Source organism: Suricata suricatta, chromosome 1, assembly GCF_006229205.1.
Source record: "Suricata suricatta isolate VVHF042 chromosome 1, meerkat_22Aug2017_6uvM2_HiC, whole genome shotgun sequence".
Taxonomy (NCBI): Eukaryota; Metazoa; Chordata; class Mammalia; order Carnivora; family Herpestidae; genus Suricata; species Suricata suricatta.
In genome coordinates this window covers 34,625,085-34,769,263 of record NC_043700.1, presented here as the reverse complement: position 1 = coordinate 34,769,263, position 144,179 = coordinate 34,625,085, and the positions used below count along the sequence as shown (strand labels likewise).

The following is a 144,179-nucleotide window of genomic DNA, read 5'->3' as shown; positions in this document are numbered from 1 at the left end:
AGGAATTGGTGCTAATAAAGTGCTTATACTATCTCATAATTCCAGAAATGGTGGTCTTCTGAAGAGTGATTATTAAGAAAATTTTCACTCTTAATAGATTAGCATCTTCATTCCAGATGAAACTCAGATTTTAAATGCTTACTAGAACTTCACAGTAGCAACAAGAACATCTAGCACCCAGATCTTTGTTTCTAATATAATAAAAAACTTAGGGCTCCTTGAAAATGTGGCCAATTCTTAGATTGAAACAGGAAATATACAAGGTGAGTTTGGACCATCTTGTCTTTCCAGAAAATAAGAAACTGCTCAAAAAATTCAAGACCCAAACTGATGAGGGTGTGAAGAGACATAGAACCCAAATAAAAGAGCTCCCAACAGTCAAATCTAGAATAATTTGAGCAACAAAATAAATGATTATTGGATTATAATCCAAACTATAAAATAAATATCCATCAATCTATACTTAACATAAATAAATCATTGCTCAAATAAATGGGGAAAACAGATTTCCCATGTGGAAGAATTCAAATAATTAATATTAATATTCCATTTTTAGGGAAGTGTACCTTAACTCCTCCCTTCTTACTTGAGGGCTGTGTAGAGTGACTTCTCTCCTAGGAATACAGTATAGAAGGTGGAGAGTAACTTTACAGTGGAGAAACTGACCAGCACTACCTCAAACCAGATGATCAAGATTAACATCAATAGTCATAAGTAATGTGATAGAATTACCCATGATATAATGTGAAGAGAAGGGCATTTTACCTCTATGATCTTTTTTCCAAAAATAATTGCCCCAGTCTAATCATGAGAAAAATAGACAAATTTCAATTGAGGTACATTTTACTAAATACTTGACCAGTTCTTCTCAAAACTGTCAAAGTCATCAAAAACAAAGACGGTTATAACCAAATGGAGTCTAAGGAATATATGACAACTCAATATAATGTAATATCCTGAATGGAGTCCTGATACGCTGAAAGGACATTAGAGAAAAACTGAGGAGATCTGAATTAAGCATTTAATTCATAATAATGTACTAATATTGGTTCATTAGTTATGACAAATATAATATACTAATAAAAATTTTAATAATAATAGCAAAAGAAAACTGGGTGGGAGTATAGGGTATCCCTCAGTATTATTTTCACAACGATTAAATTTATTTAATTTATAAGTATTAGATAAATAACACTTAAAAATGTTGACAAAATTCAATGCAGTAGCTTCACTCTGTGTACAACTGACTGCCATGTACTTCAATGACTGGGTTTACAGGTACAAAGTTAAACCTATACATGTGGCTACACATAACAGACAGTATTAAAATTCTGCTAACATTGGTGATTAATAGTCTGAATGCTGCCATAGCAAGGCAAGTATTTAGAAGAAGAAGCTTAGTCATCTGCCCACTCTCTCCTTCATTAAATTTAATTTATGAACTATGGATTTCAGTGTAGTGGAATCTTAAAAACAACAGCAAATTGTTCCACAGAAATGGGATGCCATGGGGGCTGAGGCCCACGAATCTCAGAAACAAAGGGGAGATACAATTACTGAAAACTAATAATGGGATCACATTGTTGAGGTGTCCCTGCTTTGTGAAGCATTAAAAATGTAATTTAAAGAAAAGTTAAGGCAGAAACATATCCCAGGCTTATTTATGTATTTGCAAAATTTTTTCAATTGTAATATTTAAGATAAACTAAAAAAATACAAACACAAATGGGAAAAGTCTATGAAACTCTTCCAGAAGAAGTAACTTTGAAGACCTTGTCTGTATCGCTTGGGCAACATGTCTGTCTTAGGGGACAGACAGTATAAACCAAGACCTAACAACTGACCACAGAGAGGTTAAAGCCATGATTGAAGATGGAGAAGTTATTTCCATCATGGAATTCTATGGCTTTCTCCTGGCTCCAGGTCAATTTTCTTTAAAACCAGTGTCCTAAAAATGAATTCAACTGAAAGATAAATTTATTTACTTATTGAAATTAATAAATTATTAAAATACTTTTCAAAGTTTTTCTTTCACCTCAAACTCATGTCCATACTGCTGTCTACCTCTTCCCACAGCTCTACCTTGTATTTGCTTCTACTCCAGACTGTTGTTTGTATGAAGATAGGTTGGCTTTCTTTTAAATGCTCCACAGAGAGCTCTGGCATATAGTGTCAGAATCTATATAAAGGTAGCATTTTTTAAGTTTATTTATTTGAGAGAAAGAGACAGAGCACAGGAGAGGCAGAAAGAGAGAGGGAGAGGAGAGAATCCTAAACAGTCTCCACACTGCCAGAGCAGGACCCAACGTGGGTCAATAATGAACTGATCCGAAATCAAGACTTGGATGCTTAACCACCTGCACCACCGAAGCACCGAAGCATTTAACCTCTTGGGCTAAAATAGGTTCAAGATGGAAGACAGTGGCAGGATTTAAATCCACAAAACTAAAGAATAAACTAAAAAGCATAAAAGGAAAGGCTACCATTTACATATAAAATGGAAAAAATAAGAACCAGAAGTGTAGATGCAAGTGCTGGGTAGGAGCTGAATAAAAGCAAAACTTTGAAAAATCCTCAATAATTTGACAGTTAGGATTCTTAAAAAAAAAAATCGATCTACTGGCAAAATGACTTTTTGCAAATTGCCCTACTTCTTTTTTGACAATTCCTTTATCATGAAACAAAATTGGAATGCATTGAGCTTTACCAAGAAGACAAGAAATTACTTGAGACAAGCTTTTAAATAGCCATGCACATGATCCTCTTTCTGATTTTCCTTGCCAGTTTATGTGGGCCTTAAGTAAGAGCCCAGAGCTGTCTGAGTTTCAACATTTCTATTTTAGGGAGTAGAGACAGGAGAGGAGGGAGAGAAGAACTTCTTCCTTTTTTAACTTCTGGATAAAATCACTTTCTGCATAAGTAGTTGTTGCTGTCATGCTTTAAACAAACCCACTGTGACCCCAGAAACTTCTTTGAAAGCATAATGTGATTTTGTTATATAACCATTTGATCAAAAGAGTGAAGAATATGCCAGCAACCTGGGGCAGCACCAGCTCTATATTCTGCAGGTTAAATTCTCACATCCCCCAAATAATATAAAGTCTTTCCTAATATTATTGTGTTCTACCCAGCAATCAGTTGAAAGGAAGAAGGGACTGGATAGATGGGTGGAGAAAGGAGAAGAAGACAGGAAAAGACATTGACATTAAACTCTTCTGATATGGCCAACATGTGGAAAGAAGACAAGATAAATGTTTTTCACCCTTTTCACACTAGGATCTCCCAGAAACAACCTCCTCACTGTTGTCTGAAAACACTGCACTTAACCTGACTTTCTCGCCATGATTACCTTTCCTTTCTGACTCTCTGAATCCCACCTATATGTCTCAGTCCAGTTCAGTAGCCTCTCTCCTATGCCTTTCCCAGACACTCTGACCAACCTCATCTCATCTACCCCTTCCAGTGGATTTAGGAAAGAAACTCATCTGAATTTTCTTTTAGTTTTTATAACTTACTCAGAAATTAATGAGCAACAAATGAACAGGATAGTATTATTTCCTGTGTGTATTGTATAATAAAAGTATGAGCAAGCCCACAAAATTCACTGTCTTGCAATTCTTTTTTCTTCCAATGTTTACAGCCCACTTGGAGAACATATAGATTAATAAACAAATTGAACAGTGAATGGATGCACTGACCTAACAGTTGCAGACAGAAGTGGAAGCAGCATGAGGAAGGGACAAGCAATAGAACAAAGAACCAGGTCAGAACAATTTCATTGGCTCAGCTCTCCTTTCCCCCAGAGCTCTCAGCTTTCTTTAGAGATCGGAACTCTCTTGTTTTGAAATGGTCATGGCAAAGAAAGGAGTGGGCCTCAAAAGAGAAATGAATGAATTCATAAACATGGATCTCTACCTTAACAACCCTTTATGAACAGTAAAAGGTCATAGGAGGCAAACCTAAAATAAGTTTCCCTTCCCAGAGCCCAAGAGAAAAATAATCATTGAACATCTTTTTTTAATCAAGTCTACATTTCCAGTAATGGGGAAGCTTAAACAATTCCATTTCCTGTTTATGTAAAACCTTTTGCCACTGAATTTGGGGGGAAATATTCATCTTGTTGGCCTTCCCAAAAAGGTATCACCCACTCACCAGTGCCTTGCTCTTTTAGAGTGTAATTTATTAATGTCAGTACCAGTTACTCAAAGACCATATTGAGACAAACTTCATGTTTCCTTTGTGTCCTGCAATCCCATAAGGGAAGAGATTCCACTTACCTAATATTTTATTTTGTTCCATGCCCAGAAGTTTTGGAAAGCATACTTTAAAGTCCAACATGGAGTCTCTCTGAGTGATTTGGGCTGGTACAGTTTTCTACAGCGAGCTTGCTTGAGTTGGTGCCTTTTAGAGATCTCTTTTGTTGTAAAGTGAACGTGGGTTAATAACTATTTACATGGCATTTGTTTATTGCCTGTCTTAAGGTGGCAGATGCCAAAACTACATATTTGTTGAAACTGTAGTCTTATTCTGCCAACGCATTTTGGAGATAGCATCAGCTAAAGCTGGTCATTGCTACTGCTGACTCCATCATTCAAAGAAAGGGGACAGCGTGTAATTCTGCCTCTAGCAATCTGCTTGTGGTAGAGTTTTTACTGCCATCATACTTTTGCTTACTGTGCCCAGATGTTCCATGATACTTTACCAAAAAATGCATATTGTAAAGAATTTGTGTTAACTGTTTTGAAATAATTTTATGCTTACACCATGTTTGTTTTATCATTCTCTATCTCCCTCTTTCTCTGTCAATGTGTGTGTATGTAAACATTTTTCTCTGAATGATTTGCCAACAAATTGTAAAGATAATGCCCTTTATCTCAATGTGTATTTCCACAAAACAAGGGTATTCTCTTATAAATCCAGAGTACCATTGAAAAGAAATTCTGACACATTACATGGCATTGGAAAAACCATAAAGATACACATTTGAGAAAATTACTAAATTAATCCATAGTTTTCAACATTAACAGAAATCAAATTTATATGGATTTGAGATCTACATGTCTACATGTAAAAAAGTACACAAATATAAGAAGAAATATGAGAATATATCTACTTACATAGGGCAAGATTGTTCTTAACTGAACACATAAAGCAATTGATATAATGGAAAATATTGAGTTCAAGAAAGGTTCCAATTTTGTAAGGTGAAACACAAAAAAATAAAACCATACTTCATAGACTATAAGAAATATTGGCTATAATGCTATACATCAATTATTTTATTACAAATCAATAAAAAAGATAAATAATGTGCAACCAATGGAAAAATTGGCAATAACTATTAAGAAAAAAATTTAAGAGGAAACAATGGCCATAAATGGCCATTAAACATACAAAAAGTAAAAAATGTTCAGCTTCTCTAGTGAGAAAAAAATGCAAATGAAAATAAAAATAAAACACACTGGCAACAATTTAAAAGTTTGATAATAGAAGATATTGTCAGGTACATAAGAACTCATTGTCATAGATGGGAATGTAAATTGGTATCACCATTTTTTGTTTAAAATTTAATAGTATCTATTAAAAGAAAAATGTGCATATCTTATGTCTCAGCAATTTCACTATCAGTATGTACTCTGGAGACTTATTTGCAATATTCATGATAATGTATACAATTATATTAATTGCAGATTGATTTCTTGTAAGAAAATATTGAAATAATTATGTGTCCCTCAGTATGGGAATGACTATGAAATCTTTCTGAACTAGTTAACATGTATCTCTATGGTATATCATTTAGTGGAAAATACAAATTTTAAAGTGAGATATATTATATCCTTTATGCCATGAAAGAAACCTAACAAATACAAATTCTATGGTAGAAACAGATGTATGCAAATATAAGAAAAAATAATGAGAATATATCTCACCTAGTACGAAAATCTCTGAATGGGTTAAGTGTCTCAGAGTAAAGATTCACTTACGAATGTAGCACCCAGTGAGCCATTCAATTGGATGGAAAGGGCTCAGGTAAAAAGGAAACTAAACTATGTGATTTTCCCATCAAATACCAATGTAGGTGCAATTGAGGGAGGAAGCCAAGCATGAGAGATGGAACTAAGAAAGCAAAGGGAAAACTGAAAAGGAGAACATTAAGAAGAGTATAGACTTTTGAATTTTTGAAATATGACCTTCCCTGTTTACTAAAGATCTGCATTCAAGAAACACAGAAGGATGAAGCTAAGTGATCCTCATGCCTCCATACTAGTGCATCAGTCCTACAGGCTCTCTTTTATTTATGCGTACAACCCAAGATTCTCCTACAACTCTACCAACTCTCCAGAAATTGTTTTGGAATCCTCAGGGTTCTTAAAAAGTAAAAACAACACATAATATGTATTTCCATATTTTCCTTATCTGGTTGTTTACTTGTGCCTTCTCCAACCAGATCGTGAACTCCACAATGGAGACGGGATCTCTTCTTTCCTCACCGGTCTACTGCTAAAGCCCACAGCACAGGCAAGTAGCTTCCTAAACAAGTTTGGTGACCACTTAAGAACTTCAAGAAAGAGAAAGATTGTTCCCCAACTTATCAGTTATATTCCATTTCTGAGGGATGGAAAAATTTCCTTTATATCCAATTTTCATATGCTTTCTTTCCAAGATCACTTTAAAATGCCACTTCTCTCAAGAAATCGATGATAATCTAGGGCCATCTTGGGGGCCTAGTTGGTTAAGCCACAGACTCTTGATTTCGGCTCAGGTCATGATCTCACAGTTCGCCTTGGGCTCTGCACTGACAGTGTGGAGCTTGGTTGGGATTCTCTCTCTCCCTCTTTCTCTGCCCCTCCCCTCCCTGCTCATCTGCTCATTCATTCTCTCTCTCTCTCTCAAAATAAATAATTAAAACTTTAAAAAATCAATGATAAATCTATGTCATGGAAAAGAAGCTTCTTCCACTTACGTTTCAGCCACCTCTCTCTGCCCCTTGGTAGTGGAATATTTTCAGGGGACCAGCTAGGGCCTGGTAAGTGTGATTCATGAACCAACAAGAATAGATATTATATATTTGAACCCAATCTAAGTATACATTTTGAAAAAGAGGAGTCGTAATAAATAAAACCAAATATGCAATTTGAAAGCAAGGGCAGACATAATGAATAAGGTAAATGATATACATGGAGAGAGACTTAAACATTTAAAAAAGATAGTCCCAGGGTGCCTGGGTGGCTCAGTGGGTTAAGCATTTGACTTCAGCTGAGGTTGTGACCTCATGGTTCATGAGTTCGGCTTCTGTACTGACAGCTCAGAGCCTGGAGCCTCTTTCAGATTCTGTGTCTCCCTCCCTCTCTGTCTTTCCTCTGTTCACGCTCTGTCTCTCTCTGCCTCAAAAATAAACAAACATAAAAAAAAAAAACAAGTTTAAAAAGATTGTCCCAATACAATATTCATTCAGAAAGACCTGCATAAATATATTTTATAGATAAAGGCATCATGAGTTTTTTCAAGGGGTAAAACATTGTGTATTTTTGGAGGCACTTATCTATGCATTGCAATTAATTCCATGTGCCAATAGCCACAGTTAGACAAAACCAGACCCTCCATATTTAATAGAGTTTGTATCAAACATTCTAAAAGTTAAAAAATTAACCAAAGTCTAAAATGATCTTTTTCTTGAATTTTCTTGTCAAAATACTCATGTACTGGATTAAAGTATACTGTGTTTGTTCAAGTTGAAATAACCCTCATACATCACAATGGTTCCTGGGTAAGAGATGGAACTTTAAAAGAAACTTGCTAGTCCCTAAGGAAGGTATATTTCTCAATGTTCTTTTCATAGTAATCAAGGAGGATAATGGGGGGAAGAAAGAAAGAAAGAAAGAAAAAAAGAAAGAAAGAAAGAAAGAAAGAAAGAAAGAAAGAAAGAAAGAAAGAAAGAAAGAAAGAAAGAACAGACTTCCAGAAGGCCTTAGAAAACAGTGCACAAGGAAGCATAAGATACCGAGGACCAAATCAAGGAACATTCCACACTTCCAAGAGAGGGTGCCCTTAAATATCCCCATGACGCTGATGAATTGCTACAAATCTTTTTCCATTCTTCTCCTCTCAGAAAAGGGCTTAGTGGGATCTCTTATTCCTCCTCTACTCCTGCATATTGACTGTGTGTGTGGAGATGGGTCAGTTAAACTTGCTTTCTAGCTCATAAAACTGTGTATTAAGAGGTCCTATATTTGGACCAGAGGTAGACACTATATTGCACATTTTTCTTGGTGTTGAGACTATTCAGCCTCATCCAGAGGTCATGGCCCTTGAGCTTGATGCCATAATGAGAGTTTTGGCCTATTTCCTGATTGGGAGGGATGTGGGCATTTTGCCTGTGGAAAAGGGGCTGGACAGAATGTTTAGTGATCAAAAGAGGAAACTATGATTTGTCATTAAGGCTGGTCACAAATAGTCAATTTCTCTCTCCTCGGGCATATAGGAGGAATGAATTTCATACTTAATTCCCACGCTTGCAGTTAAATGTGACCAAGTGTCCTGTGTAAAATGTAAAACAGGAATCTGTGCCTTGCCACATGCAAGCTTTTGGGGTTAGTATACTTATCACCGTACGTTTTTCCTCTTTGCCATGGCACTACCTACGCTCCAGACTGTGGCTGCTCCATTATGTGTCCTGGAGTGAAGAACAATGGCCCTCAGGGCCCCTATGAGGAGAACGAAATAAATCTTGTTTTACTAAGCTACTGAGATTTTAATATTATTAGCTAATGCATCATCTCCTAACTTGTGCTAACTAGTTCAGTGATTATATGTTTTTTAAATAAAAATACAATAAAATATTACCTTATAGTGTTAAAAAGAAATCACAGGCCTAAAATGACATCACTCCAGCCAGGCCAACTTACCAAACCAGAGCTTTAACCTATCCCAGAAATGCAGGTCTTAACCTTAGTCAGGAATTTTCTGATAAACACCAATGAGGTGATCTGTCATGTGGGCCCTCTCCATTCCTCGAAGGAAGATGGGGGTGGTAATCCACTAATACGACCACTTGCCCTTCCACCTAATGGAAAGTGACCCTTCTTTTCTTCTGCTAATAATTTCTTTCCCCACCCTCTTCCCTATAAAAACCTTCCCTCTCATACAATTCCTCAGGGCTGCCCTCTCCTTGCCCGAAGGGATGCTGCCTGATTCATAAATCACTTGATAAAACCAATTAGATCTTCAAATTTACTTGGTTAAATTCTTTTTTCTTTTTTAGCAACAGTTACACTTTTTATAACAGTAAGAAATCAGAGAGATGCCTAAGATAAATGAATTAAAAGAAGAAAATGCAGATGATTGGTCTTTGTGAGAGACTCACAAAGAGCTGGCAATATGGCATTTAGCCCAAGCTGCTTTGTGAAAATTTCATGGTCATCCAAAAATAACTAATTGAGCCCCTAGTACAGCGGTCATGTGCAAAGGGGACTTCCTATAACCTACTGAGCTGGGAAGACGGGACAGCAAAACCCCAGTCAGGTCTCAAAATAACAAGGGTTGACTTCTTGGACTTTTTCTGACTTAATAGCCCTTTGTGGTTAAATGGATATTCTCTCTTTTCTCACTATCAGTGAGCAAAAACTTCTGGGAGACAGGCAAGGGCAAGACTTGTTTACCTTTACATTCCTTTGCTATGCGTGTCAATAAATAATTATTAATGGAAAAATAAATATGAAAGAACGGATAAATGAGTGAAATCCCTATCAGGGGTTTGGGCGAAGACACACCCTTTGGGGTATGTTCAACTCATTTTTCAGTAACCAAGTAAAGGGTATAATGAAATACCTCCTTTTACACATGCATACTTATATATACACATTTAGTTCCTTCCAAAGGCTATTGATTCCATCATTAAATATACTGTATCTGCCTCCATTCTCTAACTTCGTGGCTTAATTTGGAACCTTATTATCTCTTCCTAAGGCTATGACCATAGCTTGTTAATTGGACCACAAATTTTCTCCATCTTTACCCTGCAATTCAACTCCACATGGCCCTCTGAATGTAAAACAGATTATGCTACATTCCTACTGAAAGAAAATTTTAGGCTTCAATTAGAACAGAATCAAATTCAAATCCTTAGCAAGTGAAAGGAACCCTCATCTTGGTCCATTTATATTCTCCAGTGAAATTTTAACTCCTTTTTGGCTAAGCACGAAATTTCCTGTACTACTTCTCTTTTTGCCTTTACCTCAGTATGTAGTGAATGTGGCTGAACTCTTTCATTGGGCGTGCTATTCCTTTAGCAAAGACCTGTCTGTCCGCCTGAGACCTCTTACACAGAACAGAACAGAGCATCAGCTAACTGCTCCTCTCTATTAAGTGGCTGCTGTGTTCCAGGCACTGGGCTGTCCTATTAGTTCTCACCACCTTCTGAGACAAGTATCCTTAGGACAATTAGATGGTGAAAAAACCTGAAGCTTGGAGATAAAAGAATAAACTCACGTTCACACAGCTAATAGATTTGGGAGCTTGAATAGACCCTGGGCTGACTCCAAAAGCCCATTAACTGCTGTCTGATACTCCCTCGCACCAAACTCCAGTGTTAACTCTTACCTCCATGCTGTCATTTCTGGCACCCTGAGGCAAATTACCCATACGTTTTGTCCAAAATTCTCTCACAGAACTTAACATATTATAATTATTTGTCACACATCTCTCTCTTTAAATAGACTATGAGCTCTTAAAAGTTAAGTAATGTATCTTATTGAACTTTGAATTTTCTTTTCAAACTTCATTCTGAGCTGAATGGCTAGGCAAGAGAACCCAATAAATGTTTGGGAAAAGAAAAGTGGGGGGAAGTGTGAGAACAAAAGTTTGTTCATAGTGCCGAGACAGAGACACAGAGACACAGGGGCTGAGAAAGGGAGAGAGAAGGGTGGGTGAGGAGGAAGGAATATGCACAATTTAAAAAAGAAAAATGTTACCAACACTGTAACACTCTGTGGAAATATTTTCTGGAGATCCTCCATATTCCCAGAGAAAGGGAGAAGACATAACAGATTAAAAATGACAATACGACAGGAAGTCATAGAGTTGATGAAAACAGTTGGGCAGTTTTTCATTTGGTTTATTTTTATAAACACTTCTCTGCAAATATCACAGCCTGTGTTCATAGCTGTCACTGCAAGCATATAGTGATCATCAAAAGGTAAATAGGTTCAAAATAGGGATAGGTGGAAGATCTTGTCAAAAAAAAGAATATAAAATTAAAATTAAGAATTAAAAGTGCCAAAGACTCGAAAAGGGAACTGGTAATAACAAAGTGACACTGAGCAAAGATGATCTGGATCAAAACATTAGTCAAGAGGGCAATTCAAAGAACTTAAGGATGACATTAGACGCTTTTCAGATACTCCAGGAACATTGACCAAAGAATATTTTCTTTTTTTTTTTTTTCAAAGAATATTTTCATTACTGGAGAAGACTTTCAAACATCTTGGAGGTAGGCTGAATAGAATATTAATTGAGATTAAGGAGCAGTATACCAGTGCAAATAAATCCCTAGGCAAACCTGACTTTGAAAGCTAGGGCAGAAGTGCTCTTACACAATTTCTGGAAAAACAAACGCAACGTCAACAGCAAAGCCTGAACCATCCGGTGCATCCACACAACCTGGTTCTAGGAAATTAGCCAAAGGTGATAGAAGCTGTTCAAATTGGGAAGCATCTAAAATGCAAGTGTTTTCAACCCAGTTCCACTTCAAATACTCATAAATATGGAAGTCAGAGATGAGAAGCAGGAGAATACTTCTTTGTTTTGTGCCATCCGGCTTCAGGGATTGTAGAAGGCTCTGAGGAAAGCAAGTAGAAACATGGGCAGGGTGAGAAAACCGATGGGAACAATTTCAGAAGCAGTAGGTTGTGCTTGAAATGGAAATTCAGCTTTGTGGAATTCTAAACAGGGGGAAAGGGCGTCCGAGGTTAGCCAAAGCTGGCTGAGGAGAGACACCAGCTGAGTGTGTGAGTAGACAGTGAAGTGCTTACAGAGTAAACAGACATCCCAGACTTTCCAAGGAAGCTTTTTTAAAGCACAACGTGCACTAACTCTCATCTGTTTTGCTCTTGAAAGGAGTGAAATCAGGGCAAAAAGCCTTCTTTTCCTAATGTGATACACAGGGTATCAATTTAATACCAAAGGAACACCTGTGAGGCACTTTCTGAATTAATAGGTTTAATCTGGTTTATTATGGTTTAAACCAGATTGCAAATGGCTCAGTCAACACGCATTTACTGAGGAAGTGCAATGCACAAGGCGGTAGATGCCCCAGGTAATAACCAGAGTGAGGTGCGTGTTGAGAACGGACTGTTGTGGGTAATTTTACCACCTTAGTGGGCACATTAGTGTTTATTTAGAAGAAGAAAAATGAAAAAGTAAATGTTATAAAGGGCTTTATCTAGTTTACAACCTCATACAGCTTCATTAGAAAATACACAAACTTATTTCTTAAGAGTAGCCTATACACTCTGACTTCCCTTCCTTATACCCAACTCATCCTTTCAAAAATTGGACTCTGCATCTAGCTATTAAATTGCAGGTATTTAGGGGCGCCTGGGTGGCTCAGTTGGTTAAGCATCTGACTTTGGCTCAGGTCATGATCTCCTGCTCCACAGTTTGAGCCCTGCATTGGGCTCTCTACTGACAGCTCAGAGCCTGGAGCCTGCTTCAGATTCTGTGTCTCCCCTCTCTTTCAACCCCTGCCCCGCTCATGCTCTGTCTCTCAAAAAAATAAATAAATGTTAAAAAATTTAAAGGCAGGGGTTTAGGAAATGCTAAATATATAGAAAAATAAACAGCTTTAACAAGCATCCCTTTTTTCCATATTTGCCATAGATTATTGTTTAAAAAGAGAAAATATCACAAAACACTTAAAAATTCCTTCCTGCGTCCACTCCTTTCCTCCTCCCACTTAATATAGAACCATTATTTTCAAGTTGCTCAGTGAAATTGCATGTTCTTGTTTATAAATTTAGTAAATATGTGTATGGAATTTTTTTCCTAGCCTAGTATCCTATGTCCTAAAGTTGCTTCTTAAAGTTTCAAGATTTGTTTGCACCTTTAAGACCTTGATCCATTTTCATCCCAATTGCAATAGTCTGTGGTAGTTAAGGGCTCAGGAGCCTGACCGCCAGTGGTGCGCAGAGAAAGCACAGCTCTGCTTTTACTGCTAGTTCGCTGTGTGACTGCAAGCAGATTCTGCCTCTTTCTGAGACTCCATTCAGTCACCTGTAAAATGCCTCACTGACATGTAGAAAGGATTAAATGAGCTAACACGGATACAGCATGTATTTAGACCGGTGCCTGGCATGTGATGAGCACTCAACAAATGTTAGTTATTATCATTATTGTTGTTGGTGCTGCTGTTACTGTTATCGTGTGAAGTAGAATTTGACTTGTCATGAAGGGGGTAATTACTCCAACAATATTTTTCATACAGTCAATTACTTTTTCACCCCTGATTTCTAAGCCATCTCATAAACAAGCTTTTATACATGCGCGTGTCTGTTCTGGGCTCTTTCGCTCTGCAGGTGTTCTTATTGCCTGTCACTGCACCTAGTCCACACTCTGCTAATTAGTCACTGATAATAAACCTGTGTCTGGGGAGCTAGACCATCCCCCTCTTCTTCCTCTTTTGTGTGGTTTTGGCATTTGTGCTCCTTTATTCTTGCATGTTACGCTTAGTATCCATTCGTTAATTTCTTTAAAAATAACAAAGAACTGGGGCCCCTGCATGGTGCAGTTGGTTGAGTGTGCAACTTCAGTTCAGGTCATGAGCCTGCGCTTCAAGAGTTCTAGCCCCACATCAGACTCACTGCTGCCAGTGCAGAGCCCGCTTCACATCCTCTTTCCCGCTCTCACTCTGCCCCTCTCCCACTTATGCTCTTTCTCTTTCAAAATAAATACATATATACGTACATACACACATAATAAGAAAACAAAGAACTAAAACAATGTGGAGGTGGGATTAGAGTTACAGGTATTTAGTCTATGGCATACCAACCTGAACCTGCCCAATCTCGTCTGATCTCCAAAGTAAGCAGGGTCTGGCACGGCTAGTACTTGGACGGCAGAATTCCAGATATTTAGTATTTCCATACATGAACATGGCTTCTATCACCAATTCTTTCTATCTTTTTTAGAATATCAATACATTTTTGTAATTTTTCCATGAGGTTTATTCTCAAATTTTCTGAAATATTCCTATGTACTCTTGCTGCCATCATGGATAAGCTTTGTTAATATGTTTTTTATAAGTTTTACTGTCAATATAAAACCATTGTTATAGTCAGTGGTGTTGATGCACTTCTATCAATTCTAATAACTTGTGCATTTTCTTTCTAATCTGTGTAGGTAACCATGCCATCTTTGTATAATGTCCATTTTGTTTCTTTCAAATTGAACATTTTTGGCATTTTCCTATCTAATTTGTCTGCCTAAGACAGAGGGTATAATTCTGAAGGAAATTGCTGATAGCAGACATCCTTATGTTGTCTTTACCTTAGTGAGAATGCTTTAAGGCTTTAGCATTAAATACAATATTCAATTTCAGATGTTGATTGACAAGGCTTATAAAGTTAATGCCACTTTTTATGCCTAGTTTGTTAAGAGATACTTTTAAATCATGGACATTGAATTTTAAACATACAGGTTTTTGCACTTGTTAATAACAAATTTTATATCCTTTAATCATTAATTTGTTAAAGTAGTGAATTATAGTTGTAGATCTTCTAATGTTAAATTACCTATGAATTATTGGGATACATACTACTTGCTCATTAAAAAAAAGTGGCTGGATTCAAGAATCTACTAATATTTTATTTAGAATTATTGCATCTGAATTCTTCCATAAGATTGGTTTATAATATTTCCTTTTGATACTTTCTTGGTCCAGTTTTAGAACTGATATATTAATTTCATAAACTAACTTGGAGAGCTTCTTCTCTTTGGCTATCTCCTAGATTATATTGTATATTAAGAATGTTTTAATTTAATTTCTAGGTAGGATTTGTGTGTGAGTGTGTGTGTGTGTGTGTGTGTGTGTGTGTGTGTGTGTATGGAAGGAATGAGTAAGGAGAGGAAGGAATAGGTATATTTTTGACCATTAATTGAATAACTTTAATGACATAATTTCTGTCAGTATTGTCTATCTGTCTCTATGTTTTTGCCTTTGTCTCTGTATATCAGGGATTTGCCTGAATTGTTAATTTTTTCATAAAACCAGCTTTGATTTTTGTTAATTTTCTTTTTTCTTTTGTCTTTCTCCTTTTAACTGACGAGCATGCTCTATATTTGTTGGTATTGTGGATATGTTTGGAATTTTGTATCATTTTGCTTTGTGTGTTTTCATGCTATTTCTTGATTCTTTTTCACTCCTTTTCTTAATCACCCTTCTTTGGATGTTTTAGAATTTTTCTGCTTTTCTCCTTTCTATCAAATTAAAAGATATTCAACATATTTTGTCTGATAGAATGATGTAATGTTAAAATGCATACCCAAATTAACAGGTTTCTTTCATGAGTAGTAAGGAAAGATCAAATGGCTATATCTTCCACATTATTGTTGTGTGGCATTTTAATGACATCTTGTGTTACCCTTCCTTCCCAATTAGACATTATTTTAATTATAATTATTAACTTTTACAATAATTATTTTGAGTTACTCACATTGTTCTGATATATTTCCTAGCCATTCAATTTTGTATCCTATTACTTCCTTAGTTTCAATTCCTGTCTTTAAGCCATGGATTCCCATTTTTTAATTATTCTTTTGGCAGGATATATGAATAATAAAGTTAGTATCTGTGCGAAAATATTTCTATTTTACATTTGCCCTTGAAGGAGAAGGTTAACTGGGCCCAGAAGTCTAAATTCACATTATATTCCCCAGCAACTTTAAAATATTATTCAATTATCTCTATGAAATAATTATCTCTATTATTCAATTATGCTGTTTCTCCTTTCCTCTGTGGTTGCACTATGATGCATCTCATAGGATGTTTAGTTTTATTTATCCAGCTCAGAAATTCATGATTCTTTATAATGAAGATTCATAGTTTTGTGTCAAGTCTAAAAATTCTCAGCCATTTATCAGTTTGTACATCTTTTTGCCTAACTTCCACTTATTCTTTTCTATTCTTTTCTTCTGGAACTCTTAGACACATACCAGTCATCCTTACTCTATTTGCCAAGACGCTCACTCTACATTTTCCACGTTATTGTTTCCTGTAGTTTATGCCACCTACTAATTCTTTAAGCAGCTGTGTTAAAAATTCTTTATTCAGTTGTGTTGAACATGCTGTTTAACTAAATCTTTGAGTATTTAATTTTAGTGACTCTATTTTCATTTTTTAAAATCTTTGTTTTCTTTCAAAAACATTTCTAAAATGGTACCTTTTATTTTAATTTTATTACTTTTAATACTTTAACAATTTTAAACACATTTTATGATCTTTCCGTTACTTCTAATTATTTTTTTAATGCTTAATTACTTTGAGAGAGAGACAATGGGAAAGGGCAGAGACACAGGGAGAGAGAATCCCAAGCAGACACAAGTTGTCAGCACAGGGCCTCGACATGTTTGGACTCACAAACCAGGAGATCATGACCTGGGCCAAAACCAAGAGTTGGATGTTTAACTGGCTGAGCCACCTAGGTGCTCCATTTCTAATTCTTGAGACTTATTCCTCGTGTTTATTAACCAGATTCTCCCTCTGGAGAGATTACTTTCTTGTGTGGTTTGTAATTTTTGCATGTGCCTTTTTATTTAGGTGAGATATATTTGTGTGTATGTGTGCATATGCATGTGTGTGAACACTGGGCAAAAAAATCCTAGAAAACTTTCTTCTTTTTCTTCTTTCTTTCTTTCTTTCTTTCTTTCTTTCTTTCTTTCTTTCTTCTTTCTTTCTTTCTTTCCTTTCTTTTTCTTTTTTTTTTATGCCAGGTTTTATTTTTCTGCATTTGGCTAATATTCCAATGAATATTTTTTTTACCAACTTATATTTCCTTGAGTTAGTGGATAGATTTAATTTTCCTTTTACTCAGTTCTGGACTGTATGCAGAAGTCTTGATTACATATTGTTTTTTCAAATGTGCCTGATGTCATGAACCCCACCTCTCCTCAACCCACCATTGCCTTAGCCCTGGAAATTCAATGCCCGACTGGACACCATTGCATCATTCATGAGTTTTTCTCTCTTCTTTGTTTCTGGAATGTAGGAATTTTACCATTCTTTTTTTTTAGGTCAGATATATATTAAAATATTTTTGTTTAGATATTACCAAACACGTCTATGTATTTGTTGCAAAAAGGTAGGCAAATACCTCAGTGTGTCATGTTGTAACAACCAGAAGTCCAATTACTCTTCAAAAAACAATTATTGTGAAATAAATCTATGTACTGAAATATGCCATATTTGTGTGTGTGTGTGTCAGTGTGTGTGTATGTCTGTGTCTGTGTGTGTGAACATTATTTCCAGCACCTGAAGTTACCCTGTCTCTCTCTCCATAATGATACTTTTCTCCTTCCTTCACAGTAACTACAAGCTGACTTTTGTGACATGCATTTTCTTGCTTTTGATTATAGTTTTAATACATTAATCATGAAACAAGAGAGTTTACTTTTGCTTGATTTTGAACTTTATAGGACTGGAATGATTCTCCATTCTTAGATTGTGCTTCTTTTGATCAAGAATACATTTTTAACATCCATGTCAGGAGTTGACAAACTTCTTCTGTAAGGGACCAAATAGTAAATATTTTATTCTTTTCAGACTAGATACATTCTCTGACACATATTCTTTTTTGCTTGTCTGTTTGTTTTTTTACAAGTCATAGAAATGTAAAAAGAAAACATGCTTAGCTTGTGGGTCATGCAAAAGTAGGTCATACTGGGTTTGTTTGGTCCATGGGCTGTAGTTTGCTGATTTTGGATATATGTTATTACAGGAAACTGTGGTTATTTGTTTATATCACTCTATAGCAGGCTACATTTATTCACCCTAGTGTTGATGTGCTTTTGAGTTTTATCAAAAAATTTTTATGTTTTCTTTTTAATTTATTTTTGAGAGACAGAGAGAGACAGTGCAAGCAGGGGAGGGTCAGAGAGAGATACAGAATATGAAGCAGGCTCCAGGCCCTAGCTGTCAGCACAGAGCTCAATGTGGGGCCCGAACCCACGAACCCTGAGATCATGACCTGAGCCGAAGCTGGATGCTTAACTGACTGAGCCACCCAGGTGCCCCCAAGTTTTTTGTTATTATTGTTATTACTCTTCTAGGAACATACTTGTACCTATTTCCTGGTGTGTGTGTGTGTGTGTATGTGTGTGTGTGTGTGTGTGTGTGTATGTGTGTTTGTATTACATGAGCTTATATTAAGAGTGAAAATGCTTAGTTTGCATATACATGACTTTTGAAAACATTGCCAAACATTTTCTAGTGGTTAAATGAATTTATATTCCCACTAAATAGTATTATATTTTTTACTATTTTATATCCTTGCCAACATTAGTATAATGAAATGTTAGATTTTAGTCAATCTTGTGGATACACAATAATATCCAATTATGGTTCTAATTAATGTTTTCTTGGTTATTAGTGAGGCTGACTACATTTGCAAATATTTATTGAATATCTTGATTTTTATTTTGTAAAGTACCTGTTCGCATTTTTGAGAGGGGGCATTTTTCAAATTGGGATATCTGGGTTTTTTTCAGTTTTTTTGGGTAGGGATTCTTTATGTATTTTGGATAGTAGTTTTTGACCAGTTATATAGGTTGAAAACATTTTGTTATACTCTGTGTCTTGCATCTTCTCTCTATAAATACCATCTTTTGGTTAATAGAAGTACTTAACTTCCAAGTATCTCAATTTGTCAATAATTTTGTTCAAGTCCCCCTTAATAAATACTTTCCCATTACTGAATGATAAATATATCCTTTGGTATGTATGAAATGTTTGTATTTTGCCTTTCATACTTGGATTGTTAACTCACATGGAGCTTATATTTTGTGTATGGTATGTGGTAAAGTTCAAATTTATTTTGTCCACATGGAAACCTATTTATTCTAAAACCCCATATCAAAAAAGTGATAATTCTGTCATATATTAAATGGTCACATATTTGGGCCCAGTACAAATGTCCTCTATTGTGTTTCATTGCACTATTCAGCACAAATAGAAAGCTTTTTAATTACTATAATTTTATAATAAGACTTGAAATCTGATAGAGCAAATTCTTCTGAAGAGTTTCTTTTTGAAGAGTGCCTTTGCTGTCCTTAACAATTTCATTTCCATGTTACTTTTACCATCATATTCTAAAATAAAACCACAACTGCTGAGTTATTGATTGTGATTGCATTGAATCCTTTAATCTTGTGCCTTCCAAGCCATCAATAGGATCTATTCCTTCTTCTATTTATATTTTTCTTCTTTAATGTCTCTCTCAAAAATGTTTAATGCCTCATAATTTCTTCACAGAAGTCTGTCACACATTTTAAAGATTTTCTTAAGTATTTCATATTATTTGATATTCTAGAAATCATGAAATGCTTTTTGTAAATTTTATAACTTCTAACTACAAAATGATCACTTTTTGCTATAAAATAAAAGTCAAATTCATTGTTTTACATTTATTCAGTACTTGACTAGTATTCAGAAACATTCCTATCAATTTAATAATTTATCTACAGTTTCTTAGAATATATATATGTGATCATATTATCTGTATAAATGCTCTTTATTTTCTTTCATGGCAATCCTCGTGCTTAATTCTTTATCCTGTCTTGTTCTCCCAGTGCAGTGTTGGCTGGGGGCAGTGAGAGCACACGTGCTTGCCTTGCTCAGCTTGCAAAGGGAAAGCTCTTACTGTTTCACTAGGATTGTGCTACATGTTTTATGTAGATTTCTCTGAGGCTAAGTTTCACGTCTACTCTTACTATGGGAGTTATATCATGAATGAATATTGGATTTTACCAAAAGTTTTGATAAATGTTTTAAAGTCTTAGGAATTTTCTCTTTTAACCTGCTTATATTGTTAATGATGTAAAAAGCATGAAGATAAAAATTTAGAAATCATTGGTAGATAAATTATTCTGGAAGCCAGAGGATTCATAAGCTGATGCATGGAAGAGTGTAGAGACACAGGAGAAAAAGTCAAGGACTGAACCTTCGGTAAATTCAAATTTTGTAAAGTATAAGCAGCTGGAAAATAATATTGAGAAGGAATATTTGGTGAAGTAGGAGAAATACCAGAGTGTTGAACAGTCTAATAAAATATCTCTTGGTTGACAACATAGAGGTACTGAAGTGACTTTTGCATTCAACATCTTTACAGAGTGGTGAAGAGTTGCAGAGTAGACATGGAGAAACTAAATTGAAAAGAATCCAAATTGGAATCAGATTAAAAAAAAAATTTTTCCAGATCACTGTTCTCAATAAAAGCAGTTTCAAATCTAGACTAAAATATTTTCAAAATCTCTTTAAAAGCCCTAAAAAGCTCACCAGACAGCGTAAGCTTCCTGTAAGATTTCGGCAGGAAATCTGGAACCCACAAAATTAAACTGAATATGAGGTAACCAAACCAATTTTCTCTGAGACTATTTTGAGTATAGCGACAAGGACAAAAAGTGCTGTCTGAGATTTATCCATTGGCCCAGTGCTGTCCTCAGACCTAGATAAGTAGGCTTCATACCCTGAACCCTGTGCTTCAGATCCCGTCTCATGCCGCAGATCCAATAACAACAACGTTACCATTATGAACTCTGCTTTGAGCACCTCTGTCATTTGGGATCCAACACCCAGGGCTGGCCCAGCCCTGCTCATAATTGGTGACATCTGCTCTTTGAATAAGAAGACTCAAGAAAGTATCTTTTATATCTCTTGTCTTACAAACTTGAAAGAAAAGACAATTTTCTTTCAATTCTATAAAGATTTGAGTGTTGTACCACTGCTGAAGTCAGAGAACATAGCTTTGAATTGTCTGATGGGTTGGAGGAGAAGCACTTACCTATATTGTTTCACCTATCAGGCCCTACCTCTTAGACAACATGAATGCCGTAGACTTGTATATTCTCGACAAATGTGCAGGGCCCAGTTTTGGTTTCTTTTTGGTTCTAATTTAGTTCAGGAGATATTTACAAACAAACATGGGATATGGTACTCTCACAAGTTGCACATAGTTTCTGAGAAACATTTCATCATATTAAACAATTTACAATGCTCTTAAATTTGTGTATATGCCAGACTAGATGTAAAATGCATGAAAAGTGATAGCCATTATTTAGCCTTGCAATGAAAGGGATACTAAATGGTAAAAGTTACTTTTGCAAAACTATTTAATGAGGCTTACTTACATTTGAAAGAAAACAGATTAAAGTTTCACCTTTTCTCAAGTTATTTGCATTTCTTTATAATTTCGATGTGTAGACCTATAGTCTGCAGGCCTCCCTCTGTACTTTTGGCCTAGACCTTATAAATGTGCGAAACAGGATTTCACATGGGCTAGATCACTAGGGCCTAGTGACCCTATGACTAGGGTCATAGTAAGACAAGTTAATTTTATTCTTTAGATAACAGCATTTTAAAGCAGAAGAGTGATGTTAGTTAACTTTGAGTTTAAAGCAATAGTTTCCATGTTATATGGAAAATTTACTGTGGGGTATAAGAATAAATGCAAGGCTAGACTAGGAGAGTCTTATGGTCATCTAAGCAGTGTGGAATGATGGTTAAGACCATAGTCTCTGGAGACAAACTTCTCATGTTTGAGATCTGCTCCTGGACACAAGTTATCTCTAGGACGTCGTGAAAATCACAATGCCTGTCTTTTCACTTCCTTGTCAGGAAAGTGGAGGTAAAAATAAGACAGTTTACTAATTTTTTTTTTGGTAAAGATTAACTAAGTTATGCAAAGCACTTGCAACTGTGCCTAGAAATGAGTAAATACTGTATGCGTATTACCTATGATTATTACCAAATGTGAAATAGAAAAAAGAGTGATATTGATGGCAGTTTTAATGTTTTTGGTTCAAACAACAAGATGAATGGTGGCAGCATTTACTGAGCTAAGAAACACTGGGAGATGAGTTCATTTTGGTTAAGAGAATGGAATCAAGAATCCAACTTTAGACTTACTGGATTTGCCATTTCTGTTCGATGCTGAAGTGGAGATTGGATGTTGAGCAAGCAGCTAGATAAATGACTCTTGTGAGAAAAACAATTTATATAAATTGGGGAACCAACAGTGCACTGGTTGAGAATACCTAAGAAATGAGTGTAGACTTTAAAGACAAGAGGTTCCAGGAAAGGATCTTAGGACACTACAAAGTTGAAGATTTGGGAAGAGGAGAGGACCCAGCCAAAAAGAGTCAGAAAAAGCAGTCAGTGTAGTTGTAGGGAAACCAGAGCAGTATGGTGACATGGATTCTATATGTAAAAAGGGTCTTACTAATGAGTGGCCATTTGTGTAACAATGTCCTGAGAGGTCAGATAAGTGTGAGAATAAGAATTGACCATTAGATTTGATATCATGGAGGTCATGTTGGTTTCAGAGGTAAATGTATTGAGTGGATTTGAGACAGAAAGGAAAAGAGAAACGTTAGACCGAGTATAAATACACTTCTGACATGGCATCTGCCAGGCTTTCCCCTGGAAATATACTCTTTTCCTATTTGAAGTAAATAAGTTATGGGTATTTTCTTTGATATTATGTAAATATTGAATTTTAAATAAAACATTCAATGTATTCATTTACTTATATCAGAATAAGACTCATCATTTCCTATTTTATTCAGTTAGTCATAATCTGTTTTATACTTATTTATTTTGATGCCCAAATTCTTTCTTATTTGGCCAATGGGACCTTGTTCAAGCTGGCATCCAGGGCCTTTAGAGATGCACGGCCTCTTTATCCTGCTTGACTTCAATATGTCATGCCAGTCTTCCCCTTGCATGAATGCCTTCCTTACCTCTTCTTGGGATATGACACCCCCCTCCTGCTGCAGATCCCCCTTTACCCTGCCTGGATTTTGTCACTGCTCTGAGCTACCACTGCTCTGAGTCACCATCATTAAGTGACTCCACTTAATGATTTGTGCATAGAATTATTCCAGAAAGGAAGAAGATGGAATGGAAATACAGATGAAAGAAAGGTTAAGGGTAGAGGATAAGAAAGAGAATTAAGGAGAAAGGGAAAGGAAGGGTTGATGAAGGAAGGAGAAGAAAAAGAAGGGAAGGAAGGAAAGGAAACAGGAAGGGATGAGGCAAAAAGACAAAGGAAGCACAAGAAGAAGAGGAGCATAAATAATTTCTTAGTCTTTCCATATTCACTCATGTCTCTTTCCCAGTAGCTGCTCTTACCCATAGAGCAGCTGAGTGACATTTGAAAACTCTGCATAAAATCATGTCAGTATGTCCTTTATTCAAACTGTAATATGTTTTAAAAGACTGAATTTTTGTCTTCTGCTGACTTCTCCATCCCCATCTCTTCTACTGTCCCTCTAATGCACTGTGAAGCTGCTGTGCTCAAGTTGCTCAGACCTTCTTTTACATTCTTACGCTATTGGACTTTTTTCCTTCCTTGAGAATCCCAGTGTGTGTCTCCCTGTGTTTGGTATGCTTTGCTTCCTGTCCTTTGCCCAGAAAACTCCCATATAGAACTCTGATCTCAGCTTTACTAGAACTTCCTCAGAGATGCCATCTCCAACCTGCCAACCTATAAAACAGCTTCCCTGGTGTTTTCTCTCACAGAACCCTGTGCCCACCCCTCACCACACTTAACACATGGGTAATTATGTGTATTTATTTTTTAAACATCACTCTCATTCAGCAGGGATAAAGTCTACTTTGTATATCATTATGTACCATACCTAATGTATATAAGGTACTTTATAGATACATGTGGCCAAATGAATGTCAGGATAAATGAATAAATAAAGATAGCTGACTTCAAAACCAGGTTGAGCCACTATTCTACTGATTGTCTACCACTTCTTTCCTAGAAATCATGCTTTCTGTCACAGCATGATTCCTTTTAAACCTGCCACTTTGATCTTTAATGCTGGTCTGGGTGCCTACACCAGAAAGAATTCTTCCTGTGCTGTCCTGCCATATCTTATCTCAGAGACAGCTCCCAGAGGAGCCTTTTGGATTATATCCTAATTCTGAGACTCTACTGCCGACACAGTGTGCATCATGTTTCAAAATGGAAAAGATTTCCTTAGAGCAAGAGCACAATGAACTAAACTTTAGATCAACAAGCCCTGGTAGGCCATACTACTACTACTCCTACTCCTCCTCCTCCTCCTCCTCCTCCTCCTACTACTACTGGTGATAATATTCTCATGTATTTAGGGCTTCCTACATGTCATTTTCCATATAGTTTCATTCATTTATTTCAGCCGTAAGTTAACTACTAGGATGGATGATACTGTTTTCTAAGTCCATTTCCGAAAATTAAGTAACATCATATGATCCTATTTACCTCCAGAAGAGAAAACTGAGCAGCAGAAGAGTAGGTTCCAAGGTGAGATTTGAACCCTGAGTAATCTGACTCACAATATCCTAACTCTTGACTTTAAGGCACTCCTCAGTATTTTCCTCAGCTGCCCGCATATTCCCACACAATAAGCTTCCAAAGAAGGCACAAACAGAAGGAGAAATAAGAAGCCCTTCATCCTATGATTTGCCACATGTGTTGCTAAAAGAAGCCCCATCCAGAATTATGGCACCTGGGGCAGGTCAGGGTGGGAACGATGATTTCTAAATGTTAAAACTCTTTATTCTTCACCACCTTTCTTTTTCTCAGAGTCTGAAATGATATTACCTTACTGTAGCTGCACCTTTTGAAGCAAGACATTACCATTCTGTGCTCAAAAAAGGAAACCTTGAAAGAAGGGGTCTTTGTCTATTTGAGATTACTGAGGAAGATCCCGAAGACATTCATTTTCCCTTTCCAAGTGTCTCCACTGATGTCTGGGAATAAAAAGCACAAGGCTTCTCCAGACAAGTGTCACCGAGTTACTTGACCCTTCCTGAAGTGAAAGGCTCTCAATGATGAACAGTCACTGGGCTGAGTCACCTGCTGATTAGCACTTTCTAAAGGAAGTGCCTGTAGACAGTGCCTTTAGATGCAGGATATGTTGGTGTTTGTTTTGGAGACTGTTTACCCCAGAAACTGAAGAAAATACACCTTGGACCAAGAACTCTATAATGACCTGTTTCAGTTCCTGGTAGACTCAATGCTAGACTTGGGGACTGTGGTTTTGATTTTTTTTAAATGTTGAAACCTGAGTGATGAAATGACCAAGTGTTTCTGTCTTGCAGTTATTTCTCACAAGTGGTACAATGCCCCCCACAACTTGCTCCTTACTTTAGAGACTCAGATTTACTAACCTTATAAAAAACTTCATCATCCACGCATTTGGGCTGTATTATGATGATGTCTGGTTTCATCAAACATTGACAGAAATTAGAAAAGCATTTTGTAAGGCCTGAAAGTATTTTTTTAACTACCATGGTATTGGCTGTGCTAGATGTCCATCTTCAATTAACATAATATATTTTATAGTCTGATATCTAAGTACAATGTTAAGTACAAGTTTTTGTATCATTCCTCATTGTGACTTGATTGAGTCAGCTTGCAAAATTGCAAAGGAAAATTTTGATTGGAATATAAGATTGAGCTTGTGAGGAGAGCTAGAAAATAGTCTCCTGGGTCATGGGGATAGGGAGTGTGTCTTGGCTTAAAGAAGCCTGAACAGAAACAAAGCAGCAGACCTAAGGAAACCCTTTCCCAGGCTCTGCTGGCTTGTGGTAGGACAATGGGAATATTTCACTTTTGTATCATTTCCTCTCCACCCTAGTTTTGTGTCCAAAGCTAAAGAGTTGACTTTGGTAGTCCATGTGAGGAGGCACCCTGTGGTCCTGACCACGCAATCCTGGGGCTGCAGCATGGAGGGGTGGGAGATTCCATGCAAACAGTGTTTTCTCTGCCTCTGGTCAGATGCCCCCAACTGGTTCAGGCCCGACATCCCAGGAATTCCACTCACCCTTGCTGACTCACACACTTGTAAAATCAAAATAGCTTAGTAAATACTTAGAAAACTAATAATCACTATTTTCTAAACATCACTTTGTATGTGCTGAGCTCCTAAACTATGTCGGTTATATAACACATGATAATATCATGATAGTGTACAGCCATCGGTAAGATTAGTTACATTCTCCTCATTTGAGAGAAGAGTGCCTGGCTGGCTCAGTTGGTATAGCATGTGACTCCTGATCACTGGGTCATGAGTTTGAGCCCCATGTTGGATGTGGACATTACTTTAAAGAAAAGAGAGAGAAAAAGTGAACTGACCTTAAAAAGATAAAATGACTTGCTTCACTTTACACAGCTAATAAGTGCAAGTATTAGAATTAGAACCCAGTTTTAGTGTTTGGGTCTACATCCCATCATTCTATACTGCCCACCAGGATAACAGGACTGACAGGGGCTTTGAGGAATATCCCCAAAAGGAAGAGAAGTGTATCTATTGCAGTATACTCTGTATTCTCTAATAGAAAAGAAATGCATATGCGACACTGGCCAGAAATAACAAAGGGCAATATATAAAATGTTTCAGAATTGAAAGCAGGGACTTGAAGAGTTATTTGTACACTTATCTTCACAGTGGCGTTATTCTCAGGAGCCAAAAGGGGAGAGCAACCCAAGGCTCCATGAACGGATGAAAGGGTAAGCAAAATGTGGTATAGACTTGCAGTGGAATAGTATTCGGCTTTAAAAAGGAAAGGCATTTTGACTCATGTTACATGGATGAACACTGACATTGTGCCTAGTGAAATAAGTCACTTACAAAAGAGAAAACACTATATAATTCCACTTACATGAGCTATTTAGAGTAGTACAGTTTGTAGAAACAGAAAGTAGAATGGTGGTTGGCAGGTCTGAGGGAGGGAAGATAGGGTGTGATTGTTTAATGGGTACAGAGCTTCAGTTGTAATTACAAGTTGTGGGGAAGGATGATGGTTGTGGCAGTATAATAATGTGAATGTACTTAATGTCATTGATCTGTACACTTAAAAATGATTACCATGGTAAATTTGATGTTGTGTGTATTTTATCATAGTTTAATGGAAATATGTGAGATCATGCAGCAAAAGATCTTGGTTGGTGAGTGGTCTGTGGGAGCCATGGGGGAGAGAAACACAATACCATAAGAGATACTTTGAAGGAGTGGATTAGGTCTGTGCTTTTCCCCATTTTGTGATGGTGTTGATGCAAAGCCACAGGACCAGAACAGCCAAATTAAGTCATCCTTTCCTTTTGCAGTGACCAGGGTAACTTTTCTGTGGTGCAAACATGGTCACCTCTCTCCTCTTTTCTAAAAACTGCTATTGACCCCTATTGCCTTCCACAGAGTCTAAGACCCCTAATCTAGCTCCCAGGGGCTTTGTGATCTGAACCCTGGGGAACTCTAAGTCCCTGCTCCCTCTTGCCTTTTTCACTCCTTACCCCCTGAGCTCTGGCCCAATGGCGATGTTTTCAGACCCTTAGAGGTACTAGATTCTTTTAGAGCTCTGGGCCTTTATATATTTCAAGTTCTCTCTCTCTCCCCAACCCTCTCCATGAACCCTTCTGGAAACAGGCTTCTTTCCTGGTTCCTCTCACTAACACACATCCTCCTGAAGGGATGTAGACATTATCTTCTCTAGGAAGCTTTCCCTGGGGACTCTTCCCTGCCCAAGCATGAATAATGTAGTCCTATTTGCATTTCTATAATACCTTGTACTTCCTCAACACTTACTATACTTCATTAAAACTTCCCTGCTTTGGGTCTACATTCCCCCAAAGACTGCAGGCTCAGTGAGAACAAAGACATTATTTGTCTTACTTACTGCCCTATCTTTAATGCTTAGTGTAGTGTCTGACATGTAATAGTCAGTTATTCAATAATATTGGTTGAGTAAATAAATTCAGTGTATAATAATGTTTAGTTTCATGCAAACTTCTAGGCAGGCACTTTCTCATTTTGTCTTCTTAAAATGTTTGCCATCAAGATTGAGTAGATCCTATAGCTATCAATTTCACAGACGTGGAAATTGATGCCTAAAACTATATTCAGGCAACAATGTAGGACCACACAGATAGAAAGTGGTGGAGTGATCTCTTGTTAGCCTTTGTTTACATCACAATGCCTCACATCTTTACTTCTTACTTCACATAAAGAAGATTCCTCCTCTTTCAGTATCTCTTCATTTGTTTCCCTCTGGGTGCAAATTTTGAATGTCTCTGCTGACTGTAGCAAACATCACTGATGCGCTCTCTCCAAATCCACAGGCTACCTCTGAGTACACTGTGGTGGTGGTAGACAGTTTCCTGATTGTGGGGAATTTCCACCTCCTGAAGCTACATTTACTTCCCTTCTGCCTGAGGGTTTTCTTCAATACCACCTGCACTTGCTCTCTACATTCCAGTGCAGCCTAGAAATGTGTGCCGGGGGATAATGCCTTTGAGAGCAATCCCTAGTGAATGTGGATGGGAGCTGGCTGTTACAAAGCCTCCTCCGTAGTCTCTGGTAAAACAGTTCTGAGGGTGCTTTCTCCTCAAGGAGTTTTACAGGGTCTCCTTTGGGAGTGAGCCCCAAGTGCCTACAGAGCTTTGCCTACACAATAACATGCACTTTAATGGTAATTTTCTCCCTCCCTGAATTGTTGTCATCACTTTCTCATTTGTGCTTCTAGAGGTCACTACACAAGTAAATTAGTGACACCCAAGTCTTTGTCTCAGGGACTTCTCTCGGAGAAAACCAGTCCAGGTATTGACAAATACACAACAAGTAAGAAGGATTGGTGGGGGGCAGGGGAAACACAGCTTTATCTCCACTGCTAATTAAGTGTCCTTGAAAGACACTCCTTTGCCATGTTCCTCACCTGCCTCCTCACCAGATGATCTTTCAGGGGCTCTTTCATCTCCAAGAGGGCACTCATTCTACTCTAGCGTGTGACTGTTTATCAAATGCCAGATCTGGACGTGGCTGTTCTTCCCAGTGTGGTGATCCTATAGTTGCGCAGACATCCTGAGGGCACTGACCTATGGCACACTGGCAACTGGCGCAGAGCAAGCAGTTTTCAACCTCTGTGCCAGTTCTCTCTGTCCTCTGTTTATCAGAACTGGCTGGAATTACTGACCAAAATCCCTAAGGGGAGGACAGAAGTTGCAAATGGCCATGGCTGTCTACACTCCATTAGCCAAGCAGACAAAGCCAGCAGCACAAGAGAGTATTAACTTCCAGACGTACACATTTAGCTCTAGACAGTCCATGAAGAAAGGTAGTTAGTGTACAGAAGAAAATGTACCAACATACTGAAGTGTAAATGAGCAGAGCACCAAATGCCCTTGGTCAACTGTTGCACAACGGGTTTCCAAAACCAGTTTTCCCAGAGTTGCTGAAATGTTTGTTTGTTGAAAAGACATTTCTCTAAATTCCAAAGGTCAATTTAGCTGACTCATGTCAGCACCACCTCCACCACAAAATGTGCACTTCTGACTTGTGCCCTCCATTCACCTCTCTCTCCCTGGGGACAGTGGTCGCCACCTGCATAGCACCACCTAGGCACCAACTTACTATTTTCCTTACTGCAACCACTTTAACCTGATGACTGCTCCACCACACACTCTACCCTAGCAGAAAGAAATCACAAGTGCAAGGAGACAAATGTGTTCCATAGGTGGTGGCTGACACCTGATCAAACTTTGGGCACCTAAGTAAACTTTTGTCTTATGTATCTTCATATGCCATTCCTAAGTAGAGTGTCTGGCACTTAGCAGATGCTCATTAAATGTTTGTTGAATCCTTGGAAACATGCATGAATGGATTCATGAATATATGCATAATTATTTTAGCTTGAAGGAGTGAGGCTTATGCTATGAATGTATTTTCTGAATAATTAGCTCCATGCATAGTGGGTGCTCAATAAATGTAAATTTATGGATCAATAATGTACCTGAAAGGGCTTTGCAGACAATAAATCACTGTGGAGGCCTGTGGATATGCCCTGACCTGGCTGTTGGTGGATTGTATGTAGTACCCACTCAATGATTATAATCACTATAAGTGATTCTTGTGACAGTTTGTACTACTGAGATTAATAAGACATCATTTTACCTGAGCTTTCTCTTTTGTCATATGCCCTTTTCCCATATCCCAATTTGAGGAATCCAGGCAGGGTTAGAAAGTGGGGGAAGACCAGGGCTATAATAAGGTTCCAAACAAATCCCTTAATTGAATAAGAGTTTGTAGTGTTAAGTGTAGGCAATTAGTCTCCAAGGGGAAGTACTAGCTATGTTGTCTATGGTACACTGTGGGCATGTAATACATTTTTATAAAGCCATAATAAAATAATAGGTACAATCATCCATTGTTATCTTTATTCATTTAAACTTGATTCAAAATGCTCTACCAAATATAGTTTCCTTATTTCACTTTATAATAATATTGTAGAACTGAGATAACTTGTTTTTCTACTCTCACATAGCATAAAATATTTCCAGAAAGTTGGATAAATAGTATACCTGCATCAACATTTCTTATATTTAATACTAATGATAGTCATAAAAGTGGAAGCAGTTGCTGTTTTTGAGCATTTAATATGTGTTAGACTCTGCACTAAATGCTTCATATGCATCATCCAATTTATCTTTGAATTTTTTATATTTGATTTGGATACTTTTGAAGTATTGTTTTCAGTTTATGTGTGAGGAAATGGATATTTCAAGAAACAAGTAATTTGATCAATATCATATAGCTGGTAAATCATAGCCTATTTGATTCAAAATCCTTTGCTCTTAATTATTTTACTAGCATGAATGCAGGAACACTTCCCAGAAGGTGAAATTAGGGCCATCATTTAAAAAATGGGACTTAGAATAGAAACAACTGCCATCAGATGCTGTGTTAAGCATATTATAAGTTTTCTTATTTAATATTTAGACTGGGCGTCTAATAAATTAAGTTTTATAGCTACTTTATATAGATGAGAACATGTACAGATGAGCTTCTAAAAGTCATGTGATATGCTATAGACAACCTGCAACTGGGTAGTAGAGCTGTAATCTAAACTAGTCCTGTCCGACCTTGAAATTTTACCAGCGTCCCCATAACCCTATTGTGTCTAATAAGGTGAAGACTGGCAAAGTATCTATAATGAACATTTGTCATTTTTTGTCTGTATAACATTCATTTCCCCTTCCTATTGACTCCTTGATTTTGTAATATTTTTGTTGTTGGGGAAGGGAGCACATATCACTTCTCATGGATGCAGAGTTATTGAGATAGAGGATCCATGTTCATACCTTCCACTAAAGAAGATACAAGGACCACTTTTTACCTACTATCATTTCACATGAGTAAGATGTAAAAAGATGACCTAAATTTGACAGTTGAAATACTTTGTTACTGTTGTTGCTGTTGCTGCAGGGACTTGAATCTTGATGATCTGATGTAGGTAATAAAGAGACAACTGAAATGTATTAATCTCATTTGTCTTTTATCAAATTTTCCTGCTATGAGAGTATTTTTGTGATTCCCACATCACTATAACCTCATTCAGGCTTAACCCTGACACATGATGAAGAAAGAAAATCCTTCCACGAGCCAAAGTCTACACAGCATATTTCATCAATGTTGTTTAGAAGAGATGGTATGAGAAAAGATCCTCACTTAATCATGGGCAATGGATAAGTCTGGTCAGATGATGAGGAATTTGGAAGGACACTTATTAGAAAATTATTGAGATAAAGTTTTGAGAAGTATGTGGATGGATCTTGAAGAATGTATCTTATATTATTTAGAATTAGTTTCAGCTTATTACAACAGAAAACCCTACAAATAGTAACCAAACAAGGTTGAAGGTCATTTTTTTGGGTTCCATTTGTTTATTTGTCCTCAGACAAAGGAGGTTGTAGGTGGACATATAGGGCTGTTATACCTGCTCCAAGGTCATCACAGTTACTTTATGGTCTAAGGTGCATGCTGGAACTCCAGCCATAATGCTCTAGGCATTGGAAAGGAAGAAGAAAAAAAATCAAAAGAGAAACAACTGCCAGCTGAATTAGTTTCTTTTTGGCAATCTCCCTGAAAATTCCCTGCAATATTTCCACTTATATCTCATTGACCAGAATTTAGTTACATGGGTACACTTAGATTATATAAAAGATTTGCTAGGAAGTATAACTTTTTGTTTGTTTTTTTGTTTGTTCGTTTTAGTGAGATAGTTTGATACTCTAAATAAAATCAACTTTCTTTTTTATATAAGTTATTACCAACAGTCTGTCACTGCAAAAAAGGATTTTAATAATCAGGTGGACAGATATGCATTTTTACTAAGTTCCTTTTTCTAGTCACCCCAGAATTAGCTCACTGCACTCACCGACAAAGTAGCCATGTTGGCAGGCATGGAAAACGTGTATTGGCTCAGCCACAGGACATCCCCTCACCAGGGTTAACATGCAACCAACCACTACTGAATATCCAGTCGGCCTCCATTTTAGCACAATTTGCCAATAAGAGAATCCAGTGTGATTACAGTAGTTTGCTCATATTAAGCCACCTCCATCATGAAGGAGGCAAAATTTTTATTTTACTGACACACACATTTTTTTTCTACATTTGGCTTTTCTTTCCATGTCTGTCATGCCTTTGCCAGCACTATAATCCATGAGCTTGTAGAAGTCTTCATATACCATTAAGGTATCTCACACTTACATGATATCAAAGATATTTCCTCATTATCAAAGCAATAAGGCAGTAATTCTATGCTAATGGTATTCATTGATCCTATTCTCTGTCTCATCACTCTGAAGAAGGAATTGTACCATAGCTAAGAGACAAACCTTGCTAAGTTGAGGCAGTGACCTAAAATATGATGGGGTTTCACCCACAGCTAGAATATGTGGTTCTTAAAACTAAAAGATGGAAATGGATTTGGTGCTTCATGGGACTAAATATCTACTTGCCATCTACAACATCATTGCTTCCTGTTTCAGGACTTGAAAATCTGAAACTTTTAATGTTAATTCCCTTGGGAACTTGGGATTCCCCACGTTCCTAGGTGAAGAAGTCAAAAAGGATGTTATATGGGGAAATTGGATTACTCAAACACAAACATGAGTCAGAGAAAAACATGGGTGAAATCCAAGTTATTCCTTTGGGAATTTCCTTATACAACAATGCCTAGTAGTAAATGGTTAATAGAAGTCTTTAATATAAGGACTGCCAAGGTCACAGTTCATTGGCAAGGCAAAGGTATTGGTCACCATAGTAAGCAATTCTCTGATGAACCAGTTGTTGGCAGGTGGCAAGGGGGAAAAATATACGTATGGGAGAAAAAGAGAGGGAAATTTTAGTTATTGTCTTGTGATCAGTTATAGAAATGAGACCTACAATCCCTATCTTCACAGATTATGTGCATATCATTGTAGAACTAATTGAGGAATAATTGTCATCAAACAGTTTTTTGATTTGAGGATAGTTATATAACTTAGGAGACTTAACTTACATAGTTTTCATTGTATGTGAAATAGTTGTAATTATATTAGTTGGGTAAGGTCTCCCAGAAAGTTCAACCAAGGGAAAAGTTCTTTGGATATGCAGATCACATTTGATGGATATTATGTGTAAGTGAGAACTTCCCAGTATTTATTCCCTTTTCCCTAAAGCATTCTATTTTCCTTCTGGATAAGTTTTTATAGCATAGAAAATCCAGAAGCCTAATTCAGCAGTGAAAGCTGTAAAGGCCAATGCAACGCTCTTGTTCACTTTTGTTATCATGGGGTAAGCACATATTCTAAGCTTTGCCAAAGCATATACTTTCCTCTGTACTTTGAATTTTAATAGTTAGAGATTATTTATACCAATACTGGAAACTTGACCAGCTTGATGGAGATCAGTATTGGAGTTCTTGTTCCTTAGAGTTCCCTGCTGAGATGCTTACTTCATGTTTTTTCTTTGAAGTCTATAATCTGACTTTTAATCATAGAAAAATGAAAAGACATAAGTTCACTGTTCCCCTACCCCAATTAAATAGAGAAAAAGTCCCCTGACACTGTATGTAAAAGAGCATAAGGCACTGAAAAGCAACAGATAAGAAAGCAAGCAGACTAGGGACCTCAGGACCCATGTAATGTCATGGTAGTAAACTGAGCAGGTTTTCTTTTTGCTTCATATATCCCTAACTGGATATGAGAGAAGCCAGCACCCCAGACATGTCAGTGGATACAGACAATACCCTCCCAAAGTGTGCTGACTTTAGCCAAAAAATCAGGAAAGGGACAACCTGAAGGACAGAAAATTTTTAGAAATTAGCCACTTTACTTTAGCCAAATGCCACAGAAAAACTATTGCCTACCACCATATTTGCCAACTTAAGCCAATGTTGTAATGAGGCTTCCTAACCTTCACTAGTGTATTATCAGAAAAGGCAGAGTGCAGGCCCAGGACTTTCATCCCCACCAGACAGTAATTAGCCTTCCTACCCTATATGACGTCAGCTGGATAACCACCCCCACCCAACAGAATTAAGGCGCCCCCTATTTCTTCGGTTGTAGCCGTATCAGAGGGGGCTAATGAACATCAGCACCCAGTGACCTCAGTGGGGAACATGGCCTCAGGGAGGAGGAGTAAGAAGATACCCTTTACCCTTCTCAACCAAGGGTTGAGAAGCAGACGTGTCGTGCAGATTTTGAGCTTTCCGTAATAAAGAAGAACACCCCCATTCCACGGTGTTGATGAAGCACAGTGGGGGGCTCGAACTTCGACACCGTCTGGCAGTGATGAGAAGGTGCTTCCCCTCTGACGAGATGGTATCAGCGAAGGCTTCCTACACTAGCAAGTGTAAGTGGATCTAAATATAATGCATAAAGTATCCAAGTGTATTCATAAATCACTTGTCATACAAGAACAGGAGAACCTCAATTTGAACGAAGAAAGATACTCAAAAGACACAAACAAGGAGATTACAGATACGTTAGAATTATCTGACAGAGATTGTAAAGCAAGCATCATAACAGAATGCTTCAACAAGCAATTACAAACACAGCTGAAACAAATAAAAAAATATAAAGTGTCACAAAGAAATAGAATACATAAAGAATAAGCAACTGAAAATTTTAGAAGTGAAAAAAAGAATAACAACATTTAAGAAACTCAACAATGAAATGGAGAGGGAAGAAGAAAGAATAATAAAACATATTGTTTCTTTATTCTTATAACTTATTAAGGAGTTAGAACATTAGAAAATATGCAATCTAAAGAAACAGAAAAAAACAGACTGAAATAAATACATAAATACATAAATAAATAAATAAAGTCTTGGAACAATAAAAAAAATCCAATATTTGTGCTCTAAGAGGAAGAGAGGAAAGAGGTTGACACGGAAAATTATGTTATGAAAACATTTTCCAAATTTGTCAAAAGATACAAACACAGATTCAATGACTTGAGCCAACACCAAGAATAGATTCTTCAAAAGTCAAACTTCTGAAAAATACAAGCAAAGAAAATTCATGAAAGCAGTAAGAAATGACACTAACTTTAGGAGAAAAACAACTTGACAGACAGCAGATCTATCTTTGGAGTCCAGAAATGCCACGGGAAAGTGGCACACCATTTTTGAGTGCTGAGAAAAGGAAATGTCAAGCCAGAATTCTATTCCCAGTGAAAACGTTTTTCAGGAATAAATGATAAATGAAGACATTCTGAAATGAAAGAAAACTAATAAAATTTATCAGAGGCCAAACTACACTAAAAGGAATTTCCTTAAGAAGAAGGGAAAGATAGAAAAAAGAAAAATCTTGGAACATTAGCAAGAAAGGAAAAAACAGTAAACAGAGTAAAAATATATGTAAATATAATAGAGTATATTGTGCTTTAATTTTGAGTTTTCTAAGTTACATTTGATATTTTTAACAAAATTTATAAGTGTTTGATACAGATCTCAAAGTATGAAGAAAAACTTAAAATAATTACATTGTACATGGAAGATGGTTAAGGTGTGTAAAGTGAGGTGACATTTCTACACTTCACTTGAACTGATGTAATGTTCATATTGGTAGACTTTACAGAGCTCCTTGCATATATAATGTGATAGTGTGTATATGTTATATAATAAATCAAACACTATAACTTCTATGCAAAGAGATATAGTAAAAAATACTGAAAATAAATAAAACTAAATTGTAAAAATGTTCAAGTAACTCACAGAAAGATAAAACAAACAACAACAATAATGACAGGCATAAGCCCTACAATATCAAAAATTCCATTAAATGTAAATGCTCTAAATATACTAAAAATCAGAAAATAACTCGGTGAATTAATTTAAAAAACAGAAACGAGGGGTGGCTCAGCGGGTTAAGCATTCGACTCTGGACTCTGGATTTCAGTTCAGGTCATTATCCCATGGTCCATGAGATTGAGACAACAGGAGCCTGTTTGGGATTCTTTCTCTCCCTCTCTCTCTCCACCCCTCCCCTGCTCATGTGCACACTCTCTGTCTCTGTCACTCTTTCAAAATAAATAAATAAGCATTAAAAAAACTATCACCTAGCCATGTGCTTTCCACAAGAAATACACTTCAAAAGTGACAGTATAAACAGGCTGAAAGTGAAAGAATGAAAAAATATATAGCATGGAAACATTAATCAATAAAAGTAGAAGTAGCTATATGAAATCAGATAAGGTGGATTTCAAAGCCATAAAAGCTATCAAGGACAGAGAGGGAATTACATGATAAAAGGATCAATCCACCTAGAAGATATAACAATTCTAATTGTACACCAAACAAAAGAGCTGCAAAATGTATGAAGAAAACATTGATAGAACTGATAGAAAATATAAATATTAATTCACAATTAGAGTTGCAGTCTTCTTTTTTTTAAATTTTTTAATGTTTTATTTATTTTTGATACAGAGAGAACCAGAGCATGAGAGGGGAAAGGGCAGAGAGAGAAGGACACAGAACCAGAAGCAGGCTCTAGGCTCTGAGCTAGCTGTCAGCACAGAGCCTGATGCGGGACTCGAACCCACGAATGTGAGATCTGACCTGAGCCGAAGTCAGAGGCTTAACCAACTGAGCCACCCAGGCACCCCAGAGTTGTGGTCTTCAATACTCCTCTCTCAACAATTGATAGAACAACTAGACCAAAGAAATCAGCAGGTATATAGAAAAAATTCAACAACATAACTGACATGATCTAATTGACATTTATAGAACCCTTCATCCAGCAGTGGCAGAGACATATTCTTTCAAGCACTCACAGAACACATCTCAAAGTAGACTATACCTTAGGAAACAAGTCTCAATAAACTAAAATAACTGGAACCATATAGACTGTGTTTACTGACTACAATAGAATCAAAATTGAAATCAATAATAGAAAGAGGAAAATCTCCAAATAGTTGGAAACACATTTCTAAAGAATCTATGAGTCAACAAGGAAGTTTTAAAGGAAAAAGTATATACATAGCTTGAACCTACTGAAAATGAAAATCCAGCATATCAAAATGTGTGGGACAGAGTTAAAGTGCTGATTACAGGGAAATTTATATAACTTAAATGTTTATATTAGAAAAGAAGAAAAGTCTGAAATAAATAATCTAAGCTCCCATTTCATGATATAGAGAAGATCAATACTTACCCAAAACAAACAGAAGGAAGGAAATAATGAAGACCAGAATTCAATGAAATTGAAAACAGGGAACAATAGAGAAAGTTAATGAAATAAATGTTGGTTCTTTGAAAAGATCAATAATATTAAAAAAAAAAACAACAACCTCTCACAAGACTGGTAAATGGAAAAAGAGGAAAGACATAATTCACCAACAAGAGAAACAAAGACTACCACTACAGACCTTGCAAATATCAAGATACTAAGGGAATACTATAAAAACTTTACATACATAACTTGACAACTTAGATAAAGTGACCAATTTCTTGAAAAGCATGAACTCTCATGATTCATTCAATATGAAAGAGATAATTGAATATCTCTATAAATATTAAGCACATTAAGTTGCTACCAAAACCAAAATAAAACTTCTCAATAGAAACCTCTTGGACCAGATGGTAAAGAATTCTACCAAATATTTGAAGAAGATTTAACCTAAATTCAACACAATCTGTTCCAGAAAATGGAACAGGATAGAACACTACTGAATTATTTTATAAACCCTATATTAACTTGAAACTATAACCAGACAAAGCTTGTACTGAAAAAAGAAACAAACAGCCCCCCAAACTATAGACCAATATTTTTCATGAATATAGATGTAAATATTTTTAACAAAATTTTTGCAAATAGAATCCAACATTTTATAGAAAAATTATGCACCTTGATTAAGTTGGTTTTATTCCAGGGATGCAAGGCTGTTTCAATATTTGAAAATCAAATGATGTAATCAACTATATTAATAGGTAAGAAAAAAATCTCATGACTATATAATTTGATATAATAAAAAAAGATTCGATAAAATTCAACATTTATTCATGATTAAAATTCTCAGGAAACTAGGGATAAAGAACTTCCTCAATTTGATAAAGAACGTCTACAAAAGTACTTACAACAAACATACTTAATGGTGGAAGACTGAATACTTTTCTCCTAAGAATGAGAACAAAGTAAAGATGTTCACTACATTCAACATCATCTAGAAGTTCTAGCCAGTACAGTAAGATAAGAAAGGAAAGTAAACAGCACAAATTGAAAAGGAAGGACAAAAACTGTCCCTATTTGCAGATGACATATTTGTCTTTGTAGAAATCCCGAGGAATCTACAAAGGAACTTTAGAACAAATAAGTGAATTTAGCAATCTAGGGATAACAAGATCGACATACATTTGACTACAGTAGCATTAACCTTATTGAAACTAAATAGAAAAATACAGTATTTTTGACAATCGCCTGATAATATGAAATATTTAGGCATAAGTCTAAAAAAGTATGTACAAGACTTTTATACTGAAAACTACAAAACACTGATGAAAGAATTCAAGGAAATCGAAGTAAATGGAAAGACATACTGTTTTCATTGATTTGAAGACTCAACTTAGTAAAGATATCAGTTGTCTCAAATTGATATATAGGTTTAATGCATCTCCTATCAATATTCCCACAAGACTATTTTGTAGATATTGACAAGATTATTCTAAAATTTATATGGAAGTGGAAAAGTACTAGAATTGCTTAAAAATTCTTTTGAGAAGAAAGTATAAAGCATGAGGAATAATTACTTCATTGTCAGAGTTATATAGCTAGAGCAATCTAGCATGTGCAGTATGTGAGGAGGGATAGGCACAATGTCATTGGAAAATAATAGAAAACCCAGAAGTAACCCCGTATCAGTATAGCCAACTAATTTTTTTAAGTATAATAGGTGGAGGATGGAGAGTTGTTTTAATAAATGATGCTGGAATAATTATATATCCATGGGGCAAAAGCGAAGATGAAAGAAAGAAAGAAAGAAAGAAAGAAAGAAAGAAAGAAAGAAAGAAAGAAAGAAAGAAAGAAAGAAAGAAAGGAAGGAAGGAAGGAAGGAAGGAAGGAAGGAAGGAAGGAAGGAAGGAAGGAAGAAGGAAGAAAAAAAGACAGACTTTCGACCTAAACTTCATACCTCACACAAAAATTAACTCAAAATGGATCATAAATTTAAATGTAAAATGCAGAAACAAATCTGTTTGGAGAAATCATAAGAGAAAACCTCTGCAACCTAAGTCTTGGACTGAGTTTTGGAATGTACGACGAATCTGTAAAAGAAAAAAGTCAATAAAGTGGACTTCATCAAAATTAAAATCTTTTGCTCTATGAAAAACCATGGTAATGGTACAAAAAGACAAAATACAGACAGGGAGAAAAGATTCTCGAACCACATGTCTGGCAAAGGACTCATAACTTGAATACATAAAGAACTCTTAAGACTCAACAATAAAAAAATCCAATTAGAAAATAGGCATCAACACAGAGACATTTTACCCAAGAAGCTACAAGGCAGGCAAATAAGCACACTAAAAGATGTTCAACATTGCTAGCCATTAAGGAAACACAAATTAAGACCAATATGATATATCATTACAACTTTTCAGAACGGCTAAAATTAAAAATTGTGACAATATCAAATTCTGGCAAGGATGCAGAGAAGCTGGATCTCTCAGACATTGCTAGTGGACATGTAAAATACAGTCACTTTGGAAAATAGTTTGGCAACTTCTTGAAAAAATAAACATGCATTTACCTTATGATTTAGTAATCACACTCCTGGACATTTTTTTCAGAGAATTGAAAACTGATGTCCACACAAAAATCTGTACAATGACTGTTCCTAGCAGCATTATTTGTAATAGTCAAGACCTGGGAACAGGTTAGATTCCTACAATAGGTGGATGATTAAAAAACCTGTGTTCCTACAGTACCACGGAAGACTACTCAGCAATCAAAAGAAATAAACTATTGATACATCAACAACTTTGATCAATGCCAAGGGCATGATACTGAGAAAGAAAAAGCCAATCTCATACTGTGTGATTACATTTATATGGCAATTTTGAAAGAACAAAATTATAGAGGTGGAGGACAGATAAGTAGTTGCTGAAGGTTACGGATGTTGGGGAGGAAGGCATGATTTTATGTAACCATTAAAAGGAATAAAAGGGATCCCTTTGTGATGACTGAACAGTTCTGTACCATAATTATAGTGGTGGCTATATGAATCTACACAGTTGTCAAAGTAGCATAGAAATACAAACATGTACACACACATACACCAACATGCCAAGGTCGATTTTCTGTTTCAATGTATAGTACTATTATATAAGATGTAATCATTGAGAGAAACTGAAGATTTACAGAATGGTTCCATACTATCTTTGCAATTTTTTGTAAATCTGTGATTATATTAAATAAAATTTTGAAAAAATGGTTATATAGCCTTTCTTCAATTCTACAAATTCCCAATATCTTTTAATAAACCCCTCTTTTGCTTAATATAATAGTTCTTGCTCTCATCCAAATTATCCTAACTAAATACGTGGCATTTATATAAATAATTCATCTCATCCTTGGGAGAGTAAGAAAAAGACTTGTAGAAGGTATGTATTGGAAAAAGGGATCAGGAATTAGAACTATCCCTTTCTTCTCTTATGTCAAAATCAGGTTATATTAAATTCGACTTGTGCTCTCCTTTCTGCTAAACACAATCATGCATTTCATACATACATCTTCACCCTTAAGTCCCTCCCCCCAACCACACTGCCTTGGCTTAATCTGTTGAGATGATCAAAGCCATCCTTATATTTGGTAAACGAGACATTATTTTTTTTTTAACATTTATTTATTTATTTTTGAGAGACAGAGAGAGAACGATCATGAGCAAGGGAGAGGCAGAGAGAGAGGGACACACAGAATTGGAAGCAGGCTCCAGGCTCTGAGCTGCCAGCACAGAGATGGATGCAGGGCTCAAACACATGATAATGACCTGAGCCGAAGTCGGACACTCAACTGACTGAGCCACCCAGGCACCCCGACATTATGTTTTTATAGCATTTGTTGAACTGGTTTGTTGCAAGGGGCAGAGACTCACCTAGCTAAATAAGCATATCTGAGCATCTGAGGAACTCAGATAGAGAATATTAATTTCTCTCACGTATAATGGTTTGGGAAATGGGCTTTCCATGGATATTCAAAATCTTTTTTTTTTTTTTTCCGGTCAAGGATCCATGGCCTTTGTTGAAATTTTAGAGTGTTTCTCTTTCAGTATGAGTCAAATATTCAAAATTATTCTCTTTGTCGATTCTACCATCACCTGCTTGACCCTGAATTTCCAGAGGACAAGGTAACACAGTAGAAAACATGGCCCACTAGGTAGTGGGGGCGATAGATGGAGTGGATTTCCTTAGACAGGAATGTGGGCAGAGCAGGAAGAAAGCAACATCATGTGTGTGGCTTGCTTACAGAATGCTGGGAAAGCTCAAAGCCCCCCGACCTGTTGAACTGCTTGAAATCATATCTGTATTCCTGTTTACTTAAAACATCTCTGCTTTCAAAATGCAGAAGTACAACTGGCAGTACTAGTGTGAATATACGCCTTCATTTAAGGTAGTTTCTTTGCAAGTGCTACCCAATATTCTGAATGCACATTAAATCTTAGCTTTGTAGGCTGGTAGAATTTCTGTGTACTTTTAGGCCAAGAGGGAAAAACAAAGAAAACCACGGGTGGAATGAAAAAGGTGGGTGGAGGGTGGTGTGCCCATTTAAATGAGCTGGTGTAGCTGCCAGATTGGGAGCAAGACTGAAACTTACCTACAAAGCAAAAGCAGAGGCAGAGCCCTGGCCAGCATGAGTAACCCACCTAGCACCAGGAAGAATATGAAACCTCATCCAGGAATCTGTGAGTGTAAAATTCTGTTAATAACTCTTGAGGTCACATCTGACAGAATTAAACAAGGAAGCCAGGTGCAGATTCTAGGACGGGTACATGGTGAGGACAAGTGGTTGTAGACAGTAGTTCATTGTGTCTAGCTTTTTTTTTTTTTAATATAATGTATTGACTTAAGAAACTGGAAAGTCCATGGGCAGTGCCGGCTTCAGTTACAGTGGCTTGGGACAAGTCCTCTAAGCTCTCTTCTGTCTCTCTCCCTTTCTCCCTCCACCTTTCTAACTGCCCTCCCCTCGTCTGCTCCACCTCCCTGTTTCTATTGGTTTTATTCTCAGACAGGCTTTTACCTACATTTTCATAACTTCTCTCAGCAACCCAGATGTCCAAAGTCAGAGAAGAGTCTGACTGACTCTATGTGAGTCACAGGTCAACCCTCTGGCCTGGGTCATTGAGTACCCTATTCACACGTGATCCAGTCACCCCACATCTGTGGGCAGGAGAGCTGGAACTGGCTCCTCTGGTATGAAATGAAATGCAAGACAACCATTCTCACCTTGATCTCTACTTGAGTTGTAGTGGGGGGGTGCTCTTGCGGTAAGAAAGAGCCAGGCATGTGGGGAGTTAGGAGTCAGGTACCAACACATTAAAACATTTAAGAGGATTACATAAAAAGAAACAGAGAAGGAAGAGGGCTCTGCAAATAAAAAACATTTTCTTCAGCATTTTTTTGGAAAAGGTATGTGTGGAAGTAAGCCACACATGGAACAATTTTGACATAGAGATACCACATTAGGATAGTCACACAGAAGATCGAAAGAGGAAAAATAATTTCCCTCTGACTACCCTGGGCTGTCTCTGGATATAATCATTACCCCTAGGGTTTGCTCCTATGGACTAAGAAATCTCCTGTCTCAGAAAGAAATGAAAGGCAGTTTGTGATTGGCCAGCCTGTGTATCTTACTGAAAGCCTGGACTCTGGAATAGCCTACAGCCTCCCTTAAAACCATGGGTGACACAGCAGAGGGTAGGCCAGGAATAGAACCCAGAGAGCTTAATACTCAGTGCTCATGGAGTGACGGAGCAGCAAATGTTAATGCATCATTGTATGCCCACAACTCATGGTGGTCTCTAGATACCAGACAATGAACAGAGCCATCCTGGTGTTTGGCAAGGGCCCACATCACACCACTAGTGTGAACCTCACCTTGTATCTAGCTTCTTAGGTAGACTAACAGCTCTTTGAGAACATGTCTTGAGACCCTTCTCTGTGTAGATTATATATATATATATATATATATATCAAGTACTAGGCATGTATAATGTAAAATGTGCTCCAAAAATTATCATGTATTTGATGGTTGAGAAAAGAATGCTCTGAGGATCAAGCATCTGAAATATGTCCTTTGGAGGGGCGCCGGGGTGGCTCAGTTGGTTAAGTGTCTGACTGGCTCAGGTCACGATCTCATGGTTCATGGGTTCAAGCCCCATGTCGGGCTCTGTGCTGACAGCTAGCTCAGACCCTGGAGCCTGTCTTTAGATTCTGTGTCTCCATCTCTCTCTGTCCTTCCCCTGCTCATGCTGTCTCTCTCACTCTCTCAAAAATAAATAAAACATTTAAAACTTTTTGAAATATGTCCTTTCAAGCATCTGGGTGGCTCAGTCAATAAAGCATCTGACCTTGGTTTCAGCTCAGATCATCAAGCTCTGTGCTGACAGTGCAGAGCCTACTTGGAATTCTATCTCTCTCTCTCTCTCTCAAAAATAAATAAATAAACTTTAAAAAATTGAAATAGATTCTTGGCTTGAAAGCATGCAGTATACTCCCTAATATTTCATCCCTTTCTAAAGTCACTAATCTTCTTGCTAAGTCTGTATGCTGACCATGATTCAGCACTTGAGCTGTAAGTGGCACCCACAGGAGGCAGCTCTTTGACAGTGTTGCTGAGGATTTCCGTTTAGGATACACATTTTTATGCCTGGATTAGTAAATCAAGCCTTATTTTGCTCTTTAGACTGAACAGTCCTTGGTGATATCATTAGAGTTTTGGAGATGGGGAGTAATGGAGCACCAAACCAAATGTGTTCCCCTGTGCCCCCCCCCCCACCGGGGAGGCCCTATGGAGATGTGGGGGGGGCGGGCATTTCAAAGTCTCGCCTACAGAGCTCCTCCGTTACTGCTGCAGTAACCGGTGACCCCTGTCTTTGGATTAATCCCAGAACCAGGAGGCCAGATTGCAAATGCACTTTGGATTGCTCCCTCTTTCACCATTGAGGAGTCCTGGCGGTCACCACAAGGATGGGGAGGGAGGGGCAGATGCTATATCAATGGGTCTTTCTATTGAGAATGAAAAGGGACATCTGCTTTCATTTTCTGCTCTTTGTCTCTGTGCGGGGACTTAATGCCACTGCTGTTGCCACTGCCCCTAGCTTTCAAATGAACGATGTCTCTAGTAAATGGAACTGTTTTGAAGTATGAATTTAAGATTAGAGTTAAATGGCCTGACTCACTGGTGATTGAAGGGTAATTCACTGTGGGGGGGATCTCTGCCCAGAGCCATTAAGTGCAGTCTCACCAATTAAGGCCATCACGTTGGGATCCTGTATCTCTGAGATGTTGCTGCCAGAGTGACAGAGGCAACTGTTGGGACAGGAGACCAAGTGACCAAATGCTGAGGCAAAAGAACCAAGTCCTCTGCTGAGCCATTTGGGAGAGACTGAGGCAGGGGTCTGACAACATTCTCTTTCCACAGCCCACCCCCACCAAGGAAATAGGCATCCCAGTGTTTGAAATTGGTTTTCCTTTGACAACCCTGTCATCAAGGAACAATACAGATGCCATTGCTTTTGGAGACAAAGAAATCTGGGTCGGGTTCTAGTTCCACCACTTGCCATGCTCCTGGGCTCTGGGAGGTCCCCTAACCCCTTGGAGTTGCGTTTTCCTTACTAGCACAGGTGGGATAACGATAGTCCCCACCTGACCGAGCTGTGGTAAAGATCAAATGGAATAATATCTGTGAAAGCACCTCACAAATTATATACATATCATAATTATTACTGTTGTTACTACTATTGTAGTAATAGTAACAATAGTAATGACTGAATGCTTCTAAGCTATTCCCGATGCTGATGCTATGTCTGTCAACCTCTAAAGTTTTACTCAATGGAAATTTAAATAAGATGTTACCAGCATAAAAGTGTGGTGAAGGAAGTACTCATGAAGTCATTTGTCCCAGGCTATAGATTTACAGAGATAAGTGGACTCCTGTTTCCTGGCAAGGCAGTTTTTTTCCCCTTTTATCAGAATTTCTTTTTTTTAATTTTTTAAAATGTTTTTTATTTATTTTTGAGAGACAGAAAGAGACAGCATGAGCAGGGGAGGGGTCAGAGAGAGAGGGAGACACAGAATCTGAAGCAGGCTCCAGGCTCCAAGCCAGCCATCAGCACGAGCCTGACGTGGGGCTCGAACCCACAAACTGGTGAGATCATGACCTGAGCCGAAGCTGGACGCTTAACCACCTGAGCCACCCAGGTGCCCCTATCAGAATTTCTAACTGTGTTTGCATTGCAGACTCTACCACAAATGGGTTCCGTCCCTATACTCTCTGAACTTATTCATTCCTTCACTCATTGAGAAAATATTTACTAAATACTCCTATACTGGCATAAGAGACACAGAGGTGGTTTCATGGAACTCATAATTGAGTGGAGGAAGCAGTAATAGAAGGTAACTACAACTACCCTGAACCGTCTAAGGCTTAGAATAATTCCTGATCAATATCACAGATAGAACTAATTCCCTGTGCACGTCGCCCAGGGCCGATTCTTGCACACTCCGAAGAGCATCCCTGAATGTTAGAAGAGACCCAGAGACCATGCATCCCAGAAAATTCACTAGACAATCCAAGGCCCTGAGGCTCAGTGAGGTAAGGCCACGTACCGAAGATAGGCAACAGAGAGGAGTAATCCAATCATTTGGCTATGCAGGGTGTATTTATTTGCAGAAGTATCCTGATTTGTATTAAACGTTTTCCAGCTCTGCCTCTTCGCACTAACTTTTGAAGGTATCTTATTCATTAATGTTAGCATCACTAAGTCCCAGAACCAGATTTCCCTCTGATAAAATCACGGTGAGTCCCAGTTGATTTGGGATTGTGCCATTACGAGGAAGCCATCCTTCTCCTTTCCTGTGTCTTTTGGCCCAAGATGTCTTAATTTTTTTTTACCATGTCCTTCATTTAACAATAGGATTGCTTTTTTCCTAAAACTTGAATTTGTTTTCAATTTTGTTAAAACTTAATGGTGTGAGAGATGATCAGAAGGAAATATATCCCTTTATAATATAAGCAAACAGTTTCTACATGGTTTTGTTTTTTGTTGTTGTTGTTGTTGTTTTTGAGAGATGCATACGCAGGCCACCAACACAGCTTAGGTATTTTGCGCTTCATGTTCAGATGATTATAAGGAACGTAAGGTTTCCTCCTTCAGAAAGCAACACTCACTTTCATTACGTGGAGGTAACAGTTCATGGTGCCCTTGGTAACAAGGAAAAGAGGAAAATAGCATAAACCAGTGGTTCTCAATCTTCAGTTTATGATGTCATCACCAGTAAATTCTCAGGCTAAACCCAAAACCCACTGAGTCAGAAACTCTAGGAGTGGTCATAGAGATCTGTGTTTTATCCCATTCTGGGCAATGCTGACATAGGGCTAACATTTTGGTTGTAGACTGCTATATGCTTATGGAATGCAACGCATTTGAAGAATTTACTCTTGACCTTCAGAATTAATGAATTTACTCCTGACCTTGAGAACAAGTAGAATTTCTTCCAACCTGAAAGCAGCCATTTACACAGGCAGGACATTTTCGTACCAGTGTAGCTGTTAAGTTGAAAACAATATTGCAATTCTCAGTGCCGGCTGCCTGGCCTCAGGTGAGGTGCGGGCCGTCTGTGTGCAGGGACATCATCCTCTCTTCCTGTCCACACTGCCTCTGCTCTCCTTACATCCCCCTTCTCCTTCCCTTGAAAATTTATGAGCAATGTTTAATAACTGTACTTAGGGCTTTCATCCTATGGTAATTCACATTCCTTGGGCAAGGTTAATGCCTTCATGCCTTATCAATCTCTTCTACAACAGCGTGAATTTTAGGTTCTTTTCTGAGGAAAAGTTTTGAAAAACATGAAAGGCCCTGAGAAAATCTGACTGTGTAAGGAAGATATAATACAAATGGGGATTTTTTTGCTTACCTCAACATGCATTCATCCCCTTCTTCCTTTTTTAACAATGCTGTTTTTTTGCTAGGTGTGTAGTTGCTTTGTGTGAAGACTAGTTTGGCAGTCTATCATAGCTAGGAAGGCTATGAAAACTAAGAGCTAGTCAATAGAAAAAAAATATATATATAAGTATGTATGTATATGCGTCTGTGTGTGTGTCTATAGGGGCTTTCTTGAAAGTTTCCTCACAAACACAGATGACTGTCCTTCTTTCCCCTTTTCTTCTCACGCCCTACAGGGCATATAGAGTGGCTGGCACTCCAGCAGCCATCTTAAGCCAAGAGGTAGAAGACCTCAGGGTACAGAGAGAGCAACTTGAGTCATTAATGATCCAATGGAGCCTCCTTTCTCTCTCTGGATGTTTTAAAGCTTGAGAGAACAAAACACTTCTCTCCTTGGGACATTTTTGATTATATAAAATACAACATTGTTCTGATAGGAGAGATGTCACCCAGATGGGGGTTGACAACGCAGGAAGGGGAAGTTCAAGTGTGGGAGCCAAAGTCCCCATGCTTCGCAGCATATCCAGTTGTGTCGGGGGCTAGGCTATCACGTCCTTGCCCCTGACAATCAGCCCTGCTCGCCAGTATGCTCACGAGTCCTTAGCTCTGTCAATCCTCGTTCTAGGTTTTCGTTTTCATTTTCTTCTTCAAAATCTACAGTATCTCCACTTCTCTCAAATCATGTTGTAAGGTCTCATAACAACACTGACATGATTTTAGTTTGATTGGAAACTAAAAGTTTTATTTTATTTAGAATTTAGAAGGAATGTTGGAGACGTTTTATATAATGAACATGAAACAATCAAACAGTGTCAGAAAATATTTCCCTAAAAATGATGAAAAAGCAACACTCTAGAAATTTCTGTTTTTCCCAAGGCCTTCCTCTTGCATTATTAGATCATAAATTTCCCCTTTCAGGTGAAGCATGAGAAGACAGAGATCAGTGGAATTCTTCTGAGACTCTTTGTCCTGAGTTTTTGAGAGCAAGCTTTCCTTCCACACTGTTCAACAGCGTGGCTAAGTCCTTGGCAATTAATAATAGCAATAATAATAGCACCAAATAGATAAATAATGTTGCTCTACATAGACACTGGTCTACTACCACTACATGTAATAACTTCTTTAATTATCATACCCTATAGTGTTCTTATTACACTAAAATTGACACACAAAGATGTTACAAATTTTTTGAGTAGACAAACTGGTATTTGTACCCAGATAAGTGACATAGAAAGGATGTTATGAGTAGATTGGTGTGGGTTTTGTATTCTGTATTGAGCTCACTAATCTCAAATTTTTATTTACCATGTGGCTATAGGGGATTGCGTGGTATATAGTCTAGATTTGTTGTTTCCATTAGTTTCATATTAGAATTTTAAATTCTCTGTTCAGCGTCTTTATTAGTCATTGAAAATTAATAGACATGGGGGATGATAAACAAGGACACTATAAATATGCTTTTTTTAATGCTTCTTTTGTATTTGCAAAGCAGGTTGAACTTGGCAACTATGAGCAGATCAGCTAGAGACGTGCCTCAGTCCATCCGCATTTCCCTCTCCAGAGTTTGCGTGGAATCTGATGCTTGCCACAATAGGACATTTTTAAATGGACTGCCTGCTTGCAGGTGCAGATTGCATCACAGAGCTATTATGAGAGGAGGTGTTCCCACACAAATCACACATGGCCACGTGCCACAGAGCTGGGGTGGGTGTGAGGGGGACAGTGAGGAGAGAACTTATTTAATGAGTGGTGACATTTGTTTTTTCTTATAGATAAAACCCCAACTAACCTCTTTCTAAGCCCAAGGCAGTTGCTTGGCTTTTCCTGTTTCCTGTATTTATGTGCTCTTTCTTGTCAATGTTCGGTCCTATTACTAATCTTCTCTTCACAATTTGGCAGCATTTAAGCTTCCCTGACAGTAAAAATTCTCAGATAACACTGGTCAGTGAGGTAGGATGAAAAATTCCTCTCTAACCTTTACAAAAGCATGCTTTAATGTTTCTTTTTTTCTAATAAAGAAAAATATAAAAAGGGGAATGCAAAGTTTCCACAGTTGTAGCACCCAGAATATCCCTTTTAAAATGTACAAAGGAATAGAACACGATTAGCTTTTGGACACCGGTATCTATCTGGAATGAGTTAGTGTGGTTCTGTCTGGAGGCATGGTTCTGGGTGATAACCTCTCCGGATTCCTCCTAGTCCTACTGTGGAGAAAGAGACATTCTGAAAAAGGAAAAACCTGCCTAGGAGATCAGCTGGGAATCTGTTCTTTGCTTGAAGCTTTGGGGCTGAGCATTGCAGGTCATGATTGCCCTCTGGTGGTCGTAGGTAAGACTTACAAGCAAAGTTTAAATGACAAGCTTGAGACTTGGCCCGGCAATCCTCACCCCTAATTTGTTGTCGGGGCCTGGGGTAAAAGGACAAATGGGCATCCACATCCTTTTCTTTTCTTCACATACATACATTAGGTTATAAATCTGGCTAGCAAATAAATAAAAGGTGTTCTATTATACCACCTAGAAAAAAGGTACTTTCAAAATAACCCGAAAGCCCACGTTCATTTCCATTAATTCTCTCACTCCTTAGATTTCCATATCAAAGAGGGAGACATGGGGATAGTCCGTCTCAGGTCTAGCCTCACTCTTTCCAGCCCTGCTCTGCTGCAACTTCCTGGGATCGCTCCATCTTGCTTGTAGACACCCCAGCCTCCTGACTGAGCTCCACCCACATGCCTGCAAAGAGCCCTGTCCTCACTGGGGGCATAGGGACTGGAACCAATGGCACGCTCAGGAGCAAACCCAGGAGAGGGGACTGTGCAGATTCAAGGCCTCCGGAGGCCATGTGTTCAAGGTATTTGGGCGTTGCAGGCACCCAGAGGATAATCTGGGAGATGGTGGTAATGGAAGTGGTATGGACCCTTACTGGGCAGGTCTGGTGACCAAACTGCGTTGCCTGAATCTGACTTGCTTTTAGCATTGGAAATCCCATGTCCTTCCTGCAAACCCCTCCACTGGGATGGTAAAACCTCCACTTTCCAACCTTGTGTCAAAAAATTAAAGGAAGAGTAAAAAATCCATATGACAGTAACACTGTTTTACTATCAAATGAGTATGGCGCAGATCATCCCTCTCCCATGCTCTTTGTCATGGGTTTTCCCTTGATCACTGATGTTGGCAACTGTAGTCCATGGTTCACAGTGATGGCCCGTTGTGGCTCACTCTGAGTGACGTGACCTAAGTGACGTCTGAAGCGGGTCCTATTCTTGAGCAGATCAGGCTTGTTCCCATGGATGACCTGTTGTGTGTGGGTTTTTAAAATTTTTTTTAAATGTTGTACTTATTTGAGAGAGAGAGAGAGAGAAAAGGAGAGGGACAGAAAGAGAGGGAGACACAGAATCCAAAGACAGCCTCCAGGCTCTGAGCTGTCAGCACAAAGCCTGATATGGGGCTTGAGCCCACCAACCGTGAGATCATGACCTGAGCCGAAGTAAGACACTTAACCTACTGAGCCACCCAGGCGCCCCTGACCTGTTGTGTTTTGTGCTGATATAGTAAAAGTGTGATTTTTCGTACTGTGAATATTGTGATCATGTTTCCTGAACTCTTCTGAAAAGCATAGATAATAAAAATGAAAACATTACATATTATTTGTTTAAATAGTCTTACTAATTACTACTTACTGCCACTGTGAAGTAGCCAATTGTTTTGTTTAAATAATAGCATTTATGCAACAGAGGAGTAAGTAATGCAGAATATGGTAATATAATTTCAAATGGATGTTTATTTTTCATATTTTAATGACAAATGAATAATATTATTACTATTGTTGTTGGGTTTTTGTCTACTATGGGTACCTCTGAGTATGGATCCTTCTATGAGAACCTCTGATGGGGTTTTTTTGAAGTTGATGGTCCTAAAGGCAGGTTCTGCTGGCCCCAGGACTCCTGGCCTTGTGTAGAAGGATATGGCCTGTGAGGGGTCAGAGTCCAGTCTAAGACCCCACTACAAATGACTCCCAATGTGCAATGCAGGTCAAATTCTTACTGATACCTTAAAAAAACCCATTTGTGGATAATTAACGGCAAATACCATAATTGAGTTTGGTTTAAAATCTATGCAGCTGCCGTAGAACCATGTGGGCCGATAGATTTGTGAGTTTACAAAGGAAATTACTTTGCAAAAAAAAAATCATTTATTTTTGATGATGCTTACATTCAAAAACTCAGTTTTTTAATGTTGCTGAGAAACAGATGCTAAACTGCAAAAATTAACTAGCAATTGCATTTCAGAAAGCAATGATATCCGACTTCTTTATTAAGTTTACTGTTAAGTGAACAAAGAAAGAGAAGCGCGCTTCTTCCATTAGCAAAGCAAATAAGGCATCTGTGCATAAGAAACTGCAAGACAGAATTTCGTGGGTGAAATTCACCGTTGTAGGAGGAATAATCGGCTTGCAGGTACCACAAGTTTTATATCCTAGATCTTAAATTGGATAGGATCTCACAGGTTTCAAGTATTTCTCTATGGCACTTTATTTTTATTTTAACCCTACTTGGGTTGTACTAAGACAACAAAACACAAATTTCAGACTGACAAGGAGGGAAGAAAGCCTCAGTCTCTGAGACTGTCTTTGCTTGACACTCTGTACATTGAGGGCTTGGGGGGTCCTGTCCACCTGCATGCAGCCTAAGCCTCAGCCTAAGAATGAGGAAAGTGTAGGGCCTGTGTGCCCCACAGCAGGAATACTGAATGTTACTCATGCCATCTCACTGGTGTTCCTTTAGGATTTTTGTTGGCTTGCTTTTAAAATCATCCCTGAGTCTTTTCTAAAGTCTCCTAAAAATTACTAAATTAATCCTAACTGTACTTGGGCCTAGGATGAAAAAGAGTCAGCCTCCCCTCGTCCCCAGCAGACGTCTGTGGAGGGGGTGGTTTAGGTGAAGGTGACTCTCATGTACAAGGTTTCAGACTCTGAGTCTTTCCCCCTTTCCCAGGTGAAGATTAGCCCTATAAGCTCAACCTTGAAATAGTGGGTTGTTATTTTTATTAAAAGAGACAATGGTTTCATTCTACACGGAGTACCCAGCATAAAGAGCCTTTAGTTCCCAACATAGCCAGATTTTTCTGCATTCTGTCCTTTCCTCTAGGGGTTTCCATCCAGTGTACTGCCTGCAGCCCTTCCCCGCATCTCCTGGGGAGAAACTGGACATCATTTCTCTACCTCCTGCGCATCATTACACAAGAGGGTTCTTCTCTAATAGAGATGTGGGAAGGGTGTATGTCAGATACCATAACTTTATCCTAATTCAAGCTCTTATAAAGGAGGCTTATGATGGCTAATTTTATGTCACCTTGGCTAGGCCACGATACCCAGGTATTTGGTCAAACATTATTTTGTATGTTTTTGTGAGGGCGTTTTGTTTGGAAGAGGTGACCATTTAAATTAATGGACTTTGAGGGAAGCAGATTGCTCCCATAATGTGAGTGGGTCTCACCCAATCAGTTAGGGGCCTGAATAGAACAAAGACTGACCTTCACTGAGCAGGAAGGAATTCTGCCAGCAGTCAGCCTTTAGATGGTGCTTCCCGGGTCTCCAGCCTGCTGGTCTACCCTGCAGATTTTCCAGCCTCTATAATCACATAAGCCAATTTCTTAAAAATCTCTCTTCCCCTCTCTCTCACTGTATATACAGTAAAAGTAGGGTTTAAGGGCCTGGACGATGTTGGACGTGGCCAGATGTTTTTCCAAGTGATACGATAGGACTTTGAGGGCTTAGTAATCCAAAAGGTTTCTTTGACAGGATTAGACCAGCTGCAAGCTCCATTTGACCAGTACCCATATGGGGAGTTAGCAGATGTTAACTTGGGCAGAGCCTGCTCCTGATGATCAGGTCCCTCTCCTTGATGCCATGTTACTAGATTGGCCCTCTGAAATGTAGATACTGTCCCAGATATACGTGTGTGTGCACAGTGTGGGGACAAGCCTAAATTAACGGAGTTTACCCTAAATTGGCAAGATTAAAGTTTTCTAGCTTTCTACTGCTAGATGAAAATGAGATCTTCGGATAGAAAATAAATCCATTGGGTCATGTGGATGGCTCAGTTGGCTAAGCATCCGACTTCAGCTCAGGTCATGATCTCACAGTCTGTGAGTTCGAACCCCTCACCGGGCTCTGTGCTGACAGCTCAGAGCCTGGAGCCTGCTTCAGATTCTGTGTCTCCCTTTCTCTCTCTGCCCTTTCCCTTCTCATGCTCTGTCTCTCTCTGTCTCAGAAAGAAATAAAAACACACACAGAAAAAGAAAAGAAATCCATAAAAAGTTACATTTATTTATAAACTAAAAATGTGGATTTACTGTTTATTCCCATTTTGATCGTTTACTTCCAGTGGGTCAATTAATTCATTTTACAAATCTAAACTTTCAGTGTAAGAATAAAGAATCATTCTTCCAAAAATAAAGAAGGAAACTAAAATAGAATTTGCAAATTGATGAACCATGCAGAAGAGCCTCATCCGTTCCCACGTTACCAACCATTCGTTGTTACAGTGGAGACTTCCAAGTCTTCCGTGAGCCTCCTCTTTCCTCCACATCACCACTGGGGCATTTCCAACCTCCTGCCACAGACTCAGCACACTCAGGGAGAAGAAAGCGGGATTGGGGCCACAAAAAATCGCTACGCTAATCCCTAAACTAGTGCTCAGTAGGAAAGGAACAAGCTGTTAACTGAATGAATGCATGCATGAATATTTAATTTGCTTGTAAAGAAATCAATAAGGGGACCTGTCCACAGGCAATTTTATTTGGTTTTCGAAATTTAGGTTGATTTTCTATTACTTTAAAAACAGAATAGGGGTACACTGGCACCTCAGTGGGGTTCTGAAAGAGGAAGTGTCCAAAGCTTTTTGCTATTAACCAGTAATTGGATAGGGAAAGGGAAGTTTCTGGCTGGTCATGGAAATTCTCCTCTGTGAAGACTAACAGCCCTCAACAAAGGAGAAGACGGTGTTCTGTAGGCAGGAACATAAATAGGGCTGAGGTCCCGTCATATTATTCCAGACATTCTCATTTTCCAAGCCCACATGCCTTCCAATGGGAGAGGTTTTTCCTTGTTGGGAAGAGGGGGGGGTCTCTTAATCACTTTGGTGGAGAATTGCCTCCAAGGTCTTATTCCTGACACTCTTCAGAAAGCTCAGAACTACAGTCCCTCCCGTGCCCCTCTCTTCGAAGGCCAGAGGTGGCCCAGGGAGATATTTCGGCCTCCTGCCCTTTGCTTTGGTGGCCGCTGTGATGAGGTATTTGGTCACCACGGTGATGTGGTAGCTGCGTAGCTCCGCCAGCGCCTCCACACACTGGTTGTAGGCTGCCAGAAGTGGGCCATTTCCAGAGGACAGGATGTGGTCTCTCAGTGAGGGAGCTGAGTGGATTTCTTCTATAAAGGCCTTATGGGAAGGAGGCATGTACTCCCTCATCCTGTGCAGAAAATCAGCTGAAAGAAACAAACCAGAACAATGTCATAGCTCCACACGGAGAGAAACGAGAGCCTTTATGGTTTCCTGGACATCAGTGCGGTGAAAACTTGGTGCCATCCTAACTTTCCAATCTACTTTGCTGGCTCTTTTGCTTGTAGACTTCAAATACTACATTCCTGACTATTGATAGGAGATGGGGAAGGAAAAAAGAAACAATCACATCCCAGATAACTAAGTAGGAACCAGATCTATCAGTCAATGTACAAATATGTATTATATACCCAAGGTAGGCAAAGTATCTTGATGAGACTGTCATCACGAGAGATATTTACAAATGTAAGGCAAAACCCTTAAAATGATTTGCTAAATACTCTGCTGAATTTTGCTTTGTTTGGAAAGCACTAAGGAAGGGGAAAGTAATAGAGTTTTTTTAGCCTCTTGAAGTCAAGTTTTTAAAAAATCAAATCAATAGATATGTATAGGAAATACAGATAGGTTGATCATCTATAGGAAATCCGTTGTGTGTTTAAGATCATCATAGTTCTTTTTAAGTGACTTTTGTGGATGAGACTGGACCTTATTTAACTGGACATCAAATTCTAGTCATTTTTCCCCCTAAATCTGACTTGGAAACTTCATACTTGAAGTGCCTTTTTGTAGCTGTTAAACATTGGCTTCTAAACTGGTAGGCTTGTCTTCTGGTCTAAATAGACCTGAAGTTGCGGCATTTTTACAGGGACGGGCTTTCATGGACGAGCTCAGACCCACCATCACTTATATCCAGACTTAGTAACTTAATGCCACAGCCTTCCAACTTCAGATCTTTCCCCTATTTTAGACAAAAAAACGCTACTGCCTATGGATCCAAACAAAACTACAGGGAACAGCTGGATATATGGCAATATTTTAAGATTTGGAAATGAAAGCCTGATATCTTGCTGAGATTGAATATTAATTGACTTGATGCAATAACACCTGGCAGAGACACGGCCTCCTGGTTGACTTAGAGAAGTACAGACTTCATGACATTTTAATTTACATTCGGTCTTACCAATTGGTAAAAACATCTCTGTTCTTCCTCCCTGTTAAAGAACAAAATGAACAAGAAAATATCTGACTTACCACTTTCTTTGCTGTGATGAATGCCTAAGAACTCATCAAAAGCATGAAGCACTGTGCTCTGAGCTGCACTCCCTCCAGAGTATTCCAGGGGCTCTGGGGAGACTCCTTCATAGATCAGCCCCACAGGCATTGATGGGTTATCCTTCCATCTAAGCAAGAGTAAAAGTTAAAGAGAAGAAGTAGGTGCTAGAGCATCTTTCCTGATATGGAAACAGTGAGTAAAAAAGCAAACACAATTTCAAAGGTAATTTTAGAGCAAAAGACTGGATATTTTTGTAGAATATGTACTTGAACATACTTCAACTTTATAACAGGCCATAGAATACATCTCTTCCATTCCCCAGTTGGAGGATTATTCCAGAGGAGTAAAGGAATCCTTGGCATTTATCCTATGATGTGTTTATTAGAAAAATTCAGTCATAAAGATGACACTAGTGCTGATCAATAGGAACAGTTTAGGGATGGTGGAACAAAATTCACTCTTGCTCATCTTGACCTTGAACACCTCATACCTTTAACTCCATAAGTAGAGCTTTGTAAGTGTACACACACACACACACACACACACACACACACACACACACACACCTTTGCTTTTCCCTGTAACAGTTATAACAGTTGTCATGTTGAACTACCAGTTTTAAATCATACATGACTTTTTGGGAACACCTTTGTCAAATGCCTTCTCGACAGCAGGCATTGATAATAAGGGAGCAACAGAGAGAACACAATATCACCTTGCACGTTACCAGAGGGACAGGCAGATGGACTGGCATTGAGCTCTGGGTCTTGCTCAGATGAAGTGGGTTTTCTCCTTTCCTCTCTTATTTCCTTTCTTCTCCCCTTCTGTCTCCTTGATTCCATTTTTTGTCTTTTTGTGTCTGAGTACCCCTAGTTCTACTCCCAACTATTTTACTCATTTTCCTGTCACATTTTTTATAGAGTCTTAAACAACTACAGAGTGTATGTGTGTGGACTCCAAAATAAGATAAAAACAATAGCACCAAGAACACCTTCTACTTGTACTTCTAATGTGTTAGTCTATAAACTCCCTTCACATTCATTTTCTTTTTTTTTATGTTTATCTATTTATTTTTGAGAGAAAGAGAGAGAGCACAAGCAGGGGAGGGGACTAGAGAGAGAGGGAGACATAGAATCTGAAGCTCCAGGCTCTGAGCTGTCAGCAGAGAGTCAGATGCAGGGCTTGGACTCACAAATTGTGAGATCAAGACCTGAGCTGAAGCCGGATGCTCAACTGACTGAGCCGCCCAGACGCCCCTCACCTTCACTTTCTAACTTGACCTCTTTTAAGTAGAATAAGGCAGATGTTTAAAAACCCATTTCATAGATAAACAGACAAAGTCTCCAAGTAGTTATTTCTCCAGGGCCATGCTGTTCGAAAATGAGAATATCAGAACTTAAATCCCGAACTTGTACTTTTCTATGTTGATTTTCTCAAGACCCCCACATATGGATTTCCACTTTTACTAAGGAATACAATTGTTTTGTCTCTTATTGCCAGGAATGAGCCACTGTCCCTGCTGTGAACACTTTAAGTAATAGGCTTACAGTGATGTCTCACTTTCTTCCTATAATTCTAAAAGTCATTTTGCTCAAGAAAAGGGAAATGTATCACACACATACAAAAGCTGTAGCCAGACTGCTCAGCTGGCTCTTCATGACCTTTGTCAAATATTTCCTTGTGGTAGGAAATGCTGTAAGGAGCTGGGTTGTTTTCATTGGAGGCTGGTTTGATCAGCTCTTCTACAGTTTCCACTGGAGGAATGTCAAAGTGGCCTTTGCATTTGGGGTGACATCACTCTGGAAACAGATGAGGCACAGAAAGCAGAGCAGCAGCGAGAGAGTGAAGGAAGGATTCTGATTGTAAGAGGAAAACATGAGAGGCTCTATTTCAGGAAGATAGAGAATTTAATCTCAATTTTGGTACTTATTAACTGTGAGTCTTGGTTAATTAACCTCTTTGAGCTTCTGGTTTCTCATCCAAGTGATATTAGGATCTACCTTACTGGGTTAGTGTGGAAGCTAATTAAAATAATCCTGCTCAGTGCCTGGAACATATTAAGCATCTGCTAATTATTAGCCATTTTATATTATTCAGAGTGAGTTGGAACCCTGCTCCCTCCATTCATTATTTTATACATTTGTACACACCTTCCTGAGACACATTCCTAATTTGCACCTACTTCCTAAATCTGCTGCATAATTAAATGGGTTCCAGAGAAGTTTCATGACTTGTCAGAGTTCAATAAAATTTCTAGACAGCTCTTTAGAAATATTTGGAAATAGGGAAGAAATATTGAAAATGTAAGTATGTGGAACAGAGGCAGTGGCCACACTGGTCCAGGGTTGTCTCTGCCGTCCTGTGGATGATCTCAGACGGCCACTTTGGTCTCTTTCAACGGTCCGTCCTCATCACGACCCCTTCTAGGTGTTGGACTTTCTTGGGGCTCAGTCCATGGGATTCTTGCTACTCTCACTTCCCAAGTGCTCTTATCTACTTCTCTGATTTAAAAACCAACTACATCAGGAGTCTTTAGAAATGTACACGTCTACCTAGACCTCTCCCCTACGGTCCAGACTCATATATTAAACAGTCAACTTATAGAAATCTCCACAGGAATGGACATGTCCCAAACTGTGCTCCCGATGTCCCCTCACTTTTGCCAGATTTGTTCCTCCTACAGCCTTCCCCATCAGAGAAAAGGGCAGCTCTGCTCTTTCAGTGGATCGGGCCAAAACCCTAGAGTCGTCTTTGAGTGATCCCATTCTCTTCTTCCCGCCGGCCATCCAGTAGCAGATCCCATCAACTTTACCTTCAGTCGTGTCCAGAGCTGGACATTGCTCCCCGCCGCCACAGCCACCACCCTAGTCCAAGCCACCATCCCCCTGATTGAGGAAATGGCTTCCTAAACGCTTTCCTGGTTTCCATTCTTGCCCTCATATCATTTATTTTCCACTTAGAAAATGGAGCAATGATTTGAGATTTAAGAAAGATCGTGCCATTTGTCTCCAGGGATGCCTCTGCTGCCCTTGCCTCTCAGAAAGGAGCCGACAAGCCCGGACATGATCTGGTTTTCTGCTGTCACTTGTATCTTTCCCATTCTCCCCCACGCACCCTCCATTCCAGGGCCTCCTTGTAACAATTCTTCCATGACAAGCATGCTCCAAAGTCAGTTTCACTGCAGTTTTTATTCCTTTTGCTTGGAACAAGTATCCAGGTGGCTTAGCCCTCACTTCCTTCAGATACCTGCACAAATGAGGTGTGGCGTTCCCAGAGCATAATAAATAAATGAGGAACCTCCACCATGACCTTCAATACTCCATGATGCCCTGTATCTTACTTTACATATCCCTATATCAATTATTGCTGTCACATATATTGTATAATACTTTATTTAATTATATTTGTTTATGTGTGATCTGACTCCTATCATTAAAATGTAAGCTCCACAAGAATGAAGTTGCTGTTTTGTTTTATTGCAACATTCCCTGTACCAGGAACTGTGTCTGGCATCTGATAAGCACTCACTAAATAGTTGATTAAGGAATGAAGGAAAAAAACTATCATTCTGTAATTCTCTATTATGTATCTAGAATATATAAACCCAAATGTTTTTCGGGAAAGGACCTGCCAGCTGTAAAGAGCCATCAGATGCTCAAAGGGCAGGAGACATCAATCTCTATTTGGCGCCCCAACATGAAGGGGATGACTTAAAGCCATATTGAAGGTAACAGAGAAAATACCAGCATGTAAGTCAAAAATGATGAAACAAGGGAATCTACTTTCAAAATCCATATTCTCCACCTGTGATACAATTAGTCTGAGGGAGGGAAATATGGTTTCTCTGAGAAGTCCCAGGCACTCTCAGGCCGAAACTACTGTTTGCAAAGGAACGGAATTACTTCCCTTTCAAATCTCTGTAGGCAAGAATATTTTTAGCCTTTCTCGTAGCATATTTTTAGGAAACTCAAGAAGTATAAACAGAAGAAAACAGAAAGAAATGAGATGGCATTTTTCCACAGGGGCTGATAACATCCCTGTGAAATTTACTGTGAGTGGAAAATGCAAAGAATATGTTTAAGCTACAAATGATGAAACTCTCCTAAATAAAAATGGTTTTAAAAAGTAAATGAAAACAATAAATCGAACATAGGACAATCAAGAACATAGGAGGAGATTTCAATTTTTCAAGACACTGAGATTGGAAACTCTCAAAAATCCAGATGATTTTGGCCATCAACACTTGTCAATACATTTAAGATTTGGTGCTGGTCACTTAATTGTACTACATGGGAAATATTTTTGAGGCTCAGATAGAGGAGAGGCACTTATGAAGATCACAGATAAAATGCATCACTGACCCAGAACTTATTTTAATGAAAACAGAATTACTCTCTAGTGACCATTTAATCATGATAGGCAGAAACTGAAAAAGATTGCCCCAAGATTTCCATTCTCATTCCTAGAACTGTTCATATGATAAACTACCAATACCTGTCAATACCTGGTACACAGCAAGGCAAAAGAGACTTTGCAGATATAATTGAGGTTACTAATCATTTGACCTTAACATAGGGAGTTATTCGACATTGTCTAGGCGAGTTGAATCAAGTAACAAAGACTTAAAAGCAGAGGTTTTCTCTGGCTACTGGCAGAAGGAGAAATCAGAGATTTAAGTACTAGAAGGATTGGAAGCGTCATTGCTGGATTGGAGGCTACCGGGTGCTAAGGATTGCAGAGCCTCTCTAAGACCTAGACGAGAGCAGATCTTACCTGACAACCAGCAAGGAAACTGAGACATGAGTTCCAAAACCACAAAGACTTGGATTCTCCTAAAAACCTGAATGAGTTTGGAAGCAAATGATTCCCCAGATTCTCCTGGTAACAGCTCAGTTCAGCAGATAGCTTGACCTCAGCATTTTGAGGCCCAAGCAGAGAACCAAGCTGAGTTTGCCTGGCCTTCTGGTTAACAGAAATGTTAAGATATTAAATGTGTGTTGTTTTAAACTGCTGTTTTGATTTGTTAAAACAGCAGATTTTCTGTTATCTTTTTGTTATATTTGTGATCTGTTATGTGACATTGGAAGACTAATATAAATTTAGAGAGCTAAGTGAAACACAAAGAGATTTTCCAGAATTAGGTATTTCCTAAACCCCAATCTATTTTAAAGGTTTAAAAAACGACCTTTTTTTCTCTAGTTCCACCCAAACATATCTTCATGTTTTGTTTAACATTTGTTGGTAGAATCACTTTGTGCAATCATATCTTTGTCTTGACCCTGATCACGTGTAAAATGCGCAGAGAGAAGAGCCGTGAGCACAGGCGCCTCTCCGGGGGGCCCTGGCGTTGAGTGGGCCACGCAGCAAAAGTCTGAATTCTGAGCAGCAGTCCTAATTCCCCCCCATGCTCTTCCCCATTTATCTTGTTTCCTCATAAGCCGGGAACCCATTATCCTCACGTTATTCTCCAGAAACCTTCCTGCTTCCCCCCCGCTACTCCCCAGAGTGAGGAATGCCCACCGAGGCTGCCATCCCCTCGAACTGTCCAGACCCGCTAATTCTAGAGAAAACACTGGGTTCATGCTGTCACTCCCTTCTGGTACTCATGTCCGTTCCAGGTGCAACTTCAGATCCTTTCTGTCTACAGCACTTGGGCACCTGCTGGGTATCAAGATGCAACACTGGTGAGCTCTGTATCACATTTTCCCCTCATCCACTCACTACCTCTACTTTTCACTATTAAAAGAATAAACAGACAAACTTCATTTCTCTCAGTTAATGTGAATAAGAAAGCAATTTGATTAAAACATGACAAGATATAATTAATTATGTAAAGGAAGAACTGTATCTAGGGGTAGAATTCTGTATCTGGAAAAATTACAGTCCCTGTGACAAAAGATGAGACCCACAAATATGAATAAATGACTTGGAGCAGCTCTTCTAAGAACCTTAGAAGAAAGATTTTAAGCCACTTTCTATGCTCCCTTCTGCCTTAGTAACAGGGGAGAGAATGGATGTAAATGATAGAGCGTGTGGTTACATACTGCACTTCCTTTTCTTCTGCCATCAAGATGGGATTCTAAGTGAATACAAATGAATCTAATATGGTAGGGTAAGGATAATTTCTCTGAACTTAAATATTCAAACTTCAGTATCATTTGTCATGCAGATGATACCCCACCTCTTTTATCCAAGAGTGGGTCCAAATGATCACTCTGCTAGCAAGGTTTCTTAGTGTGTTCCTTAATATAGGGAAGCTTCTGTCTCCCCTCATAAATTTGGAATATGCTGCAGAGGCCTTGTGCAGGAAAGCAGTTGAACTGTACTTACCCAGAGAGAAAGATCCGGATGACTGCATAAAATATGTCTGGATCAACATAATCTGGAGAAGCAATCAAAATGTGAACTTTACTACAGGCAAAAAAAGCAATTGGTTACATGTGCACGGGTCCTGCTGCTCTCCTGGGGCCGCCCCCGCTATCTGATCTGCACGGAAACCTGGAACGAAGGCAAGAGGGGGGTGGAATGTTCTCTCCTGTAGCCCCCTCACTGGCACTGGCCGAACTTTAAACTATTCCAAATGCTGCCCTTTTCTATTTGTGGCGTTTCCCTTTTCTGGACTTAATAACTACAAAAGGAGAGATCAAGGCCATCTTTGAAAAATTAATATTTTAAACCGACATGATATTTGAGAGACTGTAGGAAGTAGAAAGGAGAAAAGCAGAGAAAAAGAATGACCTCTCTCACAAGGCTTTCACAAGAGAGGAAAACAAGTCATCAGTGCTCAAGCGAGGTTCTGTATAGGCAACAAAGAAAGGAGGAGTGGAGAATCTCTTGCCCGGGGATTACCACACCAGGTCAGATACAGTCTCATTTAGCTCCATGTTTAGCTACATTCATTAATCTGTGTAGCTATTTTTGGCTCTAAGCCAATGCTTGGGGATAACTGATTCCCTGGTTTATTAACTTGTGTATTAAGAAGAGTGTCTTCACATTTGCACTAAATTTCTTTTCATTAACTTTTGAACATTGTTCCCTCTTTTTCACATAATGGGGCCCCTCTGTGAGGTGGCATGTTTCTTTTACCTGGATCCTGTCTATCTTTCTTTGCTTCTCTTTGAGAAAAAACAAAACAATGCAACAAAAAAATCATGTGTTTTTTATGAGACCCAAATAATGCCATCTCTATGCCATCATTTCTCTTTTCTACCATCATACCTAGTCTCTGTTCCTCTATCTCTATGTTCTCTGAAGCTCCATGGGCTCAGGTAATTGACATCTTCCTTTGGTCCGCGGATTTCCCAATGCTCCTGCGTGGTGTCACATCCTCTTACTCTCCTGTGACAATGTCCCGTGTGCTGGCCTTTTACTTGGGCCCTGTTTCCATGTCTTTCCCATCTGGTGCCCTAGTCCCACAAAAATGCTAAGTACTATGTACAAATTTCCTCTGAAGCAGTAATGAGTAACAATAATTTAATATTTTATCTTCAAAAGTAAAATGCCTAGTCAATAAATATAAAATAATTTTAATGTAAAATTTTGTCAATAGATATAAAAAATCCATTTATGATTGTAACAAACAAAATATTAGCTAATAGGAATAAGAAGAACATCTTTGAACTGATAAAAGGAAGATACAGAAAGCCTACTGTATATTTTATATTTGATATTGAAAGATTAAAAATAAGTCTTTTAAAATGTGGAACAAAACAAAGATCAGCACTTCCATTCAATGCAGTGTTAGAAATCCTAACCAGAAGAATAAGAAAAAATATATTTAAAGAAATAAAAGTTATAAGAATTATATGTGAAGGAACAAAATAATTCTCAAATAATATGATTTTCACATAAAGATAATCTGCAGATAATTACTTGAATTAATGAGTGTTTATCAAAGTAGTAGTTTCAAGGTTAATAGTCGAATGTCAATTTCATTCTATAAACCAGTAACAAATAGTTAAGAGTTAGTTAAATCAAAAGATACCATATTCACTAGAAACAAAAATATAAAGTAACTATGAAAAAACAGAAGATATCTAAGTCTCTTATTTCAAATGAAATTAAAGAAAATTTAAGAAATTCAAGAAAAAATTTGTCTCTGCTGAGGGACAAGAAAACTCAGTAGCAGAATCAGAGAGAAGTGTAACTAAAAAAGAGCTATCTGTCTGGATAAAGTTTAGTTCACATCCAACAATACAAAGACATGATTTCCAGTAGCCTGTCCAGCCACCCTTAGTGTTTCTGTGGTATTCTCTGACTGTCCATCTGCTTTGACTGTCAAACAGAATGACTGGATATAATATCAAAATCATGTGAAATTTTCCAAATTAATATACAGATTTAATGCAACGTGAGCAATTTTTTTAATGTTTACGTATTTTTGAGAGAGAGAGAGAGAGAGAGAGAATGAGTGGGAGAGGCGCAGAGAGAGTGAGGGGGACAGAGGATCTGCAACAGGCTCTGAGCTCAGTGAGCCGATGTGGGGCTTGAACTCATGAACCGTGAGATCATGACCTGAGCCTAAATAGAATGCTCAATCTACTGAGCCACCCAGATGCCCCAGCAAAAATTTTAACAGAGGTTTTTTTCAGTGCAATTTGGAAAGCTGATTCTAGGAGTTTACATGAAAGGCAAAGGGTTAGAAATACTACAGGCACCTTTGGGAAAGTAGGGCAAGATGAGGGGTTTTCTTCACCTGAAAACGAGAAAGACTATGAAGCTATAGTTCTTAAGATGAATGATATCCTGTTGGGAAAGATAAACAATGAAATGAATAGGACATCTGGAAACAGAGTCAGTCATTTAATAAAACCTGTTATAAGACAGTGCTAATATTGCAGATTAGTGATTATTCAAAGAAAGGAAACTGAATTTATTTCCTATGTCATATTACACATATATAATAATTACATGTGAAGTAAGGACTAAAATGTGAAAGACAAAACAACAATTTCAGAAGAAAATGCAGGAAAATATACTTATGACCTATGATTATAAAATAATATCTTATGTAAGACCCCAAAAAACACAGACTTTCGCAAAAGCAATGTCAGACACTTTGACTATACAAAAAAGAACTTCTGCTTTCAAAAGGCATAAGACAAACCACAATAGTTGCAACACATATAACTAACGAAGATCAGGCTTCTAGGGTTTACAAAAAACTTAACAAAAACCAGTAAGTGAAAGATAAATGACCCCTAGAAATATAAGAAAACACATGCATTCATGAAAGAGGGACATGAGTGGTGAGTGCCCAGGAGTACACACGCATGTGCGCGCGCGCGCACACACACACACACACACACACACACACACACACACACACGACAGTTAAATCAGGGAACACAGGAGTGAGATCATCATCATGGTAAAATGAAAGTTTCCCACTGAATTCCCCACAAAGAACACTGGCTTAGACAATCACACACAGACAAGAGGGCCTTTGTGAAAGTCCAGGAATTCAGAGGGGAAGATCCAGAACTGGATGCATTGATGCGGGTAAGAACATTTCACTTTGCTCACATTACCCCTTCCACAGGCAGCACAGCTCAGTGCTAAGAGAAATGTTCTAGGGCTGTGATTTTTCCAGTAAGGGAAAATGAGAGCATATTATTGAGTGCCTGGCTGCTGCCAAGGAGGCCCGCTTCTTTCTCACCCCATCCAGAACACCGAGGTGCACGGCACAATAGGGAACGGGGAGCCTGGGGTACTCCCAGGAGAATGCCACAAAGGACTCTTGGTGGGAGGATTAATGGGATGCAGATTATACTGATCACCTCACAGGTTCGTCAAGAACCTGAGGATGCGTCACCCACAAATCACCCCAACTAGCCCCAGGCGCCCCGATTGCCCAGTGTCTCACAGCCACACCTTCACCCACTCTGGCCTCCTTGCATGCACGCCTGAAGGCAGAACGAGAGAGCGTCTGCTGTTGGTTAGTGAGCTTGTGCAGCAAGGTGGCTGATTCAGTGGGACTGGGGAAAGCACACAGCCTGAGCCTCAAACACTGCCCCAGGGAAAGCCAATGGCAGGTGGTCAGCGCTGGCTTGGCTTTGCAGACCTAGAGAAGGCATACGCAATTAAAACTTTTGCCAGGAGAGGGAGCAAGAAGCGTGGAGCAGGCGTACGCACTGGAGGTCTGAGAAAGCCTCAGAAGCCTTGCCAGGACTGATGGAAAGTACTTTTCTCCAGAACCAGTGAGTAAATACTGGAGGAGGTGAATACTTCACATTCTTCCTGCCGCCATGCAAAGCTTCAGGGAGCGTTAAATATCAAGGAAACACGACGTTATCAAAGGAAAATATACTTTCTCAGTAACTGGCCTTAAATAAATGGAGATCTGTGATTTGCCTGATAAAAACAATTCAAAATATGTTTGAACTAATTAATTACTTAATTATTTAGAGAGTATGAGCAGGGAAGAGGGATAGATGGAAAGGAAAAATAGAATATCAAGCAGGCTCCATGCTCAGCATTGAGTCCCACATAGGATTCAATCCCACGACCCTGGAATCACGACCTGAAATCAAGAGTCAGACACTCAACCACCTGGACCACCTAGGTGCCCCCAAAATATCTGTTTTAAGGAAGCTAATTAAACTACAAGAAAACATAAAAAGACAATTCAATGAAATTAAGAGAACAACACATGAACAAAATGAGAAGTTTAGCAGAGAAATAAAAATCATAAAAAAGAACAAATTACTAGGAAATATATTTTGGTAACTGACTCTAAAAGGTGTTCCGAAAGTACCAAGTAGAGAACTTCCTCCTCTATTAACATGGATCTGGTAAGGTAAGAGAACCACATACGCACTCTCGCTTTTAGGTCTAACGTGCCCACCTTTTGGCTAAGAAGAGTGGTTCCTAAAAGCCAAGACACAGAGGATCTAAGAACACACATGAGTTACACCTCCTCCATTGGAGGAGCCAATGGCACTAAGCACTGTAGCTTCTGCCCAGATGGCCAAGGGGGTGCGTTTAGTTTCTGGCTAGACATTGTCCAGTGTTTCTGAGGTTGTTGTTCAGCAAAACACAAAACATTTTGGTCAAGTACCTTTCTCTTTCAAATTGAAGTGAATCTCTAGAGAAATAGAACATCTGCTTTTGACTCATTTACACTCATCATCATTTTGTGTCATAAGCATTATTTTTCGTTAGTTTGGAAAACCGAAGGAAACTTGCTTTTAAAGTTTGCAGGGGTAGGGACCACATTTATACATTTACACAAAGGAAAACTCAGCAAGTCCTTGCTTTGGATCAGTGCTGTAAAACCACAGACACTGAGTTACTGTAATATTTTCATATTGCTTTCGTAATATTCATATGGTCCCACTCATGAAAGTAACACAGCAGGTGCTATATTACTGACACCTATGACAAAGCACTGTCAATGCAAAATCGAATCATACATCTGATGGACAGAACCACCAGACAGTAACTTTTTTGTGTCATTCCAACCTTCAAAGCCATGTATTTCCATTGTATTTCTTCTCATCAGCTTAAGCATGACATAGCAAGAAGCTCATCATCCTTCCTTCATGTCTCCATTTACTCTGAAAATCAATCAACCCATCAAGCAGAACTTGATTCAACCTTTCAAGTGACAAATATTTGCTTGGGGCATCATGATTTACTTTTAACCAGCTTTGAAATCATATATACATCCTGGACACCTCCTTCTGTCTCTGATCATACCTACATGCTACCATTTCTTAGTTCTTTTCCTTGATGTCTCTTGTTCATCTCTTCTGTTGCTGTGACTGCCCTAGGGTCTTCCTCTTTCCCCAGATTTGGTAGCATTGTTGGTAGTGTGTAAGCAGCTATATGTGTCTGGATGAAACCAGGGCTTACTTAAATCTGAAGCATAAGTAGGTGTGAACCAGGCAGAAGGCAAATGGGAAAGAATGTCTGAAACAGAAGAAGTAGTGAGTAAATAAGCCTTGCAGTAGAAAAATGTTGGAGAGAGCAAAAAGGATTCTATCATGTCAAGCAGGACCCTGTGTCAAGCAATGACACAGGTAGTCCAAGGTACCACAGCCATGAGATATTTCCCGGACCAGCATCAACCTGACACCCCAGAACTGATAACAAGCAGGACCAGAGGATGTCTGCAGGGGCCCAAGGACCACTAAATCTACTTAAAAGGGGGAGGGTTTGGGGGCACCTGGGTAGCTCAGTGGGTTAAGTGTCCAACTCTTGATGTCGGCTGAGATCATGATCTCACAGTTGGTGAGATCGAGATCCACATCTGGGCTGTCAGCATGGGGCCAGATTGGAATTCTCTCTCTCCTTCTCTCTCTGCCCCTCCTCCGTTTGTACTCTCTCTCATTCCCTCTCTAAATAACTAAACTTAAAAATAAAGTAAAATAATAAGGGGGGGATTTTTGCAACAAACTGTCAGACTCTTCAGACATGAACTCTACACCTCACCACTTAAAAAAGGCAGCTGTGACTGAAGGCTCTGCCAGATTAATCTCTGAACAGAACTGAGATCCTTCCCTGCTTGAACATAGTAGGCAGTAAGTGCCAAGAGCTGACCTGGACCGGACTGAGGCCTTATCTCAGTTGCGTGCCCACAGATCACTTAGCATTTGGTTTGTTAACTCCCTACACCCTTCTGTTATCTTGTTATCTTCTGTTATCTTCTTTGTTGTGTGGTTTGTCTTAAGTCCTGCTCAGTGCACCATATAAGAAGCCAAGGTTAATCATCTGGTGAAATGTCATTGAATTTGGAATCCTGAACATGCTTCTTTTTAACTATGGTTAACTTTGCTTTATGATTGAATAAAGCTGACATTGTGGGAAGACACAACTCAAATACCTCCCTTCACAGCATGCTCATGACTAAAGTTCTTTTCAGGAACTAAAATCTAGTGTCAGAAAGAACCAGTGAAGGGAAGCATGGTGTCAAATAAAGATAAATTGAAATTAAACTATTTTGGGGTCAGATCATGGTAGGTCTTGCAGAAAAATTGGGATTTTGGTTTTCTCCTTAGAACAATAGGTAAACAAGTGTGTGCAATAGGAATATAATGTGATGGGCAAATGTAATTTAACACTTTCTAGTAGTCACATTTCAGAAGGTAAAAAAAGTTGGGAAAATTAATATCTATACTATATTTTAGCTAACCCATCATATCTAAAATGTTATAATATCAAAGGATAACCAATATAAAAATTGCTAATACATTTTCTTGTAATAAGTTTTTAAAACTTTGTCTATATGCTTACAGACAAAATTTACTTATAATGCATTTCAACTTGGATGCTTAATTTTCAACAATCAACTGACATATGAACTATTCAGTACTAAAGCTGTGTTTAACAAGCAACTATTTTACATGGATTTAGTTTTTATGTTTCAATATTAATTCATGACTATTAAATAAATTAAAAATTTAATTCCCCAGCTACACTGGCCATTTTTCAAGTGTTCAGTAGCCACATGGGGCTGGATACCACCTTCTGTGCCAGAAGAGAAACTGAAGGGTTCGGGGAGTAAAAGTGATTTCAGGCTTCTGAGTACAGAATGAAGTAGACAACATAAAGGGCAGACGAGAGACTGTTGTGGGGTCCCCTCCCTAAGGAATGTGGTGAGAAAAGACTTCAGGATAAGGGAAGGCAACCTGGCTATGTGTGTAAGTGGCATCCTTCACGACTCCGTAACATGAGACCATACAATCAGACTGTATGTCTATACATTTTCCATATATGGGAGACAACGACATAGAAAATGCATAAAAGACTATGCCACATGGCTTTCAGGGCTCAGTTTTTCGGGTACAAACCCAACCGAGCCAGTGCTGGCACAAATAGAGTTTGCTTCCTGGAAAGAAAGCCTCAATGTTATGACTGTCTGTGCAAGAAACCTGCTATAAAACAGCATTTGGAAGGCCACTACAGAGTCATGGAAAATGATGATGAGAGCCACTTTCAGAGCAAATGATGGTAAAAAACAGAGAAAAGGGAAGAGATGCAACTGGTGTTGCAGAAAGACACTTTCATTGGTGGCAGTGGACTGTTATTTCATTCAGATCTGCCCTTCCACTAAAAGCAATCCAAAAAGAGGATTAAAATATCCTAAAGGCATCAAAGAGCTGAAAAGACAGCAAGGAACTGCCAAGCAAAAATTTAAGGGAAAGCAGGAACCCAGAAAGGGAGGCAGAAAGCTAGGGTGGCACCAAGACTTTTCCCTGAAGTCATTTCCCAATCCAGATACCCCTGGGCTTGGTTTTAGTGGCTTTTCTGGGTGGTAGGTGCCATAAGTATGATCCTGACCCCAGCCATGGGAAGGAATTTTATAGGACACCCTGCTCATATTAACCTGGGAGTCCCAACTGCCTATATCTCAACATCAGTGTGCGTCAGAACTCCCAGCCCACCCTTGTTTTGCTCCAAGAGACAAAATCAAAGTCACCTTTGCACTGAGCAAAACAACATTAAAAAAACAAATCTTTCCCAGCAAAGTTGTGACCTTTTTTTTTTTTTTGCACATTTTTAGCCCAACTTTAATTGTCTGATTGGTACATGGGCCCTCACTTGCTGATCTTGCTTCAAGATGGTCCAGAATTTTAATGTCCCCAAGAACCAAGAAGAACCAAGCACAAAATTTCTTTACCCTAGTACCAAAAGACTGTCTACAAACTATGTTCCAAGGGCAATAAGCATCACATAGAAGAAAAAAAAAAAAGCAAAACAAATCACGTCTAAACACACGAAAAAAACATGACAACCAGCAATGAGAACCAATAGGAAAAAAAGAAATAACAAGAAGGAAACAATCAAGTTTCCAATATTAGAAACACACACAAATTATGACACAGCCACAAGTAGTATGTTGAAGAAAACTAAAGGTGAGCTTTAAAATGTGTATCGGGAAGAGAAAGGTATAAAAAATAATCAGATTAGAAAATAATAAAGTATAACTTCTGGGAATGAGATAGTGAAATACCCTTTTTGATATATGTATTCAGCCACAGATTGGAAGCAGTTGACAATTAATTAGATCAGAAGAACTAATGCAGCACAGAGAAAAGAGATGGAGAAAAACAGCAAGAGTAGATAAGAATGGAAGAAGGAGCAAGGTCTAACATCCCCAATTAAAGTTGAAGAAGAAAAAAAGAGAGTGAGGCACAATTTGTGAGGATTTGATGGCTAAGGACTTTCCAGAATGATAAGTCATATCAATCAAAGAAGCATAATGAAACCTACCCATAATAAAAGAACAACAGGACAGACTGATAAAGAGAAACTCACAAGTAGATGGGAAACAGATACATTATCCTGACATCTAACTTCTCAGTAGTGACAGTAGAAACCAAAAGATATTGTACTGATTTACTCAACATCTAAAAAAATATAGTTGCTAGCAAAAATATTCTTCAGGAATTGGAGTGGAACAGGGCAATTTTCAGATGAGAGAGTTGGCCAACAACAGGTCATCACTAAAGGAAATCCTAGTAGCAAAAGAAATGTGAGTAAAGAAGTGAAGGACAAAAAGAAGATTATAATATGTAAGCAAATTTGAATGAATCTTAACCATACGCAATAATAATAGTCATTGTAGATTTTTGGATATTTTTGATGTGTGATAGGCAATGTATGCTCTTCCTTGTAAGCCTAAAAACATCTTTTGTGAAGACTCATGGGCTCTTCAATATTTTGAGAACTGGTTTTGTGTGCGTGCTTCTGGATTTGATGCACTGACATGGCACAATTAGAGTCAAGGTAAAATATGGTGGCTCAGGTGACTAGGCTATACTCAGATTGCTATGGGTAAGTAATCTACAAGTGAAGACAACTTTAGAAATATGAACATAGTCATTATTATCCCATGGTAGTTAGCAGAGAAGAATTCCAATGTTGATTATTTTCCATTTTGTTTTATTTTGTTATTATTATTATTTCCAAAGGTTAAGGATAACTTTTATTGCTACCAGAGCCTTGTGCCATCAGTGCACAGTTCTGACTGCATACCCTCTTCAGACTGCACAGGGAGCTCAAGATCCAGAAATCATTAAGAGAAATGCCAGTGGACTGGAAAAGTAAGGGGCGTGACTTTCATCAAGAAAATCCGAACACTTAACATCAGTCTAGGGCACTGAATTCATTTATTACAGTTTACCCGAACCATAGAGCTGCCTCAACATCTACGCAGTCTCTCCTTTATAATGAGTAAAAACTGATCAGTTACCAAAAAGCAAACACAAAGCCTTTACCAAATATTCTTTTATACAATGCCCAAAATGCTTTCAACAAATCTATGAATGTCTTAGTTGAATGCCACTTTTAAGCTTCAATTTAAGATAAATAAAAATTGAAAGAAAAATTTTGTTTCCAATTAGTTTAGACAAAGCAAATTTACGAATCAGGAAGAAAACTTCCTTCAACAAAATTAAGTGAGCCAGTCAGAAGAGGGCAGCAGCGGTCCGCACTATCTTTTAGTACCAGCTCACCGAGTAAGAATCCCTACTTAACCCCATGCCACACTTAGAAGGAAACATTTTGACTCTTTGCTACCATGAAAGGAAAAATTCTTACAGCTACCAATCCATCAAGGAGAAGCTGGAAATTGTGTTGATTCAGAAGGAAATAAGGCAAAACTTTTTGTGGCATTTTGAAGAGAAATTTATCCCTCAGCTTTTCGAAGGAGGAATGAACTCTTAGAAAAAAGAGCTATTCAGAATTCTGCCAAAAGATATGCTTATGTAATCTGGATGCTTGGAATTCCTACCATAGTTTAGCCTTCCAACAGAGCCCAATGCTCAGGCCAAATCACCCTGTACAGGGGAGCTAGACAGGGATCTTTCAGGTGCACAGCACTGACCCACGCTGCAAGCAATGCTCGGTGGGTGCAGGGGGGTGCAGTCTTGAAGTCTAGTGCTGGAACGAACTTCCACCTGAAGAGGAGTAGGGCTATGAAAACAGTAGTCTGGTTTTATTTTTCAGTCCAAGCTGAGGACTATGTTAATGTTGTTAGGTGAAACTCATGTGTGGGCTGGGCAAAGATACCATGCGGGTTCTCAGAAATACAAATTGCAGCCTTAAAATAAATAGCACCTTCTGGGGGCCTGAGTGTCTCAGTCAGTTAAGCGTCTGGCTTCGGCTCAGGCCATGATCTCATGATCTCGTGGTTGCTGGGTTCAAGCCCCGCGTTGGACTCTGCTGACAGCTCAGAGCCTGGAGCCTGCTTTGAATTCTGTGTCTTCCTCTTTCTCTGTGCCTCCCCCCACTTGTGCTCTGTCTCTCAAAAATAAATAAAATGTTAAATGATTTTTTTAAAAAGAAAAGAGAAAGGGTACCTTATCCTCTGCCTTGGGCATATTTTCTGCCTAGAGGTGAGATATTATGGAGGAAGGGAGTAGAGCACCCAACTCTTGCTAAAGCTGAGCACAGAAAGAAAAACAATTTTCGTGAGCTCCGTCTGGGGAGAAAAAGCAGAGGGGATGAAAGTGCTGCTGAGCTCTAAAGATTATGCAGGGAAAAGAAGTCACCAACTACAAACCAGACACAATGACACAGCTCATGTGACTCCGTAAGCCCTGCAGTGTGCAGGGTACCTGAGCGGTGCAGCCAGTTAAGCGTCCAACTCAGTCTCAGCTCAGGTCCTAATCTCACAGTTGTGAGTTCAAGCTCCAGATCAGGCTCTGTGCTGACAGCTGTCGCTCCTTCTCTGTGCCCCACCCCAACCTGTGTGTTTGCTCTCTCACTCTCAGATAAGTAAAACTTAAAAAAAAATGCTTAAAAAAATCCTTGTAGTTTCCAGTATTTGTTATTTTTATCACTTCATTTTTGTTTCCTGTGGCTGCACAACACACCACTCCAAAGGCAGGGGCATGAAACAGCCAGTATATTATGCTCATGGATTCTGTGGGCTAGACATTTGGAGAGCACACAGGGACGGCTTGTGTGCACGTCACAGTGTTTGGGCCCTCAGGGCCTTGAAGACTGAGGATGGTCTGAAGGTGGGCATCTAGAACCATTCTCACGAGCTTCCAGACCACGCACTTCTGTTCTTTCATATGGATGGGGTTTCGGGATGATGGGGGTCCAGAGCTGACTGCCAAGAAGGAACTCTTGAGACGTCTTTGGTGCAAAAAGATGATTTTATTAAAACACAGGGACAGGCCCCTTGAGCAGGAAATGCTGAGCTTGGGCTGTGCAGAGTGACTGGTTATGTACTATGGAGTTGGGGGAGGTAAAGGCAAAAGGGGGCCTCCAGAAGGACTTGGATGTGCTAAAGAGGACTCCTAAGACACCTGAGGCCTTGCTAGTGTCAAGCTCTGGTTGTTTTCCCTCCCGTGAGGCATTAATGTTGTGACAGAAGTGGGTTCCTGGAAAAATGTTCTCCTCTGTATTTGCCTCAAGTGTTTGTCAATGGGCTGCAGGTTATAAGGAAATTTAATGTCACCTGCCGTTTCCTTCTTGCCTTTGTTCCCCACATCACTAAGGAGGGGAGGGTGACATTAGGGCTCCAGGGAACTGAGTCCACAGGTTTCTGGAGATCAGGCCGTTGATAAGATTGCCTTTTACTTGTAATTCACTATGACATTTATAAACTGAAGGCAACTCATGTCCTGTATCCGTTAACCATTTGTTTCCCACTTTCTTTTGTTCTTGGGTGCCAGAAGTGCCCGAGAAATACCACGCACACCCCGCCTGGGTGGGTGGGGAGGTTGTTTGCAAGGCCTCTCAGTACGATCCGAATGCACCTGCAGTGTACTGCCCCTGGTCTTGATATCCTGTGTTATAAACTCAGGTGCCCTGTTAAGGTTAAAATCCATGTCACTCGGTTTAGAGAGCTTGTTTGGCAGAAGACCTACCGATGTGATCAGGAGGGCTTTGCAATTAAAATTCAGGGAAGTGGAGGAAGTGTGGATCTGAAATATAAACGGATGTTGAATGGAAATAATACATTGCCCTATGACTTGTGACAAACTTACACTAGTGCAGAGAGTCTGAGATGACAAATAAACTTATTCCCTTAATAAAAAGTAATAAAGCTGGCGCCCTCCCTCTCGCCCTCCCTCCTGTCCTGTTTCCCATAAACCTCTCCTTTCCTGGACTCCTCTGTCAGTGAAACAGGATCCAGAGAGACTGATACTTAGACCCTTACCCCTTGTTAAATGGATCACACCCCTCTCCCACACCTTCTTCAAACACACAACAGTTACATTTTCTAGATTCTTCTGATAAAGGAAGTTGAAGAGCTGCAATCTTCAGGATAAGATTAACTGGCCACACCTATAACAGCTCTTCTTTACACTAGCCACAGAAGAGGAGCACTGGAAGGTCCCTCAGATCAGGCCCAAAGGTCGCTCATCTAAGCTTCCACTTGAAAACAAAGAATGAGAGAAGCTTTAGAGAGCTAAGGACAAACCCCCTGATACCACAGTTCTGTCCCGCAGGAACCTACCATTGCTGGATAGAGCTTGTACAACCAATGTGTGTGTTCCACCCTTTCCACCCCAGCTTCTGTACTGTAAGAACTCTACATGCAAATAAATATATGGCCAACCAGAAGAAGAAAGCACTAAATCACAAGAGACAAAGAACGGTGCGACCATGAGAAAATCATTGAAAATTGAGAGATCATTTTTCAGTAGCATAAACAACATTTGGTTGCCTTCAAACAAAGCTAATGCATTACTGCCATTTTGTGTCTTCCCCCAGGCCCTCAGCCTTCAGGAGCCTCATACCGTGCATTTGTCCTAAAGTTCTGGTGATATCCTGAATGGAGAGTCTCAGTCGCTGCAGGGCTTGAAGCAATGAGTTCTGGCTGGACTGGAGGATGGCATTCACTGCCTGAACAAGTGCCTAAAGAGGAGATTCATTCACTCAATTCATTAATATTCAGTCCACGGAACTGGAGTGAGCAGCAAAGCTGTGGGAATCTAGAAAAAGGGGGTCCATCTGACTATTGAACTGTTAAGCATCTGACTCCTGGACTGTTAGGCAGGGCTCACCAGGAGACTTCCTAAACTAAATATGCTGTGAGATCTTCCTAAGAGCCACAATCTTTCTGAGCACCCTTCACATAGATCCCTAGTTAAGCCTTTCTTGATCTTTCCCATCAGCTGCTACTTCTTGTGCCTCTCAAGGCCATAACCTTATCAATTTTGTTCCTTCTTCTGGATTTATCTCATACTATTGATGGGGTCATGATAACAGTTCTCACTCCCAGGGTTACCCACCCACCTCCATTCCCACTTCCTCTTTAATTCCCATACATCACTCAGATTTTAACTTCAGCTGTCATTTCCCTTTGCCTGACCCTGCAAGTCTGGATTCGATTTTAGATGTCTTCTCATGAAAAACACTGCTTCTTCATTTTTTTTTCTTATTACCCTATACATCAGTCCATCTTCCTCCACTGGATGCTAAGCTTTGATGGAATCCAGAAAGTATCTGTCTTATTCCCCCAGCCATACATTACTCAGAACAAGGCATGTCCCTTAAATGAATGAATGGTTATTCCAAGTGTTTCAATAGTTGAGGAAAGGGAACTATCTCTGTGGGCTAGGGCTCAGACCTCTTTTTCTAGACATAAAGCAAGTAGGAGAAGGCCGATACTCATCTATATTTATTAGTTTTTTGCAGGGAAAGGGACTTGGTTGGAAGTAAAGTTCAGACTAATTTCTCATTTAGGACAAAAAAAAATGCCATGAAGAAAATACCTTAATCCCAGGTACTGCTGCTTTCTCCACCAAAACAGTCACCAGTATAAAGCCGCGTAGGCTTTCTTCTCCAGGAAATGAGACAATGATGTCCAAGTTCCTTGGGAAGGAAATGAACACATGTTTAGAGAGTGAGCAGGGCCCAAAGGCCAATTCAGAGCCAGACAAGTGCAAGAGCAAGTAGACTTGAAGAAAATCCTCTCATTTCCATAGAACAGCTCTGAGGAGGTGCATCCGCCTCCAGCCCCATTCCAGGAAGGAAAGAGAGCCGACCTATTCGAGACCACAGTCAAGGACCAGAAGACTCTCAAAGTCTAGCATGACTCCCAGTGGAACAGCTGAAACATACGTGGGCAGGCACTGCTGGTTCCCACAGGGCCAGTCTGCGGCCTGTCACACCGTCCCCATCGGGAGCTGGAGCAGACAGTCTTACAGCTGTACCAGACAGCACAGACAACAGCCAATTTCATTCTCCTGTTTAAGACAGGAAACTATGGCCCAAAAAAGTAAAATGGTTTCCCCAAAGTCATGCAACTGATTAGCCAGACAATCAGAGCAGATATATTTCATAACTCGGGCTAGTGCTCATCAGTGACTTTTTCCACCAAGTTCTGTATTACAGAAAAATGACAGCTGCAAGACTGTCATTTATGAATCATTTTTAAATAACCCGTTATCTAGATTAGAATATTCCAGATGTCAGTACAATCTATAAAACCTAAAACTTCTTGATCCATTCATCATGTGATAGACATTTAGGCTCTTTCCATGATTTGGCTAGAATATATATACACATACACACACACACACACACACACACACACACACACACACACACTGGAGTATTACATGGCAATGAGAAAGAATGAATATGGCCATTTGTAGCAAACTGGATGGACCTCGAGGGCATCATGCTAAGTGAAATAAGTCAGGTGGAGAAGAACAGTTACCATATGTTTGCACTCATAGGTCTAATAGGAGAATGAGGGTTGAATGGGAAGGGGGAGGGGGAGGGGAGGTGGTGGTGATGGAGGAGGGCACTGGGTGTTATATGGAAACCGATTTGACAATAAACTCTTTTAAAAAATAAATAAATAAAACCTAAAACTTCACTCCATTAATCACTTGTATCTCCAACATTTTAAGTATGACAAGAGAAAGAAAACAAACACAAAAGAAAAATAAGTCAGGAACTCCATTGTGTCAGTGGCGTTACACTTGTGTGGAAAGTGGCTTTCACCTTTCCACCCTCCATCTGCTGAGCTAGTTTTTCTATGGAATGCCTTCACTGAGCTGAGGTTTGGCGATGGGGGAGGCAATGTCAATTTTTGAGGCTAATTTTGCTCTCTAGGGAAAGAGGAGTCTGAGGATGTCTGGACCAAACCCGGCCCATCAACTCCAGTCCATGTAAAACAAGGTAATTCAAAGGGATTCTTCTGTAGCTATAGAAACCATTGCCTACAATTTTGGCCTTTCATACAAGCTAAGGTGAGACCAGAGATCTTTTTCAGGTCTCAGACTTCAAAGAATCGTAGAGGATTAGAGAATTTGTAAAGGTTTTTTTTCTTTCCTTTTCTTATATTGCACTTTACTTGTTTCATTATGAACAGACTTGAATATATAGTAAAAAAAAAAAAAAGTTAATCCCTTAATCCTTACAAAGCAGAGGTACCACTGTTAATTTTTGGACTTTTAGTTTTTGGCATATTTCCCTCTAGTCTTTTTTTTTTTTCAGGTATTTTTATTTAAAGTTTTTAATTAAAAATATTTTTTAACTTAGTGATTCATTAGTTACACATAGCACCCAGTGCTCATCATAACAAGTGCCCTCTTTAATACCCATCACCCATCTAGACCATCCCCCACCCTCTTCCCTCCATCAACTCTCAGTTTGTTTTTCTATTGTTAACAGTCTCTTATGTGGGGTGCCTGGATGGCTCTTTAAGTTAAGCGTTGGACTTCAGCTCAGGTCATGACCTCACAGTTGGTAAGTTTGAGCCCCACATTAGGCTCTGTGCTGACAGCTCAGATTCTGAAGCCTACTTCAGATTCTGTATCTCCCTCCCTCTCTCTCTCTGTCCCTCCCTCTATTTCTCTCTCTCTCAAAAATAAATAAGCACTAAAAATATTATAAAAAATAAAAAAAACGTCTCTTATATTTTGCTTCTCTCTCTCTCCATTTTTTCCTTTCCTTATGTTTTTCCTTTACTTATCTGTTTTTCTTCTTTAATTCCACATATGAGTGAAATCATATAATATTTGTCTTTCTCTGATTTATTTTTGTTAGTGTAATACTCTTTAGCTTCTTCCATGAATTTGGAAATGGCAATATTTCATTCTTATTTTTTAATGTTTATTTATTTTGAGAGAGAGAGAGTGCAACCAAGAGAGCGACAGAGAGAAAGAATCCCAGGCAGGCTCCATCCTCAGTGCAGAGCTCCATGTGGAGCTCCATTTCATGAATGTAAGATCACAACTGCGAAATCATGACCTGAGCATAAATTGAGTCTGATACTCAATTGGTTGAGCCACTCAGGCACCCCACAATTTCATTCTTTTTGATGGCAGAGTAATATCCCATTGTGTGTGTGTGTGTGTGTGTGTGTGTGTGTGTGTGTGAGATATCTTCTTTGTCCATTCATCACTCTGTGGAATTTTGGTCTCCATATTTTTGTTATTGTTGATAATGCTGTTATAAACATTGGGGGCACATGTACCCTTTGAATCTGTATTTTTTTTATCCTTTGGGTAAATACCTACTAGTGCAATTGCTGGATCATAGGGTAGTTCTATTTTTTACTTTTTGAGGACCCTCCATACTGTTTTCCACAGTGACTGCACCAATTTTCATTCCCACTAACACTGTTAGAGGGTTCCCATTACTCCACATCCTCACCAACATCCGTTGTTTCCTGTGTTGTTAATTTTAGCCATTCTGACAGGAGTGAGGCGTTGTCTCATTGTGGCTTTGATTTGTATTTCCCTAATGATGAGCGATGTTGATCATCTTTTCATGTGTCTGTTAGCCTTCTCTGTGGCTTCTTTGGAAAAATGTCAATTCATGTCTTCTGCCCATTTCATAATTGGATCAGTTGGGTTTATTTTTTAATGTTTGTTTATTTTTGAGACAGAGAGAGAGATGGAGCATGAGCAGGGGAGGGACAGAGAGAGACACACACACACACAGGATCCAAAGCAAGCTCCAGGCCCTGAGCTGTCATCACAGAGCTTGACATGGGTCTTGAACCCATGAGCTGTGAGATCATGACCAGAGCCGAATTCAGGCACTTAACTAACTGAGCCACACAGGCACCCCTGGATATTTTGTTTTTTTAGGTGTTGGGTTTGCTAAGTTCTTTATAGATTTTGGATGCTAACCTTTTGTCTGATATGTCATTTGCAAATATCTTCTCCCATTCCATAGACTGCCTTTCAGTTTTGTTGGTTGTTTCCTTCACTATGCAGAAGCTTTTTATCTAGGTGAAGTCCCAATGGTTCATCTTTGCTTTTGTTTCCCTTGACTCTAGTAACATGTCTAGTAAGAAGCTGGTCTAGGTCAGAAAGGTTTCTGCCTATGTTCTCCTATAGGATTTTGATGGTTTTTTGTCTCACAATAGGTCTTTCATCCATGGTGAATTTATTTTTGTGTATGGGGTAAGAAAGTGGTCCAGTTTCATTCTTCTGCATGTTGTCATCCAGTTTTCCCAAAACCATTTGTTGAAGAGGCTGTATTTTTTCCATTGGAGTTCCATATTCTTTCCTGCTTTGTCAAGGATGAGTTGACCATATACTTGAGGGTCCATTTCTGGGTTTCCTATTCTGTTCCATTGATCTATGTGTCTGTTTTTGTGCAAGTACCATATAGTTTTGAGGACTACAGCTTTGCATTAAAGCTTGAAGTCTGGAATGATGATGCCTCCAGTTTTGTTTTCCTTTTTCAGGATTACTTTGGCCATTCAGGGTCTTTTATGATTCCATACAAATTTTAGAATTATTTGTTCTAGCTCTGTGAAAAAATGCTGGTGGTGTTTCAATAGGGATTCCATTAATGTGTAGATTGCTTAGGTAGTCTAGACATTTTAACAATGTTTGTTTTTGCATTCCATGAGTATGGAATGTTTTTCCATTTCTTGTGTCTTTTTTCAGTTTCTTTAATAAATGTTCTATAGTTTTCAGAGTGCAGATCACTTACCTCTTTGGTTAGGTTTATTCCTAGGTTTTTAGTGCGATTACAAATGGGATAAATTCCTTCATTTCTTTTTCTGCTGCTTCATTATTGGCATATAGGAACACAACAGATTTCAGGGGCACCTTTGTAGCATAGTTGGTTGAGCTTCTGACTCTTGATATCAGCTTAGGTCATGATCTCGCAGCTGTGAGATTGAGCCCCACATTGGGCTCTGCACTGAGTGTGGAGCTTGCTCGGGATTGTCTCTCTCTCCTTCTCTCTCCACCCCTCCCCAATGTTCTCTCTTTCAAAATAAATTAAAAGTTTTTTTAAAAAGAAAAGAACTACAATGATTCCTGTACACTGACTTTATATCCTGAAACTTTGCCGAATTCATGTAGTAGTTCTAGCAATTTTTTGGTGGAGTCTTTTGGGTTTTCTACAAAGAATATCGTATCATCTGCAAATAGTGAAAGTTTGAGTTCTTCATTGCCCATTTGGATGATTGTTATTTCTTTTGTTGTCTGAGTGCTGAGGCTAAGACTTCTAGTACTAGGTACAATGGTGACAGTGGATATCCCTGTCTTTTTCAGGCATTTTTAGATAGTTTGTATACTATATACTAAATTTGGTATGCTTTCTTTCTTATTAATTTGTAAGCATTTAGTTAGTATGGATTCTAAAGTTAGTGAACGATTTCTTAGAACTTACCTGATTTCCAGGGGTCTAGTCAAATTTCAATATTGACAGCCACAAAAAGAAAAAGAAAATAAAAGGACAAATCAGTTTCTAAATTGGATGTGTGTCTTGAGATAACATAGACACAGCACGTACATTTGTGTCCAAATGCACATGCACACACACACACGCACACACACACACGCACACACATCCAAGCACACTTCGGATGCCACAGGTTGTGACTACACGACATGCCTGAAGAAGAGGATATTCCACCTCAAATGTGCTGCTTGGGCACACTGGTTATTTGAATTAATGTTATATAAGAAAGAGCTGGTACAAGAAGGACATCTGACTTCCTTTGTTTCCTTGAAAGCAGGAAATAAATCTGGCATGTGAAAGGTACCCGCTCTGTACCAGGAAAATAGAAAGTGTCCTTTCACCTGAGACAGGGAATTCAGGGCTGAGAAGCCTTTGTAAACACGCCTTCACTAGTTTGCTACCCAAATCCCAAACCCCTTTGTCTTGTCAATTCTTCCCAAAGGTATTGTTTTCTTATCTCAAAGGTACAAAATCTTCACTTGTCTGAGTCTCATATTTTATGGGTCCTCATGTGAACAAAATGAAATTCATTTTTCTTCTCTTCATCTGTCTTATGTCAATGTAATTATCAGACCAGCCAAAAAACCTAAAAGGAAAGAAAGGAAAAATTTTCCTTCTCTGCAAATCACTGTGTGACAAAGAGTAAGTTAAATCTCCCCTCACACAGGAGCCCCAGAATATCTAGCCTGTGGCCATCATGATAAGTTACCATATTCCTTTTATATATTTGTAATTGCCGCAAACCAACATGTCTGCTCTAACTATTGTACTCTTACGTTTAGCATCAGATCAAGGTTCACTTCCTCACCAAGCTGTTTCCTGATTTTTAAAGCCTGCGTTGATATAATTTCTTTGAAATGCTAGAGGGCTATTGCTTATGTCCCTCTTTGACATTTGTCTTGTTCTTTAACCATGTTGGTCCCCTTTTTCTTCCATGTCTTCCATTTCTTCACAGAATTTAGCCCTATGTTAGGCATATTAAAAGACTCCTAAGCTAGTCACCAAGAAAGATAACTATTGAGCCTCGGACTGTATCTGCATCTCTGGGATGCAGCCCTATGCACTCACTCACTAGGCAACAAGACCCTTGTTGTATTTTTGACTTAACCACTCTGGTCCAGACATTTTTTTTTCCCTTCAAACTTTCCTGCTTCTTTCTTTCTCTTTGAACCAGAAATCCAGCTCATTCAATATTCAATGCCTTAACCAGAATTATTGCTGCACATATATTTGTTATTTCTTTCTTTCAAAACTCAGAGTCAGATTCAGCAGCTTTTCATGAGAATATTGGTCACCAATTTTGTTACGAAAGGAGAACTGGTCAAAGATCACAATGAATAATGATGGAAAATGTATCCTTCCAGGCATCAGAGTTCCTTAGAGAAATGAGATGGCCTCCCTTCTTCCAAGAAGCACATAAATTAGTCCTAAAAGCTATATTGTTTAATTAAGGGCTTAATCATCTAGAACAGATTCCCATCATTTCCTCTGGCATTCTTGTGGTACCTACAAGCTAAGGAAGTTCTTCCTCACATCTAACCTAAATGTACCTCTAGTCATTTTATTAAGTTGCAAGAATACTATCTCTTGCATCTACAACCTACAATAAATTTGGTTGTGATAGTAAAGTTCAAAGAGAAATTTAACACTTCACCTTTTCCACCCATTCTGACTATTTATTATTTGTTAAAAACAAACACTATTTCTTTTTTAGACCAATATTTACCTACATTCCCAGCCCAACTTTATTTTTTAATTTTTAATGTTTTTTTTTTTTGAGAGACAGAGAGAGACAGCTCAAGCAGGGGAGGGTCAGAGACAGAGGGAGACACAGAATCCAAAGCAGGCTCCAGGCTCTGAGCTGTCAGCCCAGAGCCCGACGTGGGGCTTGAACCCATGAACCATGAGATCATGACCCGAGCTGAAGCTGGACGCTCAGCCAACTGAACCACCCAGGCGCCCCCCTCCCAGCCCAACTTTCAAAGGATTGATGCCAGCTAGGGAGAAGAGATAGCATTATTAATCAAACTCTCAATCCACCTTTCTAGCGCCCTACTCTTATTTCACCCATAATCATAATCATAATCATTTATAATCATTACATCATGATGACTTATTGAAGTCATTGGTCCTAATTCAACATAAATGGAAGGCATGCTATGGAATGGAAATTTGGTGAGAATGAATGAATGAAGCCTAATTATGCAGGACCTTGAAGGTCAAATTGAAAAATTCAGATTGGATGTGGAAGCAAGCAAGAAAAAGTAGCCTGCCCCAAAGTATCCAGAGTGGATTGAGAAGAAACTTCTGGGAAGTGTGATTTTGAACTTGAACACAAGTTCTTTGGAACCATAAAGAAGACAATAAATATGAACATCTCTAATTACAAATAGCTGAAAAAACCAGGGCCTTTCTGTAAGGAGAGGAAAAGGAACAGGACTGCCGCTCAGTTCATTTCAATCTGTCCACATCCAAAGCACTCACTCTCTGTCTTACCTTTCTGGATCCCTAGTGGTCCAGTTTGTCAGCACCAAATCTGCATGGACCAGGATAGGAGGGATCCCCAAGTTCTTCGAGACTTCAACAAAGGGAAGGGCAAGATTTCTTGGCAGAACCTTTTAAATATAAATCCAGGAAATTAGCATATTCTAGGAAGAAGACAGCAAGGGAAGTCATCATGATTGCCCTTTATTCCAGCAATCCTGTGGTAGAGAAATGACCTGGGCATAAAATTGGAATTATCTGAGTAATCCATATACACACACCTCACTCTCATATTTTTTTCCTCTATCATCCTAGTGGATATATTGTTTATGAGTACAATCTGAAATATATATGAAAATTACAAAGCTGGAACATATACATATAGATAGAGTATACAATAATCTCTGAAAACTGATTCTGCAAAGAAGGGCATCACCAAATGTTTAACCATAAACTGGGGACTGGGTTGATGAGCAGTGGGAAAAATATTTCTATCTCTTTATCTATCTACTTTACTATCAACAGAGATGTCTACATAAATATATATATATGTATATATGTATGTATTTGTGTGTATAAAACTACATATATACATGCATGTGTATGTATACACACATGTATGTGTGTGTTTGTGTGTCAGTCAGGACCAGGGATAGGGAAGACAGAACACTTCATCCTGTGTGGCACCAACTCTATCTATCACTTCATAAGTCAAACCCAATAACAACTTCAAGGTAGTAACCTCAAGACGGTCCCTATTCAACCTCAAGTTATCTGAGAAACACTCTGAAGAGATTTATTTGCCCACAAGTCCAGAAGAGCTACTCAGATCTGTTGGGGATGGGGGGGCGGGTGGAGAGAGGGTTCTGTCTGTGGACAAAGTTAAATGGATTTAGATTCAAAATAACATTCTTATGCTCCCTATCTCCCACTTGCATTTTTATTTTCCCCTGAAGATAGAAGTATCTATTAAAGAAGACTTTAATAGTCTTTGCTTTCCCTTAGGTTTTCAGAAAGACTTGGGACAGAGTTGTTTTTTAGGTAAGAAACCAAAAAAAACTTTAAAGAGTTTTAAAATTCAAACTTAAGTTTAGCTTTCCTGAGTCAGGGGATGAAGAGGGCAATGCACAAGTAAGGGGTCTATTTAGGTATAGTTAGAAGAGAAGATGCCAGGGCGCCTAGGTGGCTCAGTTGGTTAAGCGTCCAACTTCGGTTCAGGTCATGATCTTGAAGTTCGTGAGTTCAAGCCCTGAGTCAGGCTCTGTGTTGACTGTTCAGAGCCTGGAGCCTGCTTCGGATTCTGTGTCTCCCTCTCTCTCTCTGTCCCTCCCCCACTCACTCTCTGTCTCTCTCACTCAAAATAAAAATGAGAGGGATGGGGGATCCCTGGTATCCTGGAAGTACATAGACACCCATTGAACTGAAGCCTTCCTCCCCTGTCACCCTTCTCTATCCCTTCCCCGTATGTAGGGTTAAGGTTTGGAGAATGCAAGGGGGAAGGAGGCCTAGGGTGACACTTGTAGTGTGCCTAGATTTCAAACTTTTTATATCAGACATGCAGTTTTTTTTTAATGAAATGTACTGACACTTAAGAACTCTGAATTGAGTTTATACCTTCTTCTTCTCTTCTTTCCCTTTTGTCATTGGGAGTTTCCTCCTCTTCTTCTTCTTCTTTTTTTTTTAGGTCTTTATTTTTATTTTGAGTGAGAGAGACAGAGAGTGAGTGGGGGAGGGACAGAGAGAGAGGGAGACACAGAATCCGAAGCAGGCTCCAGGCTCTGAACAGTCAATACAGAGCCTGACTCAGGGCTTGAACTCACGAACTTCAAGAAAAGTTACTTGAAAAGAAAATAGGCAGGGTTAAGTAAATAAAATAGGCCAGGACTTCTCAGTGAACCATGGAGTACTGGAACAAAGGTAATTTGATTCCTGGAAAATGGACAATTAAACAAAATGAAAGAGAGTGGTGCTTTTGTACTGCAGTTAGTTGAACTCAGAGATTTCATGTCTCCAGGCTTAGGTTTTGCGTTATGTTTTGGGTTGTTTTTTTTTCTAATTTTTTAAAATGTTTTATTTATTTTTGAGACAGAGAGAAAGAGCATGAGCAGAGAGGGGCAGAGAGAGAGGGAGACACAGAATCTGAAGCAGGCTCCAGGCTCTGAGCTGTCAGCACAGAGCCCAACGCGGGGCTCGAACCCACGGACTGTGAGATCATGACCTGAGCCGAAGTTGGAGGCCCAACCGACTGAGCCACCCAGGCGCCCCATGCGTTGTTTTTTTTAAACATTTATTTATTTTTGAGATGGAGAGAGGCGGGGGTAAGGGGCAGACAGAGAGGGAGATAGAGGATCTGAAGCAGGTTCTGCCTGGGCAGCAGAGAGCCCGATGCGGGGCTTGAACTCACAAACCATGAAATCATGACCTGAGCTGAAACGAAGAGTCAGATGCTCAACTGACTGAGCCACCCAGGCACCCTCCAGGTTCAGGTTGAAACTATAAAAGATTAAGTAAAGATTCAGAAGAAATTTAAATGCATCATTAAGAGATCAATAATCAGAAAGAGCAGAGTATTAAAAAGTTAAAATTAATCTTGTTAAAGTCAATGAGTTTCACTTAGGGAAAGAAGGTTACATTAGTGAACCAGAAGGTCTAAGCATGGCCTTGCATTTAACACTAACTTGCTATCTGACTTTGGGTGAGGATTTTTATCTTCTCTGGTCCTCACTCAGGTGTCTGTAAAATGGGCGCAGTGGAGCTCTATTTATTTTATGGGATTTAGAAAATCAAGAGATAATATACGTGCAAAGGAATACAGAATGCTGCAAATGTAAGCTATCATTAAGCTTTTTGTTTGTTTTGCGTTTTTTTTATGAGATCTCAGTTCTTGCCTTCAAATGTAACTTGTTAAGCATTCTTGCCAGGGGGAAAAAAAGTTGTGAAAGCTAATGAATGGCTACAACTTCTAAAGAAAATTAGCTTCTTAGAGGAAAAAATCCTCTCATGTAAGTGGGCCATTTGTCCTTTAACTGACAGCCAAAGTAAAGAACAAGAAAGGACCTATTTTCCAGGAAAACAGTGTGGGGCCAAGCAGTGACTGTACTTCAGGAGCAGCAGGCTTGCCAGAGGACAGGACAGTCATCTATTTTGTCCCCTTACCTCTTTGGGATGTGTCTCTCCTTCCTGCCAGACATACCCCATGGTAATGAAGCTCAGAACCAAGTGGGCCAGGCGCTGTTCCCGGTAACTCTGGAGGAACTGGCAGGTCAGGAGGGGCATCTGCTCAAGAGAATAACCAGAGATTATTAGTTGCACGGTGAGGATGAACATAGGGGCTCTTCAATGTGAAGGGTTCTATATGCGTAAGGAGCAGGGTACATTTTAGTAAACAACTAAGAGCCTCAGTGCACACCCCATTTCCCCCATCTTAGTGCACTGCAGTATTGGAAGCATTTCAGGCAACCCTGCTCAGGAACTACCTACCCGTTCCATCCAAACTCCCACATTGTGGGCATGGTTGTGTCAGACTCTAGTCACCTTCACTGAACTGACAGAGTGTGTAGGGTGTTCTAGAATAATTAATTTCCAACGCTGAGATCATTTATTTCATGCAGTCTACCTTCCTTGGTAGCATTTAACCCTGATAACAAGCCTACGCTGTGGGTGTTGCTTTCTCTGTTTAATTCCGAAGTAAGAGGAGGAGCAGTGCAATTAGGAGTTTGACCAGTTCCCCAGGGGGAGTTAGCTGAGCGGGGCCAAAGAGCTCTGTAGTCCCTGTCTGAAGCCTTCCAGGGACCCTGGCTGGGTGTTTTCACCTCTCCATGCCCCTTTTCTCTCAAAATGTGTCACCGGGGAGTTTACAGATGGTGTCTTCATAAACCACACCCCGTACAGAAGTCAATTATTGACAACCTTGCCCCAACAAAACAGTTTCTCACTTTGCCTGGAGCAGCCTTGCCGGTCTTGGTTGACACCAACAATGAGCTCCAGCCTCCTGGCACATCCCCTCCTCACCTTGGCTTTTTCCCCCCTTCCTCCCATCTCTTCCCCATCTGTAGAGACAGTCTGATCCAGATCTTCCCAGGAGCCCTTTTCTGGGTCTTTAAGTGTCGCAAGAGGCTGAGGTGGACGTCTTGTGTATCCCTTTAAGCGCCAGGCTACCTGCTCAAACTCGCTGCCCCTGCAGCCCAGGCTCTTAGCCCCTCTCTCTGAAGCCTCTGCGACCGAATCCTTCTCCGATGTCCGCTAGGGGGCACCCTTTCCGTGTCTGTCCGCTCTGATTGACTCGCAAAAGTACTCTAGGCTCCTGTGCTTGCCTGTACGTGGGGAGCAAGTGACTGCTGACAAGTATCATTTCAACAAGAACCAGCCTGAGAATTATAACAGTAGTTACTTATTAAGCACTTGTTATAAGGTGTTTCCTAAAGTGTGTCCAAGGCACGATGCTAAAAACTTCCCACGCCTGATGTTCTGTCTTTCCCCAAATCCACAGGACACAATTGAGTCAGAGAGGTAGGCACAGGGTCACAGAGCCCGGAGGGACTGAGCCCAGGGGCAATTTCAGTTCTGCCGACAATTGCCCTGTTCTCCCAAGTCTACACTGCCTCACAGAAATATGGAAGCCACAAATGAACTTAAAAATTTCTAGCAAGGACAAAACAGTTCTATTTAAAGGCCCCTCCCTAGGTGAACTTATTGAGAAACCCCCGCAGGTGTCTGTGTTTGATCCTCATTCTTTTGTAGGTCGTGGTACCCTTCATTTTCAGAAAATAGACCACAACTACAAAACCTGTATCTTTCTCTAGCTGGGGACCACAACCACATCTTGGCAGAGCCTGGGACAGAGCATCCGGAGAAACTTGTCACCTCTTGTCTACCTGGCCAAGAGTGGATACCCTCCCCACAAGGCCCCACCATGGGCGTGGCTGCAAGCCCCTCACCACCTTAAAACCCTTTACCAGGCGCGGCCTAACACAAACCCGGCTGCCATTTCGCTTGATGCTGGCCCCTCTCCTCTCCTGGAAAATGAATAAACTCTGTCTTGCTAGTTCCTCTACTCTTTGTGCAATTCTTTGTTGCTGGTGCCACCAGTCACCCTAACAAGAGACATTTAAAAAATTAGTAAAAAGAAACATGAAATTTGTTTTAGTAACATCTTTTTTCTAGGCCAATATACATTATTAACACATAATCAGTATAAAAATGTGGAGATGATTCGCAGTCTCTTTTTAGGGTAAGTCTTCAAAGTCCAGTGAGTAGCTTCCATCTCAATTTGTCTTAACCACACTTCAAATGCTCAATAGCCAGAAGCCCCTATTGGCTATCCACAGTGCAGCCAAAGTAAAGGAATAAGGTTCAAGTGGAGAATGGGGCTCTTGGTTAGAGATTTCTTTGGAAATGTCCTGCACATTCCAGAGTCCCTGGGCTCCTCTTCCCAAGCAAACACACAATTTCTTTTAACACCAAAATGACTTAGAAAAAATTAACAGCAACAACAAATACCCTTTGTAATGGAAAATTTTCTTTATAAAAAAATCGAAATGGTTAGGGAGAGAGTGAGAGAAAAACTTAATGTTTTCCTCAGTTTAAAGTCATGAACTTGATTTCATATTTGTGTTTTATTGTGAGATGGAAAGTAAATACAAAAGTTGTAAAATATAATCCCATTACACTTAATTTTATTTTCCTGATTAATACAGATTGGCATCTTCCAATGTCACTTGGTCATTTATGTTTGCTATTTTGGTAAAATGTCTGTTCCTGTTTATAACACATTTTTTAAAATGTGGTTGTTGTCTTTCTGTTTGATTTCCAGGACATTGTATATATAGAATACAAGTCTTTTTCTCGGTTATAGAGGTGATAACATCTTTCAGTTTGTGGCTTGGCTTTTCATTTTCTTTATAGTCTATTCTGATGAAAAGAGGTTCTGTTTTAAGGAAATTCAGTCTATCATAAAAATATCCCAACCTTAGTTGTTAGGAAATCTTCCTTAGTCCAAGCACATATTCTCTTAAATTCTCTTCTAAAACATTTAATTTTTGTCTTTTACATTTAAATTTTTCATCCATCTGGAATGAATTTATTTTTGTTTATGATACAAGGAGCCAATCCAATCAGTGTGTTCTTTTGCTCTGGGGTGCCATAATCAGTCATCCAAGCACCATTATGTTCCCTTCTGATCTATCATCGCCTCTGTGATATCTGAAGATCTCACATATGTGCGGGTCTGTATGTAAGTTCTATACTAACGTTTTTGGTCCTCTTTGTTACTGCTGCCCTATATCATCCAGCCTCAATTTTTGTAGTTTTATAATATGTCATGATGACTGATAAGGCAAATTTTCTCACCTTATTGTTAAATATACATGTATTGATTCATTTACTTTCTAACATGGCATAAGAAAACAACATTATTTTACATTTATAACTTCCAAATTTTTTTAAACTTCTTGTTAAAAATAAATATGGAATTTTCGCTCCTTCATTATGTTAACACACTTTGGCCACAAGACTACATTCATACACACACATGTGTGCACACATTATTTTAGAAATTCCTTCTTATTTCACATCCACATTAGCAGTGCTTATAAAGATTAACCATACAAAACAACAGTTGAGCATACATTTCATTAATTTAATTCTTTGGCAATGGTTCTCAAATAATCAGTTTTGTGTCTCCTGAGTACTTTCTTTTCCCCCAAATTTTTATTTAAATTCTAATTAGTTAGGATACAGTGCAATAGTGTTTTTAGTGTAGAATTCGGTGATTCATCACTTAAATACAACACATGGTGTTCATCATAATAAATGCCTTCCTTAATACCTATCACCCATCTAGCCCATCTCCCACCCACCTCCCTCCATCAACCCTGTTTCTTTTGTAGCTTTAAGAGTCACTTATGGTGAGTTCCCCCTTTTTTTTTCTTTTTCTTTTTTTCATCTTCCCATATGTTCATTTCTTTTGTTCCTTAAATTCCACATATGAGTGAAATCTTATGGTCAGGCTGACACATTTTGCTCAGCATAATATACTCTAGTTCCATCCATGTCATTGTCAATGGCAAGATTTTCCTTTTTGATGGCTAATATTCATAGATAAGAATCAATGAGTAATATTCATAGTACATATAAATATTCACTACATGCATTCATGAATATTTACTATATACGTATACCACATCTTCTTTACCCATTTGTCACTCTATGAACATTTGGGCTCTCTCCATAGTTTCCCTATTTACTGTTGATAATGCTGCCATATGCACCCCTTTGGATCTGTATTTTTGTATCCTTTGGGTAAATAGTTAGTAGTGCAATTTCTGGATTGTAGGCTAGTTCTATTTTTAACTTTTTGTGGAACCTCCATACTGTTCTCCAGAGTGTCTGCACAATTTTGCATTTCACTAACAGTGTAAGAGAGTTCCTCTTTCTCCTCATCCTAGTCAACATCTGTTATTTCTTATGTTAATTTTAGTCATTCTGACAGGTGTGAGGTCCTATCTTATGGTGGTTTTGATTTGTATTTCCCTGATGATGAGTGGTGTTGAGCATCTTATCATGTGTCTGTTCGCCATCTGGATGTCTTCTCTGGAGAAGTCTCTTTTCATGTCTTTTGCCCACCTCTTTACTGGATTATTTGTCTTTTGGGGTGTTGACTTTGGTAAGAGTGGGAAGTTCATGCCTGCCACTCTTCAGGAAGCCCTCACAGAATCACATATAATCACCCCTTCTGTGTCCCTGGATCCCATCAGATCCCTGCCTTCACCTTGTCTACATCAGACCTGTCCACCTGCCAAGCAGTACAGCACCCCTGCGTTTCATCTCAGGCCTGGCTGTATTTCAAAACCCCACATTGCCGAGACCCTTGTGGCATGGACGTGCACTCATCGTAGGGGGAAGGTCTAGCTGCCCTGTGGCTGGTGCTGGCTTGTCCCAGAAAACACCCACGCCCCCAGGCTGTGGTTTATAGTTTATGGTAAATCTCAACACACAACCAGCACCAGGATTTGCTGCCCTCCACCAATGTCTTTGTTCCTATACTGGTGAAAGGGGTAGGTCAATGGTGCCCACAGGGTCTTCGGCTCACAGAGAGGCCATATCACCTCTACGGAATGCACTCCAAGCAGGTTATCCACTTCTCGCTGTTCACTGTGCTGCCTGCTCTGGGTCCTCAGCCCTGCTTCCCCACTGGAGGGCTGCAAGGCATGATCCTGGCTATGGCACTGACCTCTGAAACCTCAGACTCTGTACTCTGCGGTTTATAAAACCTGGCATTATTGAAGCGCTCTCCTTTTTCTCAATCAATGCTTTTAGAGAACACTTTCCCTGTGCATGTTTTCATGCATTTTTTCCCCATTCTTTCTCTCTTTTGTTTTCTCTCACTACTCTTTTGGGGATAAAGTCTTCCCCTCTGCAGCACCTGGGACTTTTTCCCCCCACAAATCAACTCTGCATTTCCTACCTTCCGTGGATCATTTTTTCTGTTTGTCGAGGTGCAGCTTTGTTTTTAAGACTTCTGATTGGTTTCTTGGGTATTAAGAATTATTTGATATTTGTCTAGCTGTGTTTTGGGAGGATGCAAGGTTAGGGTTACCCTACTTCTCCACCGCCTTAACCCACCCTCCTTTTGAGTCCTTTATTCTGATTTATTTTTGTGGAGCTGTAATAATTCCTGAGCCTTTGAGACAAGTGCATCAATGGTATATTTTTTTCTTGATTTGATTGATAACTTACTTTTTTTAGTTCTCACAGATGATTAATAAAATCTGAGTTCTAAATATTTTAAATGTTATTAATATTCATACATTATCTTTAAAAAGTATCTGTATAAACAGATATTTATTTTATACTGTTGGTTATAATCCAATGTTGCTTTACTTTTTTGCTTGCTCAAATTTTTTCATATTGGCAACTGGGAGCTCTTTCAAGTTGGCTTCTGTATCACATTTGACAGTCCCCAACTTTTCATTTTTGTTTGTTAGCATTCCTTTGCTTTCTGGCAGTACAAGGTGTTTAGGTTCATCTTGTATTTGCCTTGTCCAAGTTTATAGTCAGGTATTTCCCCAAGGAGCCCTAGTTCCTTTGTTGGAGAAGGGCATTTATCCTGAATCTGGGTTTACCCTTAGCTACAAAGGTGCCACTGCTTCTAGACCCTCATAACGGACAAAGATAGGAAATGTGTGTGTACATGTGTGTGTATGTGTGTGTATGTATTATATATTCATGTATACATATAATATTTATTTATTCACATATGTTTAACTATTTATCCATATATATGATGCTAAACATGAGTTTATTCCATCTTCAACTCTAATCCAGTGCCACAGGTTGATTTCTAATTTAACTTTCATCACTGAGAATGAAATATCATCCACCATCCATATATTTATCTGTAAAACCTGGTATACATACAAAGCAGCTTCAAAATTGTACAATTGTTCCCCACGAAAGACAAAATTTCCAGCTATAGTGATATGTATGTACAGCTCCTCTTCAGTTCAGCTATATAGACCCAGCCACAGCAGCATTTCCCACAGTGGCTTAACTCAGCTCCTCCTCTCCCCCAGCCCCCCAAGAAGTCAGACACTTGGAGTACAATTACATTTGTTTGTCATGGCCCATGTTCCATCCAAAAGTCCCCCCGAATTCTGGTCAACTGCTGTTTTTAAGTTTGCATACAATTCACTCCTTATGATATACAATTCCGTGGTTTTTGCAAACACCTGAGTACCACACAAAACAGAACAGATATATCATCCTGGTTCTTGGACCTTCAGACTCAGATGAGGACATACGGTTGTGTTCCTCGGTTCTCAGCTTTCCTGGGCCCCTAACTTGCAGGTTGCAGACTCCATAGTCTTGTGGGCTTATCCCTCCCGATAAACCTTTTTCTTTATGTCTCTCTATGTCTTTTTGATTCCGTTTCTCTGGAGAACCCTGACTAATTCACCTCTCAAAAGTCCCATCCTCTAATACTATCACATTGGAAATTTGGACTGCAACATATATGTTTGGAGGAAATACAAATATTCAGACCAAATACCCAGTTCAACCATCTCTTGAGAGACACACTTATTTCCAGTTTGAGGAACTATGAATAAAGTTGCTATAAATGTCCACAGACAAGCTTTTCCATAACTTTTTATTTTACTTGGGTAAATACTTAAGAATGTGATTTCTGGGTCATATGGATAGTTTATATTCAACTGTATAAGAATTTGCCAAACTGTCTTCCAAAGTAGCTGTACCATTTTTTGCATTCCCACCAGCAAAATGAGTACTAGTGTCTCTTTCGGTACACATCTTTACCAGCCCTGATAGTATCAAATTTTCTTTTTTAATTTTAGCTCTTCAAAGAGTTATTAAATTGTCTCTTAATACTTATTATTATAAATAGTCCCATGTTACTCTGTAAGTAACCTAGTTGTATTTATTGTTTTATTGATTAAACCTTGCAAAATTTCCTTCTTATTCTAGAAAGTTTGAAATTGCACCAGGATATCTGTATATGTCCCTCCCAAATCCCATTGTGTTCTGATAAAAAACTCAAATCTTTCATAAAATCTGAAAATTTTTGTTCTTGCATTCTTGAAGCTTTGCTTTTCCTACACCACTCTGCTTTGCGGAATGTCTAATTTTGTAGAATTTGGATCATCCATTTCTTCTTTTCATATACTTTATTTTTCTGATAGTTGGGATTTCCTTAATTTTTGCTTTACACGTTACAAAAAGTCTATTTTTCTATAATCTATGTTTCTCTGATTTATTTGAGTTTACATTGAGTTTTTTGTTTGTTTTTTTTTTTATTTCTTTGCTCCCCAATGGTTCCTTTTTACATACAACTTAACTTGTTTTTAAAACTTTTTTTTAATGTTTTATTTATTTTGATACAAAGAGAGACAGAGCATGAGAGGGGGAGGGGCAGAGAGAGAAGGAAACACAGAACCGGAAGCAGGCTCCAGGCTCTGAGCTAGCTGTCAGCACAGAGCCTGATGCGGGGCTTGAACCCACAAACGTGAGATCTGACCTGAGCCGAAGCCGGAGGCTTAACCGACTGAGCCACCCAGGCGCCCCTAACTTCTTTTTATAAAGTAAATACACTGGACACATTAATTAGAATTTTAAAAACATTGATTCCATGATTAGTTCTGAATATCCAGACCCTTCTTACTGCTTTTTGACTTATCCCTTCTCTTCATATTGCATGGTAAGTTGATGTTATCTATTCATATTCAGGAATTGTGGTCAATTTTATCAGAAGTAGTAGCTAATATAGCTTCCCTTATCATGTTCCCAGAATTCTACTGAGTTTTGTGCAGCTTCCTGTGAGCAAGTATGTTGCCTGTAGTGCTGTGTGGCAATAGAGTGGAGAGAGGGGACTCTTTCTTGAAGAAGATGGATGCATCAAAACCAATAAGCAACTTTGCTTGTTTTGTACCGAAATAGAGATAGGTATAGGGGCTTTCTAAGAGCAAGGTGGTGGGCCTAGAGGTAGTTTAAGGTCAAAACTTTAAATTCAATTATTGTATTGCCTACACAAAGTAAAGAACTCAAGAGAACATGTTTTAGTATGTAGCTCCATGTGTGGTCCTGGAAACCATAATGATTACTTTTCATGACTGATTCTCAATTGATTCAGTATCAGCCTGTGCTGGTGAAGTCCTTTTTTAAGATTTTCTTTTAATTTAAAAGTAATCTATACTCCCTGTGTGCGGCTCAAACCTACAACCCCAAGATCAAGAGTTGCATGCTTTACGAACTACACAACCAAGAGGCCCAGTGAAGTCTTAAAAGTGGTTTTATGTAGTTAGATGTTTTTTAAATAATTAGAAATGTAGAGACTGGTCAAGAGTGTTGCAAGAGTTTCCTAGGGCCACCTCAATGAACACAAACTCAGATGTGGGAAGCTGCCAGAAGAACAAAGATCATCTGCCTGCAGGTAGGGCAGGACCCCTCTGGTGCTGGGCTGAAGCTACAGTTTTGGTTCCTCCCCCACCCTAACTCATTATAATCACTTGACCCTGTTTCCTAGCAACCGACCTAGGTCAGCTGCCTTGCTTTCAGCCTTCTACCCTTTATAAGATGTTTGTGTTCTCTCAATAAATGAGGCTTGATCAGAGACTTTGTCTTGCCTCCATTCTCTGTGCTCCCTGCCCTACCCCATTCTCACTCCCTCCCTCAGGAACCTGCATTGACCGACCTGCCAGGGCACTCAGAAGCTTAAAACTATAAAACTCACAATTCTGGACAATAGAAATCTCAAATTAAGGTGTTTGTAAGGTTGGTTCTCTCTGGAATTTCTGAGGGATGATCTGTTCCATGTTCCCCTCTCAGCTTCTGGTGATTACCAGCAATTATTGACACTTTGGCTTATAGATGCATCATTTCTATCTCTGACTCTATTGTCACATGGTGTCCTTCCCCTGGTGTCTGTGTGTCTGTGGCCACATTTCATTCTTCTTATAAAGACAACTGTCAAATTGGATTAGAGTGTACCCTATGACATCATTTACCTTGAGTATATCTGCAAAGACCCTATTTCCAAATCAGGTTACAGTCACAGATTCCAAATGGTAACTTTTTCTGGTGAAACACTCTTCAACCCAGAAAAGTGTCAGGGATTATTTTCACTGCTGTAATAAGCTGATTCCTCATCTCCCAAGTATTCAGTGGCCAGAAGTTAGCTGGACACTCCTGGCCTTTTCTCACTGATATTTAACATATGAAGAGAACAACTCAATGAGTCCTTCATTTCACTCATGACAGTTTAATCAAATAGAGCCTGGGGAATGCCTAGTGCAGAGAATTATGTAGTTCACAAATTGAACTTTAAAATGGCCTTCTACAGATTACCCCAGGCTCCACCTTGCTTCAATGCCAAGTCACTCCGACATGGGAGAGGGAGACTACAGCAGCTCCATTTGCTTTGGTTGAATGCTTGGCATGTGTACCATGGACTCTGATATAATTTGTTTCATATGATACATTTTTTAAAAAGTTTTATTCCATCTTTGGTAGTTTCTCTTGTTTTCCTGCATTTACAGATATTTTCTTATTTTTCTTCTTCTTTTTGTATTTCTTTGTCATAGTGGTAAGACTTTATGCAGCAGGAAAATTAATTCTTAGGTTTAATTTGCCATCTTCATAAATGTTGAAGACAGACTCTTGCATCTCTTACAGGATTTACAATCTTATGCCTGAACTTAGACATCTAGGAAGTATATTTAAATGCATTAGTATTAATAGATACTAAATATGTTTAAGTCAGTGATGGGGACTTTGGGAGAATGAAAAACCTTTCTTGTATCTCTGAAACCATATGGTATTCCAAATAGGTGTGATTAAAGCTGACGGAGAGAAGAGTAGATGGAAATATAAATATATATTGGGCATTGCGAAAAAGCAAGAATACAGAGGGTTGTTTCAAAGCTGTGTAGTTCCCACAAAATTTGATGAGACTAGAATTAGTCTATTTTTATAAACAAGGAAGCAGACTTACATGGCTGAAGCATCTGTTTACAAGTTAGATAGCTACTAAGTGATAAAAGCCAACTTTCAAACTCAGGTGTTTGCAAATCAAAGTCTACATTGTACTTGTTACATCTTCTTATTTTTACTGTGGGGTAACATCAGTACTCTACGACCAAAAAGTTTCACTGTTTCTTATTCACTTTTGGGAAATATTGCTCCTCTTACCAATTATTTCTGCAGACCTACCAACCCTGACTTTAAAACTCAGAAATTCTCTTTATTCAAATATTCTATAAGACCTGGATGGTAAAATTAAGGCAGAGGATCCCTGACCATGTGACATGCAATGAGGACACTGAGAATTTCTATACTCATCCTTCTCCAGCTAGACAGTATCCATCAGCTTGCCTACAATTCCCAACCAGACTGCCTTCCTTTTTAAAGAAAATATTTGTTGAGGGCTTAATATGTGTCAGAAATTGTTTTGTGCAGACTCTGGAAATTTTAGGGAAATACATGTGTCATATGAAGAAGTAGTCATTTCACTCTTTAGGTAATCTCAATGGCAACATTTGGCGTCCCTGGGTCCTTTGACCCACTTTCACAGTGCTGAGAAAAAAGACTAGTATGGTGATGAAAATAAGGTGAGAAGAACTTAAAGAGAAGAGTTAAAAACAAAAGATATACCTTGTTCACTTGAGCTTGAAGCTGGTGACTTTCAATCAAGCGAGGGAGTTTGTTAGCAATTTCCATCCAAGGCCTATAATGATCTGGAAGTTCTTTCTGCATTCAAAATAGAAACATTTCAGTATTTTCGACCCTTTGAAGCAGAATCAGGGTAGTAACTACTTTCAGATTTCAGTATTAAAGTAGAATTCAGGTCAGTTCAGTTGAACAAATATTGAGAATTCACTACATGCTGGGAGTTGTGCTGAGCACTGCAAAAATACAGATGGTGGAAATACAATCCTTGGGATTAAGGTCTAGTAAACAGGAAAAAATGTAGTCAGATATATCCCAATGCAGTGTAATATGTTCAGTTACTGATGTGTATATAAGATTAATAACTTGTAAAGAAGACGAAGTTGCTAATTTTGGCAGTGGTTGTGGGATATTAAAGGGAAGTATTTATAGAAATATGAGAATTGTGGCCAGTATTAGAGTCTGAAAGTGACTTTGGTACATGACAATTTGAAAATTAAAGACAGTAAAAGAGAAGAGATAGTGGATAAATAGAAATAGCTCCTTGGAACTACAGATGATTCAGTGTTACTGGAATATAAAGCTCAAGAGAAAAGATGATGCAGATGAGACTAGAAAATCATATCATGTGTGCTTTTGTTAAGTACATAAGAATTTTCTTTTTATGTTGCAGGTGGCATGACTTGATTTGAATTTTAGACAGATAATTTTGTTTATAAGATTTGAAGATATAAAGTCAGACTAGGAAGACCAAATTTAGTTAATTACCATGAATTTAGAAAAGAAAAGGCAAGCATTCAAAAAATATTTGAAAAGTAAAATTAAAATGATGAAATGATCAAATTTAGAGGTGGAGGCTAAAGACATGATGACTTCTAGTCCAATAGCATTGCCTGTGTTGGACCCATGGTTTAGCCAAGTAGGACATAGGCTGAATATCAGCAATCCTAACTCCATCCCAGGACATGGCACACTGCACCTATTACTGTAAGTAAACTTGTATTGGAATACGGCCACATGCATGTCTTTACATGTTGTCTACAGTACTTTCACAATACAGCAGCAGAGTTGGATAGTTGCAACAGAAAAAAAGATATGGTATGCAAAACCCAAAGTATTTACTATTTGGCCATTTTCAGAGAAAGTTTGCCACCTCCTGATCTATCCTTATGGTCTAGTCTAGGCCTCCTCTTTCAATGTATAAACTGCACAACTGAATGTTGTGTTTCTGGGTTTAAAAGGAGAGGTTAAAAGGATGATTGTCATGTTTATGAAATAGGTAACTGAATATATTAATGGGAACACAAATTGAAACAAAAACGCAAAGAGATGTCAAGGTAAGTGTTTAAAAATAGTGAATTTATTTTTTTATATATACAGCATGATATGTCTGTGGAATGTGAAGACATGACCACATTTTGGGCAGGTGCATTTACAGTTTGAAGGTCAGGGAAAATTTATTGGAATTACATAGTTGGGAGGCATAACTACAGTAAAAACCTTGCATGTACTTCAAACCACAAGAGTATATAAATAAAGTCCTTTGGGAGAAGTCACAAAGTGAAAGGAGAAGAATGAGATCAGCATACTGGGGAATTTTGAGAAGGCAAGTCGAAGAATGAATCCAGCAATACAGATCAACAAGATGTTCAGTGATTCAGAGGGGGTCACCCTACAGAAATCAAGACATTAGATTTCAGATAAGACCCCTATATTGGGCTCTGTGCTGACAGCTCAGAGCTTAGAGCCTGCTTTGGATTCTGTGTCTCCCTCCCTCTCTGCCCCTCTACTGCTCACTTCTGTCAGTCTCTCTCTCTCTGCCAAAAATAAATATACATCACAAATTAAAAAAAAAGAAGGGCATCATCAGAAGTTCAAACATATCATTGGAAAGTTAAAGAAAGACCAAGAAGAAAGGCCAAGATGGTGGAGTAGTATGGAAGGATTTTTGCCCCTCCAGTCCCTGAAATACAGCTAGATCAACACCAAACCATCTTGCACACCTAGAACTTGCACAACTTGTAGCAAAGACCTTGGCAGGTACAGTGTGGAAAGATGAACTTGGGGAGCGACAAGCTGCAGAGGGTAGGGAATGTTTTTGCTTGTGGAGACAGGATGGAAGCAGGGAGGAGAGTAAGTAAAAGCACCACCCCTCCCCAAAAGCAACTGGAGAGAAAGAGGAAGAGTGGAAATAGCCACAAGGGACTGAACAAAAAGGGAAAAAGGAGAAATGAGAGGGTTTAAATTCCATTAAGAGGAATGTAGGCCCTCAGAAGTGAGGGATTTGGAAACACAGCCCCATATGAGATAAAATTTGAGGAAAAGGTGCACCCTGGCAGGTTGAGGACAGCATAGAAGCGGGAAGTGGACTGAAGCAGGAAAAAAAGGAGGAGTGCTTGATTGCCTGGCAGAGAGAGCACAGAGTTCTGAAACTAGAGACTGGGTAGGTGGGTGATGCCATTTTCTCCCCTCCTGCATATGCACATATACACCTACACATGCCACAACGATCCACCCCAGTAAACTAAGGAGGACCATCTAAAGGAGAATGGAATCTTCACACCAAACCCTGCCAAACTGGCCAATTAAAAGGTTGAGGAATACCTCAAGTCTCTTTGCCTGCTTAATTTACAGACTATAAAGTGCTTCATAGTTTGACTTCTAGGGGAAACTGGATGTAATTTCAGTCATATTTCATGCTATTCGCTGGCCCATCAATTTAATTTTTTTCTTTTTTCTTATTTTTTAAATGTTTTGTTTATTCTTGATACAGAGAGAGACAGAGCATGAGAGGGGGAGGGGAAGAGAGAGAAGGAGACACAGAACTGAAAGCAGGCTCCAGGCTCTGAGCTAGCTGTCTGCACAGAGTCTGACGCGGGGCTCGAACCCACGAATATGAGATCTGACTTGAGCCAAAGCCGGAGTCTTAACCGACTGAGCCACCCAGGCGCCCCATTTTTTTCTTATCCTTAAATAAGAATAAGAAAGAGGAAAAAATATTTTTATTTTCCATTTCTACAAAAAAGATTTTTCTTTAATTTTTCTACCATATTTTTTATTTTTTTTAATTTTTAAAATTCTACTTTACTTTCATCATTTCATTTTATTCTATTTTTTGTGTTCATTTTTTAAATTTTCAAACAATTTCCTTTTTTTCTTTTCTTTCCCTTTTTTCTCTATTCTATCAAGCTTCTTTTAACAACCAGACCAAAACATACCTAGGATCTAGCATCCTTTATCTGATTTTTCTGTGTTGTTTTAATTTTTTAATTTTAATTTTTAAATTTTATTCCTTTTCTTCCTTAAAAATGATGAAATAAAGGAATTCACCCCAAAAGAAAGAAAAAGAAGAAATGACAGACGTAATCAACATAGATAGAAGCAAGATGTCTGAACTAGAATAAAATCATGATAATAAAAATACTAGCTGGAGTAGAAGAAACCACAGAATCCCTTTCTGCAGAGATAAAAGAAGTAAAATCTAGTGAGGATGAAATTACAAATGCTATAATTAAGATGCAATCTCAAATGGTACCACAGCAGCAAGGATGGATGAAGCAGAGCAGCAAATAAGCAATAGAGAAGACAAATTATGTAGAATAAGAAGCATAATAAAAGAGGGAGACTAAGGCAAAAAAAAACCCCCACTATATAAGAATTAAAGATTCATTAAAAAGGAATAGTATCAGAATCATAGGGATCCCAGAAGATTAAGAGGGAGAGAAAGAGGTAGAAGGTGTATGTGAGCAAATCCTAGTAGAAAACTTTCTTAACTTAGGGAAAGACACAGACATCAAAATCCAGGAAGCACAGAGAACTCCTGTTAGATTCAACAAGGACCAACCATCAACAAGGGATATGATAGTCAAATTCACAAAATACTCAGGCAAACAAAGAATCATGAAAGCAGCAAGATCAGATTTGCAGCAAATCTATCCATGGAAACTTGGCAGTCCAGAAAGGAGTGGCAAGATATAATCAATGTGCTGAGTCAGAAAAATATACAGCCAAGAATTCTTTATCCAGCAAGGCTGTCATTCAAAATAGAAGAAGAGATAAAAAGTTTCTCAGACAAACAAAAATTAAAGGAGTTCATGATGACTAAGCCAGAGCTGCAAGAAATTTTAATGGGGGTTTCTCTAAGGGGAGAAAAGATGAAGAAAAAAAAGACCAAAAGCAACAAAGACTAGAATGGATCAGAGCACAACACAAGAAACTCCAAGCCTATAGGCAACATAATAGCAACAAATTCATATCTTTCAGTACTCACTCCAAAGGTCAATGGACTAAATGTTCCAATCAAAAGACATAGGGTAACAGAATGGATAAGAAAACAAGATCCATTTACGTGCTTTTTACAAAAGACCCATTTTAGACCCAAAAACATCTTCAGCTTGAAAATCAGGGGATGGAGAACCATCTATCATGCTAATTGTCACCAAAAGAAAGCTGAGGAACCATACTTAGATATCAGATGATCTAGACTGTAAAATAAAGACTGTAAAAAGAGATGAAGAAGGGCATTATATCATAATTAAGGGGTCTATCCACCAAGCAGATCTAACAATTGTAAACGTTTATGGTCTAAATGTGAAAGCACAGGAATTTTTAAATCAATTAACCACAAACATACAGAAACTCATAGATAATAACACCATAATAGTAGAGGACTTCAACACCCCACTGACAGCAATGGGCAGACCATCTAAACAGAAAAGCAACAAGAACACAATGACATTCAATGACACACTGGACCAGATGGAATTAACAGATACATTCAGAATATTTCATCTTAAAGCAGCAAATACACATTCCTCTTGAGTGCACATGAAACATTCTTCAGAATAGATCACATACTGAGACACAAATCAGCTCTCAACAAGTACAAAGAGATCAAGATCATACTGTGCATATTTTCAGACCAGAATACAATGAAACTTGAAATCAACCACAAGAAAAAATGTGAAAAGATAACAAGTACTTGGAGACTAAAAAACATCCTACTGAAGAATGAGTGGGTTAACCAGGAAGTTAAAGAGGAAATTAAAAAGTACATGTAAGCCAATAAAAATGATAACACCACAGCCCAAAACCTCTGAGACACAGCCAACATGGTCATAAGAGGGAAGTATATAGCAATCCAGACCTCCCTACAGACAGAAGAAAGGTTTCAAATACACAACCTAACTTTACACCTTAAAGAGCTGGAAAAAGAACAGCAAATAAAAGCCCAAACCAGCAGAAGACAGGAAATAATAAAGAATAGAGGAAAACTCAATGCTATTGAAATAAAAAAACAAACAAAAACAAACAAACAGTAGAACAGATAAATGAAACCAGGAGCTGGTTCTTGGAAAGAATTAACAAAATTGATAAACCCCTAGCCAGTTGGATGCAAAAGAAACAAGGAAAGGACCCAAATAAATAAAATCAAGAATGAAAGAGGAGAGATCACAACCAACACAGAAGAAATACAAACTATAATAAGAGCAATTATGAGCAATTATATGCCAGCAAAGTGGGCAATGTGGAAGAAATGGACAAACTCCTAGAGACATCTAAACTACCATAAGTGAAATAAGAAGAAATAGAAAATTTGAACAGATCCATAACCAGTAACTAAATTGAATTAATAATAAAACATCTCCCAAAAAGCATAAGTTGAGGGATGATGGCTTTTCAGGGGAATTCGACCAAATCTTTAAAGAAGAGTTAGCACCTATTCTTTTGAAGCTGTTCCAAAAAATAGAAATGGAAGGAAATTTTCCAAACTCATTCTATGAAGCCAGCATTACCTTGATTCCAAAACCAGACAAAGACCCCATTAAAATGGAGACTATAGACCAGTTTTCCTGATGAACATTAATGCAAAAATCCTCACCAAGATATTAGCCAACTGGATCCAACAATAGATTAAAAGAATTATTCACCATGAACAAGTGGGATTTATACCTAAGATGCAAGGCTGGTTCAATATCCACAAAACAATCAGTGTGATACATCACATCACATCAATAAAGAAAAGGACAAGAACCACATGATCCTCTCAATTGATGTAGAGAAAGCATTTGACAAAATACAGCATACTTTCTTGACAAAAACCCACAGTTTTTGTAGAGATAGAAGGGTCATACTTTAAGATCATAAAAACCATATATGAAAGACTCACCACTAATATCATCTTCAATGGGGAGAAACTGAGAGCTTTCCTACTAAAGTCAGGAACAAGACAGGATGTCCACTCTTACCACTGCTATTCAAAATAGTATTGGAAAACTTAGCCTCAGGAATCAGACAACACAAAGAAATAAAAAGCATCCAAATTGGCCAGAAGGAGGTAAAACTTTCACTCTTCACAGATGACATAATACTGTATATGGAAAATCCAAAAGATTACACACACACACACACACACACACACACACACACACACACCCCACCTACTAGAATTGATCCATGAATTCAGCAGAGTTGCAGGATATAAATCATTACACAGAAATCAGTTGCGCTCTTGTACAACAGTAATGAACCAACAGAAAGAGAAATCAAGGAATCAATCCCATTTATAACTGCACCAAAAACCATAAAATATTTAAGAGTAAACCTGACCAAAGATGTGAAAAATCTATACACTGAAATCTATAGAAAGAAATTGAAGAAGACACACACACACACACACACAGCATTCCATGCTTCTGGATTGGAAGAACAAATATTGTTAAAATGTTGATATTACCCAAGAAATATACATATTCAATGCAATCCCTACCAAAATAACATCAGTATTCTTCACAGAGCTAGAACAAAGAATCTTAAAATTGTATGGAACCACAAAAGAAACTGAATAGCCAAAGCAATCCTGATAAAACCCAAACTGGAAGCATCACAATTCTGGAATTCAAGCTGTATTACAAAGCTATAATCATCAAGACAGTATGGTACTGACACAAAAACAGACCCTCAAATCAATGGAACAGAATAGAGAACCCAGAAATGGACCCACAGATGTATGGCCAACTCATCTTTGACAAAGCAGGAAAGAATATTCAATGGAATAAAGACAGTCTTTTCAGCAAGTAGTGCCAGGAAAACTGGACAGTGATATGCAGAAAAATGAACATAGACCACTTTCTTACACCATCCACAAAAATAAACTCAAAGTGGATAAAAGACCTAAATGTAAGATAGGAAGCCATCAAAACCCTAGAAGATAAAGCAGGCAAAAACTTCTTTGACCTTGGCCACAGAAACTTTTTACTCATCACATATCCAGAGGCAAAGGAATCAAAAGCTAAAATGAACTATTGGGACCATATCAAAATAAAACGCTTCTGCACAGCAAAAGAAACAATCAGCAAAACTAAAAAAGGCAACCAACAGAATGGCAGAAGATATTTGCAAATGACATATTAGATAAAGGGTTAGTATCCAAAATTTATAAAGAACTTATCAAACTCAACCCCCAAAAAACAATAACCCAGTGAAGAAATAGGCAAAAGACATGAAAAGAGATTTCTACAAACAGGACAGGCAGATGGCTAACAGACACATGAAAAGATGCTCACCGTCATTCATCGTCAGGGAAATACAAATTAAAACCACAATGAGATACCACCTCATGCCAGTCAGAATGGCTAAAATTAACAACTCAGGCAACAACAGATGTTGGCAAGGATGTGGAGAAGCAGGATCTCTTTTGCACTGCTGGTGAGAATGCAAACTGGTGTGACCACTATGGAAAACAGTATGGAGGTTCCTCAAAAAATTAAAAATAGAACTACCCTATGAACCAGCAAATGCACTACTAAGTATTTATCCAAGGTATACAGGTATGTTGTTTTGAAGGGGCACATGCACCCCAAAGTTTATAGGAGCACTATCAACAATATCCAAAGTATGGAACGAGCCCAAATGTCCATTAACAGTTGAATAGATAAAGGATATATACACAATGGAGTATTACTCAGCAATGAAAACGAATGCATTTGCAACTATGTGGAGGAACTAGAGGGTATTATGCTAAACCAAATTAGTCAGTCTGAGAAAGACAAATATTATATGACTTCACTCATATGAGGACTTTAAGACATAAAACAGATGAACATAAGGGAAGGGAAGCAAAAATAATATAAAAACAAGGAAGGGGCAAAACATAAGAGACTCTTAAATACAAGGGATTGCTGGAGGGGTTGTGGATGGGCAGATGGAATAAATGGGTAAGAAACATTACAGAAGACACTTGTTGAGATGAGCATTGGGTGTGATACATAGAAAATGACTCCCTGGAATCTACTTCTGAAATCATTATTGCACTATATGTTAACTAACTTGGATGTAAATAAACCAACAAGGAAACAAACAAATAAGAAAGCTAAAGAGGGAAAAAAATTAAGTAGGGGCACCTGGGTGGCTCAGTTGGTTGGGCGGCCAACTTTGGCTCTGGTCATGATCTCACAGTTTGTGGGTTCGAGCCCCACATTGGGCTCTGTGCGGACAGCTCAGAGCCTGGAGCCTGCTTCTGACTCTGTGTCTCCCTCTCCCTCTGACCCTCCTCTGCACACACTCTGTGTCTGTTTCTCTCAAAAATAAATAATAAAAAATAAAGAAGTTTTTTTAAAAAGAAAGAAAAAAATTGAGTAGTTACTCATATATATCAGACATATATATATATATATATATATATATATATATATATATATGTACATATATGGCATAGAGATTCAGGTCAGGGTCATGGAAGCAGGAGGAAGTGAGAACATAGAGACCAAATGTATAAATTACTGTTCTTAGGAGAGTCACAGGGCATTATTAGCAAGGGGGCATTTGGGTTTGAGAGCTATCTCTGTTTTCAAATGAGATCCTTTAGCACTTTAGTCTCATATTGCAAGAGAAAGAGATTGAAGATAAAGGATAGACAAGAGTAATTGCAGGGAAAGTGTCACAGAGGAAGGGGAGAAGGATAGAAAGAGTGCAAATGAAGCATCTGGCTTTGGAGTGATAGAGGTAGAAAGAAAGTCTTGAATTTGAGGGAATTTACTTTTTATGAACTTAATTTCTCACTAAATGGTAGTGAAAGTCAGGTCCTATGACTTGAAGAAAGGGATTGGTGTTTAATCATAGAGGCAAGAAGGAACAGGAAATTAAACATAAAACTATAAATATAAACAATACAATACATTACTATATATTATATTACATATATTATACTGTATTAAAATAACTTATAAGGCCCAGCCCAGTTTAGAAAGTGTAAGTAGGAAGAGGTATAGAACTGAAAGCTGTGTTCTTGTCTAATAATGTTTCACATTATTTCCACACAGGAGAAATAAGGGAATACTCTTCTTCTTATATTTCTGTGTTTAGAATGGCCTTTCCTGGTCAGAAAATGTCCATCTCTTCGTATCCTTTCTATTTGTTTTCATTTCCTCACCCCCCTACTCTTTTGAGGCTATAGATAGTTCTTTTCTACTGGCAGTATCACTACTATCATCATTCCCAGCATAACTGTGCAAGCATCTGTAATTCTGGGTTTAATTTAATATGTAACACATATACGGATTATGTAATTTAATACCCATAGTAGCTGCAGTTTCTTACTTGGCCACGAAATTTCATATTTAAGTGTTAGGTTTCCACTTCTGTGAAATCTTACCATATAAAAAAGCGTTGGAAGGAGGGATTCCCTCTGGTGTTTGGTCCTCTAATTAGGAAATACCTGTTGCAGTTAAGAGTTTATCTTACATTATTCACCTTTGTATTTTGGAGAGCATGAGGTTTGAATTCATCGATATACATTGAGGGGAAACTAAACTTCTTAGTCCAACATGAACTATAAAATTGATGAGATCCATGGGTCTTCATTGTGGAGTTGATGGTATTATGAATCATTGTACTCCTATTCAGCTCTTAAATGCCCCCCCATCTCCTTTTTCTCTCTCCCTCTCTTCCACGGATAAAGAAATGATAGATTTTCTTTTGTAATTTCAATTGTTACATTAATTAAGATTAAGTCCAAGTGCTTTACCAGGAATTGCTAGGTTTCTACCTATCTTTGAATTTAAAGCACTGGTGTTTAAAGATAGTTTCAAGGGATGGGGCGCCCTGTACTTTTCTTATTTGAAGAATCAGTGGTAGGAGCAGTGAAGAAAATTTCACGGAATACATTTCTGAAATAGCACATTTCTGAAATCATAAGTGAGTTGATTCATGGTGTCATCCTTTGCGTACACAAGCAGATAGAAATGCACCTATTATATAAGTGAGAAAAGCTGTATGCTTTTTAAACCTTTTACAAATACTCAGCATATAAACTTGCACCTGAGCTTGCCAGGGTTCTCTTCTTGTTAATATGTGTTCTTTCTCAAGGTTTCTAATGTGTGCTGTGAATAACTCAAGAAGACCAGTTTCTTTTAGATTCCTTATTTTATTTACTTAACTATATACTGCTAAAGTCCATTCTTACATTGTAAATATTACCATAAATGGGTAAAAGTAAAATTGGTCTTTTGAAAATGTGTCCTGTGCTTTTAAGTTCCCTAACTATAAAGTACATCAATTTTCATAGAAACTCAGTATTGTTTCTAAACCAGAAGTGTTTTTTTTTCTTGTGCTAGCAATGCTGTAAAGACAACTAAATAAGGGTTTTTTTTCTACTTAAAAATATATAGTTATTGGATTTCTAGCCACATTAAAAATAAACTATGGTTTCAAACTGGAATAAATAAATAAATAAACAAATAAGTCCTGTGGGGTACTGCAGTATTCTATTAGGTATTATTGTTTTTCATTTTTCACTATTAACAAACCTGAAACAGTCACCCATGTACATGTGTTTGTGTATGTTTTCTTTTTATGAGGACAAATTTCTAAAAGTGGACTGGCTTGATTAAAGATTCTGCCCATGGAAGAGTTCAAAACTACTTCTTGATTTTCTCACAGAAAAGTAACATGAATTCATAATTGTAATAATTGTATATGGTATATAATGGGAGTGCCAGTTTACTTATGATTCTAGGAACACCAAGCATTACCAACCTTTTTTTGTTTTATTATGCTTTTAACATAAGAAGTGTATTATATTAGTGCATTAATGGTCTATAATTGTTTTAATATTTAATGAACTTATTAAAATAACTTCCCGAGAAATATACCTTTTTCAGAAATGATGATTAAACATAATACCATCAATGTTTATGGCAAAACAGTCAAAAAGAACAAAATTTATAAGATAGAAAGTAAAATTTCCCTTGTTCTCATCCTCCCATCTAACAATGTCAATCCCTGCAAATTTCTTGTGTAGTTTTCCAGAAATGGTACATGCTATCAACCAATTGTATACATTTACAATTTCATGATTATTAATGAGTTTGAGTATCTTTCTATATGCTTTGATGGTTGCATTTCGTGTACATGTGAAATAGCCATTCACAAAAGGGCAGTCAAATGAATCAATATTTTCATTTATGTCCTTGGGTTTTACATTATGCTTAGAAAGTTCTTCCCATCCCAGTAGTATTTCCTTTAGGGTCTTTCTAGTTTACGGGTTTACGCTTATATCTTGACTCCACCTACATTTGTGTTGTACATGTTATCGGTTAGAACACAGTATCTCATTTCCATCTTGAAATAGAGCCCAGAGACGGTGGATGATTTCCACTCTCCTGAGGTCACACATCCTGTCAGCGGCTGCGTCAAACCTCTTCTGATTCAGAGTTCAGTGTACTTAACGCCTCCTCAGAATAAACACATGGCTAACAGAGGGGGATGGAAGATGGGTGCAACTGGGTAGAAATCTGAAAGAAACTTGGCTTGTGTTTCTTTCTCTTCTTCCAATAATTAGATAATTCAGAAGTGAGGACAAAATGATTAAATCTTTGGCCTTCCATTATGAAGACCCATTTCCCATTTTATGTTATTCTTTTGCTAGACTTCCACATCTGTCACAGTATAATTTTCAAAAAGTTAAAAATGTACTCAAACAAATGTAGAATGTATGCCCAAAATATATTTGGTTCATTAATAAGGAAATCAGCAAGATGGTAAAGTTGGTTCAAAACCACTTAAGAAACTAGGTATTTACAGAGGTTTTTGTTTTTGTTTTTTAAAGGACATGAAATCCAATCACTAATGGTTTAGTAATAACCATAAGCTAGTTAATGTCCTGTAGGGCAGTACAATCATAACTTTAAGGGCCTATCTTCTACTCACCAGAATTCAAGAGAAGTTTTTTTTTTTTTTTTTGTACAAACATCTTCAAGTTAATATGTAACGTTACAGATTGGGCCATAATCAATAGTACGTAGCATAGCAAACAAAGGGACGCTCCTTGGACGGTTACATAATACACAGTTGGGACTGTCAGAGCTCCGGGGCGGTGTTATGGGTACTTCTTCTTCGCACATTTATAATATGAAATAGAATAGGCTTTCAAGATAAACTATTTTATGGAAATGATAAAATCTTTGTTAGATTAGCACTTTGGTTAATTAAAACTTTTGGTAAGAAAATAACACAGCAAGTTTAAAAATAAAAACCTGAGTAGAAATAAACCAGGAAAATGCCAACATATTTAGGTGACAATATTATCATAAAAATTGGAATTTAAAGTATCAGACAGATTAGAATTTAAAGCAAATGGTCTTTAGTAAAATAAAAGATTTAAGTTTCAATGGAAAGAAACTCACATGATATTGCAGTAAAGTGAAGTGAGGTGAAAGAAAGACCATTTGGTTTTGAAGAGATAGGTGGGCAGCGTGAGGGACCTCATAAGCTACATTAAAATATTTGGTTTTGTTCTAAAGGACAGTGAGAGAGTTTTAAAGAGCAGAGTGACATGTTTGGATTTTTGTTTCAAAGACTCATTCTGACTGCTGTGTAGAGTGTCGTATCGCTGGGCAAACGTGGAAATGAGACAAGGTAGAAGTATAACCCAGGCAGAAGTGATGGTGGATTACAGTAGGGTGGACAGCTGGGAGATATGTTTCAGAGATAAAACGGAATCCACTCATTCTCAAATGAATCATTTGTGAATAGTGAAGATTATTGTGAGGCTCAGGTAAGAAAAATGTAGCTAAGGTCAATATGGGACTAGTACCAAGTAAACATTTACTAAATAGTAATTAATACTATTATATTTTTTGTACAAATATCTTCAAGTTAATATGTAACTTGAAAAACTCAACTCTTAATGAATATAGGAGATTGGCATAAATATATTTTGCTACTACATTTGAAAATCTGAATTCAATCCCCATTTGGAAAACTGTACAAGATCATTTTTTAAATCTAGAAGTAGGAAACAAATAAAACAATAAGCAATGAAAAAGTGGAAAAATTTTTTAAATCTTACTACATAAAATTTCTTCAGTCTCAAGAATTGTAATATATTTTCTGTTCCAGAGCATACTAAAAATAAGAAAGTGTCTAATTCATCTTATGAAGATAATATAAGTTCATGAGCAGTCCTTGAAAAAATAACACTCCTGTTATTTATAAATACAAAAGGATAATCCTTAAAGAAAATATTATCAAATTAAATTCAATAGTATGCTACAAGACTAATCAATTTTGAGCATTGCTGTTAGTATATTTTAACATTAGAACATTATTATGGATGGGGCTCTGAGGTGAAGTCAGTCGGTTAAGCGTCTGACATCAGCTCAGGTCATAATCTCACCGCTCATGAGTTTGAGCCCCACGTCAGGCTGTGAGCCTGGAGCTTCAGATTCTGTGTGTGTGTCTCTCTCTCCTCCCTTCCTTTGCTCACACTCTGTTTCTCTCTCAAAAATAAATAAACATTAAAAATTTTTAATAAAAAAGGAAAATAATTTTGCACAAAATTTGGAATAACCTAGAAATCTAAGAATATAGAAGGTGTTTGGAGAGAATATTTTCATAAAGTGTTAGAGGATATACCAAAGTAACAATAAAGGATGGCTAAAATGCCTTCTAAATAAGGGGACTTCACAATAAATATTTTCTCTTCTTTTTCTTTCTTTTGTTTTTTCCCCCTTGAGGAACAGATAAATAGGTTTGAGAATGAAGCTGAGTGGCTATGGATAGCAGCCACCACAGAAAAGCAGTTTATGTTCTCTGGTCCCTCTCTCCACCTAGAAAGGGAACGTAGTCATTTCCCATAATCAACACTAGATAAATAAGATAAGCTAGAGCTTTTGATTGGCAATAAGCTAATTAGTCATCTAGAGCACTCAACTCTTTTGTATTTATTTCCTATTGTATTCTAAATATCTATCTAAGTGCTCTTAAATGCAGGGCATTTTGTGAGTGACAAAATGCTCACTAAATGGAAACAATGAATAATAAGCTAGTAAAAAAAAAAATTGAGAGAATAGTAAATCCAGAGAAGGTCATTAACTTTACACTAGAGAGAGAGAGAGAGAGAGAGCACGTGCCCAAGTGAGCACAAATGGTTGGAGGTTAGAAAAAATGATGAGAAGGTGTTCTAAGTTAGCTAATGTTGACAAGTTATTTTCAGGGACAAAATAGTGAATTTTGTTCCAATGGTTTGGTTTGAATTAAAACATCAAAGGTGGAATAGACACACAAGTTTTACATATCAGTTTTATTTATAGTGGGAGAAAATTGGAATTGACCAGTATGAACAATGTCATTTAAATTTCAGTGTTATACCATGTAAATAGAATTTGATGCAATCATTAAAATTATATTATTAAGACTGACTAATTTCAGGCAAAAGTCTATTTTATAGTATCGAGTTAAACATGCAGAAGACGAGTTTGGATATGCAATAAGATTACAACTTTATGACTTTGCAAACACACACACACACACACACACACACAATCACATACCCAGATATACACACTCTTTCATAAAATCATTCATTGTGGCTAATGACAAGCCACAGACTTCAGTAGTTCCCCAATTCATAAAAATTAATAATAAATAAACAGTAAAAATAAATGTGAAGTAAATTATCAAACATTGAATTGTCAATTTATGGGATTTATTAACCTGAGGTTAAATATAATTGAAAGATTCTAATCAATGATAAAGATGTTATTAAAAGCAGTTGGGAGATATTCAGGGTAATCATGTTTCAAAATCAAATTACAACACCTAGTTTGATAAATATTGGCATAATTATTGTACGAAATGGGATTAAATATTCTGTTTCAAATTGGTCATGATTTAGAAATTTAGGGCCGTATGGTCATAACTTACCCTGTTGTCAGTAAGACCCTCAGCCTAGACTGGTCTAGAATTGAGTTCTAGACTCAAACCAGAGTGTAAAAGTTAGAAGGGTCTTTACAGAGCAGTCATATCTAACTTTTACTGATTTCACACTTTGATCCTTGTAGCTTATCCATAAAGTGTTATTCTCATATAAGAAAAATAAGGTTCAAAGAGTATAACTGTTTTAAAGCTGATAAGAGTTTCAGCTGGAAATCAAACTCAAATCAGTCTGACTACTGTAGCATCTGTCTATGCCATTAATCAGAATTTGTCTTGTTGATTATGCACTATTTCTTAACTAGAATTGTCTTAAAAGAAGAGACATCATAGGGCACCTGGGTGGCTCAGTCAGTTGAGCATCTGACCCTTGATTGAGCCTTGCTCAGAGTGGGGCCTGCTTAGGATTCTCTCCCTCTCCTCTGCCCCTCCCCCACTCATGCACATGCAGACACTGTCTCTCTCTCTCTAAAATAAAACAATAAGTAGATGAAGAAACATCATGAACCCCAAACAATAATTTCCTGAGGATCCAAAGACTTCAGTTGGAAAAAGTGAAGAAAGAAACTAAAATCTGATTTTATGGAAATATCTTTCAATTGCAAATTACTATCACAACATGAAATTTTTGTATTTTATTTCTAGTCAGAGAATAAAAACAGAAAATTAAATTTCTTCGTACTTACACACTTCAAAGAGTATGTCCTTGTTCCTTCTCCCTCTTCCTACTGCAAAGGCCACAGTTTCAGAAACATTATTCTAGAATATCCTTCTAAATTCATGTAGAAGAGGCTCCTTTCCCATGTAACTGTGGTCACATAACTACTGCACATACAATATTTTTGCATATTCTAACTTCCCTTTGCCCTAAAAGCTACAATTTTCAGCAAAGGATGTGCCTTTTTTTCAGAATATCGAGGTCACGCTGATGACTATGAGCCATCATTATGCTGAGAAAACTGGTCAGTGATATGTAACTGTCCCTGTGGCTCATTGACCGTTTGATATCTTGAATTCTGCATTTCATTGTCTTCAACTCCCACCATGCTTGCGTGGTCGGATTCGGGAATCTTAGGACAATTGCTTGGGCCTCTCCCTCCCTCTAATGCTCTATCTTTTCATCTCATTGCTCATGGTGTATGGTGTATTGTGAATGTATGCTTTCTCCAAAAAGTGAGAAAGAAAAAGAGAAAGGAAGGAAGGAAGGAAGTGAGGGAGAGAGAGAGGGAGGGAGGAATGAAGGAAAGTAAGATGTCCTTGGGAACTGTATACTTGACCTCATTTGGAAAAAGTCACTTTTTTGATGTACTTTAGTTAATGACTGATTGCAAGATGAGATCATCTCAGATTAGGGTGGCTCCAATAACAAGTGTCCTTAGAAGATATAGACAAGAGGGAGAAGACACAACCACAAAGAAGGCCACCTAAAGATGGACACAGAGAATGGAGTTATTCTGCCATGAAATGGAATGGCTGGAGAGGGAGAGAGGAGAAGGGAGAGGCCAATCAATGGAAATCCTCCTGTAGAGCCTTTAGAGGGAAACTGAGCCTGCCAACACCCTGAATTCAGACTTCTATTCTTCAGCTTTCTGCAAGAATAAATTTCGGTTGTTTTAAGCCAGCAAGACTGAGGTAATTTTGTTACAGCAGCCCTGGGGAACTAATAAATTCCCTGAGCCTTACTTTGAGTGAAATTAGCAGATTTGTATTTTCCCGTGGCCCCTTATTTCATTCTTTCTTAGGATCTGTCAGCTCATCTCCCTATGTTGTCTCCTGTTTCTCTACAGCTGAGGTGTACTGCGTGAGAAAACTCTAAGTGGTTTCATTGTTTAAAATTCCAGTTTCCGGATGATTGTTTTCACTATTTCTGCTCCTCCTATTTGCTTATCTATCTCGGCCCATTTCCCCTTTGGCCTTACTCACCTTTCTTGGTTTCTTAAATTTGGCACAGAAATCTACACACCATCCAACCTCCCTATCCCCAAACACATCTTTCTTTATTGATCTACATTAACTATTACGAAATCTGATCTCTTTGTCTCTGTCTCGACTCTATCACTATCACTGCCTCAAATCCTACTTCAATATGATCAGGCATGTCTCATATAGTAGGAGAGGTGGCAGTAATTTCTCAGGGAAATATCTGGCTATTTCCTACCTACAACTTCTCTCTGAAAACTACAGACTCCAATGCTACAAACACTACTGAGGCAATTATTTTTCTACTACTCTTTCTAAGCATCTGGAGCCACTGTTTCTTTTCTTTTCTTTTTTTTTTTAGTTTATTTATTTATTTCAAGAGAGAGAGAGAATGAGAAAGGGAGGGCCAGAAAGACAGAGAAAGAGAAAGAACCCCCAAGCAGGCTCCAAATTATCAGCACAGAGCCCAATGCGAGGCTCAACCTCACAACCCATGAGATCATGACCTGAACCAAAACCAACAGTTGGATGCTTAATCAACTAAGCCACCCAGGAGCCCCTGGAGTCCACTACTTTTATCAAGGGCTTTAGATTTCTACAGGAGAGGGTATATATATATCTTTTTCCTAAGTAGCCACTTGATTGCTGGAAAGAATACACTACAGTGTCCCCATGACCATTGGCATCATTCCTTTTTCTGCTGCTTCACGGCACAATTAAATTTTTCTTTTTTCTTTGTTTTTGCACTTAATGACTTCCAAGCTTTACTCAGAGTTTCCTGTAGCCATGGCATGTTTATTCCTATAGCCAGCCTCTCAAGGGTAGACCCTCCTCTCTGACCTGAACCTGCACTGTCCTCAAGCCATGTTATGACTTTCAAGCCCCAGATCATTTAGGCTACAGATTCAGAACTAACTGTTGGGTTAGGGCTCTGGCATCAGAATATTTTAAAGTTCTCCAAGTGATTCTAGCATACAGTTCAGCAGCTGCTGCATGAACGCACCCAATGCTTGCCAGTCTTTTGGGAAAAACATTCAAATGCCTGTTGCATTATATTATTTGCAGATGTGTGAAATCTAAATTCAAGCCTCACATTGGAGATCTCAGGTCCACACCAACCTAATCATCAACTATCATGTACGTAGACTCCTCTTTTCCTGCCAAACCGATTTCCTTGTATTCTTTATGTCTAAAGAAATATTACTTCCCACCTCTCCCACCTAAATTCACATGCACATGCACAGGACACATGATCCAGCAAAGGATTTTTGTAGCATATTTATAGACACAGGTCTGACAGGTATATATTTTCTACACTGAAACATTAGACCCTGGAAATGTTTGAGCTTGGATAGAAACAATGGGGTAGATCACTGAAAACCCACCCAGGCCCCTCCGCTAAAGCCAGAATATTTGTTTACTTATTAGCTTGATTGTTTTCTGGAGAAAGACTTTGAAGTAACTATTCATAGAAAGCAAGTAAGCTTGCTGGAAGAGCATCTTTGGGCCAGAGGACATGAAGGAACAGTTCTCCCATCACTTGCCCTTAAACTAAAGGAAAGCAAAACTTATTTGAGCCCTTAGCAAAGTCAGTAACAGACATTTCATTGCTTGTGATCAGTTTCAACACTGCTGGCTATCTGGCGCCACTGGCAACAAAACCCCTCCTGATGAATGAAGCAACTACTGGGTGGATTCTGATGAAAAGTTCCTTCTCTCACCTCTTCCCAGAAACAGAGATGTTTAAAAATTTCATAACAATGAGAGGAAATGAAAATAAAACTGAAACACAGAAGCACATTTTCAGAAATCTGGCATGGGACTGTTATAAAGTGGGCCCAGTTTGTCAGGGAATATTTTTATAATAAGCTCAGCAATGGAAAATTCTTCTAAGAGGGTAGCCATTAACCAAATCACAAGACAGACATGATCTGGCTCAGAACCAATCATGAGCATTTGAAACTGTTATTGGTTCTCATCTAGTACTCTTATTTAGTTAAAAAAAGGAAACAAGGAGGGGAACTCAATCATTGTGGCTCTATAAAGTTACATACTTTATATTACTATTTTTCCTCCGCTCAGTGTAAATATTTAGCCTCAGTAAGAACATGTATGCCTATTGGCTTTTTTTCCCGGCAAACAATGGATAATGGGAATATTCCCAAATCAAGTTTTACACACAGAATGAACACTGGATTGAGGGTCCAAAGAACTGCTTCTAGTAGTTATGCTGGGTTTATTAAAGTGGTTCATGCTCCACAACAATCCAGGAGGAGTGGCACCAGATGCCCACCCACGACATGTGAAAACTGGGAGTCAGGCAATGGTTGTGGTTTATACAGGGTTACAAGATTTAGTAAGGGCGAGTCAGAGCGAATAACATGTTCTGGTTTGCCCAAGGCTTTCCTGCTTTAGCCCTGAAAGTCTCACATCTTGGCAACCTTTGCAGTCACTCGCAACTACTGTCACCCTAGTGGCAGTCAGAGATTACAGTCTGTCTCTGGTCTACAACCCTACTCTCTGTAACATCCTGAAGTTATTATTTCTAATGTTCAAGTTACTTATAGATCTGTGACTTGTTCTCTCAACTAACAGCTCTACAGAGAGCTTTTGGGACCAGCGAATAGATATCTTCATCTGTATTCCTCTAATAATAATCGAAAATAAATAAACAATAGGGTAGGTATTCAATAAAAGCTCTTTGAATTCCAGAGCATTCTGTTTTTAAAAATTTTTAATGTTTTTTTCTTTTTTGAGAGAGAGAGAGAGAGGATGAGTGAAGGAGGAGCAGAGAGAGAGGAAGACAGAATCCAAAGCAGACTCTAGGCTCTGTACAAAGCCTGATACGGGGCTCAAAACCACGAACTGTGAGATCGTGACCTGAGCCAAAGTCGGACACTTAACCAACTGAGCCACTCAGGTGCCTTTTCCAGAGCATTCTTTATTTGTAGTTAAAGACAAATTAGACCTACAGGGATGGGGGCAGTATTGGATCTATTAAGTCATCACAATAACTGCAGTATTGGACCCCTGGATTCTCACCTACGTAGCTTTGACCCTTATCAATGATGTAGTAGAAAAAAGATGTTAGTAGTGCTGAGTACTAGTTCTGCTTTGGGCACTAATGACTTTGGCAAGGCACTTCTTGTGTACTTCAGCTAGCTTAAGTGTAAAGGCAGCAAGTTGGGACCAGATGGTGTCTAAGAACTCTTACAGTCTTAACCTGACAGGCTTTGAACCACAATGAGTAAACATTGTTGATAAGGGTTAACTGAGGAAACAGAATTGCGTTATAATCTGTGCCTTCAGTAGAATTGAGAAATAGGTACTGTTAGTTCTCAAGGGTTTTTTCCCTTGAGGCATTCTTAGCAACGTCTGTGAATATCTAACTCTTCCCACCAACATTGAAAGTGCCCGTGGTCTTTTGTGTTCTTTCTGCTCTTCTATTAGCAACTGAAGATAAATTGATTTGCTCCCTTACTTGATCTCTCCCTAAGTTTTGTCTTTTCCTTGGTAATTCAGATTTGCTAATAAGTTTACTAGGCTGATTTACTAGGCTGACAATCTATTAAAAACAACCATCATTAAAACATTGTGTTTGAACTATCCTGTTCTGTAGGTGTCACTTTCCTCTTGTTCATAATTCCATGTTGCATTATTTGTAACATCTTTCTCAGGTATTTATATTGTATATCCACTAATGACCACATAAATTAAGCATATAAAAGAATGAGCAAATTAGCGTCACAAGAAACCTATTCTGTCCTGACCCAAGGCTCTATACTTACCAGAGGATTTGGAAGAAGAAAGCCATACTCTTCAGAAATATGAAATCTTCCTAAAGATAACAGTGGTATTGTCTTCAAATTCTGAGTTTGAGGCTCCATAATTTTGTCTGAAGTATCTGCACTAAAGCGAGTCCTGAATGACGATGCCTGCAAATGTGTCCGACACAGGTGAAGGGAGCTTCAGGATGGTATTTTCTTGCTGCGATTATTTCTGCAGTGTCTCAGCAACAGAGGAGAACCTTGGTCTGAGGGTGAATTCCAGAATGCCATGAACTTTCTCTGACACAGGACTGGGTAAGCAACGGGAGACTGCTGATTAAACTAGCAAACAGAATCACAAAAGGAAAAAATATACCTCCTTTCTTTTCACACACACATACTAAGAAAAGATTGGTTTTAAAAACTGGTTTCAAATCCAAAGACAAATTTGTTCTCCTTTGGAAAAGGGGAAATGAACTAGAAATTTGGTCACGGTTGATTACAAATATCCTGACAGTAATCTCATCCACAATGAATTTTGACAACTGGGTCTTAAGCCCAAAAAATCAAATGATTAAAACTGGAAGTGAGTTACATTTAGACAGCTATTTCGGTAATTGGTGGTGACTGGAGAGCAGAGGAAGACTAAATATATATCAGAGCCTCAGGGGGTCTGAAAAACATATGCTAAACAATTACTTTGATTTACTTTAATCACTTTTTGAAATCTTTAACCACAATAAGAATAAAATGTATATTTTAACAAGTGAAGTACTAGATATTAATGAACTTAAGAGTCTGAACAGATTATTTGACTGAACCCCTACCTTTATCAACCATCTTCCAAGAAACTTCTACTAAAATGGATGATTTTACTCATGAATAACTACTGATTTTACAGGTTAGTAAACTGAGGAACACACACGTGGATAACCCTGTCTATTGTCACTCCACTAATTATTGGCAGAGTGAGGACTAGAGCTGAGATATCTTGATTTCCAAGTCATTGCTGTGTTCACTAGATTAGGCTGCTAAGATGTCTGTTAAAAGTGCCCTCACAGTTTTTTTATTTATTTTTTGAGAGAAGAAGAAGAGAGAGAGAGAAAGAAAGCACATGCACACATGTGTGCTCTCTAGCAGGGGAGGGACACAGAGAGAGAAGGAGAGAATACTTTTTTTTAAAAAAGTATTTATGTATTGTGTGTGTGTGTGTGTGTGTGTGTGTGTGAGAGAGAGAGAGAGAGAGAGAGAGAGAGAGAGAGAGAGAGAGGGATGGGGTAAATTCAGAGAGAGAGGCAGAGAGAATCACATGCATACCCCAGGTTCAGCATGGAGCCTGACTGAGGGGTAAATCTTAAAATCATGAGACCATGACCTGAGCTGAAATCAAGAGTTGGACACTTAACCAAATGTACGACCCAGGTGCTCCTATAGTTTGAATTTTCTTTACTAGGAAGCCCAGTTATAAGTTCCAGGCCATAGATCTGCACTATGGAAATTCTGAAGAGTCTACTTTTTGCCAAATGAGCCCTAAACTTAGTCCAAAAATTGTAAACAAATTTATTTGGAAGTGAATTTATTTAAATACATCTTCCTCCACCTTTTTGTTATGATAAACAGAAAAGCTAAAAGCAGAAAATTCTCTGATCATTCATTACACAGTTCCCGTTCCCATGGAAGGTTCAACTTTAAAAGTTGTCTTTCGGGGCGCCTGGGTGGCTCAGTCGGTTAAGCTTCTGACTTTGGCTCAGGTCATGATCTCACAGTTCGTGGGTTCAAGCCCCACATCAGGCACTGTGCTGACAGCTAGCTCAGAGCTTGGAGCCTGTCTTCAGATTTTGTGTCCCTCTCTCTCTGACCCTCCCCTGCTCATGATGTCTCTCTCTCTTTCTCAAAAATAAATAAAAACATTAAAAAATTTAAAAAAAAAGTTGTCTTTCAAAAGTAGCCTAATTGGCCTATGTGTCTATTTTCATGCCAGTACCACACTGTCTTCATAAGGACAGCTTTGAAGTATAGGTTGAAGTCTGGGATTATGATGTCTTCAGGTTTGGTTTTCTTTTTCAACATTACTTTGGCTATTTGGGGTCTTTTTTGGTTCCATGCAAATTTAGGATTCTTTGTTCTAGCTCTGAGAAAAACACCAGGGTAATTTTTATTGGGATTGCACTGAATGTGTAGAATGTTTTGGGTATTATCAACATTTTATCAATATTTATTCTTCCAATCCATGAGCATGGAAGCTTTTTCCATTACTTTGTATCTTTTTCAATTTCTTTCATAAGTTTTCTATAGTTTTCAGCATACAGATTTTACATCTTTGGTTAGGTTTATTCCTAGGTATTTTATGGTTCCTGGTGCAATTGTAAATGGGACTGAATAGAGAACCCAGAATTGGATGCACAAATGTATGGGCATCTAATCTTTGTCAAAGCAGCAAAGAGTATCCAATGGAAAAAAGATAGTCTCTTTAGCAAATGGTGCTGGGAGAACTGGATGGCAACATGCAGAAGAATGAAACTGGACCACTTTCTTATACCATACACAAAAGTAAACTCAAAATGGATGAAAGACCTCATCCATCAAATCCTAAAGGAAAAGACAGGTAACAACTGCTTTGACCTCAGCCACAGCAACTTCCTACTCGACACACCTCTGAAGGCAAGGGAAACAAAAGCAAAAATGAACTATTGGGACCTCATCAAGATAAAAGTTTCTGCACAGTGAAGGAAACAATCAACAAAACTAAAAGGCAACTGACAGAATGAGAAAAGATATATGCAAATGACATATCAGATAAAGGGTTAGTATCCAAAATCTATAAAACATTTACCAAACTCAGTGAAGAAATGAGCAGAAGACATAAATAGACACTTTTCCAAAGAAGACATCCAAATGGCCAACAGACATATAAAAAGATACTCAACATCACTCATCATCAGGGAAATACAAATCAAAACACACTGAGATATCACCTCACACCAGTCAGACTCACTAAAATTAACAACTTAAGAAATAGCACATGTTGGTGAGGAACCTTCTTGCATTGTTGGTGGGAATGCAAACTGGTACAGCCACTCTGGAAAAGAGTGTGGAGGTTCCTCAAAAAGTTAAAAATAGAATTACCCTACAACCCAGCAATTTATTCAAGGATACAGGAGTGCTGATTCAGAAGGGGCACTTATATCCCAATGTTTTCAGCAGTGCTATTAACAATAAGCCAAGTTACAGAAAGAGCCCAAATGTTCATCAACTGATGAATGGATCAAGAAGATACGTTTTATATATACAGTGGAATACTACTTGGCAATTAGAAAGAATGAAATCTTGTCATTTGCAACAATGTGAATGGAACTGGCAGGTATTACACTAAATGAAATAAGTCAGGCAGAGAAAGATACCATATATTTTTACTCATATGTGGAATTTGAGAAACTTAACAGTAGGGGAAGGGAACATGGGGGAAGGGAAGGGGAATAAAATAGTTTCAAACAGAAACTTTTAAATACAGAGAAGAAACTGAGGGTTGAAGGGGGGACAAGGGCAATGGAAAATGGGTGATGGCCATTGAGAAGTGCACTTGTTGAGATGAACACTGAGTTTTGTATGTAAGTGATGAATCATAGAAATCTACTCCCAAAACCAAGAGCACACTACACACATTGTATATAGTTAACTTGACAATAAATTATATTTAGAAAAAAAATTTTTATAGTAGCCTAATTGATTTATGCTCCATCTGAGCATAAATAATTGAAAAAATTATCTACTTTCCCTCAACCCAATATTCATCTAGTCTTGACATTCAGTTTCCTATGCCTTGTAAATTCAATTTCTCAAACTTTATATGTTTAATCATCTTGTTTTCTCCCTCAGTTTCATATGAACAGATGGCCCACTTATTTTTGTTTATGTCAGTCAGGTTATTTTTCATCCACTCCCTCTACACCTTCTCAAGAATTTACTATAACATTATAAAAGCATAGAATAATAAAATATCAGAATTGAAAGGAACATTATAGAATTAAAGATCTAGTTCAACACCTTCAGTAAACATGTAAAAAGCTTGATATTTATAGATATGAAATGACTTATCAAATGTCATCTTTGGGAGTGCACATCAGGATTGGACTGGACTTCTGAGTAGCTGCCTTTCAGCCCAGAATGTCCCACGATGAACATGGCTAAGCCTACCAGAGTATGAATTTCTATCACCTACCCACTATCTGGCTTTTTAACAGGTGGCTTACAATTCTGAGCCTGTAGTGTTGGTGGTGTAGTGGTGAGCATAGCTGCCTTCCAATTTTGAGCCTGTTTCCACATCTGCAGGAAATACTAATGTTTATCCAAGAGGCATTTTGGAATAAATAAATGAGAAACAAGAAATTAAACACTTAACAGATAATAGAAAATGCTATTTTTCTCATGTTCTTTTCACCTCATTTTGGAAATCCTTTTTAAAAAGTTTTCCTGGTTTTCTTTGTTATCATTCTGATTATATCCTTTTCTGTTCCAATCTCTGCGTCCTTCTTTATATCAGCCCTGATCTTCAATTTGCACATATTTTCTACTTCAGTGTGCCTATGTATTTCTATCTAATATTAACCATATATTCTATATTTCCAGGTTCCCAAATCTCCATATTTAGTCTTGAATTTTCTGGATCTCAAGGCTTAGATCTATGGTACTTGTGGGTCAGTGAACCTTTCAGGCTCTACAATAAACTCTTTTAAGAACTCCTTGCTGTAAATTAAAGTCCATATTTTCTTGACCTGGCATCTAACGATGCCCATTGCCTGACCCCTTAGCACCTTCCTAGCTGTGCAAAGATCTGTAATCACCTTGAATTTCTTTCACGTCCCATTTCATGTTCTTCTGGTTTGATAGCTACTAACACATTTATCTCATCTTTTCTATTAGATTGTAAGCTTCTTGAAGAATTCATACCCACCTTTGCACGTTTTTGTCCTTTAGCAGAATGTGTCCAGTGTCTGGTGCTCAAGAAGTGTTTGTTAAACAAGTGGTGTCTCAGAGTGTCATGGTAGACAACATATTTTTAGAAGCAGGGTCTTGATTCCAGGTAGAAGTCTGTACAGGTCTCTGTTGCACCACTGGAGGCCCTGCCCCACAGGCTTCCTCTGCCCTAAGGAACATAGTGGACACACACTCCAGGAAGATCTGCCTTACATCTTTCTTATTTACTAAAAGGAAGTCCATGAAACATAACTGTGGCTGGGAATTTCCTCTCCTAAGAGAAATATTTGGAGTTTCAAAGTCCCAAGATCTGTAATTAGCTTTCCTGTGACTTATGGTAGTATCAGCAACAAGGATTCTGTTTCTCTTAGACTGGGTATTAGCGCATTTTAAAAGTGGAACAAGGCATATTCAGAAAAGGAAGAAAAGCATCCTTTTAAGATATCATTTATATGTGTAATGGTGACAGTTTCATATATACTGAGTCTCAGCTTCAAAATGATAAAGTCCAAAGTCTGAGTTGTCAAAAACAATCCACCAAACAGTGTTGGTACACTGCAACTATTCCTGTAAAACTCATTAATCCCTTCTTTGTAAGTGTAATGGGACTTTTCATTCCTTTCTAATGTTTATTTATTTTGATAGAGAAATAGAAAGGCAGCAGAAGAGGGACAGAAAGAGAGGGAGACAGAATTTCATTGTGGGGCCCAAACAAATGAACCATGAGATCATTACATGAGCTGAAATCAAGAGTCAGACACTTAACTTACTGAGCCACCCAAGCACCCTTCATTCCCTTCTGATGAACAATGAAGGAATCTGGTATTTTGTCACTCTCTTCTACCTCTTTCTCTTTCTCTTCCCCTCCCCTTCTTCTTCTCCTCCTCCTCCTCCTCCTTCTTTTCCTCCCCCTTCTCCTCCTCCTCCTTCTTCTTCATCTTCTTTTCCCTTTCTCTGTTTAAAACTCTCTTCTCTTCTTGATATTTCCTATGGCATCTATTCCTTCTGGTTTGATTGTACCTAAAAATAATAATAAAAAAATAGAAGTTAATACTCACTGATTTTTCTTCTGTGCCAAGTCTTCCATGGATGATCTCATTTAATCCACACAATAGCACTGTGAGTTTGGTACTGTTATTCTTATAATTCAGTTGAAGAAACTGAAGCTTTCAAAACTTAAGTAAAAGCCTACTTTTTGTAAGCGGTAGAGTCAGGACTAGAGCACAGACAGCCTGACTTTAAAGTTACTTCTCCTAGTGAACAAAGAGACAAGATGGCAGAGAAGAAGGGTGCTCTGTAATTTTTGCCCACCCACATATCTCAAACAAAGAAGGACTGAAGCCATAAGACACGGAACCACAAGAATCTGGGAGGAAAAGAGACAGACTCTGCTAAGAAGATAGCCTTATAGATGCATGATTGCAAACTGGGGAAGATAAAAACAGGCCAGAACTCAGAGGCGCAGAGGGGAGGGGACCCCTTCCTCGGAGATCCCCAGAAAGACTAGGGGAAGACAAAGAGTGGCTGAAACCCCTTATAGAGCTGTCACTGGAGAAGAGGAAACCTTGCCCTGGTCTGGAGAGGGATCCTATCAGCCCATCTGTAACCACAGGGCGTTTGGAGAGATCCTTTCTCTGGCTGTGGCTCTTTCCTTGGGCTAGGCGCCCCGATCCCAGGCGGCGCCAGGAGAAACTGCTCCGCTACTCCTCCTACTCTATCTCTGGCTAGGAAGCCACCGGCCTGCAGAAGTACATTTCAGGTGGTATCATTAAAGTGCGGAGACTAAGATCTGGAAACAAGGTGGGGCTTGGGAAATACAACTCGGCCCACCTTGGCTACGCCTGTGGCACAGGGAGATGGGACCCAAAAGAGTGAGTTGCAACACTTGGTTGAGAAGGAACAGTGGCACTGCCATTTTTCTTCCCACAAACACCAAGGCAGGGCCTCAGGGAGCAGCCCAGGGGAATCCAAACCATACCCATCCATGCTGGAGAGCTGACTTTTTTTTCCTCCTGGGGCTTGGGGCAAAACCAACATTGATGAATTACTGTAATTAACTCTAGATCAATTCTTACTGTTCAGATGTATTTTCCCTTATCTCATTCTTATCTCTCTCCTCCACTGGACTGGGCACTCTGGTCATTGGTTTGCTTAAACAGTCACATTTAATCCATTCTTTTGATGCATACTCTACACCTCAGTCACTACCTTCCTTTCTCTCTCTCTCTCTCTCTCTCTCTCTGGAATAAGCAGACTATATAGTTTCTTTGGGTCACATTATCTTCCTTTTTTTCTCCTCGACTCCTACCATATTCTCTTTGTCTCTCTGAATTAAGCCTTTTAGTCTCTCTGGTCTGGTCAAGGTTCAATTTCAGTTCCTCCCCACTCCTGTCACTTCTCTCTTTGTATGTGCTCTTCCATCAGCAATGCCTCCACACTGCTTTTTATTTGTAGCTGGGATTTCTGGTTTTATGCTTTTAGACTGTTCTTTGTTTTTGTGCCCCCTTCTTCCCCCCTTTTAGTTTGCTTGTTTGTTTGATTTGTCTGTGAGTTTGCGTGCTTTTATACCCAGTGTTTGTCTGCCTGTTTTCCGTTTCATGGCTACCTCAAGACACAATCCAAAGTACATATATATGGTGGAGAGTCCCAAATTTCAATACAAATAGGGAAATAAAATAACCAAAGGCACAACAATAGAGACACCATTAAAAGAACCTGAACAGATGCGTCCTGAACAGTCAATGAGCCTCCTTTAATACATCAATACTCACAGGTGCAAAGTGCATAACAAGCTTTTAAAACTGACAAGAGACAGAAAGCTAGCCAAAATGATGAAACAAAAGAACTCTCCACTAAAGAAATTCCAGGAAGAAAACACAGCTACAGAATTGGTCAAAACAGATATAAGCTACATAACTGAACAAGAATTTAGAACAATTGTCATAAAATTAATCACTGGGCTTGAAAAAGGCCTGGAAGACATCAGAGAAACTATTGTTATAAAGAATATGGACCTTAAAAATAGTTGTGAAAAATTTTTTAAAATGGTATAAATGAGGTGCATAGTAAAATGGAGGCAGCCACTGCACAAATTGGAGAGACAGAGAGGAGAATAGATGAATTAGAAGACACAATTATAGAAAAAAAGGGAGCCAAGAGAAAGAGAGATAAATTGATCCAGGAGCACAATAAAAAAATTTGAGAAATGAGTGATACAATCAAAGAGAACAATATCCATATCACAGGAATTCCTGAAGAAGAAGAAAGAAGAAAGAAAGGCACTGAAGGGGTACTTGAACATGTTATAGCCGAAAACTTACCAATCTGGGGAAGAAAACAGACATTAAAACCCAAGAGGCACAGAGAATTCCCTTCAGATGTAACCTGAATCGACCTTTGGCACACATATCATAGTGAAACTGACAAAATATAAGGATAAAGAGAGAATTCTGAAAGCAGTTAGGGATAAAAAGACTGTAATATACAAAGGGAATCTTATCAGAGTGGTTACAGACTGATCTACTGTAACTTAGCAGGCCAGAAAAGAATGGCAAGAAATCTCCAATGTGGTAGCAGAAAAATATGCACCCAAGAATCCTTTATACAACAAGCCTGTCATTCAGAATAGAGGGAGAAATAAAGATTTTCCCAAAAAACAAATATGAAAAGATATCACCACTAAACCAGCCCTACAAGAAATCCTAAGGGGGACTCTATGAGGGAAATGTTGCAAGGAACCCAAGGTACCAGAGATACCAATACAAGCATGAACCCTACAGAGAACACAATGACTCTAAACCCACATTTCTCAATATTAACGCTGAATGTACATGGACTAAATGCTCCAATCAAACGACATAGGGTAGCAGAATGGATTAAAAAAAAACCAAAATCCACCTATTTGCTGTCTACAAGAGACTCATTTTAGACCTGAAGACACCTTCAGATTCAAAGTAAAAGGGTGGAGAAATATTTGTCATGTGACTAGAAGTCAAAAGAAAGCCAGAATAGCCATACTTATATCAGACAAACTGCACTTTAATGTAAAGGCAGTAACAAGAGATTAAGGGCATTATATAATAGCTACAGGGTTTATCCATTAGGAAGAGCTAACAATTATAAACATCTACATGCCAAATTTGGAAGCACCCAAATACATAAAAGTTAATCACAAACAGAATCAATCTTATTGATAAAAATGTGCTAATTGCAGGGGATTTTAATACTCCACTTACAGCAATAGATAGATCAACCAGACAGAAAATCACTAAGGAAACAATGTACCTTAAGGACACATTGGAACAGATGGAATTGTTAACTATATTTAGGACTCTACATCCTGAAGCTATGGAATTCACTTTCTTCTCGAGTACACATGGTACATTCTCCAAAATAGACTACATGCTGGGTCCTAAAGCAGACCTCAATAAGTATAAAAGATTGAGATCATACCATGAATACTTTCAGATCACAATGCTTTAAAACTTGAAATTAATCACAGGAAAAATTCTGGAAAACCTCCAAAAACATGGAGATTAAAGACCTCCTTGCTAAAAAACGATTGGGCCAATCACTCAATTAGAGAAGAAATGAAAAACTATATGGAAACAAATAAAAATGAAAATGCAACAATCCAAACTCTTTGGGATAGAGCAAAAGCAGTCCCAAGAGAAAAACATATTGCAATCCAGGCCTATTTCAAGAAGTAAGAAAAAGCGCAAATACAAAATCTAACAGTGCACCTAAAAGACCTAGATGGAGAGCAGCAAGACACCCCAAATCCAGCAGAAGAAGAGAAATAATAAAGATCATGGCAGAAAAAAACAATATAGAATTAAAAAAAAACAGTTGAACAGATCAAAGAGTTGGCTTTTTGAAAAAATAAACAAACTTAATACACTTCTGGCCAGGCTTCTCAAGAAGAAAAGAGAGAGAACCCAAATAGACAAAATCATGAGTGAAAATGGATCTATTACAATCCCTCAGAAATACAAGCAATTATCAAGGAATACTATGAAAAATTATATGCCAACAAACTGGACAACCTAGAATAAATGGACAATTCTTAAACACACATGCACTACCAAAATTCAAATGGAAAGAGATAGGAAATCAGAACAGACCCATAACCAGTGAAGATATAGAATCAGTTATTAAAACTCTCCCAAGGAATAAAAGCCCTGGGCTAGATGGCTTCCCTGGTGAATTCTACCAGACATTTAAAGTGGAGGTAACATCCATATTTCTCAAACTATTCCAAAAAATAAAAACAAAGGAAAACTTCTAGACTCATTCTATGAAGCCAGCATCACTTTGATTCCCAAATCAGACAGAGACCCAGCAAGAAAAGAGAACTACAGACCAATGTCCTTGATTAATACAGATGCAAAAATACTCAACAAGATACTAGCAAATCAAATTCAACGGCATATAAAAAGAATTATCCACCATGATCAAGTGGGACGCATTCCTGGGTTACAGAGCTGGTTCAATATTCACAAATCCATCAATGTCATACATCACTTTAACGACAGAAAAGATAAAAACCATATGATGCTGTTGATAGAAACAGAAAGAGCATTTGACAAAATACAGCATCCTTTCTTAATAAAAGCCCTCGAGAAAGTTGGGATAGAAGGAACTTACTTAAACATCATAAAAGCCACTTATGAAAAGCCCACAGCTAATATCATCCTTAATGGAGAAAAACTGAGAGCTTTCCCCCTGAGATCAGGAACACGACAGGGATGTTCACCCTCACCACTGTTGTTTATCATAGTGCTGGAAGTCCTAGCATCAGCAATAAGACAACAAAAGGAAATAAAAGGCATCAGAATCAGCAAAGATGAAGTTAAAGTCTCACTTTTCTCAGATGACATGATACTCTACATGGAAGACTCTACTAGAAGTCTACTAGAACTGATCCATGAATTCAGCAAAGTCACTGGGTACAAAATCAACATATAAAAATCAGTTGCATTTTTATACACCAATAATGAAGTAACAGAAAGAGAAATCAAGAAACTGATCCCATTCACAATTGCACAAAAAACCATAAAATGTCTGGGAATAAACCTAAACAAAGATGTATAAGATTTGCATGATGAAAACCATAGAAGACTTATGAAGGAAATTGAAGAAGACACAAAGACATGGAAAAACATTCCGTGCTCATCGATCAGAAGAATAAACATTGTTAAAATGTCATTACTAACCAAAGCAATCTACATGTTCAGTGTAACCCCAATGAAAACTGCACCAGCATTCTTCTCAAAGCTAGAACAATTTATCCTTAAATTCATATGGAACCACAAAACACCCTGAATAGCCAAAGTCATATTGAAGAAGAAAACCAAAACAGGAGGCATCACGATCCCGGACTTTAGCCTCTACTACAAAGCTGTCATCATCAAGACAGTATGGTATTGGCACAAAAACAGACACATAGACCAATGGAATAGAACAGAGAACCCAGAATTGGACCCACAAATGTATGGCCATTAATCTTTGACAAAACAGGAAAGAGTATGCGATGGAAAAAAGACAGCCTCTATAGCAGGTGATGCTGGGAGAACTGGACAGCAATTTGAAGAAGAATGAAACTAGACCAATTTCTTACACCATACAGAAAAATAAACTCTAAATGGATGAAGGAACTCAGTGTGAGACAGGAAACCATAAAACCCTTGAGGAGAAAGCAGGAAACAACCTCCTTGACCTCAACTGCAGCAATTTCCTACTTGACATATCCCCAAAGGCAAGGGAATCAAGAGCAAAAATGAACTCTTAGGACCTCATCAAGATAAGAAGCTTCTGCACAGCCAAGGAATCAATAAAACTAATAGGCAGCCACCTGAATGAGAAAAGATAGTTGCAAATGACCTATTGGATAAAGGGCTAGTATCCAAAATCTATAAGAAACTCACCAAACTTCACACCAAAAAAAAATAATAATAATAATCCAGTGAAGAAATGGGCAGAAGACATGAACAGACATTCCTCCAAAGAGGACATCCAGATGGCCAACAGACACGTGAAACGATGCTCAGTGTCATTCATCATCAGGGAAATACAAATCAAAACCACACTGAAATACCATCTCCCACTGGTCAGAGTGGCTAAAATGAACAAACCAGGAGACTACGGATGTTGGTGAAGATGTGGAGAAACGGGCACCATCCTACACTGTTGGTGGCAATGTAAACTGGTGCAGCCGCTCTGCAAAACAGTGTGGGGGGACCTCAAAAAATTAACAATAGAACTGCCCTATGACCCAGCAATAGCACTGCTAGGAATTCGCCCGAAGGATACAGAAGTGCTGATGCATGGGGCACATGTACCCCAATGTTCATAGCAGCACTTTCAACAATAGCCAAATCATGGAAAGAGCCTCAATGTCCACCAACTGATGAGTGGATCAAGAAGATGTGGTTTATCTATACAATGGAGTACTACATGGCAATGAGAAAGAATGAAATCTGGCCATTTGTAGCAACACGGATGGAACTTGAGGGTGTCGTGCTAAGTGATACAAGTTAGGCAGAGAAGGACAGATACCATATGTTTTCACTCATAAGGAACAGGAGAAACGTAACAGAGGACCATGGGGGAGGGGAAGGGGGGGAAATGGTAGTGGAGAGGGAGGGTGGCAAACCATGAGAGACTCTTGAATACTGAGAACAAACTGAGTGCCAATGAGGGAAGGGGAGAGGGGAAGGAGGGTGATGGGCATGGCGGAGGGCACTTGTGAGGATGAACCCTGGGTGTTATATGGAAACTAACTTGACAATAAACTATAAACTGAAAAAAAAATAAAGTTACTCCTTCTAGGGGAGGTGGTGGGGAAAAATAAAAACAAATTAAAAATAGGGGAGGTGTGGTTGACTCAGTTGGTTAAGTATCTGACTGGATTTCAGCTCAGATCACAATCTCATGGTTTGTGGGATCCAGCACTGTAGCAGAGCCTCCTTGGAATTCTCTCTCTCTTCTCTATCTCTGCCTTTCCCCAAGCTGTTGTGCTCTCTCTTTAAAAATAAATTTAGGGGCTCCTGGGTGGCTCAGTCGGTTAAGCCTCCGACTTCGGCTCAGGTCAGATCTCACGTTCGTGGGTTCGAGCCCCACGTCAGGCTCTGTGCTGACGGCTAGCTCAGAGCCTGGAGCCTGCTTCCAGTTCTGTGTCTCCTTCTCTCCCTGACCCTCCCCCTCTCATGCTCTGTCTCTCCTGTATCAAAAATTAATAAAAAACATTAAAAAAAATTTTAAAAAATAAATAAATTTTAAAAATAAATATTTAAAAAATAATAATAGAAAATAAATAAATAAAATAATACAATAAAGTAAAATTAATTTAATTTAAAATAAAATAAAATAAAACAAAACAAAACAAAACAAAATAAACTCACCACTCCTAACCATTAGGAGCAGGGCTTCCCAGGTTAGGTTATTCTCTCCCACTTTCTGGTTACAGTTTTCTGTAGGTGATCTCCATAGTTTAGGTCTTGACTTCCCTTTCCTTACTTTTTCCCTCTCTGTAGGTGATTTCATTCATTCAAAGACTTTGGCTATCGTCTCTAGATTGATGATTTTCAACATTTTGCTTACAGTTGGATCTCTTCTGCCATCTACTAGACATCTTCACTTTACTGTTCTATAGAAGCTTCATATGAAGTTACTTAACACATTACATGTAGCCCAGACACCTTTCATTGAGGTTAGAAAAAAGGCTTTTAAAACCTCCAGCAACTAGCTCAAGGTCTTGAGTAGAAAGGCCGCTACCTAATGACAGATCTATGCTGTACTTGTTAATTTATTCTCTTATAATAAGAACATAGCTCATCTTCTTCATCTATTCCATATCTAGGTGGATGGTATCCCTCAGAATCAGCAACATAATGTTAGGGGCAAATGAAGGATGAAAAGGTAAGGACCCTTGTTCAAAATTATCCAGAATTTCAAGATGCTGGCAGTAGACACGAAGCCAATCATTAAGCCTTTTTGTATGCAAGACCTTATGTCACTGCACAGGTTGAATGTCCATGAAGCTGGCTCGAGTGCTTCTGTTGTCACAGTTGACCAGCTGGAGACCTGGAAGTCGGGGCTCTATTATATCCCAAAGAACATCAGTCTTGCCAGTTCTACTGCCTTAATATTTCTCATGTTTTCCTTTATCACCAACCCTGCCGCCATTGTTTTTTATTCCTTGCTATTTACTATTAGAATATCATAGCATAATCTCTGAATGATCTCTCTGCCTCAAATCTAATCCCATAGGGCTCTTCTATCATTTGAGACTTGAATTACTTTTATAACCTCTAAACTCATTGCCTTGCTTTTATTACGACCCCCATAGTATCTCACAGATACAATATTTATTTCCAACTACTACCAGAATCATTTAAATATTTATTTATTTGTTATGAGAATCCTTTCATTTAAATATTATTCAAATATAAAAATATAATAAAGTTAATTATCTGCTTAAAATATTTCCCTTGGTTTTCAAGATAAATTGAAACTACTTCATTTCATGGCCTTTGAAGCTGATTATGGTTTAGCGTTACCAACCAATCACCCTTATTTTTTTATGCTTCAGCCATATCAAAGTATGTATACTTCCTCATACAGACCATGCTTATGTCACTATTCTTTGTACACTCCTCTTTTTCTGAAATTTCCAAACTTAATTTCATTTGCATAAATATTTTTTTTTGTTTTTTAATGTTTTTTATTAATTTTGATAGAAACAGCATGAGCAGGGTAGGGTCAGAGAGAGAAGGAGATACAGAATCTGAAGCAGGCTCCAGGCTCTGAGCTAACTGTCAGCACAGAGCCCTACGTGGGGCTGGAACCGACAAACCGTGAGATCATAACCTGAGCCGAAGCCGGACGCTTAACCGACTGAGCCACTCAGGCACCCCTCATTTGCATAAATATTAATCATCCTTTAAAACTCATCTAACCCCAGTGTTTATAGCAGCACTATTGACAATAGCCAAAGTATGGAAAAAACCCAAATATCTGTTGACATATGGATGTATAAAGAAGATATGGCATATGTACACAATAGAATATTACTCAGCAAACAAAGAGAATGAAATTTTGCCATTTGCAACAATGTGGATGGAACTAGAGTGTATGATGCTAGGCAAAATTAGTCAGAGAGAGACAAATTTTATATGATATTCACTAATATGTAGAATTTAAGAAATAAAACAGATGAACATGAGAGATGGGAAGCAAAAATAAGATAAAAACATAGACAAAGACAAACATATTATCATCCAAAGCCCATTATTTATATTAGGGTTCACTCCTGATTTGTACTTTCTACAGGTCTTAGCAAATGTGTGATGATATGTATCTACCATTGCAGTACCACACAGAATAATTTTACTGCATAAAAAACCTTCTGTGTTTTGCTTATTCACCTCTCCCTCTTCTCTAACCCCTGAAAATCAGTGATTCTTTTACTGTCCATGCTTTTGTCTTTTTTAGAATGTCATTTAATTAGAATCATACAGCATGTAACCTTTTCAGATTGACTTACTTAATTAGTAATATGCATGGTAGGTTCCTCCTTTTTTGCTTGCTTTCATTATTTTTTATTTATTAAAAATTATTTTTTAATGTTTATTTTTGAGAATGAGTGGGGGAAGGGCAGAGAGAGGGAAACAGAGGATCTGAGGTGGGCTCCTCACTAACAACAGAAAGCCCGATGTGGGGCTTGAACTAATGAACCGGGAGATCATGATCTGGGCTAAAGTTGTACACTTAACTGGCTGAGCCACCCGAGCACCCATGCTTGGTTTCTTCAAAACGAACTGCTGCAGTGTACCTCAGTTTCTTTGTCCATTCACCTACTGAAGGATGTCATGGTTGTTTCCAAGATTGACTATTATGAATAAAGGTGTTTAAACATCCATGTTTATGTTTTTGTGTAGACATAAGTTTGCTTTTCCTTTCCTCAAATTATAGATCCCAGTGCTAAACAAATGCAATGACTCTTGATGACATGGACCATATATATCTTTCATGTCTTCTTTCAAGATATTAACTTAAGTTTCTGTGATGAAAGTGTAAGATTTCCCAGTTTTATCAGACATCTGTCTTAAGTTTTCTCTTTGGGGTATTTTTGGCCCATCATAAAACCAAACCTCAAAACCAACACAAGGTTAATTTTCCATCAAAATGCATTTACACTACCTTGTATTACAGGTGACTTTTAGAGACTTAGATCTTATAAGCTGAATAAATCTGGAAGTATATTCCTATTTCCTCTAATACTTCTGGTAAATTGTCACATCTGTATCTACTGATGTTGTCCGCATGTGAGCGCATTCTATCAACAAAAGAAAACCTTTTCCATCATTTGGATAGTAAATAATAATCACATTTCAAACACTAGGTATATAAACAACTCCTTTGGAAAATTTGCTCACACCTTCTCTCAATAGAGCACATTCACCACCATATTTTTGCTTTTCAGTCTGATTTTAACCTGTGAATAGTTGAAAAAGATGTAATGGTTCACAATGTACATTTCTGATAACCAAATGTGGCTCCATGCCTCAGGTTTGCTTTCTTCAGAAAAAAAAAGTTAGCATTTTGTAATCCACCAACACTACTTTATTTAATACATTTTTTACTATCTCAGTGTCAAAGCTGTCCTCCCAATAGGTAATGTCTAAAGCATACAGCTCATGGACCAAACATTATCCAAGTCCATGTGCAATTTGAGGTGAGATTCTGGGGTAAATGTAATTAGGAGTACTATATAACGTATAGTGCTTTTTATAATGGCATCTTAATATTTACATTTTGCATAAAAGATGAGTTCCTAGGGTAGTATATAATGAAAATGAACATATTACTTTCTTGTGACAGTTTGGTGCATGACATTTTAAGCTTTGCTTTTAGAAAAGGCTTTCATTCTGGGTTTTTTTTTTTTACATAACTGTTCCTTTTTAAAATTATAGCACATTTCTAATACTAGGATACACATTCTTACTATCTCCAAAATAGTTATAAAGGTCCAAAGTAGAAGGCTGATCCAATTGGCAAGCATTTTTACCCTATGTTGGACTATACCATTCCAACTTTCTTGTCTATTATTGTGACTGCAATTTCCAAGTCAGTGCTAATGGACTCAGTTCTGTAGACAGAAATGATCCTTTACCAAGCAGATTTCTAACTTTCAAATTTCCCCTTATCTCTCCCATGCAGGACACTATGTTTCCAGGCACCAGCTTGCTCCCATTTGGCTCAGCTCCCATGAGGCCACTAAAAGGTCTCTAGAATACTGAGTCAAGAATATGCCTCTGAGCTCCCATTTTGGAAAGCTTGGGCTGGTTGATCCACTAACACTAATGGGAACAGAAATACTACCCTACCTCCATTTTTCTCTTGTTACTACAATACAATAAAACATCATGCATGAGTCGGAAATTTTGGGGAGAGCAGCCAAATTTCCAATACTTCTACTGCAAAGGTCAAAAGAAGCAGAATTCCTGTGTAAGCACTTGTTTCCTTTAGTGGAGTTTGTACTCACAGTAGTGGTTTGACTTTTCTGGAGGTGGTTTGCCTGGGTTTAATCTTTTATTTTGCCGTATGCTAGCTTTTGAAAGGTACTGAACTCTACCGGGTCTCAGTTTCCTTAAAAGTAGCTAGTATTTATCTCATTGGCCCTTTGAAATGATTAAATGAATTGATATATTCACATATAATCCAAATAAGATCTTTCTATATTGTCAAGGGCATTGGAGAGGGATTCATACATGGTATGGGACATTGTATCTCAAAGTTGGCAAGACCTTAGGGACCACCAAATTTGTGTTTATATACCAAACTTTTAGCCTGTCTGAACTTCTAATTTTTAAATTGTTTATTGTATATAAAACAATTCTTTGGAAATGAGTAAATTCCTATCTTTAGCTTTGACTCACCAGAAGAACTGTGTATCTCTGCGTACCAAGTCTCCCAGAAGGGTATGAGGACTCCAGAGTACTGTGAATTGATTAATATTCTCTCTGTAATGTGTAATATTATATTTAATATGTTAGGGTGAGAAAACTAGGATATGAATTATATATAAGGAACTTCAACCATTTATCATGCAAAAGTATATTAGGAAGGGCTTGATATGAAATGATACATATTTTAAGCTATGTTTTCCTCACTTATGGAAAACAACATGTAGGGAATATACCATTATACACTTCTGATTTTACTAAGACATAGACCAGGATACAGTAATTCTATTCAAATAGAACACATGTTACTAAGAAATAACTGCTAAAACCTTCTCTTATGGTAGTAGACCACCTTCATCCTCCAGTGACCCAATGACCTCCCCCTGTGGTGGAGCAGAGACCACATGGCATGGGTGCAGGAACAACAAAGGCTTCTTTAGAAATATATCCAGTATTTTGCTGTATGTCTTCCAGTCCAGAGATGAGTGAGTTAAAAGAAAACCAGGAATCATTATTTTTATTATTTGGACAGATATAAGAGAATAGACTCTGAGGAATAAGTGTCCACGCTCTTTGTGGAGAACTTGATGCCCAGTTTCAGTCTGTCTATCACCTACCTAACAGCAGCACTGTGTCAGGAACAATGCCTTTGATATTTGTTTTGTTTTGATTTATTTTTTAGTATTTATTTATTTTAGGGGGAGAGCACAAGCAGGGAGGGTCAGGCAGACAGGGACAGAGGAACTGAAGCAGGCTCTGCACTAATAGGCTGACAGCAGGGAGCCCAATGTGGGCTTAAACCCACAAACTGCAAGATCATGACCTGAGCCAAAGTCCACCAACTGAGCCATCCAGGCACCCCATGTACGATTTTCTTAAAACGAAGATGTGCGTACAGAGTCTGGCTGAGAGGATCAAAGATGTTTTGCATGTCAGGATGATTGATTACTGATTAGGTAAAACCAATTCTGGAGAAGAAACTCCGGATATGTAGCCTTGTGGCATGTAGATGTGGAGCCAGACTGATTCATGTAGTAGACAGGACAGAAAAACATCTTAACTTGGAGCCTTAGCAATGATCCTTAGCAATTTACTTACTTATATTCTAGTAGTTCTTTATAGTTTCCTAAGATTTGAGCACTATATTCCTTCAGCAGTAACCTTGTGAACAAGGCAGAGCAGGTACTATTATGCTCATTGTACAGAAATACAAAGTGACTTGCCTAAGGTCGCACAGGTAATAGATGTCTAAAACAGAACCCACAAAAAGAACCCACCTTTTGAAACCTCTCAGTTTAGTGCTTTCTGAACCACATCAAGCCCTAAGAAACGATGATCTTTCTTCCAACCTTTAAACGTTACACACACACACACACACACACACACACACACACACACACACAGATATGCACTTAGTCTGCATGCATACATTCATGCATGCATACTTTTTTCATTATAAACGTATATATGCTCATTGCAGAAACACTGACAGGAGAATAAAGAAAAAAATGTTCCCATGCATTGACATTTGGTATATTTTCTCTGTAATCAAGTGAAGTTTTGCTATGAGCAGGGAGATTTTACTCTATTTTATAGGGTTAGGGTGTATTTGAAAAATAATGTTAAAATAGTTTTTATAAAATATGTGACTACATTTCCTTCCTTGACTCTGCTTTTGTGTGTGTACCCAACCCATTTTCTCCGACCTGGGCTTTCCATAAATTGAAAGTGTTTGCAAATTCTGCCCCCAGGCAGAATTGTGCCTTTTTTCTTATCTTTACTAGCATAGCCAATATCTAGCTAACCATATACTACTATATCTCATGACATTAAATCAAGTCACCTCATTTCTTCCCCCCTTTCTTCCCAAATTCCCTTTTTCTCTAAACTGGTCTACATCAAGTCCAGTGAAAAAGATGAGAACGGTCAACAAACTAAAGTTCTCCTTCCCTTTATAACCAACTGTGCGAACCTCAGTAAATGACTTTACTCTCTGAGACTCAACTTTGTCATCTTTAAAATGAGTTTCGTTCAGGATGCCTGGGAGGTTCCGTTAATTAAGTGTCTGACTTTTGCCCAGGCCATGATTTCATACTTTGTGAGTTCAAACTTCTCATTGGGCTCTTTGCTGTCAGTGTCAGAGCCTACTTCAGATCTTCTGTCCCCCTTTCTCTGCCTCTCCCTTACTTGCATGCTCATGCTCTCTCTCTCTCAAAAAGAAAAATAAACATTTAAAAAATGAGTTTGGTTCATATAATTTTAAGCTCCTCTTCAGCATTCTTAGATTCCATTATTAAATAAATTCATGCCAGATTTTGAGTCCCAGATAACCCTAGCCTCCCAAGAGAAATTATATTTCAAAGGTGACCCTTTTTGTTAGCCCTCATTAGTTTATTCATGATTGACTCAATTGCTTATAAATTCATTCAACAGATACTTGCTAAGTGTGCACTAAAGTTGGGTGATGCATGGGTCAGTAAACAATAGGGTGTCCCTGATATTGGGAAGCTTACCATGTAGTGAGAATACAGACAAGTACACAGGTAATTATAAACAAGTGTGATATTACTATAGGGAAAGTAAAGGAATCTATTACCCATGCTTGAGGGTAGCAGTGTAGACTGGATCTCATCTAGATGAGTATTTAATTATAGCTATGAATAAAACAACTTTTATATATTTTATTATATCATATCAATTTTTATTGAATGTCATCATTTTAATAGGAATAAAATATCTAATTGTATTCTAATTATGTTCTTACAAGGAAAACAGAGATGTTGGAAAAGCATTTTAAAATATAAAAACACCATTAAAAAGTTGTGTATTTTTAATTCGTGGGTCTGATATAATGGGTAATGACACCGATACATACAGACATCTTGTCTTGATGGAATGTCAAGTTATATTAGTCACACTTCAGCAGGAATTTCTCAGTTGTTCCTTTAACACTCTTCAGGAAAGTCATGACCTTCATGCCTCCAGTTCCTGTATTTTCAGGTTCTGATGAGTCCTCAGATGTCGGGTTTCCCCTGCTCCGGTTCTTTGAAGGAGTCACGATGTACTTGGCTACTATCCTCAGATGGTAGCTTCTCAGGGCAACCATAGCCTTCACACAGTCATTATAATCCGCCTGCAATTCAGCATCACCTTTTGAAAGAACAAACTGACGGACTGAGGGGGCTGACTCCAATGTCTGAAGAAATTTCCGGTGAGCTAATGGCATATATTCTCTCATTTCATGAAGGAATTTGAAAGAAGATTCTGAAGGAACAAGAGAAAGATTAGTTAGTATGGAAGCCCAAACATTCCCCGATCGAAGAGAGAAGGGCAAAGTGAGGTCAGAGTGGGTGGGAGATCACAAGCCACCAGTGAAACATGAGGCAATGGGTTCACAACCATTCTGTTAGAAGGTTACTCATCTTGCTACTAGTAATGGTACTTATTGTAATACAGCCTTAATTCTGAAAACCACATGAACTGAACTCATTCATAGACTTTTTTGCTTGTGTGTCTTTTCTCACTTCTTACTGGATTTTATCCTTCTAAAAAGCTGATAATACAGACAGTGTGAATATAATCCATACTCGACAGAACATGACATCAAGTCCAAGAGATTAAGGGATAACTTTTAAATAAATGAATGAACTATAAACCAGGAAGTTCTTACTGGAGTTTCTTCTGCCCACTCTAAACCCCTACAAGGAATATAATGGATGTGGTTCATATTTCAACCCTGACATCTTTAAAATTTGGGCTGCTGGGGCACTAAGACAGCTGACCAAGAGTAATGTCAAGCCGTCCCTGTCACTGAGGTCTCCACCTCCCCAACTTCAGCTCACAGTCCCATCTTATTTGCAGGTGACTTTTTCTTTGTGAGTCTGATCATACATTTTCAGGACATGTGCTATAGGCTTCACCACAGCCAATTAAGCCTCATATACATGTTCAAAAGTCAAGATTGAGAGGGTGATGAACTTGCATTTTGGTTCTGGCTTCACTGCTTTCCAACCGGTTAATAAGGAGTTTGTCACTTATCCTCTAAGGAAACTTAGAAGCTCCCGCTTGGTCGTCTGTGAAAGGGGATGATGACAATAAGATCTTGCCTTACCAATTCTTTGGAAAGTATCAGATAGGCTCAGATGAGATGCTGATGGAAAGTTACTTCTTAGATGTTAAAACACTATTGTATTAACGTGGAAGATTATTATTTGTCATTGTCCACTCACCTTCACCAGAACTCTGCTCGATGCCCAGCAGAACATCAAAACACTGGAAAATGCTGCTTTGGGCGGCACTACCCCCTGCAAACTGCTTTGGGGTTTCCCAGACACCTTCGTACTTCAGACCACTTGGCAGCTGAAGGTTGCCTTTCCAGCTAGACCAGGAAGGGGGCAAATCATTATTTAGATTAATTGCCAAATTTTCAGATTTAAAACCTTATAATAGGGGATAAATGAAGAGCGACATGACATAGATTCCATTATTCTTCTTCCACACTTCCCTTCCACTCATGTTCATGTTTGAGAATGATTGATAATATGGTCCTGAGAAAATTTGGCTTAAGTGTTCTATAAATGGAAGCTTACCTTTGCATTGGAGCAAATATCATTTTTTTTAGATGTTTTTATTTATTTTGAGAGAGAGAGGTGGGGGAAGGGCAGGGAGAGAGGGAGAGAGAGAACCCCAAGCAGACTCTCTATTGTCAGTGCGGAGTCTAATATGGGGCTTGATCCCACCACGTGGGAGGTCATGACTTGAGCCAAAAGCAGAGTCAGTTGCTCAGTTGTCTGAGCCACCCAGCATCCCCATTCCATTCTTTTTTAAATGACTACCTTTCCTGTCTATACTCCAGTCCATGCCTGGCCAGCTGATAACAAAGAGAATAGTCTTTTCTTTCTCTACATGTTTTTTAGGATATGACATATTTCCTAAACGTGATGGGTAGTGGAGATCATCAGCGGGAATTTTATGTGTTTTGCTCATTGTTTAAGAAAAAACAAATTCAAGTGTAAGACTACATACCCAGACAAGTATATGCGAAGAACATTGAAAAAGTCGTCTGGGTCCACATAGTCTGTAGAAGAGATGAGGTGTGTTAAATTAAGCAGTTATCAGAACTATCACAGGGGATCAAGATATTGTAAACAACTGGTAGTGGAGTTCAGCTTAGGCTGCAGGAAAGGCATTAGATCAATCTGTGCAGAAAAAAAATCCCTGAGAAAGGCTCTCCCAAGTGAGCCTCATGTCCACTGAACAAGGCTAGCGCACAACTTGTATCAAAGAACCTAAGCCCACTTCACACTCATCCTCAGGAGAACAATTACACTGCCAATGTTTTTTTAAAGCTATTTCTTGTGCTTACTGATATAAGAGACAGACTACTTACATAAAGAAAGAAACAAATCTAAATAAAATGAAAAGCAGAAACAGCAACCCCAGGAACCCTGTGGGTTTCCCCATGGATCATCTCTGTGTCTCTCTCCCCAAAGCTTACTAACATTTTTTGTTTGAAAGTCTATTTCTTGCCAAGGACCAATCAGTAGTAACTCAAAGCCTGGGGATATACCGTCACATATTTGTTGAAGCTATCTGGCAGAGCACATTTTTTCTTTTACTTTTTTTGCAGTCCCTTGCTTATATACTTTTGTTGGTTATTACTATTTTTTTAACTGTTAATTTTGTAATAACTTTTGAGCTCAGTAGCTTTTCTCTGTTGTTTCTTAACCAACGGAGCCAGCCAGGCACCCCCATTTCCCTGTTGTTTCTTATTAACTCGCGAAAACCCAAAATTGTAGGGAGCTCTTGTCAAGCAGAAGCTAAGTATTTCAGAACTTAAAACAGCCTGAACTTTCCGCAACTCTCGGCAAGGGTTTCAGTGGGAGGCTAGGACACTCCTGAGAGTTAGTTACCTGGCTTGCAATTCTGGCTTCACAGTTTACTATCTGTGTAACCTTGGGCCATTAATCTTATCTCTCCAGTGGATTACTTTATCCATAAAATTAATATAATAAAACCTACGACAGGAAAGTATAATAATTTAGTGAGATAAAGTGAAAACACACCCACTAAGTGAGAGTTTTTTTTCTTGTGTTTGTTTAACAACTCCATGTTTCAGATAATCAGAAACTTGTGACTGCCAGCCTTGAATGTTGCCTAGCATACAATACTTGCCATGCATTTGGCCAAACTCTTTGAGGGCTTGTTTCAGACAGGAAGCTATCTGACGCAGTGCCATTTGCAAAGTATTCCGGTCCTCACATTTTACTGCATTTAGTAAACCAGGAATCACCTTTAAAAAACAAAAGGTAAACATTTAAGATTTCCGAGCACTAAATATTGGTATAGAATAAAATTCTGCTAATTAATCCCCAGATTAAATGTGGGATTTCCATTTCGTTTGTTTTGCTGAGAACCCTCTGTTTTGATTTCATTTTCTTGTATTTAATTAAGCTTGGATTTATTTTTATTTATTTATCATTTAGAGATAAGTCTATATAGTTTTATTTCTAATTCTAATAGTCAAAACTATTAGATTTATGTCACTCTGTGATCTACTTCCAATGACAACCTGCATTACAAATGCATTTCTGATACTGAGGTTTCAAACTTTATTCTAAATATGTGGGTCCTATGCTTTATATTTTAGATGATACACAAAAACAAGTAAAATACTATTTCTATCAGATGATCCC

General features: G+C 38.4%; 2 protein-coding genes across 6 annotated transcripts in view; both read right to left on the bottom strand.

Moving 5' to 3' along the window:
* Positions 1-54,043: 54,043 nt before the first annotated feature.
* Positions 54,044-124,675, bottom strand: IDO2 (indoleamine 2,3-dioxygenase 2). Of its 5 annotated transcripts, none has more exons than XM_029938703.1 (11): positions 124,494-124,675; positions 119,564-119,884; positions 98,628-98,723; positions 87,621-87,740; positions 84,477-84,595; positions 81,909-81,923; positions 77,030-77,129; positions 76,052-76,169; positions 62,679-62,730; positions 56,327-56,475; positions 54,044-55,221 (listed from the first exon to the last, which is right to left on the bottom strand). In XM_029938703.1, exons 2-11 carry the CDS (start codon positions 119,660-119,662, stop codon positions 54,866-54,868), a joined length of 1,224 nt encoding a protein of 407 aa, XP_029794563.1. In that variant the 5' UTR covers positions 119,663-119,884; positions 124,494-124,675; the 3' UTR covers positions 54,044-54,865. The 5 variants fall into 5 exon arrangements, with proteins under 5 accessions (XP_029794563.1, XP_029794604.1, XP_029794631.1 ...); XM_029938744.1 differs by having other exon boundaries at positions 119,564-119,853; XM_029938771.1 differs by having other exon boundaries at positions 119,564-119,710.
* Positions 124,676-140,296: 15,621 nt separating this feature from the next.
* IDO1 (indoleamine 2,3-dioxygenase 1) overlaps positions 140,297-144,179 on the bottom strand; it is a 14,146-nt gene continuing 10,263 nt past the window's right edge. The window contains exons 7-10 of the mRNA XM_029938651.1: positions 143,659-143,776; positions 142,510-142,561; positions 141,714-141,862; positions 140,297-140,748 (exon numbers count right to left, since the gene is read on the bottom strand). Of these exons, the coding sequence (XP_029794511.1) occupies positions 140,393-140,748; positions 141,714-141,862; positions 142,510-142,561; positions 143,659-143,776 (675 nt within the window). The 3' untranslated portion in view covers positions 140,297-140,392. The remainder of the gene's footprint in view (positions 140,749-141,713; positions 141,863-142,509; positions 142,562-143,658; positions 143,777-144,179) is intronic.

Bases quoted from the DNA above. Each gene is read 5' to 3' on its own strand.
- IDO2 (XM_029938703.1), bottom strand. From the start codon at position 119,662: ATGGAGCCTCAAACTCAGAATTTGAAGACAATACCACTGTTATCTTTA. The intron at 87,741-98,627 runs GTATATCTTTTG...TCTCTTGAGCAG, and splicing joins TTCAAGCTCAAGTGAACAAG to ATGCCCCTCCTGACCTGCCA. The intron at 84,596-87,620 runs GTAAGGGGACAA...TATATTTAAAAG, and splicing joins GAGAGACACATCCCAAAGAG to GTTCTGCCAAGAAATCTTGC.